Source organism: Cottoperca gobio, chromosome 24 (assembly GCF_900634415.1).
Source record: "Cottoperca gobio chromosome 24, fCotGob3.1, whole genome shotgun sequence".
In the NCBI taxonomy this organism is placed as follows: domain Eukaryota; kingdom Metazoa; phylum Chordata; class Actinopteri; order Perciformes; family Bovichtidae; genus Cottoperca; species Cottoperca gobio.
This window is the reverse complement of record NC_041378.1, coordinates 8,063,046-8,207,224: the sequence shown is the minus strand read 5'-3', so window position 1 is coordinate 8,207,224 and position 144,179 is coordinate 8,063,046. Positions and strand designations below refer to the sequence as shown.

The 144,179-nt window shown below is 41.7% G+C and overlaps 4 protein-coding genes and 1 long non-coding RNA gene across 12 annotated transcripts in view; 1 reads left to right on the top strand and 4 right to left on the bottom strand.

Moving 5' to 3' along the window:
• Positions 1 to 42,228, bottom strand: part of stxbp5a (syntaxin binding protein 5a (tomosyn)) — an 87,320-nt gene extending 45,092 nt beyond the window's left edge. For 3 of the 4 annotated variants that reach the window (XM_029462778.1, XM_029462779.1, XM_029462780.1), the window contains exons 1-4: positions 41,545 to 42,228; positions 39,082 to 39,179; positions 7,961 to 8,042; positions 6,518 to 6,618 (exon numbers count right to left, since the gene is read on the bottom strand). In XM_029462778.1, coding sequence (XP_029318638.1) covers positions 6,518 to 6,618; positions 7,961 to 8,042; positions 39,082 to 39,179; positions 41,545 to 41,682 — 419 coding nt within the window. In that variant the 5' untranslated portion in view covers positions 41,683 to 42,228. The remainder of the gene's footprint in view (positions 1 to 6,517; positions 6,619 to 7,960; positions 8,043 to 39,081; positions 39,180 to 41,544) is intronic. The other variant, XM_029462777.1, reaches the window with a different exon arrangement.
• A 9,513-nt stretch (positions 42,229 to 51,741) lies between these two features.
• Positions 51,742 to 96,361, bottom strand: adgb (androglobin). 4 transcript variants are annotated; one of them, XM_029462689.1, is made up of 35 exons: positions 95,185 to 96,361; positions 94,539 to 94,698; positions 94,273 to 94,365; positions 93,013 to 93,084; positions 92,597 to 92,773; positions 90,279 to 90,418; positions 88,556 to 88,642; positions 87,169 to 87,341; positions 85,316 to 85,392; positions 83,730 to 83,904; positions 83,230 to 83,323; positions 82,497 to 82,650; positions 79,921 to 79,966; positions 78,724 to 78,835; positions 78,478 to 78,541; positions 78,250 to 78,351; positions 76,967 to 77,075; positions 76,525 to 76,663; positions 74,875 to 74,989; positions 74,009 to 74,176; positions 73,493 to 73,631; positions 73,134 to 73,268; positions 71,006 to 71,099; positions 70,179 to 70,310; positions 69,774 to 69,927; positions 69,383 to 69,570; positions 69,050 to 69,216; positions 67,285 to 67,373; positions 65,940 to 66,051; positions 63,461 to 63,588; positions 60,188 to 60,343; positions 60,001 to 60,091; positions 59,729 to 59,819; positions 53,399 to 53,582; positions 51,742 to 53,221 (listed from the first exon to the last, which is right to left on the bottom strand). In XM_029462689.1, exons 1-35 carry the CDS (start codon positions 95,253 to 95,255, stop codon positions 53,018 to 53,020), a joined length of 4,392 nt encoding a protein of 1,463 aa, XP_029318549.1. In that variant the 5' UTR covers positions 95,256 to 96,361; the 3' UTR covers positions 51,742 to 53,017. The 4 variants fall into 4 exon arrangements, with proteins under 4 accessions (XP_029318549.1, XP_029318550.1, XP_029318551.1 ...); XM_029462690.1 differs by having other exon boundaries at positions 87,175 to 87,341; XM_029462691.1 differs by lacking the exons at positions 94,273 to 94,365; positions 94,539 to 94,698; positions 95,185 to 96,361 and having other exon boundaries at positions 93,018 to 93,082.
• Positions 96,362 to 96,848: 487 nt separating this feature from the next.
• rab32a (RAB32a, member RAS oncogene family) lies at positions 96,849 to 109,637 on the bottom strand. The gene is made up of 3 exons (XM_029462694.1): positions 109,295 to 109,637; positions 100,719 to 100,996; positions 96,849 to 97,954 (listed from the first exon to the last, which is right to left on the bottom strand). Exons 1-3 carry the CDS (start codon positions 109,506 to 109,508, stop codon positions 97,805 to 97,807), a joined length of 642 nt encoding a protein of 213 aa, XP_029318554.1. The 5' UTR covers positions 109,509 to 109,637; the 3' UTR covers positions 96,849 to 97,804.
• LOC115028832 (uncharacterized) lies at positions 109,322 to 126,454 on the top strand. Of its 2 annotated transcripts, none has more exons than XR_003834592.1 (3): positions 109,322 to 109,472; positions 116,863 to 117,100; positions 125,942 to 126,454. It is a non-coding gene; the product is annotated as an uncharacterized LOC115028832 (long non-coding RNA). The 2 variants fall into 2 exon arrangements; XR_003834593.1 differs by lacking the exon at positions 109,322 to 109,472 and adding an exon at positions 109,764 to 109,883.
• On the bottom strand, positions 110,446 to 142,032 carry grm1a (glutamate receptor, metabotropic 1a). The gene is given in 9 exon segments (XM_029462693.1): positions 110,446 to 112,933; positions 114,433 to 115,366; positions 116,856 to 116,982; positions 118,495 to 118,663; positions 120,343 to 120,589; positions 121,855 to 122,077; positions 122,079 to 122,091; positions 138,299 to 138,548; positions 141,303 to 142,032. Coding segments are annotated over 9 exon segments (3,504 nt in total). The 3' UTR covers positions 110,446 to 112,122.
• Between the last annotated feature and the right edge of the window lie 2,147 nt (positions 142,033 to 144,179).

Here is a 144,179-nt window from a genome sequence, read left to right as displayed (position 1 = left end):
CTCTCTGCTCCCAATGCTCTGCTCTAAAACATGAATATATAACATTTTCTGGAGGAGAGGCATCGTGCTACTTGACATAAATCTCATCCACACAGTCCAACGTGCACAGGGACTCACAAACAACACTTTAACACACTAACCTACATTTACATACGGCAGGAATACGGTCTGTATTATACAGATGCGAGAGTAAAAAGAGCTGCACATGCTCTTTTAAGTCCCATCTGACAAGGCAAGTTGACTAAGAGCAGCACAACTTCCTTGCAACACTTTCTCCTACGAAATATACACTACCAATGTGCTTTGCAAAAATACATTTTGGGAGAAAACATAATTGCCGTCTAACATTGCATTCATTGGGGAAGTGTGAGATCTTTAAACAGCACAGAAGTCATAGGGACGAGTTTGGGAGGGTGAACAGAGCAAAGGACTTTGATAAACAATGTTCTTCTATCAACCCACTGGTGTAAGTGTAAGGCTATTATACCACCTCATAACTAAAACAATGCTGAATTAATTAAGTTCACAGTTTTTTTAATATGCATTTATACATCTAGAAGGTTAAATTGGAGAAAACACGCCCACCCAAACCAGTGACTTTTGTGCTGTTGAAGATTACCAGAAAATATCAATCATGCATTAGTTACCAAAAACTAATTAAATACGTAGACAGATATGGTTATTAAAATGTTTGTTGATTAAAAACGTAATCCAGGCGGCTATGATGTTTCAAAAATGATGTTAAGAAGACAGGGCTGCAAGAACTGGAGCTAACTTACTACTGTAACATGAACAGTTGATCATTGAGATGTGCAGTACAGACTCACTACCGATGACGAAGAGCTGCATGACTTTTCATGACAACTTGTGGCGTCTTTCTATCCAGTAGGCAGACTGTCTACTGGATTTATTGTCCTTTTCCATCTGCACAAACAGATGTGTCTCATCTATGAATATGAGTGCTGGAGTGTTTGCATGTGTCACGGTTATGATTTTGTAAACAACAAACACTGTGTGCGTGAACGACTATTTGTCTCTGTATTCATGTGCGTGTACATGCTTGTGTACATTTGCGAGGGCACATGCTTCTCTGCGACCGATTTGAATTAATGTAATTACATAAGAACTGCATGTAAATCTATGTTGTATATAAATATGTTTGATCCGTGTATGTGCGCACACACAAGCCAACTGATTAAGTGTTCTGAGAGCCAGTGTCAGGAAGCATAATTATACGCATTTGCAGTCTCGAAGTGTGTGTGTTTGTATGCATCCAATTGTTTGTGCTAGTGTACTCGTGTGCGTGTCATTGTGTTAACACTTGTTGTGCACGCACACACGCACGCGTCTCCTGGTGAAATCTCCAGCTTCAAGTGGTCACGACACACAAAGGCAGCTGCCAGCTTGCCTCGGAAATGACAGACGCCTGCCACACACAACTCTGAGGCTAACTGCACTGTGGGCAAGACATACAAGAGCATGGTTCACTGCAAATGAATTGAAGAGAGGGGGATACTTTAGGAAATCATCATTTGTAATGCATGGTTTTATGTGATGTTCCTATCAAAGAGAATCATTGCTACAAACGGAGTAATCTGTGCCTGCCTGTCAGTAGAAAGTGACCAGCTGCAATAGTTTGATTTAAACTGCCCTGATTAAGTGATGCTGACAGAAAGAGAATTAGGGCTGTTCATGTTTCAAAAAAAATAATGCTTCAAATACTGTATAGTAATCAAAGTTGTATCTGTTCATCCTCCGTTATCTTATCTTCTCAGAAAACGAAGCATTCTTAGAGTAATTAGGAGTACAGATGTTCCCTTCGGCATTATTTGGAGCTGCTGATTCGGACAATGACAATGCAGATAACAGTATTAAAACATTTTTTTTTTAAAGTTGATTAAGTGTTCAATAGCCTTTCCTTTAGATGTTGGAGATATTTCCTTACGGCTCAAATAAGAAACACAAATCAAATAGAAAGTCAGTGACATACAGTATCCATTTGGCAAAGCTCCAGACCGGACAGAGGAGTCTGTTCTAATCTGAGAGGCCAGAGACCCCAATCTATCCCACAGGGTCTCAATTAAGAAGAATCTAATCTGATAACAGACTGCACACACACGCACATGCACATGCACACGCACACACGGAAATCAATCCAAGCCTGTGCCTCGTAATTAAAAGAATGCTGAATTAATTCACCCTCTCAGTTTCTTAATATACCTTAGCAGTTAGAAGGTTTTGTTGGAGAAAGAAGGGAGAAAGGAGAAAAACGTTCTGCCCAGCAGCAACCTTGAATCAGTCAAATGTGTATGAGAAAGCTCTAAACAGCTAAATTAATTACATACATATTTTTTTTCCAAAGACATTTAATTGATGCACTACCAATGTCGACAAACATCTAAGTAGATATTTAAGCTTTTAGTGTGTTTTAAAAAAATAATTTAAGACTTGTTTGGTTCAAACCTGAGATTAAGGCTCTTTAAATTCCAATACTAAATGACTATGACCCGCTTCCAGTAGCAGAGATTCAAACAGCTAGCGTCAAATATATCAAGAATACAATTAGTTTTTGTTGTTGATAGAAACAAAATCCTCTAAAAAAAACAAACTCTCTAAAGTAGAAGTGGAGAGATCATGTCTCATTTGTGTTGCATGTGTAGTGGTGTGTGCGTTGTGACACTGGCTCTTGTTATCTTCCATCGTATCACCCTGCATTGACGATAGCTTCCACATCTGCAGTGCATTCCTGCAAGGCCAGGAGGTGACGAGAGCATCCTACGCCAGAATGACTCGGCAGGATTTCTTTTTGCGCTCCTCCATCCCCACACTCCTACCCACAGACTGACTCACTGCTCTCTGGCTGAGGCCCAGTCTGTCTCCACTCCTCCCTTCTCTCCTCTCTCCTAGTGCCTGTGATCTGATGTGAATAGATGCTGATGCTAGAGGGCTTTGTGCAACACTGCTTCTCCCCATCAACTGAGAGAAGAAGGAAGTAAGGTGAGTGAGAAGGATGTGTTTGGAGTATTGGAATTGGGCCCTCAGGTGATAAGAAGCCTAGAGATTTTAAAAGGGGAATTAGGGCTTTGTAGCAAATACATGTGTTAGTAGAGATGACACATCCCATTTATTTGTGTTAGATCAGCAGTGAACCAAATATAATCAATTTATTATTGTTAGCTTAATTTGACATTAGCCATACTGTACTTAAGGTTAAACATTTTATGCTAGCAGGCATTAAGAAACACGTTGTAGCTGTAGCTACCCAGTGAATGCCACCTAATACCGTGTTTCCGTTCCTTGAATAAAATAAATACATCTAATCCCTGTTTTGCTGAGCGTTAGGTGATAAAATAGATACTTCTCTCATGTCTGTGCTCTAAGAGGCTACAAACCTGGAACTAAGAGGCGATAAGCCTAGCTTAGCAGCAGAAAACAGCTAGCCTGTCTCTCTCCACAAAATAAACAATTAGTGGTTTTATGGCGAGGTAGTTTTGTCGTCACCGCAAGGTTAACCGCTAACTAGCAGAGATAGATAGATACAAAGTGTTTTGTTATGCTGCGTAACTCCCTTTAAAACCAGAAATTGTCATGTTAGCATTTCTGTAAGTTCACGAGGTGTTTGTAGTTGTATTTTTTAACATTAGAGAGAGCCAGGCTAGCGGTTTCCACCTGCATGAAAAAGGTATCAATCTGTTAGGAGGCTGTCATGGCAGTCCATGCTAAATTACTGTCCTTTTGTTGGCGAGGAAATGGCTATCCGTTCCTCTTCACTCTGACAAGCTAAAGTCAAGCTTTGAACAAACAGTCAACGTCCAATTCAATCCTGTAACGTCACCTACTTATAAACCATTTACACACTTTCTTGACTTCGACGGCCATTTATACCTTCAGATGACACTTCAAACTGTCATTTTCTAATTACCAATTGAAAATGTAACCTGATAGTATTTCTTTTGACAACTACATTAAAAAGCCTTGATCCAAGCAACAACCGTGTGCGCACCTTCTATAAAAAATATACAAAGCAGAGATGTATAGGTAGAATCTAGAGCCAGAGGAAATCTGAATAGCTACTCAGAGTGCAAGACACTTGGTGAAACTGCGTGATAGGAAAGTTGAAATAAGAAATAAGCTGCTACTTTGGGGCTGCTATTATAATGAAGGACTGCAGAGTTGTGTATCAGTTCCCACAGAAAGGGAAATTTGAGTGCTGATCAGCAAATATTTGAACACAATTTGATATCAATGTAAGAAACAATTACCTGTCATATAAAACATCTCATATGCACTGCTTGGATTAAGAGATAAAGACTGAAATATTTGCTACCAAGTAGTATTTTCTTTTCTATTCTACATTGAAACAGCAAAGCCATGCTGTAGCATTCGTTACAGCACATAATATAGAAAATATAAGAAATAATATAATTGCATTAAATGCACAACATATGATTAAAACACATGCATGCGAGTTGGTCACAATATAGATAATGTCAATTATATCACTTAAATGCATTTACTTACATGCACCTTTATCTATAACTGCTTACTCGGGGTCCTGAGAAGCCAAGCTACCCAGCATGCAGCCCTGCAACATGCCAGTATGCCGCAGGGTTAAAGGGTACAACGATACATGACGAGCATCAATGCACCCGCACCCATTATTTTGTATGTAAGCTCACAAAGCGGCTGGGTGTTGGTGCCTGTCAACATGTCAAAAAAAAACGCGTGACTACACCCAAGCAGCAATTGTATCACTTCTTGGATCAGCACATCCCTGCTGCTGTACTTTGACTGCTTCTTTTGTGTATATGACATATCCGATGTGTGCGATGGGCGTCAACTGATGCAATGATTTGAAACACAGCAGGTGTGTGTTGTACTTAGGAAGGAAACCAAACAAATGATAGAAAAGATGGAAACTTGTTATCATTAGGTCGAGGGATTCCAAGCTGTCACAGAGCAACTAGTATTGTGTGAGAACGCAACGTCGTCAGGTGCAGAACAGCCGCCTGATGCCTGACAAAGACGGTTCTCCTCCAAACGTCCGTGTCTTGCACATTATGTATGAATGCAGACTGAAAGCCAGCATTTGTCCTCCTGAAATGTTAATGGGATGAGAAAAGGTAATGAGGAGTGGGATGTATGGTCCCTTTCAAGCCCTCCTCCTGCTAGTGTTACCTGTTCCTCTTTCTTCTTTCGTTCAATTCCATTACTCTCCTTTTCTTCAATTCTTTAACTACTCTCTCGCACAAGCCTCTTCTTCCCACTTTCTCCTCTTCCCCTTCCAAAATGTCCCATTTTTGTCCCACTTTGCAGCTTCTCCTTCCCATCCTGACATCTCTTGAGATTGCAGTGACCCCGCTCCTTTCTGCTGCTGTGTCTCGAGGTTGTTGCGTTGGACGACGGTGCTCGCTAAATGTCAGAGGCGGTCAACCGCCTCCGCAAGAACACAACCCGCCCTAAAAGCCGCTGCCGGCCACCTGTCTATCACATCAGCGCTGTCTCAGATCATCAGCTCTGACGTTTAACCATTTCATCATTTTTCACTGTGACACATCACTGGACAATGATATGATTGACTCTGATGGGTAATCGCTGCATTTGTGAGTGAAGGAGACAGTGGACAGCAAGTTCCTTGAGGTGAGGTGATTTCTGCACATCACTCGTCTTGTATCCCAGAACTTATTTGCAAATGGAAAATAAAATAAAAAAAGTTATGCAAAGCTTTTTTGCTTGTCAGCCAAATATTAGTTCTTGGATATTAAATTGTCCTTGGTGTTGCACCAAGGAGAGTTTTGAAAATACTCCCAGGTGCCAACTGTATAATCACATGGAATAAGACTTTTTTTGAAACACTGACAGTAGAGGTGCTACAGGGGATTAAGCGAGCATCAAAAGCTCCTGGACTCAAATCAGGGACGTTGCTTTTATATGATCATATAAAGATCGTAGTTTCTTTAGGATTATCAAATTAATCTGAATCAGAAATTTTAATTTCACACACCATCCACTATCTCAAAGTGTGTGTGTGTGTGTGTGTTTAAATGAATTGCTTGTTTATGTTTCTGCTCTATATGCATGTGTTTGTGTAACAACCTGCTGTTATAAACCTTCAGGTGTTTGGGTAGGTTCACACCTGTGCCCCAGTGATGGGAAAGCCTCAAAGGCAGAGTAAGCGACACAAATAAATACACACACACAGAGAGAGAGAGAGAGAGAGAGAGAGAGAGAGAGAGAGCGACTGTCATCTCATTTGCTCTGTGCAGTTTTGCATGTGAGCAGACACATTTGCCAAACGAAATGCCGTCTGTTTGTATACAGCATGACAGTCAGCGAAAACGAACAGTTCACACAGGCAGCAAACTGTGACAGTGGCCCCTGCTCAGAAAAAAACACAGTTCATGTTGCACCAGAGCGAGCGCGAGGGCCTAATTGAGGAGAAAAAGTTGTGGTAAGACACATCGACTTAGCGGAAGGTGTTTCTCGTCATTTGCGGTTTTGCGTCCCCCCCTCTCACCTCTCTTTGTTGAACTTGAGGGAGTGGAGGATGGCTGGTCTCTTCTGCCTCAGGTTCCACAGGTGTACACTGTCGTCAGCCAAAGCACTCACCAGCGCTCCCTGTCGCAACAGAAAGGGGCATTTCATTTTACATTCAGAGATACCCCAGGGGTCATCATTGAAATACATGTAGGTTATAACTGTAGAAACCTCCATAAACATATCGACGGAGTGCACATGCTCTCTGCGAACATTACATGCATGAGTCAGACTGCATTCCCTGGAAACTGATTTTAAATCAGGCAGCCGTCTACCAGGTCATGACGATGATTCATAAGATGTATATAAGTCTAGTGCGCATGTAGGAGGCACTAAAAACCGTCTCCAGCTCTCTGAGGGTTTGTTTAAACTGCTGAGTCACAGTCACACAGACACTGGCACAGACACACACACACCCACACACACACACACACACACACACACAACTGAGCATGAAATACTGCATTTCTCATAATCATGAATAAATCAAACTTTCCATATGAATCAGAAAGTGCTGTAGGTATTTAATATTGATAGCATGTTCCCAACCTGTGTATTGACACTTGACAAAATGCTTAAGAACAAATGCAAATAACTGTAAGTTATGCAACATATATTCCAATGCACGGTCCTTCGACAGAGTTTAACAATCTTTGGTGAGAATCAACTGCACATTTGAATATTGCTGCTATTCGGTTTTATTTTTTATTTCTTGGCTAAAAAGGTATACAAGGCATGCTTTTTATTTGGTTTTTTTTATCAAATATGGCAAAGTTCTGAAGGGCAATCGCTATTTAACGTTATTTTATGGTTGTTTTAACACAAGCAGCAATGCATATTGTCTAAAATTGGCGAACATTTCAGATTTCCAGTTAAGGTCAAAAGAGAAGCAAACAAGACGAGGAGAGTGAGGAGAAAAGAGGAGTGTGGCCAGGCATTCATTGCAAGCTTTTGACCGTTTAAAATAAAAAGTATTGAGGATCATTACGCCGCCGCACTGATACCAGGGGACAAAAGACTGATCCTATTTCTTGGTGCAGTAACATAAAAGGAAGAGAACTGCTCGCTGCCATAAAACATGAAAAGACATGAGGGAGGTGAGTTACTTTCATGCTACCATTACAATCACCATCATACATCCTTCCCTATAACAGCACACAGTAGGAACTTCTTTTTGCACACTTTAAAGGGTGACATGTGACCAGGGATGGGCATTTATAAATCTGCCCATGAGTCTTATTAAATGACACTGCACAGAGGACTTTTCTTTTTGCACAGACAGATTACTTTTACCCGAACAGTAACCTGTCGTAGGCTTTGTGAGACGGTGCTGGGCTTACTGGTGACTGCAGATGCCTCGCTGGAGTAATAAGCAATTTGCTGACTCTAAATGTTTCTCTCATGTTTTGTTTTTGTAACCTACCTCATTGATGAGAAACTGTAGCTGGATGACGGCGGCTCCACTCTCGTGCTGACAGTAACACTCCACGCCTGGACGACCAAACCTGAAAGGATCTCTGTCAAGGAACGTACAGTACCACCAAAGGGATGTCTCACCAAACCGCTTCTTTTTGTTTGTGCATGCAGCCCAGTGAGCACTGAATATGTATGAGGTGTTTCTCAGAATGTGCGGCAGCCCAGGACAAGTGCCTCAGCATATGAAGGTCATTTGTTCCTCACTACACCCAAATCAAAAGGTCATGACTTCTGTTACCTGCTAGGAAGGAAAATTATATTTTTATGGTCTAAAAAACAGAGCGTGGACCCTTTCTGACTCCCCACATGCTTCTGAATCAAATTACATCCTTTAAAATATTATAATTATTCAACCCCTTACAATTATACACCACAAGCAAGCAAGCTTTTTATTTCACGAGAGTATATTCTGAGAATAAAAGGCACCAAAGAGCCAGTTACTCAAGACTAAAGTATATAATTCAGTTAGATGATTGCAGTTACACGGAAATAGTAGTAAGTTAGACAAAAGAAAGTGCTTGCGAGGAAATATAGAAATAGTCAAAACAAACCGGGAACATTGGCAGTGCTGAAGAAAGCAAAGTGTAACAGGATTGAGGGGGAGAAAATTGGAAGGAGGGGAAGAAATCAGATATTCAAATATATAGAAAATGAATCAGCAGAGAAGAGGTGGATATTATGTGAGCAGATGAGAAAATATAGCAGGGAGAGAGGGAGGTAGAGAGAGATAGAGAGAGCGAGAGAGAGAGAGAGAGCGAGAGGTAGAGAGGTAGAGGGTGAGAGAGAGAGAGAGAGAGAGAGAGAGAGAGAGGGTGAGAGAGAGAGAGAGCGAGCAAGAGCGAGAGGGCGAGAGCGAGAGAGAGAGCGAGAGAGAGAGAGAGGGTGAGAGAGAGCGAGAGCGAGAGAGAGAGGGTGATAGAGCGAGATAGAGAGGAGAGACGAGAGAGAGATTGTAGAGAGAGATTGTTGATAGAAATAGCGAGAGAGAGAATAGATCAAGCATAGATATATCTATAGAGTAGATAATTATCTCTTTCCTACTAGCCTAATCTGCGTCCTCTCTCTCGCTCTCTCTCTCTCTGCTCTCTCTCTCTGCTCTCTCCTATTTCTCTTCTCGCTCTCTCTCCTTCCACTATCTAGCTCCTCTCGTCTCTCTCTCGCCTCTCGCTCTCTCTCTCTCGCTACTCTCGCCTCGCTCTCGCCTCTCTCGCTTCGCTCTCTCGTCTCTCTCCCGCGCTCTCTCTCTCTCCCTCTCCTCTCTCTCTCTCGCGCTCTCTCTCTCTCTCTCTCCTCGCTCGCGCCCGCGACTCTCGCTCTCCGCTTTCGAGAGAGAGAGAGAGAGAGAGCATACAGTTAAACAGAGATCGGCAACTCTGATAAAGGATGCAGAGGAAAGAGAAATCATGCAGAGAGGAGCGGAAGTATGGAGGCTGTGGGGAAAAAAGATGAGGGAGGGGAGAAGGGACCGACAGAGAGTAACTATAGAGTGAGCTCACTGATTATATCCATTCAGTCTTCCCATGACTATCAGGACTAAGGTGGGGGGGTTGCTGTTTTTTATGCAGGGGGCACATACAAGTTGTAACACCCTGGGAACAACACTATTGCTCATCATTAGGTGTGTGTGTGTGTGTGTGTGTGTGTGTGTGTGTGTGTGTGTGTGTGTGTGTGTGTGTGTGTGTGCATGCCTGTAAGAGGTTCCAACTAAAACACAGTTTGAAGGGTAACTTGAATACAGATAAAGCGTACAACATGTGAATGTGACAATAAAAAAAGGGAGTTTGGTGGCGTTCTGAAGTAGCGTAGGATCATGAGAGTTATTGCCTTCACCACCATTGCCATCAGTGCAGTCAGCTTCTCCGGGTTATGATTACGTCACTGTTTATTGTTCAGGAGGTTTTTACCAGGAACCCAGGTCTCCTCTATCCCAAAACAAATATATCCGTTGAGCAAAACCGGTAAAAGACTGAATAAAGCAGTTTCAGGTTAATAAAATCAGTGTTTACCTGGTGGACACAGGACGGAGGGCTAACATTTGCTCAGCTTGTTTCTCTGATAACCTAAGATCCAGATGTTTGATGACTGAAATATTTCATCCGGTTAATAAAATATAGAGCTAAAAATGACCAAGATCTGAAAAGCGTTTCGTCAAAAAACAGTGAGACGGAGAAGCAGAGAACGAGAAAGATTAAACATGAGGCAGAAAAAAAGAGAACAGCATCACATGGTCGTAATGACAAAACTAGCAACGGGAACAAAAGAACAAGCAGAGCCCTAAAAATCTCATTCCAACTCCAATAATCAAGTCCTTCTCCCACAGAGCAAGCTGCGCCTTCAGCACCTAAACAGGCACCAGTGTAATTTATTAGGCTGTAATGCATGTAATCATTCCTTTGACCATCCCAATGAATAAAGCTACAACATCAACAGAGCCAGCGCCACACACCTTGTGTCTCGCCAGTTTAAAGCCTCTAACTCTTCCTGTGCATCTTTCTTTTTCTTTGGACTGAAGACACAAGGGAGTTATACAAAACCAACACACTATATACATGTTTTCATCTCTTCTTCTTCTTCACAGTTTGCATCATTTGATCCAGTAGCCTTTGTTCCGCCTGAGACGCTGGCCCTCAGCTCTTCAGGTGGATTAAGCTTGACCCTCTCCCTCCTGGACAGGCAATTAAAGGCCTACAGCTCTGAGCCAGTGATGCCCTGACCAGGAGAAATCTACAAGCTCCACTGGATTTCAGCCAGTAATCCCCCAGGGAGATTGAGCAAACCTGAACTACACCTGCAGGGAGCCACGGAGTCAACGATGATCAGAATCTTCCCCTGTACGACATCCAGCTTAGCCTCCAAAGATTGAAACGTCTTATGTTCACCAGCCACCTCTCTGTCAGACCTCGAGTCTCACTCCACTTTAAACTCACATAAAATGCATGCAGGCGTGACCTTCGCCTTTAAAAAAAGACACATGCATGGGATCTAAAGAAAGAAGAGTTGGCTTGTAAATTCACTTTTACATGATTGGGATAAAGCTTAATCATTGGTCTCAAAATGTACATAGAAAAGGGCATACTAAGGCTTGAACAAGGGGCATACTAAGGCTTGAACAAGGGGCATACTAAGGCTTGAACAAGGGGCATACTAAGGCTTGAACAAGGGGCATACTAAGGCTTGAACAAGGGGCATACTAAGGCTTGAACAAGGGGCATACTAAGGCTTGAACAAGGGGCATACTAAGGCTTGAACAAGCCTCTTACTAACAAATCTCTAATTCTGCTATTAGTATTTTATTCTAAGACCACTTTATGTATGGTTTAATCGAAATTAAGTTGTATCCTGGACGCCACTAGAGGAGGATATAGATTCTCCTCAAATGTACGTATATATGAACGTCTTCCATTTCTGATGTGTGATTGAAGAGATAAACTGCAACTAGAACATTTCTGTAGCGTGAACATCGAGAGAATGGGCATCTAGATGGGTCAATGGTGCCTGAACACAGAAACCCAAGCTGATCACTTGAGAATAACAGTGTGAATAGTTAGTCATTTACCTCAGGTTGTGACAGAAAAGAGGAATTCCAAGAAATATCTATAATCAATAAGCACCTGCTTTGAAGAGAGAGGGGTAGCTAGAGAAGATTAAAAAAGGTAGAGGCACATGTTTGCTTTTTTTTCTCCATACACAAGTTTGTCCTGCAACAAACAGGACACCAGTTTCTCATAATTGACTCCAGCACAAAGTACTTATGAAACAAACATGTTCGGGGTTTCTTTACACCAAGATGAGGGGCATTCAAAAACAAGTGCAACTCTAACAACTTGTTAGACAACAGCAAGAAAAAAAAAGTACTCCGACTATAAGAGAGAGGCAAAAAAGCTCATCAGCGTGCACAGAGTCACTGTCATAGCCAGTGGATGAGGACAGAGGACCCCAATTCTCTCTCCGCTTGACCTACATGGCTGAGATCCTCGAGGATACTGCCGCTGGCTAAACTGTCACTGGGACACTGACCCCCCCCCCCATGTAGGTCAAAAATGTGCAAGTAAGGGAGAGCAAGATAGCTTACATCAGCTAATTTAATGAGGATCATGATGTATGGCATGCCTAAAAGCTTTAATTATGTTTCTTAATTATAATTATAATAATAATAATACATTTTAGATAATTGTTTCTGGAGCTCAGGATGGGGGGAAAACTGATGCGAGAGAAAGTGGCGTCTGTGTCGTTTGCCAAATCATAAGATAACACCTTGAAGTGTCACTTGAATTAGTGATTGAACATGAAGATGATCACTGGAGCTGGCTGTGTAGCTTCACTTAATAAGGGCTCTCCAAAGTTTGAGTGTGAACTAAACTTGGACAACATAAAAGCAGTGATGTTACTTTTAGGTCGTGCTTTTTAAAAAAAACTGCTCACACCGTCGTCTTCTCTCTGAACAGAGGGAGCCATCACACAAAGCACATCATCATGAAGCGCGCTGACAGCAGACGTGATCATAAAAACATCCTGCAACATAAATTCAAACCATCAAAGGAGGAAAAACTGGATTTTGTTCATGTTTCAAGAGGATTTTGGCAAAATGATTATTGTAAAAATGCAATGGGAGAAGACTTCAGTGCATAGGGAGGTGTGCAAATAATAATAATAATAATTTCACCACAAGCAACTTAGTTGTAGTAGAATCGTGTTCTGCATTACTCTATGTGCATTCACATGCATTGAGTGAAGAGACAGGTATACTTGCAGAATAACTTTACACAAGGAGGCTGTTAAGCTCATGTTTACCTGTAAATAATGTGATTTAATTACAACAGTGAATTACACCCACTTGTTTTGCTCTGGTTTGCTCATTAATACTTCTAAAGCTTTATGATTTATGCTAAACAGTTAAATTATATATTAATCATTTTCAAATGATAAGCTCATCATTGATGACGGACCTGTATTGTATGGCGTGACCGGAAATATTGGCCGCTCCGTCTCAAAAGTAATACTCCGTCCGTGTTATTTATTGGTCTGCCCTTTTCTGCTACTCTCAATATGTCATGGTAATTCAATCTTTACTCAGCGCATGAAAGCTTTCACGTCTGTTTGTTGTAAACCTCCAACACTGGGGAGCTATTTACCAATGTTGTGTCAAAATGGGTTTTCCTATAAAACACACGTTTCCTCTGGCGGTGTGTCTTTGCCTCGATTTCACGCCAGTGTGGGAAATAACATCATTTCAATTTCTGCGGGTTGTTTTTACATTATTGGCTTTTGACATGCTATAACAACATTTACAAAAATCTTTCATGGGATTAAAGAAAGAACGACAGCAGGAGGCCCAAAGTGCCTATAATGAACATGATCGCACTTGTCTTACGATGCTTGAATCAAATGGAAGGTGCATTAGCCCGGATGATATTCGTTTAATGCATTTGACCCAGAATGCTTCCTTAGAGAAAACATGTGCAACACTCATGTGCAGAGGAAGTGGTTCATTTCATTTGTGTAATATTGTTATGCTGACAGTGTTTGCTGGAACAAAAATAGGAAGATGGGAATGGGAATAGAAAGAATCACATTACTGGTATAAAAAAAAAAAAAAAAAAAAAAAATCACTTGACAGGAAAAGTTCCTCGACATCTCAGTTGCCATAGTCACATTTTCTTCTAGTGTTTTAACAAACATGACCCAAAGTTACGCTGCAGTGCCTCGACTCCTATCCACACGGGACAGGCTCAGTAGGAGATGTGTCACAATTGCTGACAAGACCATTCCTCATTCCATTTTAACCAAGCAAGGTTTCTCTCTCACGCTGCGGCCCTCTCACCACACTGCACCAGCGCTAAAAGTGGACAGACTGACCGCAGGCAGCGATGAGAGCGAGACAAGAAGACAGAGAGCGAAAGCAGGTCAAGCTTCACGTCTTGTCAAGACGGATGAAAATTTTCCACAGAGATGTTTTGGAAGTCAAAGTGGACTGATAAATCCCTTTTTTATATTGCTCCTCTTATATTTATTTTTGTCAAAGTCACAGGCAAATCTTCTGACAAATAAAAAAGGTGAGTCACTGGGCATCTGGCAAAGCAAAGTTGTCATAGAGAGAATTGGCTGGGTACAGTAGGGAACAGACTGCAGGTTTTATGAAACCACGTTATCCAGGAATAGAGTTGATCCTGATAAGTGTAATTGAATAGGGACGAGCCTGTATTTCACTTGAGAGAAGGGTTGGCTTGCTGCTCGTCTGCTTACTTCAAACATGTCGTGCTTCTGTACATTTGTATGTCTGCGAGAGGAATAAATAGCAAAAGGAAGGAGAGGATGCAGCTTTATGTGAGTAATAGAAAGCTCCAGAAGGACGGGAACGAGATCGAGGGTGAACAAAGACGAGAGGAACGTTTCAACATGAGCCAGAGCGATGAAAAATGATAGGCAAGATAAGGAAATGGATGTGGAGGAGGGGGAAACAGTAAAACAGAGGAGATCTCAGAGAGGACGAGACACGGAAGGAGAGAGAGGTGATTAATGGAGGGAAAAAGAGGAGAAGGAATAAGGGAGAGGCACTGAGAGAAAGCAGCAGAAAGAGCAAGCCTGGGAGAACTGAGTTGCTATGACGTTGGGCCTGAAGTGACGTCAAAGCTAGCCACTCATACATCACCCTCCCAGGGAGGGAGGCGGGGCTCAGGGCACAGGCTGCTCTGCACTGGACCGAGAGACAGCAATGAGGCGATGAGAGCCGGGCGGCGGAAAACAGAAATGACGCAATGCAAAAATAGTGTTCAGAGGAAGAATGAGAGAAAGAAAAAGGATAGGAGAGAAACAATGAAGTATTAATAATTGTGCACAGACCTCCACCGCAACCAATAAGGACTCAGCTCAGCTGCTTGTCCACACATAAATCAGTTCCCATTTAGACGTAATATCCTACAAATCATTCATAATTCTGTATCCCACTTTGACCTCAACCGGCCTGAACGCTCCCACGTCTCCCATCTCCCACCTCTCCTCTCCCTCCCTCCGGCTGCCTCCGGCCGATTACATCAAATTCAAAGGCTGCTAAGGGAGCTGCATCTCCATTCCTTCAGGCCATGATCCATCCCCGCACTCTGCTTTTACCAGGCACTCCACTCTACCTTCCTGAAGGAGTCTTTTTGTCGCTCCACCCTGACTTGGCACGTTTGATGATGTTTTTATCTTTTTGAAGCGCATAATTTAAAAGTGATAATTATGTTTTAAAGGCTTTTTAATGGATCAATTAATTAATAGATTATTGTTTTTGACACATTTCGGGCCCCGTACTTTCGTAGAGGTTTTGCCACAAAACATACGCTTGGAAATGTACCGCATCAACAATGCTCTATATTCTTTTGGACTTTACAGCACTGATGAAATGAACACATATCCTGTGTGTCCACTAGAGACCCCTCTTTACAATGCTGACATGGTTTTCTTGCTTTAGATGGAATGGAAGACATGCTCTGGACAGAGAGGGCAGGACATTTTGTTGCGCTGAGCAGCACACCGGTCAGTGAAATAAAAAGAAACGCCTCAATTTCAGCAAAAATGCCATTTAAACAGGTTTTCAGCAGTCGCTTAGCAACAGCAGGAACAATGACTAGCATCCTACCAAGATGCTGGTGCACACGGAAATCTTAAAAAAAGATCTCTGGACGCAGACCTTCACCCTCTGACGTTTGGAGATTTATACATTATAGCTCTAAAAAGGGCCCGTAACACCTATTTTGTGAATTTGTTTTCCTTTCCCCTCCCTCTGGCAGAGCATTAAGGTAACACCAAATCCATCAATGACAGAGAAGAGTGCGAGGACGCCATGAGATTCACGCTCCCTCGCATGGAAAAAAAAATAACACGGGTATTGTCATACAATCATAACTGAAACGCAAGCAAACAGCACACAAATGCAATCCTGAGACACCGACACACAGCTCCACACACCAAGGAAAAAAACCTAGAGTTGAGCAAACTGGTGATTCATTTGTTTAACACAGTCCTTGTATAAATAATCTCCCCTGACACATTTGATTTATTATGCAGGCAAACAATTAAACTGCGATGGGGCCGCTGAGTATTTGTCGCTGCCTCAGCTTCCACACACACACACACACACGCACACACACGCTCACCTTGGGAAGCACTGCGACACACAGACACACATACATCTATTATCCCTGTCTCTGTCTTCATCTAGATGACATTCTTGACAATGGCCATTTGCTGAGGTGCACAGTTCAAAGTTGCAGTAATCCAAATCCACACAAAACATGAGGCCTGTTCTTAAGAGTTTGCAGGTAGAGGGCTGATTAGTGGTGAAATAAGATACTGCATATATAAAAAAGGAGTGCACTGTGCAGCTTCCACGCGTCTACAAAATGTGAGCATCACATGTGTGATCTTAATGACACTGTACAGTGCAAGAATATTACACAGGTAGCTTTTAACCTGAATACTGATTTGGAGTTTCATTAAGAGGAAAGAGGCTCGTATAGTGTCCCTCACTGACCTGTGAAGATTGCACTGAAGCACAATGCTGAAACACAAAGGGCCATGCTGTGGGTTGTACAACAATCACAGCTCTATTAAGAAACATTGTCTGTGAATTAGACCTGAGCCAGCGAAGGCGAGGCGGCCACAGTAGCGATGCACAGCATACATTGTAACCCCTCCCCATGCTGTAGGGATAATGGGGATTGTTGGCGTCTGGAGCATGGCCAGTTCTGCCCAATAGTAGGGTGTTAATAACCCAGTGCATCATCTATTTTTAGCAGGATAACTCAGCACCGAGCCAGTGTACGACCACTGCGAGGCGAAACAGAGGGAGAAGTAACACAAAAAAAAAAAAAACATGAAAAGACGTTTGGAAATTCACTGGCTGTAGAGATCGAAGGCGGGAAAGAGGAAGGGAGGGTGGGAGCAGAGAAGGAGCGAGGATGAGATAGAAGGGAAGCGGGAGGGAGTAAAGGGGTAAGAAAAAAAAAACCATGAGGGAACAAAATGTTGAGTCAGCAGAACAGCTCGTGGCCAAACCCTCCAGCAAAAGCATGCATAGCAAAGGAGAGAAAAATGAGAAATGTAGGGAGAGGGGAGGGGGAGGGGGGGGGGGGGGTGAAATAGGACGGGACAGGAGGATGGAAGAGAAAGAAAGTGCGACAGAAGAAAGAGAAGGGAGAAAAATAAACTCCCCAGAGAGGGAGAGAGAGAGTGTGAACAGGAAAAAAGAGAAATGCAAGAATAATCAGTTTGTGTGACAAACCTGATCATCTTGGACAGACACCTTGTTGACAGACTGTTTGATATTCTCATTTACAGCGTGTGACAGACAGCAGATTAACAGAAAGCATAAGTTCTGCTGTTGTGATAGCAATGCAAAGCCAGTTAAAGGATTATGTTCCAACAGGCGATGCAGCGAAACAATGTCTGCAAGTGACAAGTGGCTGCAATTATTGCTTAAAGGGCGCCTTCAGTGTTGTTGTGGTCTGTTCCGAACCGACTCTTTAGGACGAGAATTACAATTCTACGCATTTAGAAGTAGCAATGTATTTGTTTTTCACAGGAAAGAAGTCTGGTGGAGCTGCTCAGATACCAAATTGGAGTAAATTACCTGTTTGGATTGGGGTGAGTACAATTCACACAGTTTGTGTGTGTTTTATTCATCGTTACATGCATATCTCACACAGAGCACACAATAATAAACTGGGTACAAGGTGAGTATGTATTAAACATGAGTGTTGGCCTGTGGACGAGTCCAAGGACACCGACTCCATCTGCTGCTAACACGCTAGCGCTCTGAGCCCCACTTGGCCAATTACAGAATGACCTGTGGTAGAAGCGGAGGCTCTCAACTCCCTCTGCAGTCTACATCAGATCTGCCCTGAGTGATTTACAACTTTACTTAAGCTTCAACTGCATCGCCCAGTGACTAGCAGCTATGACCCACGACAATGTTATTTTGGGGGGGGGGGAGGGTTTATCAGATCTGCCAGTCGTGGACGTTATTTAGCCCAAAATAGCCCAACCTATTTGGTCAGTCTGATTAAATCCAAATTTATCCCAAGATTGACATTTAGCCTAAATAATACAGCCTATTATGTAATGTGTGCATGTGTTCACATTTCTTATGAAAACAGGGGGGAGGAGACAGTCAGGGGTCAGCAGTGGTCCAGGATCACAGCAGCACGTTGAGGCTACCCCTCGCTGAGAGCCTGTAGTGGAAATGCATGTCATCCCAGCTTGGCTAAAACGGTGCGGCTAAAACGGACCGAGCCCGTCTAATGGAAAAACCCTACACGTGTCTGAGTTTGTGTTACTTTCCCGGAGGAGGGAAAGAACTTCACAGGTTGGCAACACAACTGGTACTGTGCTGGAAACCATAACAGATATCATCTATCACGTTGCAAAGGGAGAGTCGGTGGGTTCAATCCGTCTCTTCCAGAGCACATGTTCACCTGCTGGCTTTAGATTAAATCCCACCTGAACTATTTCCCCTGCTTTCCAATGTTCATCATCCATCATCTGTCTGGAACAAGAAGTGAGAAGTGAGAAGTCGAAGTAAAGGCGAGTCAAGACTAAATACCTCGTGTCTCCACTGATGCTGAAACTTAACTTGGATATTAAACAAGGCTCTGTAACTACCGTAGTATTGGATTTCTCAGAGTCCTGCGTTAAGACGTTTGATATTAAACCTGCATTGACTGATTGGTTTTTGGTAATTTGGGGGCGGTGGAAACAGACACTTACAGATTATCAATTTAGGATTATATTACTGCACTACCACTAGTGCACTATGGTTTCAAATACCTCTTGCCACAACAACTTCATGTATCTTTAATCTCTTTAATAAAACAAGTCGAGAGAATCTTAACGCTTAAAATAAAAAAGGCTTTTAAGTTTATTTTTAGATTGACAAGGCTTTTCATTTGTGTATACTCTTCTAATGTGTTACGTAACAAGAAAAAGAAAAATCTATGATAGAAATGAAACATGAACAGCCAGGTCTCCAAAAGTACTTGTAATTCCCCTGCACAAATAGCTCGCTTCTCTTTTCTCGCCTCACACGTTCAAGTCCACTGTCATCATTGGATTGAACATATTGGACAGTCACATGACGAAAACAGAGCATTGCAATCCATAAACACACTATCAGATAGTCCAAACAATGGGGTATGAAATGCCAGCAGGGCCGGGGGGGGAGAGGAGCAGGTACAAAAACCATCCCTGACATCTGATCAATTTCACCATGTAAACATAATGTGTTACAATGATAACTGTTTGCTTATTGGATAACGTGGACGGGGAGAGTGAATAAGCAATTCAAAAGAGGACAAATCCAGATGAAATGCTTGTACTTTATATATAAAATATAAACATCATCTTCCACCCAATTGCGATCAACGTCTTACACGATGATTTAAGGACAAAAGACACCATAAGGCAGAAGGAGAGAAAACAAGCATAACAGTTTCAAAGACAAAACCCAAGTGGATATTTAAAATGACAAGAGGGAGAATAATTTAGAAGAAACATGGTTTGAATATATACAGAGAGAGAGAAGAGGCAGACAAACAGGAAAAGAGAGATGGGGAGGAAGACACAAGCAACTGCAGGACTGAAAGTCTGTGACTGGGCTTGCTCCTGTCTATGAATAATGGATGTGGCGAATGGGAGCCAGCATATGCATTTAGATGGCTTTATGTATTACCCTCTCAAAGTGGTAGGGAGGAAAATGTTTTATTAGAATGTAACTTAATGCCGAATTAACCTTTAACACATTCACAGTGCGAGATCATGGCTCTTTGTTTTTAATACAAGCTCTAAAAGGCAATTAAATGCATCTGGACTAAGGTGCTTTCTCATCAAACACTAATCTAATCTTAATTAGAACTGTGCCAGGTACTGTACTGTACTGTACTGTGGTGTATTGTACTGTATTGTACCGTAGATTGGCAGGTGTAGTGAGCTAGATAGCGAAAATTAGGAGCATTAAAATGAATGTTACATAATTTACAAAGCTAAAATTGCAGCCATTAAGCCAGTTCCTGGAGCTACCCATCACCATATTCCCAACACTATCTCAAAGCAATCAAAGTGTTCTGTGTGTGTGTGTGTGTCTGTGTGTGTGTGTGTGTGTGTGTGTGTGTGTGTGTGTGTGTGTGTGTGTGTGTGTGTGTGTGTGTGTGTGTGTGTGTGTGTGTGTACCCTCTGGCACTGATATCAAACAAATCTTTTCAAAAAGGTAGGACCACGGGAGATTAGCCACCGTTGGCCTCTAATGCGTTTCAATGTGCCAACCAATCCAGAGCCAGGTCCTACTTTCAAGGACAGGTACTTGTAAGCTGCCAGCGCAGCAAGAGTCAGTATATTGCCAGCCGTGCAGTAACACTCGACTGGCTGTGTACCCACACCTCAAAAAAAGTGGTGCGAGTCTGTAAGAGATCGACTTTAAAACAAAAAATTGGCACAGAAATGCCGTACGAGGGAGGGAACAGGACAGACTCGGTCTCTGCTATATACTGTATGTCACTCACACACAACAACATTACTATACAGTAGTTAAGGAGGTAAAATAAAAAGTAACCTTGAGGCAGACTCTAGAAGAGGAAAACATACCAGATTGTTGATATTCTGTATGCGTCTTAATAAAATAAAAGGAAGAAATGAGAACAATACGTTGCAGAACTACAGTAACAGCATGTATAGATGTATTCTGATGGATTGAGTCATCTAAACAGCACTCCCTACTGGCATGAATTATGTTGCGTCTGCTATAGGACTAATTAGACACACCGTTGGTACATTGTATGGTTGTCACTTTGCCAGAAGCACGCCAGAGAAGGGCTTCTTGCCAAAAGTGCCACGCAGCATATAAAATATTAATCTGAGTGCTGTCCTCTGCTCTTTCATAAATTTTGAGACAGAAGGCCAAGTAAACCCAGCACTGGACTGGAGGCTGTGAACTAGTGCACGCGCACACGTACACAGAAGCACTGCTGTGTTACACTTTGTGAAGCATCTGCATTTTCTCTCTGACACATACACATGCACACAGAGTGGCATTATCAGCAGGGAAGATGTCCTTCAACTGGAGGACAGAGATTGTGTTGGTGAACATCTGCCCTGCTGAACTGTCCTCGAGCACAATGCTGAATCCCTAAGTGATCTGCGGTGCTATTCGGCAAACAGGCAGTTCAAGTTTCAAGTTTTTTGAAGGAACGAACAACATACTTAGGATTTGCTGTTGTCAGAGCCACACAAGTAATGGGGCAAATGATGTACACATTGCATTAAGACGAAGATGCTTTCTTTACTTTGGAGCATAAAGACTGAACGTCACAACATGCACAGACGCCCAACGTAGTACAAACAGAACCGCGAGCACGTCTGTTGTCCAAACATCTGTTTGTGTCCATTTGCCTTTATTCTGCTCTGCACATGTGATGACAGCATAGTCTTTTGATTTTTTTTTATATTACTCTTGTACAAGGAGAAACTTTGGCCTGACGGTGACACTACAGCAAAAAAGTGAGGAGGTCGTGAAAAACATGAAGAATCACCCTCTGTCGACCTTGAACATCCACAGCAAATGTATTGGAAATCAGGCCACTTGTCTTTGAAGTGCCTTGTCATTGACTGGAGTGTTGGTCAAGGGGACTCTTTAGACCTGACCATGGCAAAAGACTTAAGGTCAAAAGGGTCACCAAAATCATAAACAATCACCGTCTGAGGATCAGGAAAATCTATACCAGATTTGATAGCAATCTAATATTTGCCATGAACCGGCCATGAGCTGAAACCATCAGTTTTGGTCAATCAACAGAGAATTAATCGGCAACAAGAAAATAACGCTAAACATTCAGTTGTTTTAGCTTCTCAAATGAGAGGAATTATTGCTTTTCTATAACCCGTAATATCGTAAACTAAATATCTTTTGTTTTGTGAGAGCCAGATGTTGAACGCGTTTCTAGTTTAGGACACACAAAGCTGAACAAAACACTTCCAGCTAATGCATTAAAATATCCGACTCTGATCAGGACAAGTGGCTGAAAATGGATGTAAGTGAATGAAAGTCATATTAATACTTTAAAAGGATGAAAATACCTTTTCAGACTTTCTACAGTCATTCATCCTTTTATTCATTGCATTAGTATTACACACATTCATCTGCCTTAGATACTGCACATACAAGTCTTTCAATGATAAATGATCAGACTAGCATGTCGTAACGATGGAAAGGATTTAAACTGGTCCCTTATGGCTGCGCACACAAAGGAGTACGGCAGGGGAACGGACTAGGGGCTGGATAGCAGAGGAACTGAGTGGCTGTGGATTAATGCAGGAGGTGATAAATCAGATTGGATTAAGTAATTCAGGACTGGAGAAAGAAAGGCATTCTCTCTGAATGATGGGATTAATAAAAATAACACACATTCACACAGACAAACACACCATGCACTTGATTAAACAACGGCACTTTGATGACTCACTGGTCCATCTGTGAGATATAAAAATGTGCGCCTGTGACACGCTCAAACACCACAGTGCATGTCTGTGTGTTATTTCTGTAGTGTCGGGGATTATAACAGACAGGTTGAGAAAGAAGAGAGAGGATGGGGACAGAGACAGACATAATCTCATCACACAACATATACAGGCCCTCAGTGGGAGGGGTCTGCTGTGAGTGCATAGTGCAACAAAGGCAGTTACATAACTCGAAAGGATTGTCCCTGCGTGTGTGTGTGTGTGTGTGTGTGTTTATAGACATGTGTCGTGCAGCGCGGAGGGCACATAGGACAGGATGTATTCCGTTTCATCACTGTATGTCAGGCAAAGTGCCTATGGAGTGTGGAGGAGAGGAGAAAGAGGGAAGGAGCGAGAGCAAGAAAAAGAAAGAGCGTCTTCCTCGCTCTGCTACTAATCCCCTCTGTCGCCCCTCCGCCTCTCTCGCTCGTACAATCTCTGTCATTTTTATCTCTATCGCCTCTCTGTCTGATCTCTCTCTCTTCTTATTTCCTCCTACCTCTTATTCCATCGCTCTTCCAGGATACCTGCCAGGTAGACCAACCGTGACGGCTGATATTCAGCGCGCGCGCACACACACACACACACACACACACACACACACACACACACACACACACACACACACACACACACACACACACACACACACACACACACACACACACACACACACACACACCACACACACACACACACACACACACACACACAGAACTACACCCCAGTTTGTGAGCCGTGCGTACAAATGGCAGGCGATAACGTAACTCCTGTGTGCTGGCACCTCACTGGTAATGGCTGCGTGCACCTAAAAATGTGTGTCTGTGTGTACAGATTTACTTGCAGCATGTATCCCTCTTCTGCTCTCTTTCTAGACATTATCAATCCTAGCATCTCGGGACGTAGTAGACATTTTCAAAACAGCAGTTGTATTTGGTAGCAGTAAGAAGAAAGGATGAATCAAGTCAAATATATTTATAAGGCTGACTTTCAAAATAAATTGAATTTATGAAAGTGCTGCTATTCAAGCTGTGATTTATAAAGCTTCTCCCAAACCACACGTTAAACAAGTTGGATTGGATAGCATCATACTGTAATGTGTTCCTAATATTTTTCTCCTGCATATACGCACATTAAATGAGGTGGAAAAAAATACTGAAAATGCCATTTATTATAATTCAACGTGACAGAACTAGAGTACTTCATTTAGAATTGCAATAACATTGACGGATTCACGTTGGACAGTTAAAACAATTAATATCAAAATTGATGCAGCGGAACCAGATATATTGCCTTTGTTATTCCACTCATTATTCTTGCTTCTATACCTGTCGCCTACATTACCCACAATACATGGCGACCACACTGCTCAAACACTGTGGCTAATGTAGCCTTAAGCCGCTAGCCTCAAAAAATAGGATCGAAGTGATTATATAGCGCTTACTAATGTATGTCATTTATGTAAAAACAATCTACTGCGTTTCATCATTTCTCATTCTTTGCAGAGTTGCATCACATAGTTTATAGGCTCTTATAAAAATAAATAAACATTCTGCTCCTGGTCTTAGATTATTAACCCTTGCAGTAAAACATGTAATGTCTTTAAGCCGTGTGGGCCAATCATATGTGGGAGAAGAAAATCATATGACAGTTAATCCTGGTTTCGCTTCACACTCTATTCCGAAAGGAGAGCACGCAGTTATCCACGACTACTGCTTTCAAATTTAACTAATCTATTTGCCCCATACATTCAAAGAACCGAGATAGATGAGGATTAAGAGATCATACTATGAACTGGCTAACACTATATTAGTGTGGATTAATTGAAGCTGCGACGCATATTTTTCTGCATATTATTTACAGTACAGATGATGAAGTATCATATTTCTGAAGTTCTTGCAACCCTTTTGTTGTGGGTATGCAGTATATGCAACATGATGGACGTGTAAGTATAACAGGGCCAAGGTGGAAGACATTTTTCACAACAACAAAACACAAAATGTGGACCGACATTGGGTTTATAATCTTGTTTTGTTTTTGTTCTATTTTGGACAATCTTTTTAAAGCATCAAATTAATTTTGCTGAGATGCACAGGAGCCATGGAAGCAGTAATAGAGAGACCTCTGGGAATCTAAGCCCCACAGGTCTTATTCCAAATGATTCAGGGGGTGAGTCTGAGGAACCAAAGCTGTCACACCACATTATTGTCCAAATCACTTTTGGCAAACAAAACAATGTAGAAACGCAAATGTAAACAGACGCTCACGTACAAATGTACACATATGCTGACAGAGGCACACACACACGCACACGTACACGCACACGCACACGCACACGCACACGCACACACGCATCTTATCTGGCAATTGTCCACATACATGGAGCTCAGGCTATGTTATGTACAAACACCCATGAACAGACACTGTACAATAAATGCACACACACGTAGAACACAGCTGGCTACAATGGCCATTAAAAATGCATGGCAATGCAGCAACAGTTTCTAAAAATGAGCCTCAGGGCCAGCTGCTGATCGGCACACTGAGAACTGCCTACCAAGAACGAAGGTGAAATCTCTTCTACAATGTCACCTTATTATTAGACAACGAAGAAAAACAAAAACACAATTCCTATGAAGTACAGCCAATTACATTAAAGTCAGCGCTCGTTTTGTTGTGTGTAGTTTAACTGTCAGTGAAAGGGTTAACAGCATGTGTTATCTTACTAAATGCTAATATTGACAGGTCTGCGGCAGTGCCAGCGAGGGTTAATGCGCTCACCGTTGTCCTCCCTCATCGTGTTATCAGCAATCATTGACACCCGCATCTAATGTGAAAGCAAAAGCGTTGCCAAGCACCAGACAGGAAGAGAAATCACACCAATAGACCCCAATCGAGACTTAATGGGGGCCTAGTGGCGCGGCTAGCTAAGACCTCTCGCACTGCCTGTTCATCATTCACTCCCGCTGGTGTCTGGGAGATGGCAAGGGCTTCTGGCTTATCAAACAAATTAGCTGCTTCATCACTGAAGTGAAAGTGGTGATGCACAAGCTGCAAGGTTGTCCTTTCCTACACTGGCTGCCCTTGTTATGAATCAAGGAAGTAAAATGCATAAAGTGAGGATGTTCTGTATCTGGTTTAGTGGAGACAGGAGGGGGATCTGCAGTGCTCCGTGTGCTGGGTAAAAAAACAGTGGGTGTCTCCTACCTCCTAAGGGTCTAACACTTTGTCCTGCTCATACAGCTGGCAAGCAACCAAAGTGTGGTGGCTTCTGCTTGGACAGCGGTCTGATTACAAGTGGGTCAGAAGCCAATTGTTGCCCTTCCAATCTCTGCAAATCCTACCCACACAACACCAGGGCTCTGAATCACAGAGCTGAATGGCTGCGACCACTTTGGCTCCACTCCATGTGCAGACACTCCTACAGCACACTCCATCTCCTTATTATTTATTTTCCTCCTCTTCACTTTTCTAAACTTAGATGTAACTTCGTCAGTCTGCAGTGATTTCATCCCTCCACTCTTCCTTCCTGTTGCTTTTCCTCCTGTCGCCTATAGCTGCAAGTATTCAGGCCGAGTGGTGTTGCACTGAATGACAAAACAAGGACACATCTGCAGCACATTTGGGTACTTGTATCTTTGCACCATGTTAATGCTATTCTAGAAGACTCCGGTGTTTTTTTTGTTTTCTTTTTAAATGACAGAGTAAATCTCTTTCGCTGAGTGTGCCAAATCCCACTCTGGATGATGCTAAAGCAAACAGACGCAATGTACTACAGAGCTTTGGAAGAACATACCTAGTGCAACTCCTTTCTTATGCTCCCCCATCCTCCCTCTTCCACAAATGTCCCCTCCTGAGATGCCCGTCTCAACCCTGCCCCTCCCCCGCTGTTCCCACATCACATCACAACATAATCCACGTTCCGCTTCAATCAGACGGAAAAGCACTAACAGCCCTTCGGCCAGTCACGTTCCACACACACACACACACACACACCGACACACATGCTGGACATAAACACTCCTAGGCACTTAAATATACTGTAGGCCTATATCATACACACCAACAGGCTGAGAGCTGAGGAGCGGGGAAGAGCTGTGCGCATGACAGCCATGTGGCAGGGCATTAAAGCCTAAGTCATCACGTCATGCGACACATGCGTGTCTTCCCTGCAGGCGCTCAGCATGACGGCATACGAAAGGGCAGCCTACAGAGGAGCAACAGGAGGATAAATATCAACGCAGCTACCAGCAGAGCGGAGGAGGGCAACTGTCAAGATTTGCGTAGCTCTTATTGACAGGCAAATAAGCTGCCAAACTCTGTGCAGAATCGCAGCCTCAACCTGCTAGAGTTAGTCCAATACACAATGTCATCTATTTAGGCTGGCAGCAGTGAGGCTAAAGTCACTGAGCGAATATTTAGAGCCCTCTTTCTTGAGGTGAGGATTTTTTTTTTTTTTTTATCCAAACATTTGCTTGTGATGCCACCGTCAGCCAGAGTGGGAAGTACAGAAGCACTGCAGGCCCACGACGGGATGTCAGTGGAGGTAGACAAAATAAATGGCAGATCTCAGAGTGATGCTGTGATCAAAGCTGTACTTACACTGAAGTGATCATTTGACACACGCTTCTGGTTGAAGCTGCTGCAAGCATCGCGATGTGCCAGTTTGTTAACGGATACATCAAAGATTTCTGAAAATAAATCTAATTGTATAACAAGCTTGTATCATGAATCCCTGTTTCCTCTACAGCTGAGTGAATTTGAACAAATTGACATTGTTTGAACCTGCAATCTGCAATTGGTGGGCTGTAAAAACAACACCAACAAATGATCACTTTTTAAGTTGATATGATGAACTACACCAACTCCTGGGGGAACTATCTGGCTCTTTAGCTGCTAAACACTCCACTATATTCATCGGCTAGTCGCTAATTTCATCTGTCTGCCGTTTAGCGCTGGAAAATTGTTTTTCAGCGTTTGATGACATCCTTCTAAAGAAGTGGTCTGAGCCAACTTGGGGCGGGGTCAGGCTGAAGGGCAGTGATTGCTCTTAAAATGCTGCCTCAGAGCTCTTTCCACCTTGGTGAGAAATAGTTCTGTGACTGTACCAAATATTATCTTAAGGTAAATATTATAAGCACTTTGTTCGGCTGGTGTCCAAATGTAAACACTGGGTAACATTTATTGTGCAACAAAGCGCATGTGCTGCAGGGAGGGCAGCCCTCGTCTCTGCTTTAGGGGATTGAGCGCAGTTAAAACAGCAGCAAGTGAAATATCTAGTTATAGTATATATTCCATAATATGCCTATAAGCAACATTTCCCACATGGCCACACTGGCAGTGGAGGCTTGTTAGCTACAGCTGACAGAGACACTAATATTCTCCAGCTGGAGTTGATTTAGTTGAGTATGTAGAAATTAGCCTTTAGCAAAAGAAAAGGTAAAATAGCATTAAATAGAGCAGTCAGACTCAAATTGTGTAATACTACAGCGCGTGTTGAAGGATTTAAACTATAGAAGTGTGTGCGTTTCTGCCATAACAGCTGGTTTACCAGGATGCATGTTTTGCTGCATATTATGGCCTTGGTACACACATACACTCACATACACACGGTGACAGGCAATTCCTCAAGGTCTGGTACCTTGGGAACCTCTCTGTCTTTCCTCCTCTGTGTGTGTGACTGTGTGTCCAGAGCTCTGTGTGCGTGTGTGTGTGTGTGTGCATGTGTGTGTGTAGAGGAGCTTGCAGACAGAGACAGAGTGTCTAGATTTTAGTAAGGTCATAACCAACCATTTACACAGCTCATGGCTATTAGGTGCTCATGGTTTGTCGGTGTACGCCTTTAAACCAGAACAGTCTCTGTTGCACTACAAACATACGGCAGCTGAGAACAGAGCTGTTGGCTTCAGCCTGCACCTTTTCAGTCGGTATAAGTTTGCTTTGGTTTGTCACTATTTCGAAAGTGATGACTTATTATTGTGCATTTATCATTTTATAAATTGAAAATTGCTGCAATGAACTAAAAATAAAAACACTATACCGTCAGTCAATAAAAGTCACTCAGGTTCTCTGTTTTATATCGTTGTAATTGAAATATATAATTAGGTTTTGAAGAAAGAAAAAAGAATAATAATAATAATTGAGAAAACTAGTTAGGAAAATAAACTTTAGCTGAAGCCTAAATTATAATCTTTCATACCGAGATTTATTTTTATATAATGCCTCCAACATGACCTTTACTGTAAACACTTTGTAATAGTTGCTTCTTAACTGTTGCATTTACAGGTCTTGTTAATGTGTCTTAACAATATGTTGACTAAATGTTACTACTCAAACAGAAAGATAAGATAACGGTAAGTAGTGTTTGGTCCTCTCACCATTTGCCTTACACTGTATTCAGACAGTGCTTTGGGAATAAGAAAATAAGACTATGTAGAGGAGGCAGTATTCCAACAGGGGTACAGAGGTGAACTTTAAACTATTGGCTGTCACTCTGGAGTACAAAAGATGACAGCCAATGGGAGGAGGCAGCTTCAAAAGCACCACGTTTCATCTGTAATCAGGTTTCACAAAAGGTTTAGAGTTTGCTCTTAACTCCTCAACCAGTATGTAGGTTGACAAGCAGCCATTGCTCAATTCATTATGCTCACCGTATCTATGTAGAGCATCATGATAGTGCACAGCTACACTGCAAGTACCTCTACATGTATAGCATAGATGATCCGATTAAACATTGGCACACCTCAATGCATAAATGTGTGCATCAAAGCTCTGTAAAGCTTCATCATGCAAAGATGAGTATCATATTAATAACACCTACTGTATGTTTTCTAATTAATCATACCCAATTTATCATGGTAGTGCATGAAGTGCATGTGGTGAACATTAAAACACACATAACCTATTGCAACACGTGCCTCTGTATTTGGATAAGGGTCCTTGGGAGAGGAGAAGGTTAAGAAAACAAACGATAAGAAAACATATAAAACATTAAAATGGGGAGGGAGGAGAGCCCCTTGAGATAAAGTGGAAGATTACCTACCGCAGCTAGACAAAAGTAATGAGCTGCAGAGAATCAGCAGGGGCACAAGGAGCACAGAGAATAAGTAAATCCCATTGGAAAAAGCCTACAATCCTAAAACAACTAAACAATTATATCCCTGGGAATGTGAATTGAAAAAATGTTTTAAAAGCAGCATGCGGTACAACAGGAGATAAGTAAGAGAAAGAATAAAAAAGGGAGGGAGGAATACTTCACAGTAATTTCCCGGTGTGGCCCTGCAGAGACCTGGAGGTCACATGAAGGGCAAGGAGAAAAGCGAAACGACAAAATCTTTGTGCTTCACTGCATTCGGTAAGCCAGTCTTCTGACAAGCACCTTAGAGACTGTGCAAACCAGATAACCCCAACCCTGCAACACTTCCAAACCACCAAGTGTCAGCCATCAACACTAATAATAATAATAATAATAATAATACTTTAACTAACAAGTAATACTCAAACGAGCACCTGAAAAGACACTCCTTTATTTTTTAGCTCATAAAATGCAGTGTTTTCATTCAGTCAAGGAGAAGCCTCTGAGTCAGGCAGGTCACCTTGAGAATGTTTTTTTTCCTGCATGAAACTCCGTCTCACTTTGTATTTCAATTATTTCTCTACAACAACATCAAACACAGAAAGCTTCTGTCCCAGACCTGTGGACGAACTTGTGCTTACAGACCAGATACTGAAGGTGATTCAAAGACATCGCATTCAACCCTAAAATAATATATTTAAAATTAATCTCATGCGGAGAGCTCTCCGTCGCTGTCATGTATGATTTGATCCATGACAGCGACATTTCACTGAGACGCTAGATTTACAGCGTGTGTGATGAAGAGATATTTACATAACTGGACAGGCGAGAACTATCAGTACATGTCATAATCTGCTCAGGGCAAGCCGCAAACAACAACTTCACTGCTTTATTTATAGACAAAGGGCAACCTGGATCATTTGTTTTCGTTGTGACAGTTGGGAAGAAATAGCCATTTATATGATTTAAGAAGTAATAGCATTTAATCATTGGAGATTTCCCCAAAGTGTCATGATAATAAAAGCCTCAGACGTACAAATGAACCACAATTTGAAATCAATAGGAGGTATAGTGTTACCATGTGCTGATGTACAGCACACATACCATAACTCCTGAATCAGACACTCTGCTCAGTGACACCAAACCGAATCAATTAAGTGCACACGCTCATTTACTTTGGACAACGTGGCTCTTGATGATGAGGGACCTCTGTGGTATGGAGACTGTGCAGTGGTCAAACCCTTTGGTCATGAGAGTGCAGTTACAATATAGAAACATATTGACCAGGACTAATATGAGTCCAAATCAATACAGTAAGAACACGGTCCACACAAATGACCAGCAGTGGTAAAAAAAAAAGTGTTACGTAAATCCTGTCAAAAATCCCAACGGGCTGACAGCACCGTGTCCCTGGTTGTCACCGTCTGCAAGGTCAAAAGGTGCAGCATGTTTGTTTCCAAGAACACTACACACTTAATGATGACATGTTGATCAAATAAAAGAGTATTGCAAAATCAACACCATCATCAGTACCTCCAAACAGCTCAAGGATAATTACGTTTTATTAAAACTCAGGTCTTTGGCCATTTTTATCTTCTGTATTTGTTATAACCTTGTATTCGCCATAGATATCGCTGAGGCAAAGACTGCAACAATGACGTGAGACGGAACAATGATCAAGCAGTCACATGATCAAACGGATTATAACCAAGCCATCAGTTAAGCAAGAGTGTCCAGACAACAGCAGCTAAAACTGAAAGCTGTGTGCAAGTTCAGTACTACGCCTGGTAGAAGGAAAAGCATCAAGCTGAAAGCATCATGCTACATAGCTAGCTAGCTAGTTACAGCCATGAATAACATTGACATCGATTGGAAAAAAATGGCCACAATATTCTGAAAATGTGAACTGATCCTACCAACCACAGCTTCTGTCATCGAATGTGTGTTTACGACTTAGATATATTGTTTCTCTTTCGTTTTCTCTTACAAATAAGACCGCTGTTGCTCCTCACCCTGTCAGACCTCTTTTTAGCAACGTCACTGCGTTCTTAGATCGCATCAAACAACAACAACAGATAAATAATGTTATCATTACAAATAAGAATGATGGCCAAAACTATGAAAATAAGATCCAAATTGTAATAATCTGTAAAGTGTTTCTTATATACTCTTGAGCCATTTCCCATGGTACTGTCTGACCATGGGGAAATGTGTCTGCCACTCACAGCCGAAGATTTTTGTGTTCACGATGAGCTGTCAGAAGCACATCCGAGGTGGATGCTTCCTCATTTTATACTGCCAAGTTAAATACTTCTTTTCAAATTCTAACATTCCTCAACAACTTTCATCTGAAAGAAAACCAATGCCTCCAGAACTGCAGCATCCATCATCGGGGTTCGGTGTAAAGTTTGAAAGTAATTTTAGATATTTTTCTGTTTACTTTCAATGTATGCTATCTAATTAGCACTTCAAAACATTGTGACAAGCAATCCCAGAGCAGCAAACACTATATAATTTGCCTGGTCAAAACATTGTAGCTTTACTCGTCCACAAGCAGTCAGAATAGAGCCGACCATCAGCCAGTACAGTAGGTAACCCTCTGCTCTGAGTTTATGTGTGCAAATCTGAACCCATTTCTTCTCTCCAGCCCACATGACACACTGTGTGCACACGATGAGCCGTTCAAACCGTTGCCGGCCGTCTGTTGGGAATAATTAGTGCGCAGGTTGGTGACCTCTCACGCACACACACATGTCCACACATCCATGCACTACTCTACAGCTTACTGTCCATTTATTTTTGTTTGCAGACTGACCCTTTAAAGGAGCTTTTTTAAGAATAATTTTTTCGTCTAGTATCAAAGTTTGATAAATGTTATATGCATCTTTCAGTGAAGTAACGATCCTAATTTACAAAAAAAACTTGATAACAAGGCCGAAATCACACACTGTCCCAGACAAAACGTCTTTAGTATTCATCCCCAACAGCAGCCCTCGCTGTTAACCTTTCTCCAGGTCATCAAGATTGGTTGTCCTCTAATAACATTGAAAAATATCACATGGCTGCCCAATTTGTCATGACTCACGGGAAGAAGAAAGGCTCTGTATATTTGTGCATGAATAGGTTTTGTGTTGGTTTTTTTGTTGCATATGCACGTTTCTATTAGTAAACTGGCAAAACATTCAAAGTCATATGTCTCTCTTGAACATGCAGACATGCTCAAGCAGGACTATAATGTATGTAAAGACAGTTAAATATATCAATCAATCAAAGGTTATTTATATAGCCCAATATCACAAATGTGTCTCAGGGGGCTTTAAAAACTGTACAACATACGACACCCTCTGTCCTTAGACCCTCGCACCGCACAATGAAAAACTCCCCAAAAGAAACGCAGTAAAGACGTGCAGTAGATGTTGTGTATACACAATAAACAGTAAAACAGTAAAATTACATAGACAATAGACAAGATAGACAATCAATCTAATCAATCAACAAAATGATGACGTGATCAAATACGAAAAAGATGGATCCAGGAGGATGTCAAAAAAATCCCCAAAACATATTAACGTGGGCGTCAGGCAGCACAAGGGCAACAGTCACAGCCACGATTCATGATCCAGATGCAACCTTTAATAGTGGCAACCTGCCAGATGAGAGACACAGAAACTCCGGGGATGATGCCCCGAATGCTGAGTTAGCAACATGCATTTAAGGGACATGAATGTATACAGATAGAGAGGGAGAGGAGGAAAGAGAGATAAAGAACGGTAGAGGAGAGAGGTGTAAGTCCCCCGGCAATCTAAGCCTATAGCAGCCTAACTAGGGGCTTGACTCAAGGGGCAAGCCTGAGCCAGCCCTAACTATAAGCTATATCGAAGAGGAAAGTATTTTATCCTACTCTTAAAAGTGGAGAGGGTGTCTGCCTCCCCAAACACAAATTGGGAGTTGGTTCCACAGTGGAGAAGCTTGATAGCTGAACAGGAGCTGGCAGAGATAAGGGGCAGGGAGCAAGAGGAGTAAAAGCTGGAGTTAAATGTACACTAAATTATTGAAGAGAAGTAACATGGCAGCTCAACTTTAATCATCCTAAACCTGGATCCCATGTTGGGGCTTGTCAAGGCTAAAGGACTTAAGCAGGACACACTGTCAGGATATTTGACAGAGAGACGCAGCAAATACATTGTTGTAGTACCGATGCAGCAAAATTTGTTTTCCATTTCTAAGAACTGACAGAACAGAGGAAGCTGAGTGTTTTTTGGAGAGCATGAAAGATGAAACCCGGTACACAAGGGGTCTTTGATTAAGAGTACTTCACTACTATGAACAGACACGCACGCACACATACATACTTCGTTCCAGTAATGGTGTAAAGTTGATGTGGACTGAACTGACATGAAAGCCGCATCTCGGCAGCTCTCTGGTGACCTCACAACGGACTCTACTTTTAACCTTTTTTTACATTTATTTTAAATGCCATCTTGCAGTCACAAGCCGACCCCACCAGCAACTCTTTAAAAAGACACACGCCATTAAACTCTCTCATCAGACGCAATAAGATGACTTCACTTCTTTTCTCTCATCTTTCTCTTCCACAAATCCTCCTTCCGCTTGTGTGAAAAGTAAAATGAGGTCAACTAGGATGAGATACTAATCCCTCTTGATTTTGTGCGATACCTCTCCTCTTTCCCAGTCTTTCATCCCACATATGTTGGTGCTAGCTAAACCCGCTAACTACTGACTCAGGAATGACAGTAATGAGTTTTCCTAGAAATCACAACTGGAGCACAGATGCAACTTTGTTACTTGCAAATGGTAAATGTACTGATCCCACCGATGCACACTCAATCTGCTCACACATACAACACGCTGTATATAACACAGTGGCCGCAGCAGCAGCTTAACTCCTTTGATGAGACCGTTGCTGTCTCAGTCAGCCTCGTCTTTGCCGCTCGTTGCGTAACTGAGCACAGAGACAAACACACAACCCCAGGCCTGGTTTGCACTATGGAGAGCCATCTAGAAGAGTTAGCTCGCAACTGTCAACCCCAATAAGGAGAGAGCAAAAATTGGAATGAGAATAAAGATGCAAGAAAACATATAGAAGTATAAATGAATGCACAAATGATCTGTGACCTGAAAAGAAGCTCCCACACTATTTAAACAATAAACTGGAAAGAGAGCAAACGCTTGTTCACCACTTGCTATCCCTCTGTCTCTGAAGCTGCTGAAGACATGCAGAAACAAAGCCAGAGAGTCTCTGTAATTGCTGATTACAATCAAAACCCATTACCATAATCACACAGATATATAAATGATATACAGCCATTGTTCTGTTAGAGACATCTGTGAACTACCCTGTGAAACAAAAGTTGATATCACATTACAATGCTTTAGGGATTTCTAACATACATAGAAATTCCCATCAAAGTGTGTTCATAAAGAGAAATATGCATGCACACACACTGTGAAGCTCTGTACAGATCGTAAGCTATAATTGCACACTTTCAGATGTATTATACCGATAACAATTCCAACATTTACTGCTGAGCTACAATTTCTATTTCAGCACTTTAAAATCATTCCTATTCAGTAGTCCAGTTAGAGAACTCATGGCTCAGTGAGGTTCTCCTGTGACTGTAGAGACACATCTTGGAGGATGGCAGACTTACTGTGTGAATCAGAAAGAAGATTAATGATGGAGATATGTCAGAGTCAATCTGTGCTACGACCAAAAGCTTAAATACGGCCACTGCCCGTCACAGCAGTTACTGAAAAGCCTGTGTGTGTGTTTGTGAAAGTGTGTGTACAAAGTTGTTTCTGCAAACACTGTCGGCCCGCACCTGCAAACCTTTTGCCCTCCTGTGTAAATCAGTACACTTACAGTATTTGCGTGTGCACATAAACTAACATTTGTATAGATCACCGAACATCATATGCCTGTGTGCGAAAGCACAAACATGTGTGTTACTTCTACCACCTCCGAATGTCTAATAACTTTGTGTGTGACTGTGTGTGTTTGTGCCCCCATTTGTATGTGTGAGTCCTATGATGCCCTGCGCCTGCCGATGAGATAATCTGGCAGAGCATGGAGCGAAAATTTGATCAATTGCTGGCTCACATGGAGTCTCTGAGTTATAGTGCTGCCATCTCTCCTGGCCACCACCAGTAAAGAGCCGTCTCTCCGCAGAGATGAGCCGCCACTTTGTTACACACACACAAACACACACACAGCTGCAGACCACCCAGTAAATAGACACACACACACACACATACACACAAAAATACCTACACATGCGAATGACTCTAGCTTGATAGGGTTAAACTGACAAAATCATCCAACAAGGCCACTGCACCATGTTTTCTATCCGTAACAGAATCTCCCATTACATACTGCTCTGGAAAAGTTGGTCATTTCTACCCACATTAAGCTTGCCTTTAACACAAACTAGATCAGCAGAGTATACATTTCAATTATCAGGGGTGGGGACTTTTTCTTTCTATTATTTGTTTCTATTTCTATTTCTATTCTATTAAACCCTCGTCGAAATATTTAAAAAAACTAGCTGTGGGTATTGTTTGAAATCTTTCGATACCATTTCCATCAGATACCTTATAACTTTGAGGTTTTATTTATAATGCATTAGTATATTTACTGCTGTTTTTACACAAGCAGCCATAAAATAACTAATGGGTGAATAAGTAAACAAGATATTTTTTCACAGTTTTTGATCAACTAAATTATACAGACTCCTTTTGGTTGGTACTCATGAAACTATTGAGGTTCCATTCCCGGTCCTACAGGTTACTGGTGGTGTTTATAATTCCACTTTGTGTTAATTGTGCCAGAGACTTTTCTTTATTGCTACGATTATATTGTAGCAAGTGTTTCCCCCTTTAGATTGGGCTGTATGCTTTGGTTAATGTAATCTTTCTGTCTAGAGGGACTAATATCAATGAACATCATCTATAGCTCTGATGAACATTTGACACCAATGCTGTGTGTCAACAACCATCTGCTGATGTTGTTTAACAGCGAGACTATTCAACCACTGGCCAAATGTGTCGGGTCTGAGCCATATTAGATGCAGTGACAAGAGACATAAGTGCAACAAATTGAGTTCAGCCTGGTCGAGAAATAAAGGACATGCAGAACAAGGAAGCAAGGAAGCTTCCTTTTTCTTTTTGCAACCCTGCCTCTTATCGCAAACCCTTTGTCTCAACACTCCAACCCAAAAGAGCTTTTATAACTCAGCATTTTCGAACACAGCATTTTTGCTTCTTTTCGAAATGACACCGCTAATCTGATGAATAGCTAATATGCGTGCATTGCTTGCACAGCAAAACCTGTTTTCCAAATGCACACGACTTATTTCCGCTGCTAAGAAAATGTACAGAAAACAATTGAGAGCAGTGTGTGCACTTGGGCATATCTGTCTCAGTGCATTACCACACACAGATCAATAAGGATTCTATTCTTGGCCATTAGATCTTGAAGCAGGGGGATAGCCTGCCTCTCTCACTCTTTCCAATCTATTCCCTCTCTCTGCTCCCTCGGCCTCTTTCTCTATTACCCTCTTCCCCTCCTCCAGACAACACCAAAGGGACATTGTCATCTTCCCAGCTGGACAGTGGAAGCAGCAGCAGAGTCCGTGGCGAGCATCAAACATGGGACAGTTTTGGGAGATCACAGAAGTGATTGGCTTTGTGGCTCGAGAGATCAGCCGTCTCCTCGGAGGATTCACGCACGTACACAGACATATACGCACAGATTCACTCGCACGCATGCACACATCCACACACACCTCATGTTCCTGCTGTAATTCTCAGTCCTCTGCCCCACTGCCAGGCTGAGGCCCTTGATCTGCCACTTCCTGTAATCCTCCATGGGAGAGGAGTGCAGCCAAATGTCCTGGCAGGCCAGCCAGGAAAGCAAAACACACATACACACAAACATGCTAAGACACCGATAGCTGCGAGTTGCCAAAAATAATGACCTCCAGGACAAAGATGTGCGATCAGCGCATGAGACCCAGGATGTCTCTCACAAAAGATGCAAAAAGATTAAACTTGAACTAAATTACATTAGATAAACCCACAAACTGCGGCATAGCAATGTGAATTTTCTTTTAATCGTGAAATCTCGACTATGCCCCCTTCATCTGTGCCATGCTTGTATCGTTCTCATCAGATAAAAAGACAGGGCTGACTAAACAGCAAATGACAAGGGAAGAGAACCAGAACCAAAGAATAGATGGATGACTCCCATTTCACCTTCCCCTGACTCTGATAAGACTATCTGATCCACATCACTCAAACACAAGAGATTTCTCTGTTTATTCAATTTCAAAGTGACCAGTTTCAGCCAGAAGGAACAATCTGACAAGATCATTTCAGCCAAACTTGGGATAGCGTTCTGATCTCTAAGCTCACTGGTTAAAGGCTTCTTTTACACCATAAGTAAAACTTTTTTCTCATACTGAGTTTACTCAGGCTGGAGCTCACAGGAGTAATGTACCAGCCGGCAAGCCATAAGCCCCATTAAGCTTATTCACCAATTCCTGCATCAGCCCTGACATAATGCTTCTACCAGAGGATGGATTTTATCTCCTATCTTCTAATAAATGTGTACCACTGACAGAAACCGTGAATTTCTTCAGCTGTAAATCTTTAAGAACATCATCTCCAGAAAAAGTGGTGCATCATTATCTCTTCTGTCTCTCTCACTCTGCTTTTAAGAGCAGAAAACATGGACTGAACGTGTTTTTAGAAGTGTGGTAAACATGGCTGTGTAGACCCGATGCTCACTCTTCCCCGCCTGTGAGTTTCTCTGTTTTTATCCTCACATCTCCAGCGCAGGTGATCGAGACTGAGTCACAGCGATAGCTGCCAGCAGGTGGGAACGAGGGACAGCCAGGTGGACTGCTCTTCATCACACTGTAATGAGCTGGCAAAGGTTGTCGGACAGGCATGAGAACACATGGAGGACCTGTAAAAGCAGCCTGACACAGGCAAGCTCGCGGGCGTTCTCTAAAGCTATACGACTCCCCGGGGTGCCTTTTCATCACAAGCTGTTGTCCCCGTTTGTGTAAATGTCCTCATATTGCAAGGAAGCAGACTCAAGCTACCTCAACCACTTACTTCTTCAGCTCAAATCGTGGCACATACTTGAATATGCAGCTAAATGTGGATTTCTTAATGACATTCCTTTAGTAAAAGCAGCTCAAATGTGGGATTCAAGGGATGTTAAGTTAAGCTTGTTCTTAATCTATGGTTTAATCATTCTCTTACCATGTGACAACACTCTAAAAGTACCGTGAAACCCAACCAATGTACATCAGCGTCTGACTATGGAAGCTCAGACATCAGTTCACTTACCTGCTGCTGCCTCCCAGGGATGCAGGGACCCAAAGGAGCTGCCGCAGGCCACAGTGAGATATAACATTGGCAATGACAAGTGAAAAGGATACAATCTCAGAGCTCCACTCTGGGTGCCGATGGCCAGTATCTTCTGCACGGGGTCGAAAGCCATGGACGACGGTTGGTAGGGGAAGCCATGACGGACAGTCTGATAGATGTGCAGAAAGATTAAAAAAAATAAAAATTAAGAGGATGTGTTAATAATTTACATTTAACAGCAGGGGTGTTGTTTTGTTGGTAAACAAATGTCCCAGATGGATGAGGAAAGTGTTATGAAGCAGAAATGTAAAGCCTGAAATTGCACAGACAAGAGAAAACGAAAGAGAGGAACAAATGCTCTTTCTATGCACCGTTACTCTGTTCTTCGTGATAGCTGATATTTGGCTTCGCTATTTAGGATACTTTCATAATCATGGGCATATTTTGAGATTTCTTCTCTCCCATTTCACCCTTTTCATCTAGTTCTCCTTCTCTCACTGCCTCCCACATGAAGTCGTGATGACACTGAAGTCTGGAAATGTAAAAAAAACATGGGAAACACACCAATAAGGAGCATTTAGTTATGATTTGTTCCAGGGCCTTCTATTGGAGTGCATTGTATTGTAAGGTGTTTCTGTTTTTTTGTCCATCTTCTGTATACTGTGTGTGTGTGTGTGTGTGTGTGTGTGTGTGTGTGTGTGTGTGTGTGTGTGTGTGTGTGTGTGTGGCTTTATGGCATCAGTCAGCTGGTGGTGGGCTGTTGGATTTGTTTGCTTAGCGGCAGAAGGCTAAAGCACGTTACATAAGAAGCACTCAGTGCAGCAGAGACACCTGCCTTCTCCGCAGAGAAACAATACAGACAGTTTCTGTCCAGACAGACATTGAAGCTGCAGGAGGGAGGATGCAGTCTTGTTTAAAGAGACTTCCATCAGATGGCTGTGGATCAGTGTCCATCAAACCTGCAATCTCTGAGCTAGTATTTCCAAACGCGAGATCCACTAAACCCCTCGGGTGTGTTGACTTGACTCTAGATTATGTTGTGTAGTTGTTACTTCAGGTACTCTAACGTATTAGTTCTAACAAATGTTAAGATGATTGCAGTTTTAAAAAAGCTCACCTGCCTAGCCTTTGACTTCTGCAGCTTATGTTGGTGTTAGGTTGGTTGTTGGCGTCTTTAAAACATACAATGTCAACAAGCACGTGACTGACGCTCAGTTCCAGAGGTACACATAAACTCTGCCATGTAAAATAGGATGAAGCCTATATGAATGGCAATGGACTGTGGTAGCTACCAGATCTAAAAGGTTGTGTTTTCAATATCATGTCCAATAAGAAAACCAACAGCACAAGGCAGCCAACGTTATAGAAAGCTATTAAAACCTACAAATACCTAATATAACTAAAAGCCTTTTTTTTAATATATATATATATATATATATATATATATATATATATATATATATATATATATATATATACACAAGCCAGTTATCATTGTGCATGTTGAGGAAATCAATAGCAAGCACACGGTGATTGACCACACCAAATCAAATCATTTGGGCACACATGTTGAAATTCTGAATTAACATTATAGTGAGCTAAAACGTAGCACGCATAGTATGTAAATTGCATTTGCTATGTTTTTTATTTCTTCAAACAGGCCCCCACTCACTCCAGGCGCCATCAGTCCCCAATGGATCAATGATCTGGGGGTAAAGTAGTGTGTGTGTGTGTGTGTGTGTGTGTGTGTGTGTGTGTGTGTGTGTGTGTGTGTATGTGTGTGTGTGTGTGTGTGTGTGTGTGTGTGTGTGTGTGAGAGAGAGAGACAGAGCAGGGTACAGAGGAGCGGGGGAAAAGGGGATACAGGGACATTGCCAGGAAAAGACAACGCAAAAGGGGATGACACACACTCACATACACGCACACACATATTAACCAGAAAACCCCCGTTTTGCTAATCCAAACCCAGCAGATTATGCAAGAGAGAATCAGTTTGGCCCAACCCCTCGATATGACAGTTCATGCCAAGCACACATACAGCACACGATGGTAATTTCACAGTGAATGATGTCCTATATTGAAATAACGGAAATATCTAGTGCTTTAATTAAGAAATACCCGAGTACAATAAAGGACGAATACATGCAACCATACAGGAATTTACTAAGGTGTATTGTCCTTTAGTCAGAGCGCATTCGCCATACAGTATGCGCATTGTAGTTGGTACGTTGCAGGCTACGTACCATGGCTTGGACAAGCACAGAGCGCTTTAATGATTCTCTTTCTAAACGGGATGCTTGCCAAAATGTTAAATAAACATTCAATCAGTAGATGTTTGTTGTAGTGTAGACTACAGAGCAAAATGTCTTGCCGATAAATTGATCAATTGTGTGGAGCTCACTTGCACCTGCTGTATCCTGAGATGGGATACGCGCAGTAGGCTACAAACGGAATATTATTTTTTAGAAAATACATGCGAAAGGGGCCAACTGTGATGAAACCAGTTGTATAATAAAACCATCAGGCTCGCCCACCTTGCAGAGCTGGAAATGGTCGGACTGGAGGGTCTCCTGGATCAGATGGTTCTCCTGTGGCCCCACTTGGACAGACGGGGTGGAGGAGGAAACCTCTTTCAAGCCGTCCAGCACCTTCCTGATGTTGAACTTCTTCATTTTCAGACTGCAGAGCACAGAATTGAGATCACCCGCAAAAGATAAAGGGGATAGCCACTTTCGCTCTCTCTCTCTCACACACACACACTCTCTCTCTCTCTCTCTCGCTCTCTCTCGTTCTCTCTCTCTCTCTCTCGTTCTCGCTCTCTCTCTCTCTCTCTCTCTCTCTCTCTCTCGCTCTTCTGATTTCCTCTGTAAATCTCACATTTTAGTGCTTGTTTTTTAGCGCAGTCTCCATGCTGGAAGGCTCTGGTGCGCACCGCACAGATCGCTTCTTGACGTGGAAATTCGGAGACGGGCTGCTGGGATGTTGGTGCGTCGGTGCAATTTGCTCGGAGTTCGTGCTGTGCCCCACTGCGTCTCGGTGGCTCCGCTGTTCTTCTCGGCTTCCCTCCCCTCCCGGCTGTGTGCGCCGCTCAGCCAAGGCGGAAACGCAGCGCAGCGGTGGTGATGGTGCTGCTGCTGCTGACGCTCTTGCGCATGTCTGACAGAGCAGAAGCTTCAACACAAATCCCGCCACCTTGCCAGCCCCCTCCCTCTTTCTCTTTCTTTCTCTCTCTCTCTCTCTCTCTCTCTCTCTCTCGCTCTCTCTCTCTCTCTCCTCCTTTCATCTGCGCCCAGCGACAACGCCCCCCTCTCTCCCTCCCCTCCCTCTCGCACGCACACATAGTAGGTTTTGCTCCACTGCACCTGGTGATGTTGGGATGCTGCAGCGTTGAGTGTCTGTGGAGACAGACGAGCAGATAGACGGGGGCTCAGTCCCATTCTTTCCATTACACCCTCGCCCTATCCACTCCGCCTCTGTTTGTGTGCTTGCATGGAAGGTTCAACATATTAAAGGCCATCTCTAACCATAGTGAATAGTGGCAATGGACTATAAAAAGCTTGCTGTTCCCGACTGGGGAATTGGAGAAACATTGCATTAATGTGCTGCGTTTTCCTTACACTATATTTGTCTTGGTTGGTTTGAAAGAAGTCAAAGAAAATGTGGTGACATTTTCAGAAAACGGTGAAATAAAACCATAACGTTCAATATACATTTAACTTGTACCTCATGTAGGCCTATTATAGCACTCTGATCTGGTTTTTATTGTTTAGACATAAGCAGGGAAACCGTGCATAAAACAACCCAACAGCTGAGCAAGCAATGCGTCTATCAGTATCCATGGTGATGGCTGTTTCCTGCTAATGATGGAGTCCCACAGCTTACCTGTTATTTATACCCGCTCTTAATATGGAGAACCCTTCACAGCTGCAAGTGTGACTTCATGCGAGAGAAACACTTCATAGTGAAGAGCTACTGAGGAGGGATGGATTTGGGAAAGGCCCATGTGTCTGCACGTTCCCCCTGACAGGACCTGAACACAACAAATATCCAAGGCAAAGGCCGTCATGTCTTTATTTGAAAACCCTGCTTGGGCACTGCCTAACTGGTTCTGGTTACAGTTACTGACTGACAGATGTCCTTTTAACAAGGTGTTACAGTGGGTACAGGAAAATTAATTTCAAGGCCCCATAGGTCTCCGCTGAGCTCCTGGCTATGCTGCCATCATGTCATGTGGTAATAACTTCATGTTTTGCATATGTCACTTGTCCGACATGTCAAGATGTTAATTCTGATAATTATTTATTCTTCGTTGCAACTAGTGCTGGAATATGCTTTAAATTGAAAACTGTTCCCATCAAAACAACATTAAATTAGGATTTATTATGTTTGATGTGCTGACTTGAGACATCCATGTCTCTTCTCGACAAGCACTTTCATATTACTCGCCATCAAGTGGATATATTGGAGGATGGTGGGGCAGTTAGTTAGCACTGGTGCCTCGCAGCAAGAAAGTCTGGGGTACAAATCCAGAACTGTAAGGACTATGCATGTTCTCCTTATGCCTGCTCTGGTTTCTCCAGTTTCCTCCCACAATTAAAATGTTATGGCGACTGAATTTCCACATGGTGTGATCAGGAGTAAGTGGGTGTCTGTCTGTGTGTAAAGCCCTGGCGACTTGTCCAAAGTACAACACCTCTTGCCAATGTGAGCCGAGCTCCAGACCACCACAATTTGGCAAAGCATAGGCGTGTGCAAGTATAATTATAACTTCACTATGTTTACAGCGTGTCAATAAGATATACACCTTACAAGACCTTTTTGTAGTTTCTGTCTCACGGCAGACCCCTAAATTAATAGTACCCCCGCTAGCCCCGGCACTGGGCTCAGGTCATGAGATCCCAGTTAGGCCCCCAAAGAGTAAAAGCAATCTTAAGTGCACTTAAGTGAGTAGAGTTCACAGAAGGCAGCTGTGAATGTTTATAAGGTTACAGATAAAAGTACCAGCCTTGACAAGCTCAGGTGAGGCTGCTCATGCTTGAGTGACACTGACGTTGCCACCTGTTTGGGCTGTTTGCTAACATGTTCGTCTTCGACAGGTTGCCGCCGGCAGCAGGGGCAGGAGTGCAGTGGTGGAAGTAATAGCTGTGTTTGTGCTCTTGCTAACAACACCTGATGCCAACTCTGTCCCAACATGGAGAGAGTCCAAATAAGGGCATTTCTATGTCCACCATAACGGCACATTGTAATAATCAATGCTGATTATATGAGTGTGTCCGTATGCGTTTCCACGTAAGCAGAGTCCTTTGTTGACACGCAGCTGATGTTACTTGCATCAAGGAAATAAAGATGCTATTGAATAAAAGGGCACAAAAAGATATGAAGACCAGAGAGCACATTATTAATTCAGTAATCAGACCAGGGATGCTTGACAACAATTGTTGTAATGCTGATTTGCATAATGAACTGAAATTGACCATAAGCACCTTCCAACCCCAACTGATATTGCATGATTCAAAATACATCACGCAGGCAAACAAAGAGGTCCTTATTAGTCAATCCTTGCATGTGTGTGAATGAGTGAGTGAGTGACTGATGTTGGAGACTGGAGGGGAGGGCTTTTGGCAACCCTGACATCAGTGATTTAATTTAGCACCATTGTGTTGTGGCTGGGCCATTCATCTGGCTGCATTGTGTGTGTGTGTGTGTGTGTGTGTGTGTGTGTGTGTGTGTGTGTGTGTGTGTGTGTGTGTGTGTGTGTGTGTGTGTGTGTGTGTTGTATTTTGAGTCTGACTGCTGTGTTTGTGCTCTTTGATAAGGCTTTCCACTAAGGCAGCTCTGTTTGAGTGTTTTTTTTCTTTTTTTGGTAAAGGGCCAAAGTGTAAAGAGAATATAGGACAGACAGAAAAGATAGAGGGGGATGGTCTAGCAGATGTGCAAATCCCATTTAAAGTGATATAGTTGTATTTGTTCCTTTGACCAATATTTGCTCTTTAAGCCGTACAGTATGATGATTTCATTTCATAAGCTATGTCCAATTATTTGAGACTGAAAATGTAAGCAACAAGAGTTGAAAAGAGTAAACATGACTTGCATGCATTACATACATTTGTTATTTAGCAGACGCTCTTATCCAGAGCGATTTACAGTGAACTAACTACAGGGACAGTCTCCCGGGAGCAGTGACTTGCTCAGAGCCACAATGGTGGCAGCCCGTGGTATTGAACTCACAATCTTCCGGTGGTCTATTTGGAAGCCACTAGACCACCATATGACCAAATCATGAACAGACTTTGTGACCACGGTGTAATCCGCATCATGTCGTTCCTCCTGCGCGCTCTACCCAGGCACCCCCACTCGCCTTAACCACACGGAATATTTCCAGTAAGTGGGAACACGGATGATCTCCTGTTGTGTGATACGTGTGTGAAAGGGATACACCGGACAACATGCGGACCTGATTCTCCACATATTGTCTGGAGAAAAGGCCCATCGTCTCTCCCTGGGTTGGATGTAACAAAGTCTTTGGTGATAAGCATTCATCAGTGGCCTGTTTTTGGCAAAGTGTGTCCAGCCTGATCTTTCTGTAGTTTCTGAAGGTCTTTTAGGCGTACAAAGTGGTTTTAACAGTCTTGCAAGTTGTATCCTACAACATGGACAATTTTATTCTTGGCGACAACTGTAAGTGGATCAATTACACCAGCGCAGAGCACTGTGCCCCTACAGCCCTTCCATTATCTGTGTATTATCATTCAACACCAAAACCCCTAGAAAATATGCAAATTGAGCACATGCAGATCTATTAGCTATCATGCATGTGAGCAGAGCACTAATTCAGTGCTAATCCCAGGTCAGAGGTGAGGGCTAAAGATCCAGGAGTGCTTTCAACATGCAGTAAACTATGACTGACTGTATCAAGCAGTCAATGCATTAGCATCAAGTCTTTTCTCAAATGACAAAAGTATACATCAGCATTGGTAAAAGCCTGTTTAAGGCAGATAGTCAGTCAAAACACACTCCATCTACTGTATGTTAATGTATATTTGCATACATTACACATATTTGCATATAGAATATAAATATGAATCTACAGACTTTATGTACATATTCACCACTTTGATTTTACAGTATAGGATTGCATGTTCTCTGATTATACAAGAATGTATCCCATTGTGTATCTTTACTAATTTTCTTCAAATGTTCTAAAATGACTAAACAAGACTAAATGAATGCTGAGTTACATAAAATGGGCAATGCTCCCAACAATGCACATCGGCAAAAAGAATGTGATATTGTCCTTAAACGCAGACCTCTTGTGGATTTTAGCCTAACACCTAACAGGGACAGACCTTGTCACACTCTCACACACTCAAGACAGAGGCACTACACCGTGCAGCCCCAGAGCTCGGCATCACCGTCAGCCCTGTTTGACCCTTATAGCAGCGAGTCTGTATGATGTCTGAAGAAAGTGGGAAAAAAAACCCAGGGGGACAACAGCAGGTCGCAGAGGGTCAGGTTGTCTGCCTGTCATGCAGAAGAACTGGAGGGACAAAGACCTTCTGCCCTCACTGACAGCTGCAGTTAATCAAGCAAATCATAGCACACCTGAGTTTAAGGCTTATGGCCCCAAAGCTTCCTGCAACATTCAACCACTGTGTCCTCATACAGCAAGTTTACACAGTGTAGCACTAGCTAACAAGTGAGAGGACATCCAGTATCATCACACATATAACTCACGCACACATAGGCTGGGGGCTTGTGATTAAAAGGAACAAGCAGAAGATGCTCACGCAAGATGTTTGTCACAAGAATTCACACACAGTCACAATACAGAGGGAGCAAAGAGAAAACTCACCAAACTAACACAAATGTTTATTACAAACATATACACAGACACAGACACAGACACACACGTCCCAGAGACATTGCAAGTTAATGAGTCAAAGCCCTTGAGGGAATGCTTGATCGTCTCTGCTTGGTTAAACAGGAGGATGTTTTCAATGTCAAACAATCCCCCTGCAAACGCACATGTAGATGTGTTGCATGTGGCTACAATGCTGAGAGGTACATCTGTGAATGTCACTCCACAGAGCCCCTCCCCCCACCCCCACCCGGACCAGTCCTAATGGTTACAGAGGGGCTTATAAATATTGATGGAAGGATAAAAGAGATGAGGAGATGTGGGGTGAAGAAATTGACAATAACATAAAGCCTTCATCACGTCCATAGCGCTTCCTAATCAAAAAGCTGGAGTCCAATACAAGCATGAGTTTACGATGCTGGCATCACACCTCATTTTTGACAAATGTGGGAGAGGGGGGGAAGACTGTAAAGCTCCGTCTCCACCATCGTGACATTAAGACGTGTCGTTAGATCACGCTTTCAAGGTCACAAGGTCATACGTCCCTAACGAGCCAAAAATGACTGAAATTCCATTTATTTTGTGGCGTGTGCATGTATGTGCGGGCATGTCTGCTCAGGGGATGGACATGACACAACGTCAGCTTGTCTCTACTTGGGGCCGCACAGCTGGTATCAATTCCAATAATCAGCCAAGGCGATAAGCTGACCAACAACACACACACACACACACATATGCTCACAGTGGAGCAGATGGATGCCACTATTAAAAGGAAAGGGCATTGCCAATGTTACCACAGCAGTGACACAGGACCTCTGGGAGGACAGATTCTTAGAAAGAAGCTGCAGTAGGCGTGCAGCCAAAATTAAGTTTACTTAAACCAGTCATCCGGAGATCGAAGAAAGGGACATGGGAGGTGGATAACTTTGTGTCCTCAGTTCAATGTCAGTGATTCAATGAGTCGAGACCAGAGGGGTCTCAGTCGTCTGATGGAGCAGAGGGGAAATCCAATACAGTCAATGAAAGGCTGCCATGATTTTACTGGTATTAGGGTGAACTACCCACTACCCTTTTCCCTAATCACACACACATAGGGTTATAATAGTAGGCTCAAAGGGATGTGTGTGTGTGTGTGTGTGTGTGTGTGTGTGTGTGTGTGGTGTGTGTGAGCGTGAGAAAGAGAGAAGCCTCCAGTCCTGTTACCTAAGATAGCAATAATCAAAGCCGAGCACAGGAAAGGTTATCGATGACTCCCTTGTACAGCACCCCCCCCCCCCCCCCATGTTGGTTTAAGCACTAATCGATTCACACTTTATCAAATCAGAACCCTCACCATGAACATGCAACACACTGAGCCCTTTCTGTCCACACACATTAGAAGTGAATGTCTGTCAGGAGAGAGTAGACTACAGCGGCGCGACGGTGAGCCGTCTTACCGCGGACCCCTCTCGTTCTGTAGCCTCTGATGGTAAATTAATCCGCACAATTATCCCCTGTGATTGGCATAGGCTATTGCACAATCCAATAAAGTGGGATGAAACTTAGACTCCTGTTTTATTGGCAACCCGACACCTCCCAGCTCTGCTGTGTAAACTGAGTCTGCACCGCTGAATTAATGCAATCATCTCCGACACAAGGCAATTAGGTTGTGATTCAAGCAGTCGTTGTGATGCTATTTAAGGAAATTGTGTGTATCCTCCCATCTATCTATTAGCTTACCCTTCATCCCCATATCGCTTTGAAGTGGTGACATCAAATGATGCATGATTAGTGCTGTGCTAAACAAAAGTGTTCCATATATACAGATACAAACAAAGACTATATCTGTAGCGGTGTAAATCACCGTTCAAAGATCTTTTGAAATAAACACTTGTGACAGGCTGTGGCACAACAGGAAGTTACATCAGCTGCATCCTGACAACCACGATGGTTTCTCTATAATAAGTATAGACATGTGCAACTTCCAAACACACAGCGGCCACCAAAAGAAGTTCCCTGATATCAGTAGCAGTTAGCGTAACTGTCAGGGAATGTAGTTGGGACTAAAATATCCCAGAAGACAGCTCGGATGCAAAAAACAAAAACAAGCTTTGATTAACATGTATGGACACACACATACACACAATCACTTGATCACTCCACTGTAAAAGTTGTGTAGTGATGTGCTGAGATAGGGACAGCTGTCAACCCAGGCCTGTGCTTTGAATAGCAACTGGTCCATCTCTGCTGTCATTGTCCGAAGTGTACATAGAGCTGGACCACAGACATTTTATCCAGACTCCTCAGCCCTGTTTAAATATTGACTCGGTTTGACCTTCATATCATACAGAGGATCTTGTAGACGTTGATAAGCGAGGGCCGTAGGGAAACGAGGAAGATACAATTGGGAAGCCTATCTGTATAAGTTACAATAGGACACAGGATTTCTCACGCTATAGGTCTCGTCACTTAAATCTGATGACAGGCGCTGTTTTTCTATGGTGATGATGACCTTGTGTTCAGTGCTTTATTCTCTCGGCACCTTAAAAACTGAAGTGTTGCAGTTTTTTTTGTGAACTTCTCCAGACTCATTATTTGATTTTCACATCGCCTGTCTGCAGAGCTGTTAGCTGAAGAGAGAGGTGGTGGTGGTGCTGCTGCTGGACGGTGGGCCAAAAAAAAGAGTAAAGAGAGAGATTAGCCAAAGCAAGGTGAGGCAGGGGAGTGAAATAGTTGGGTTACGAGAGTGAGGCAGCAACCAGGTCAGCATTTCTGTGTCTGCAAGTGTGGGGTTCCGTGTGTGTGTGTGTGTGTGTGTGTGTGTGTGTGTGTGTGTGTGTGTGTGTGTGTGTGTGTGTGTGTTGTGTTTGTGCGCATTTGGGGTTTTGAATTACTGCAGTAAAGCCTGGATGTCAATCTGAGTACTCACCTTTTCCCCTTCAGTGCTAGACTTGGCCTTTTGCTCTATGTCGTCTGAGCTGAGTCCATGTCGCACGGAAGCACAGGCTTTTCTCTCTCAAAGTCTTTCTCTTCTGCCTTTTATCAGCATAGCAGGCCCTGAGGACGGACCTCAAAAGACATTCAGTCCCAGAGGGAGAGAGCAACAACAATGTGACAATGCTGCAGCATGTTGAGCCAATAAACCAAAAGGACCCTGTATCCACCCCGTGCCGGCTGGGAGTGCATGTTTGTGTCTGGTTGTGTGTATGTGTGTATTATTGATGCATGGGGGAATGCGTAAGCCTGTGCAAAGCAGAGAAAGGTGAATTGAAAAGGCAAAATGAGCTAACTGAGCACAAGGTTCATGAAGACTTGAAGGGCGCTGCATATTCTTTGCAGACATTACAGAATTACACATTGAATTTTTTATGGTAGAAAATCACTAGGTGGTGCATAATTCAGAGATGTACACTTAAAGGAATAGTTCAACATTTTGGGAAATATGCTTACTTGCTTTCTTGCTGAGAGTTAGATAAGGGGATCGATACCACTCTCATATCTGTATGAAGCTACAGCCAGGACATGATTAGCTTAGCTTAGCATAAAGACTGGAAGCAGGGGGGAACAGCTAGCCTGGCTCTGTCCACAGGTTAAAAAAAAAACATCTACCAACACCTCTAAAGTTCACAAATTAACACCTTATTATATCTAATTTGTTTAATCTGCACAAAAACTATGATGTCAAAAATGCCATTTTGTGGTTTCATGCAGATTTACGTGCTTGAAATATTTCTTGGCCGGTGATCTCCTAAAGTCTGGCTAGCCGTCTTCATGCTAAGCTAAGCGAACAGGCTCCTGGTTCTACCACAAGCCTGAACGTTTGCACTGAAATGGATCAGTTTAAAATCTAACTGCTGACAGATAAGTTAATGTAGGAGACGATATGAACTCGATGAAGACTGCGATCCTCTGATACTGAGCCACATGACATTTTAAGGAAGGTGGGAAAGGACAGCGCCACAGCTCCCTGAAAAACAACATGGCATACAGAGATGTTGCTATAGAAACGGAGAGAGAAACCATGAATACACAGTCAGTTCCTGCGAGTTCAAATGCCCCTTTTTGTCATTCACAAAAGCAATAGCAAAGAAATTGATTAAGGCAATCTTGAATTATTACCTCTAAAAATGGAAAGTGAATTAAAGAGCCACCACAGTCTCCACACTGCTCGGGAAATGTGTATCTACTTTCACTTAATTTCATCATCCCTCAGTGTGGGTCCATTTAAGAATCAAATATTTTCTTATTACTTGTGGGAAGTGGAATGCACAGGCAATCACACCACCCACACGCAAACACACACACACACACACACACACACACACATACATACATACGGCCCACTGTCCCCTTGTTTTCAAGGTTACACCAGAGTTCTTCTGTCGCTCATAACTCATTTGCGTCCAACCACCAGCCAACAGCTGCCAATTAACAAACAGCCTCTACGTTAATACACACACGTCACTGCCAATTAGAGTGTCGTGTGATCCTCTCTCTCTCTCTCTCTCTCTCTCTCTCTCTCGCTCTCTCTCTCTCTCGGTGCGACACGCTCACACCCATCCACTATACCTGATGCACAAGAGGAGGAGGGCGGGTTTAGGGGTACGGAAAACAGTAAATAACAGCTAATGTTTTAGATGGGGAGGAATGCACCGGGCAAGAGAGAGAACAGTGCAGTCAAGAGGGAATGTTCTGTGCCAGGAACAGGGCTTTCACGATTAGCTTCGTCATGCAGTTACAAGGGTAGAAACAGGAGTTGGCTAGATGAGGCCTTACACTTAAAATGCAGGGAGAAATACACACATCACGCACTAGCACACTTTTATGAGCCGAAGCGATACAGACATTGTGTTCTACTTATGAGTGAAAAGCGGAGCAGCACTAGGTGGAAGGATTTATATTCAACATTGTGTAGGTATAAACAAACTACTGTTAAAATGTCCTCGTGTCTACAGCATCCTTGTGTCTAGCATCTTTGTACGAGTCCAACTCGTGATTCATATGTTGTATAGTCCTAATTTAAATCCAGTATCATAATAAGAGGGAATCATTTCCTACAAAGAAGGATTTTAATAAACTAATTGTCTGCATCAGGGTACAAAAGCTTTAGAGCAGGAACGGATTACTGCAGCATGACTTTGCACATGCACACACATACAAGCAGGCACAACTAATTCCTCTCACCCTGCTATCTTGTGCACACACACACACGCACATCCACACACTCTTATACACGAACACACCGCATAATAATAATAATTTCCTTCATGCAGCAGCACACAATTGAACTATTCATTATTGTCAACCATGAAAATAGCATAGTGCAGTAATGAATTAATGTATTAATGTCCACAGCCACTAGATGGCACCCTCTTCCCTTTCATTTCCAATTTAGCTTCCCATTCCTCAGCTGGTCAGCTGACTCTGGGGGATGGAGACCAACTAGATGCACTGCAAATACTAAGCAAAGATAAAAGGACACTTACTTTACTACAGCGTTTGACAAAGAAGGACTTGATTGATTTACAGTTATGCATATCAGAAGCCAAGCCATCGGAAATATATTCACATCAACCTTGGGGATTATGGTAATCGATACTCACCTACCCATGCTGCATTTTCCTTATGCAACACTTTATCTTGGAACTGACTCTTGTGGGCTTCCATCAGCAGGAATATATCAATTAACCAATCAATCAGTAGCAGTCATACAATCAATACAGTGACCTTCAAGAAAACAAAAGATTTGCGGAATATAATCAGGCAACACTGCAAGTGAGATGGCTTGACATTCTCAAATGCACACAGCCTTTATATTGTATTATGTTTTATACAGTGTTAACACAGGTTATACACGAAGGTCATAGATGTGTGCAAAAATTATATTTTTTAAATATTGCATTTCCTGAAAGTTTGAACATATTTGGTCATTTTTAAAACAACATTACAAACATTAGCAATCCAACTACTTATAGTTCTTAGTTTCATATTTCAAATGACATAAGCAAGAGGCAATAGCACTTGCAGCTCTGAATCAGGTGTTGCAACAATCTTCTGGTGAGGTGTTATATCATCAAGTGCAGGCTACGATGTTGTGATTAAATGAAGAGCGTTCAAACAGACTTGTTGAGAGGTGTTCGCTCAGGAGACTTGAGACTGGAACTGGATCATCATTTCTTCTTGCCGGCACTCTTGACACGTTTGTTGTGCTGCTGGGCGGCAGCAGAGGTGGGGGTTGTTTTTTCTAGAGTTGCCTCCTGGTCCTCCTCCAGAACTTGTTTTGCTTCTTGTACCTTTTTCACGGCCGCCATCTGATGGCTGCTAAATGCCTCACAAGCATCGAGTAATTTCTTACGACGCTGCCTCGAGGCTGCCTGGAGACAAGACAAGGGAGGCAAAGAGAAAGACGTTACAGAATGATGTCTAACCTGAGGGGAAGGAAGCTAACAACGGATCTCCCTCACTCTCGTTTACATTGATAGTCTGATGATTATTGTTGTCTGCATCTTCACTTTTAGACATCACACAGTCCCCTCTCTGTCTCCACTGACCTGCATGTTCTCATACATCTCCAGCTGGTGTCTCATTAGCTCCTTCCTGTTGAGCTCCTGCCGTTTCCGGTGCTCCAGCACATTGTCTCGGACCAACCGGTAAGACTGGATCTTTTCCAAGCGCTCCCTCTGCTGGATCTCTTCCCTTTGTGAGTCCATCAGCGCTGGGCAATCCTTTTGGAGTCTACGGACGTACACAAGGACTTGATTTATTACGGGTTTACATGCTTATGAAGATACTTCCCTAATATTCGTAATTGATTGATGAAGATGTTAATGAACATGTGAGGAGGTTGATTGGACACACTCCAAGGTCTTGGACACACTCCAAGGTCTTCATGTAGAGCAGGGGTCTCAGACTCGCGGCCCGCTGGACGATATTTTGTGGCCCCCTACTTGACATCAAAGTTTAGTGTTAGTGTGGCCCGTGCGAGTCGTTGCCTTGGGCGTTTTATATTTGTTTTAATCACTTATAGGCTACCATAGCTCAGGCTTGTGACAGCAACGGTTTTTTTTTGTCACCCAGCCCGTCATGTCTTTCTCAAAAACTGCCGTGAAGAGAAAGGTTGGCGACGAGCACAGACAATTTCAGGAAAAGTGGGAGACGGAATATTTTTTTGTTGAGCACAGGGGCATCCCGACGTGTCTTATATGCACAGAGAAAGTTGCGGTGCACAAGGAATACAACATCAGACGTCATTACTACTCATTACTAGACATGCTGAGGAGTATGCAAAATACCAGGGAGATGAGAGAGAGGACCGGGTCGCCAATCTTAAAACATGTCTACTGAGGCAACAAGATCTTTTCAAGAAAGCAAGCAAAGAGAGCGATGCGGCAGTTGAAGCTAGCTACGTGGTGAGTGAGATGATTGCTAAGGCGGGAAAGCCATTCAAAGACGGCGAAGTTCATCAAAAAGTCCATGTTACAGGCTGCAAGTATAGTCTGTCCGGTAAAGAAGGTCTCAGTTAAGCAACATCAGCCTTTCAGCCAACACAGTGGCAGAGCGCATTTCTGACCTGTCGGGTAACATATACGATCAACTGCGTGAGAAAGCTAAACATTTCCGTGCATACTCAGTCGCTCTTCATGAGAGCACAGACATCACTGACACTGCGCAGCTCGCAATGTATGTCCGCGGTGTTGACGACAATTTTGAAGTGATGGAGGAGTTGCTCACAGTGATTCCAATGCATGGCCAGACCACCGCTCAGGAAATATTCCGCCAGCTGTGTGATGCCATTGTGGATGCCGGTTTACCATGGAAGAGGTTTGCTGGAATAACAACCGACGGAGCGCCATCAATGACAGGGAGGAGAAATGGACTGGTGGCACTTGTTCAAAGAAAACTGGGAGATGAGGGTGTGGAGGAGGCCATTGCTCTGCACTGCATTATTCATCAGCAGGCCCTTTGCAGCAAATGCCTGAAGTTTGACAATGTGATGTCTGTCGTTGTGAAATGCATCAACCATATCAGATCCAGGGGCTTAAACCACCGCCAGCTCCGCGCCTTTTTGGAGGAAATAGAGTCAGCATATGAGGATGTGTTCTACTTCACCGAGGTACATTGGCTCAGCAGGGGAAACGTCTTGAAGAGGTTCTTTGAGTTGAGAGCAGAAGTGAAAGCCTTCATGGAGAAGGATGGGATGGCTGTTCCTGTGCTAAGTGATCCCAAATGGCTCATGGACTTAGCTTTTCTTGTTGACGTCACACAGGAGCTGAATGTACTGAACAAGAAATTACAAGGCCAGGGGCAGCTGGTCAGTGCTGCCTATGACAACGTCAGAGCATTCTCCACAAAACTTGTGTTATGGAAAGCCCAGCTCTCTCAGACAAACCTCTGCCATTTCCCAGCATGCAAGGCACTCATGGATGTGGGCACACCATTCAGTGGTGAGAAGTATGCTGATGCCATTGTAAAGCTACAGGAGGAATTTGATCACAGGTTTGCAGACTTCAAGACACACAGAGTCCAATTTTCAAATGTTTGCTGACCCCTTCTCCTTCGATGTGCAAGATGCCCCTCCTGTGCTTCAAATGGAGCTCATTGACCTGCAGTGCAATTCTGAACTCAAAGCCAAGTTCAGGGAGGTGAGTGGAAAAGCAGACAAGCTTGGACAATTTTTGAGAGAATTGCCCCCCACCTTCCCTGAGCTTTCCAGGATGTTCAAGCGGACCATGTGCCTTTTTGGGAGCACATATCTGTGTGAAAAGCTCTTCTCCACCATGAACTTTAATAGGTCAAACTACAGGTCCAAACTTACTGATGAACATCTTCAAGCCATACTGAGGGTCTCAATTGCTTCCTCCCTCAAGCCAAATGTGGCTCAGCTGTGTAAGAGGAAGCGCTGCGAGGTCTCTGGCACCAAGGAGTAGGTAAGAGAAGCATATGTTCTGAAGAACCGTTATGTTCTGAACTGTTATTACTAAAGATTGAGAAAATTGGATCAGTTGTACTTTTTTTTGGAATAATAGAAACCCTTTTTTTGTGGAATATTTGATGCTGGCCCAGCCTCACCCAGAATCTACCTCCAGCGGCCCCTGATGTAGAGGTTTGCGTGTTGCTTTGTCTTCATGTAGATCAGGGGTGTCAAGCATGCGGCCCGGGGGCCAGAACCGGCCCGACTAAGGGTCCAATCCGGCCCGCGGGATGACTTTGCAAAGTGTAAAAATGAGTTGTTTTGATCATAAAGTAAAATACTGTTCCAGATACCCGTGACGAAATGTTTTGTGCCTTTGTAGATACACTGTGATCTGTAAGTTGTAATGCACATGTGGAAATGATAAACTGAGGCATATTATAATGGTTATTATGCTTTGATTTTACTGGTTCGGCCCACATGAGATCAAATTGTGTTGTATGTGGCCCCTGAACTAAAATGAGTTTGACACCCCTGATGTAGATGTTCCTTAACGTATAGCTCTAACTAGAAATGATTGTGCATGTTACATAAGCATTACTTAACTTACCAACCAATTAGTAATGCTCTTTGTGACCCTTATTGTAAAAGCTGGATGGTGAGTTAGCGTTACTTAACCATGTATAAGCACTATTCACCTGATTTCACAATTTCACAAGTTTTTAGCAAAACCCTAAACACTTTAATAATATCACATTTTTTGTAGCCCACATTTAATTTATATCTAATAAAGTTCGTTGTTATGGTCAGTAGAAGGTGCTCTAACAGCATACTGCTATAAAGGAAAAAATATTATATTTAGATTAATTTAGTTGACAATAAATGTTATGTTTTATAACCAAATGCATTGTTATGACTCATTCACTCCTTGAGACAACTGACAAACTTCTGATCTTAAAGGATCTCTATACGGCATTCATAGCACATCTATGATTGAGGGATTGCCTCCACACAGCTCTCAACATGATCTCACATCTGGAATAAATCACGATGAATTAAGTTACAGCTGTAAACGTTTGCGATGGTTTCAAATGTACAAGGGTCACAAAGAGCATTAATACAGGGTTAATTATGGTTAAGTGACGATTCTTCGCCATCCTTATGCATTTATGAAGTGTTAATTAAGGGACACATTTTCCCATTTACAATAAGGAGCATTAATAAATGGACAATTATGGTTAAATAAGGCTTATTTACCATGCACAATAATGTATAGGTTAAGCTACACGTTAAGGAATATTTACATGAAGATGATGGAACAATCACACCTCTACATGAAGATGATGGAGTGTGTCCTACTGATTCTCAACCTTTATCAAAAATAAATCATAAGTTGGTGGATGGACAAGTAAGTGAACTATCATTACCCTTAAATAAATATTTAAAAAAACAAAGTTTTGTCTTAATTAAATGGCTGAGCTGCGAACTCCATGACATACATGTTAATAAACATCAATTATTCACGGATTTAAGGTAGTATCTTAACATGTTAACCCTTAATAAATGTTAACAAACGACATTGTTAATAGTTACTTAATGTTTATTATTGTATTATTCATTTTTAGTTACTATTTTTTACTGTATTAATAAATGTATTTAGCATTTTTATAAATGAATGCATTAACTATTGTTACCACTACTAGTGATATTGTAAAGTGTTACTGAAAAGGTTATTGCATTTTAAAGGGTTATTTTGTGAGATGGGACAACTGTTAATGTTGACACAAGCAGGATGAATACAAATGGGACTGTGTCTGATAAATGCAGAGACAGGCAGAGGAAATGATGGACACAATCCCACCACTTATCTCATATCCAGATTATTATCTGAGAAGTCTATTTGGTTCGGTTTGTAACCACCATATTTTGGGTATTTCTCTATTAAGAATTGAATGACATTAAATGACATTTGTGTGTGTGTGTGTGTGTGTGCGTGTGTGTGTGTGTGTGTGTGTGTGTGTGTGCCTCAGATGACTCCCAGTCATTTCTCTTCTTTCTCTAACACATGTTGACGGACTAACTGCTTCACTCATTCATTCCATGTATGTGAATGTGAAAGTCTCTCCTCTTTCAACCCACACACACACACACACACACACACACACACACACACACACACACACACACACACACACACACACACACACACACACACACACACACACACACACACACAGAGGGAGGAATTCAAAGAGAGGTTATAAGTGCTAAATATGGCTGCCTATTTAGTATGATGACCTTAATGAAGATGGGCGGTCAGTGGAGGTGATGCTGGTGCTCATTTGGTTTAATGAACAATGCCCGGTTCAATCTCATTCAAGGCCTGCATAGAGATGGCATGCATGAGTATGTGTGAGTGTGTGTGTGTGTGTACATGAGTGTTAATCTAAAACGTGCCCTGTGGTGCGCCTTTGTGAGAAAGAGGTGTAATGCAGACTAATCAGAGTCCCCTAATAGACTTCTCCTTGGGATCTCTCTCTCGGCTCGGATTGCAGGCCACACTGTCAGCAGCCATTAGCAGCTGGACACAGACACATGTGCGGCCACCCACACACGCACACACACATGCACGCACACGCACATGCACACCCATACACCCATAGCAGGAAAGGGTGGAGGGGTGATGAGAGAAGGGCAAATCTCATCGGAGCAACGAGCTCATTGGAATCCTGAAATAGCTATCTAATTAACAGACCCAAATATCAGCTCATTTATCATGAGAGGGACGGACAGAGGGAGAGATGGAGGGAGGAGAGGAGAGGTGGTGTGAGGGGCACTCTGAGGGGAACCGTGGAGGGAGACTCTTCCCTTCAGATCACTTGACAAAAGTTGACATTTTACCTATAGACCGTGGGTGCTTAAGACACGAACAGTAATATTGTATTTAATGTTGCTGAAGATAAGAGCTCTGTGTGACATTACTAATTTGAAGCCAGATTTACTGTGGAGCTGTTGTATTGCATCGTAAAATGATGTAGATCAAGTCAGCCATGAAACAGATGAAAGAAAAAACTGAAAAGAAAGAGCAAGTAAACCAGAATAATACAGATTCTCTCACTTTCAAGACAACACACTGTACACTTGATTTCTACAGCCACATATAAGATGTGCTGTACACTAAATTCTTCATGGTCCCACCATATCCTTATTACATACCTCAGCCATCATTAAGTAAATGATGGTGGTGTGACTCGTGACGTAAAATTGGTTTACATTTCTTAGATTTGTTCTTGAGGTTATTTTCTCCATTTGGCCTCCCCTTTAATGGCTTTACATTACACAGTAAACGTCACTGTCCTTTGGAGTCCAAGCGTTGCCCTTTCAGGCCAGCCTAAGTGTACAGTCTTGTAACACTGCTGGTCACTGCACCAATGGGAGCAAAGGTCATAAACGCAGAAAAATCACTAACAATATCCTGCAGACACCGCATGAGCCAATCTATAGCAACACGCATACTGAAAATACACAGACATACGCACACGCACGATCCCCTTGTGGAAACCAGGCCTTGCAGCTAAGACTTAAATCAGGCACATAAAGCTAGACAGCAGAGTGAACTATATTAGGCAACTGGAGTGCATACAAACAAGACTTCAACGGGTGGGGGGGGACGGGACTGCATTTAGAATAATGCAGTGAGATGATGAGTGTGTCTTGGTTGTTTATGTCTTATCATCCGTTGCAGCCCTCTGTGCACAGATATGAATGTGTCTGTTGGAACAGTGATAATTCTGCAATGTATAGTTACGTAACTATAAAACTGTGTTGACACATTATGATGTGACGATCTGCTCTAATCATCATTCTATCTTTATATGCTGTTGAATAATAATAATAATAATAATAATAATAATAATAATAATAATAATAATTCCAAATGGATGGGAAAAGAATGAGTGTGGCGGAGCACCTGATGAAGGGAGTGTAGTCCATGGGAGGATAGGAGCATGAGGCATCCGTCAGCTCTTCATTGGATGGATCGAGAGAGGTGCCGGGACCAGCTTTAAGAAGAACCAATCAGAAAATGTCTCATACTGTATATGACAAGTAGTGCAAGAGTGCCCAAATACATATGTATATTTAACTGTGTGTGTGTGTGTGTGTGTGTGTGTGTGTGTGTGTGTGTGTGTGTGTGTGTGTGTGTGTGTGTGTGTGTGTGTGTGTGTGTGTGTAATACAGTACCTGGCTCTTCGCTTTCCGCGTCATCTGTAGTAGTTTCATCACCTGCTTGATGTTGGAGTTGGTTACAAAACTTGAGACGAGACTGTAAAGCCTAAAAGACGGCAACACATTCAGACTGTAGTGCATTTCTACATTTCATTAAAATAAATTCAACTGATGAGTAATTAGATCACAACGTCTGGGTTACCTTGGCACAGCGGCCTGGTTCAGCCATGAGCCAGGCTTTTTTAATCGCTTTAATCTGGTCCCTTCTCTCAGTGTCCTTCGTCACCTCGATGCTCTTCGTATTGCTCTGGTCACTGACCACACGCAGAGTCCAATTCGCCTTCGTCAGGTCAAGGCTCTGCACAAATATGTACACACACAAAGCACACACAGACGAAAACATAAAACACACGCTCAAGCACACGAACATCCCAGTTGAAGGTCACCGTACAACACAGTGTCACAGCCGGCCTCCATTATACGCCCTGTTCAGCTCTCTTGTCTTCATTGTTAAAAAATGTTTATTTATTCAGCGATCATTATGTCCTCTGCCTCCACCAATGTGTTCCCATTGCCGGAAAGAAATATTCAAAATGGAAATGTATTGATGCTGACCACTATTGTAAAAATCTGCCTTTCAAATGTCGGCCTTTAGGGTTTGACGTGTAGCGCAGGAGAGAATAAAAGGCACTTATTACGTGGAATAGACATTTCTGACTACGAAACCAAGACAATTGTAGTGAGAATTATGCACCATGAGATATGAGGTATGTGAGAATTATCTCTTATTCAGTGTAAATACACGCAGCTCATCCTGGCAGTTGTGGGATTTGGTTGGTGCCAGTTTCTCTTTTTTCTCTTCTCATTTTTGTTAGTGTCTCAAAGTTGGCTGATAACGAAATATGTACAGTATATCTCAAAAGTGAGTACACCCTTTAGATTTTTGCAAATATTCTGTTATATCCTTTCAGGGGATAACATTATCCTACTGAAACTTTGATATAACTTAAAGTAGTCAGTGTGCTGCTTGAATAACAGTATAGATTTATTGTCCTTTGAAAATTACTCAGTACACAGCTGTTAATGTCTAAACAGCTGGCAACAAAAGTGAGTACACCCCATAGTGAACATGTCTAAATTGTGCCCAAAGTGTCAATATTTTGTGTGACCACCATTGTTATCTAGCACTGCTTTAACCCTCCTGGGCATGGAATTCACCAGAGCTGCACAGGTTGCTTCTGGAATCTTCTTCCACTCCTCCACGACGACATCACGGAGCGCACGGATGTTGGACACCTTGCACTCCTCCACCTTCCTCTTGAGGATGCCCCACATGTGCTCAATTGGGTTTAGGTCTGGAGACATACTTGGCCAGTCCATCACCTTAACCTTCAGCTTCTTCAGCAAGGCCGTTGTCATCTTGGAGGTGTGTTTAGGGTCATTATCATGTTGGAAAACTGCCCTACGGCCCAGTTTCCGAAGAGAGGGGATCATGCTCTGCTGCAGGATGTCACAGTATATATTGGAATTCATGTGTCCCTCAATGAAATGCAGCTCCCCAGTGCCGGCAGCACTCATGCAGCCCCAGACCATGATGCTGCCACCACCATGCTTGACTGTAGGCAAAACACATTTGTCTTGGTACTCCTCACCAGGGTGCCGCCACACACGCCGGACACCATCTGACCCAAACAGGTTTATTTTGGTCTCATCAGACCACAGGACATGGTTCCAGTAACTCATGTTCTTGGATTCATTGTCTTCAGCAAACTGTTTGCGGGCTTTCTTATGCATCGGTTTCAGAAGGGGCTTCTGTCTGGGGCGACGGCCATACAAACCGATTTGATGCAGTGTGCGGCGTATGGTCTGGGCACTGACAGGCTGACATCCCACTTCTGCAACCTCTGCAGCAATGCTGGAAGCACTCGCACGTCTATTTTTGGAAACCAACCTCTGGATATGACGCTGAGCACGTGGACTCAACTTCTTTGGTCGACCCTGGCGAGGCCTGTTCCGAGTGGAACCTGTCCTGGAAAACCGCTGTATGATCTTAGCCACTGTGCTGCAACTCATTTTCATGGTGTTGGCAATCTTCTTATAGCCAAGGCCATCTTTGTGAAGCGCAATAATCCTTTTTTTCAGCCGCTCAGAGAGTTCCTTGCCATGAGGTGCCATGTTGTCCAGCATTCAGAGAGAATTGTGCCCAAAACACCAAATTTAACAGCCCTGCTTATCATTTACACCTGAATCCTTGTAACACTAACGAGTCACATGACACCAGGGCGGGAAAACAACATCATTGGGCACAATTAGGACATGTTCACTATGGGGTGTACTCACTTTTGTTGCCAGCTGTTTAGACATTAACAGCTGTGTACTGAGTAATTTTCAAAGGACAATAAATCTATACTGTTATTCAAGCAGCACACTGACTACTTTAAGTTATATCAAAGTTTCAGTAGGATAATGTTATCCCCTGAAAGGATATAACAGAATATTTGCAAAAATCTAAAGGGTGTACTCACTTTTGAGATATACTGTAAATAATGACATGTTGGATTAAAAAAAAAAACTGAAAAAGAGACGACAGGAGTGAGTTCAGCAACAACCTCATTATATTTGGATGGGAATCTATGAAGAGGAGTTAAGTGTGCACTCAGCCTCCGCACAACCTCCTCTCAAAAAGGTTAATATTACTACTTTTGCTCATTCTGATCAAGTTTTACAGGTTTTACCACCGTACCATGTCTAAATATGGGATACTGTGGAAAATACACTTTGGAAAAGACGTATGTAATTTTGTAAGGATAGCAAAAGCAGTGCATGGCCTTTAGTCTGAGGGAATATTGTCTATTCAATAGACACTATTCCCTCAGACTAAAGGCCATGCATAGACTCTATTGCATTTGACCTGGCTAGAATTTGTTTAATGAATGGTTTTCACATGTAGCATTGTAATGTCATTGCGTCTTGCAATCGAATAAGAGTATCCAATCCAATAAAAAACTAAAGGAACGTAACAGTTATTTGGAAATGCAATTTGGCAGATATGATGAAAAGCTTTTCAGAGCTGTCCTTGGCTGCAGTCAGTGAATAGATTATACTCCCACAACTCCCCTCTGAGTTCATATACAAAATAAACATCTTTGTGTAAATACATACACTAAATATATATTATTTGCTACATATATATATATATATATATATATATATATATATATAAATATATAACTGTGTCTGTACATAATAGTCAAGTGTTTAGATTTACCTATGTTTTGCTTTATTGTCCTTGTTTATCTGTGTGTCCATTTCTGACTCAACTCCCTCGTATGTGTACACTCTTACTTAAGCAATAAAACTCATTCTGATTTTGGAGTCATATGAAATATAGTATAAACATAATAAAATAATAACCAATTTGCAGTTGACAGTGTTTTGGTGATTTGTTGTTATCTGTGCTGTAGTGAAGTATTACCGCGTCCTGCCTGGAGCCAGATTTAGAGGTGGCAGCTTTGCGTTTGGCTTTAGGTGTGTCAGATTTGTGCCCTTGATGTTGCGGCGTGTTGATGATGGATGAGCGGTTCGAGTCCTCAGGCTGGTATACTACATTTTGCAAACAGAGATTACGCAGAGTTACTTTTTCTATCACCACCTACAACGTCAGATGGCAACATCTGTACTGGCAACATGGTGTTAATTGCTACGTGATGTAAAAACATGACGATTATCACTAAATATTCTACAGTAAGAAGGGATGTTAAGCATTTTCATTTTGCCTTAGTGTTATGAAAACCTTTAAAAGCATACAGTACATGTATTTAAGTAACTATATAATACAGAAACAATGGATACCTGAGAGCATTTAGGAGTGTGCAAACATACTTTACATGCTAAACGACCTTCTGTGCTAAACTTCCTTCATCAACACATACCATTAGTGTACATTCATCCTCACAATGAACCTCAGCTCATGCACATTCTACTCGACGACATTAAAGCTCGTCTGAAGTGGGAGTGAGCAAACACTGCATGTGTTGTGTGGCCACATGCGTGCTAGATGGCACTGTTGCACTTTATAGCTAAAGTGAACACAATCCCCCGCTTAGATGAAGCATTAACTATGGGTCTCACTCCTCTGAAATAGAGAGGCGTAATAATCCATCATTTAGCTGACACCCTGCCATTCTGCCCGAACAGCTTTGGTGCATGCTCATTGAATGACTCTTATCTCGAGTCGTACAGAGATTCCACGTTCAAATTGGATCTGAATTTCAATCTGAGTTGTAATTTTAGGCTGATACATGTATTGAAAACGGATTTGCTGCTGGCCAAACTTCAATAGAATTGATCAAAAAAGCTTTTGTTCACCGAGAATATAAAGCACCATTGTTTAGATGATACAAAATGTAGCTCAGTAGAAAATAAAATGTCAAGGAGGTTGGAAAAAGGGAAGGAAAGGGAATGAAAGGGAATGAAAGCTACTGCCACTACTTAACATACAGCTACTGCTCTAACAGTATATACTGTGGTTTAAAGCAGAGCTGGGTTATGAGTAAATGTGCATTCATTAAACATGCGCAGTACAGTATTTTGACTGCAGCTTGTTAAACAGCTTGTTAAAAGCGGTTTCAAAGCTTGCCGTGGCATGTAGTGCGTGTGTATCCATGTAGCATGTAGGGAGCATGATCAAGGACGTAGCCTCACCACTGAGACGGAGTTAAACTGGGTGAAATGAATTCACTTTCCTGCTGAGATATTTCCCAGGGCACCAGGGGGCAAGAGCCAACTTCATTTGACTTCCCATTGACCCACTTTCACAAAGCTTATTGGAAAACCACAGGAGGTTTGTGTGGACATTGGCCTACACGTACACACATGGACAAACCCAATCAAACGTTGGAAAAAAAAAAACCTTAACATGCTCTCATATATCTATGAACAGAAAGCACATGTGAAATGTGAATTACTAAAAAGGAACACGCGTCATATCTGAGTAACAAACCATTACTGTTCATCTCGCACGTGACCATTACTGTGATGAATATGTAAACAGAGGTTTGTCTTCTTCTGTAGTCAAAAAAGATCTGATATCTGGCTTATTAGTTTAGGAATGCCTCCCACACACACACACGTACGTGCGCGCACAAACACACACACCATCCTCAGATTTCATGCAATGCAAACTGAATGGGTAAATATGGCGACTATTGTGAGAAGCAACAGAGAAAAGAGAATGAGAATTCAATGACAGCAGGCTGGCTTTTCTCTTCAGGCAATCATGCAAATTGTCACCCGTACGGCACCGCTTTCACATCAACATCCACCCATGTCGCAATTAATTCATCCCCTCAGAATTTTTAAGAAGCGTCTGCAAATTTCAAAGCCCTCATTTTTTTCAATCGATCCAATTTGTACAGCGTGATTAAAGGCAGAGAAGCAGAGTTGGTGGCAAAGGATGGGATTATTGCCTCAGCCAACGACCAGTGGGCACAAGAAATCTCACTCTGTGATCTGCGAAAGCAGCTGTATTCATTTGGCTTTCATTAGGCCTGTGATTAACAGGCCCCTGGCTAGCAGAAGCCAAGAACAAACAGCGTCTGCCTTGGCCCCTGACACTGCTTAATGAGTATCTACCACATTTCACACTGAACACAAAAAATAAGCTGTGCAAAAACAAACATGAAAGCAATATTAGAAAATCTATTCACAACCCAGGGTGCAAATCCTGAAAACTTTTAAATGCTTCATTATAGAGATGTTTGGGGATATCTGAAGCCAGCATAATAACTATTTAGATTTGGATTTTCAGATTAAGGTTCAGGTTAATTTAATACAAAACATTTATATGTTTTAAAGGGGAGCAAAGACATGACTTTCTTTCCAGTTTCTTTTCTTGGGCGACTCAGTGTAGCGGACTGTTTGATGTTAGATTTGTAATTGTCTTAAGTATGTACCTCTCATTTCATTCTTCTCCAAGTTTCTGAGGATATGGACAAAATCCACCTGAGATTCATCCAAATCCCAGCTCTTATGAAGCACCTCTGCCTGCACCACGTACGTATGACCCTGTGAAATACATTCAAGCAAAGTCAGTGTCCGACGCCCAACATCACAGTTTAAACACAACGTGATACACGCATTACAAAAAGAAAACATATACAGCATCAGGCATACAACACCATAAACCAACATGAGATAGATGCTGTTTTGTATTTTGAGAACATACAGCTGTTAACTGCACTAGCGCTGAAGATTAAGAGAGAGAGAAAGGGAGAGAACTAAAACATTTGTACAACAGAAGCACACGCCTGGCACAATGGGAGAGTAGAGGCAGAGGGCTTGTTAGCAAAGATTATATCAGAGGTTGCAACTCCCAAACCTCCCAAAAGACAGAATTTCAACAAAATCCCCAAAAGAGACTCAAACTGATAAAGCAAGTCCAACACATATATACTATAAGAGTCTTTACCATGAATCTATCATTACTGAGCATCAGTATGTCTGGTGTGTCTCCCTGCAGAGCTTTAATCACTGACCCGTTGCTCTAAATCTTGATCAATAGTTTTAATTCTGACCAATGGCTGTTTATTCTGGCCTGCTGCTCATCTGATCTATGGGATCTGACATGATCTGTCTCATCGCTATTGATGTCCCTACACTGCTGGGGTACTTTGTTGTTTTTGTTATTAAAAAAAAAGGGCTCAATCCACTGCTTTAAATGACAAATTAATTGTACTTATTTATGAGGTGTAAACAGAGAGTACATTAAAATGATTGGTTGTCCTCCAGATTTATCGCTGATATAACTGCACAGCCAAACAAATAAAGCTCAGTTGATTTGGTGTGTTTTTGTCTCCTAGTGTCCGATGGTACACACACATAGTACGCACTATATGCTTTGGCAATCATCAAACTAGGACAACAGGTCTGTAGATATTGGGGTCTTCAGACAATCGTGTGACTCGTAAATCATGCACAAATCACTGCTCCCTGACAAGCACTGATAAGTCACACGGCAACAACAGAACCTCCCCTCCAGTTTCTGCTGCTCTCCTCTTGCAAATTTTTGTCTGCGTGATAATGAGTGTGTGGGTGTGTATAAATTCATGTGTGTGCATGCCGGCAAGTAAGGCGTTATGTGTATCTGGCAGTGAAAAATTGATATTGACACAGGCAGCAAGTAAGTGGGTGAGAAAGACAGAGAGGGAAAGTGAGATGCACGCTTTTGTGCGTGCGCAAGTGAGATTAGTGAAGTGTTTGAGCAACAGCAGATACCACGCAGGCAGTTGTCAGTGATACCATAGTCTCTGTGGGAGGCTGGTGCTGGTCAGACGAGGAGTCTGAATTCCCAGCTGTTCCATCCTCTTCATCTCTTTGCTGGGGAGGGTCTGTAATAGAAAGGGAGATATTAAACTAAACCCATATCTGAGAGAAGACAAGAGTAAAGGTCAGTAACCTGTGCTGTTGTGACTGTTGGAAGCATCCAGTGAAAAGTTTATGAGGTTTTGAAAAGCTCTTGTGTTTGGTGCCTGGTGATCCATCTCATTAAATGTGTGTGTGTGTGTGTGTGTGTGTGTGTGTGTGTGTGTGTGTGTGTGTGTGTGTGTGTGTGTGTGTGTGTATATTCCACAAAAACCCTCAATCCAAGAGGTGGTAAAATCAACTAATCCACAGCTCACATACTGTCACTCACTCCATAAATAGCATCCTTAAAGTCTTCTTGCCCAAACATTAATCCCAGCTCACTAGTGACAAGTTGCACAACTCTTAATGCTAAACCTAACAGCAAGCTATTTGGTGTTTGGGAAAGGACACCAAGTACATTAGCTTTAAGTAGCAGAGTTAAAACGTTTGCAAGAACATTTTTAATTTGTGTTTCAAAGAGGAATGTCTGCAAACTGAATAAAACCTGTTTATGAGTTTGATACGTTTGAACTTAAAACGTATCAAATCAATTCTTAAAACAGGTGGTTCAATTAGGTATGTCCATCTTGCATGTAGCTATATTGTTATCCTGAATATAGACAGCACCTGGACTTGGTATAACTAGATCAGTGATTCTTAAACTGGGTTTCGATCGAACCCCAGGGGTTCGTTGAGTCACTCTCAGGGGTTCGGCAGCTAGTATAGCCCGGTTCACACTAGCAATGTCGGGCCGTTTTTTGTCGGCCGTCAAAAAATTGGCTGCCGACAATTTGGCAACACACAATTTTTCTTCGCCGTGTTAAATTACAGCTGCAGGGAACTTGATGCGCTCAGTAGTCAACTTGTGGCTGTTGTGATTGTAAGTCATTTGTGATTTTCTTTGAATCCCTTCATACTAACTATGTCGAGCAAAAAAAGAAAGTGGTCGGACGAATACGTACAATATGGATTCACGTGTATAAAGGAACGTGATGGGCGTCAGCGTCCTCAATGATTTGCAATGTCAAGTTGAGCAATTCTAGTCTAGCACTGGCAAAACTACAGGAACACTACTGGTTTTGGAGCGCTGGTGAAATTCGATGCACCACACATCATTGTTACACACTGTCTTCTGCACAGGCAGGCGTTGACAACAAACACCTTGCCTCCAAAACTGGCAGAAGTATTAAAAAAAATGATTTTAAAAAAAGCTACCTTTATGGAAACGACGAACAGAGAATGATAACTTCGCAAACTTTCCCCTGCTGGACGACGGTGTAAGTAAGATCGAAGACTTGTCTGGAATTGGAGACATTTCTGTACCTGGAGAGCTGAAGCAAACAATTGCCATGCACTTAGATGAGCTCGCAAAGTCTCTCGACGGATACTTCCCCACCAGAGAGTCATATCCAGCATGTGCACTAATAAAATATATACCTATGTTTTGAAGAAATCATATTTTATTTTTCCAATTACAAAGGGTTCGGTGAATGCACTGATGAAGCTTGCAGGGTTCAGTACCTCCAATAAGGTTAAGAACCACTGAACTAGATACTGTACATGTAACTTTTTAATATTCAGATAAGGAGGCAATTTGACAAATCTTCTGCCATGATCCAGAATGGTTTCATTGTATTACTTCAAATACTAAACGACTCACCTTTGTCCGCCAGGAAGCAGAACACAGGAATTAGTACATGACCCTTCCCTATGTTGCCGGCCACCTCCTCCTCCTGGTCCAGAATGGACAGACGGATCAGTACGTCTGTCTTGGAAGTCTGAAACTGAATTGTTCCAAGGACGTCTGCCGTCACCTGCACAGCGTGACTGTGGAAAGGTTATTTTTAAATGATCGTCTCTCAGAGTAACTTTAATGTTGTCTTGTGTTAGAAAATGGGCCTTTTTTTGGCAGCAACAATGGATTTAAATGTTTAAATATAAAAATTCCTATCACAAATATGATAAATGAATATATAGCCCATAATACTCTTACCGACATATGAGGTTTTTGTCATTGGGAATGTAATAATCCCTGAATTCCTTTACTGAGAACGTGTTGAGTGGACTCTCACGGGACAGTTCTGGAAGGAGTTCTCTTGAACCAATCAAGCGCATCCTCCACTTGGCACCAACAGGGGGGGACTCAGGTGTGACAGCCTCTGCTACAAAGGTATAACCAAGCTGCGACAGACACACAGAGATTAAATTATGAAATCAAAATAATCGTTTTTTCAGAGGGAGTTTGTTAGACAGCGTTCCTAAAGTGAACCAATTTATCATGGTAATAGGAAAACTGTGAAAATATGCAAATATTCCACACTTACCAACTAAATATGTCAAGTACATGAAGGTTTGAAGTAAAAGGATTTATAGCATCCACAGACCTTGTTGGGTTGATAGACATGTTCCGCTACTTTGTTGAAGACCATGTCCAGCTCCTCTCCTGTGTCGTTATTTATCACGTGCAGCAGACAATTAGGGATTGGGGAGTAGACCTTTGGGACTAGCAGCATCTTCTGAGAAACAAGGAACACCTCTCTGCACAAACAACAAGATATCAGGTCGACTAAATGTTGTTTTCAACTGTTTTTGATGACATTCTGAAATGTAATGTTACAGAAATATCTACATTTCTCGGTATTAACTGTGCCAGCAGGAATGAGAGCTGAGTGCATTGCTCAAAGGCAACTTCATGGCATTTAGTGAAAAGGGGATATTTTCCAAGGCAGGTTAGGGATTATCTTTCATTGACACACCGAACAATCCTTAAATTACAATTGTTCTCTAACCTAAAGACCAAGACCCAGGAGTTGGCTGTGTCTTGAAGAGGGACGGAGTAATCAGCGAAGGAAACTCTGGTCCATTCATCCTGCTGACAGGAGTAGAGCTCTGCTTTCCTCTCAGAGTGGTCAATGATAAACCTGTGTAGAAAACACAGAAACTTCCATTTTAAATGAACTTTAATAAAAGATCGTATTGTATAGTGAAGAGACAATGACGATGTATATTTTAAGAAAATAATTTACGTAAACTTCTTGGAGTAAACATAACTCTGATGTATCTGATCGATTATGTGAGAAATCCAGATTAATTTTTTGATAATTAGACTACATTGAAGGAATGTAGATGCACTTCACGTCTCAGCGTGAACTTTGACTGAAGTGAATGTCAGTTAAGAAAAACACATGCTCAAAAGCCCCCCCCCCCCCCCCCCCCCCCCCCAGGCAGCGGGTCATTCGGCAGACGCTGCTAGCCGATTGGAACGAGGAGAGGATAAACAGCAGATGGTACCACTGGGAAAAGATGGAACACAATGTGGAAAATGCTCCCTGCCTGGCCGCCACAGGCCGCCACAACCAGGAGAGGGAGCAGATTCTGGGCATGCGGTGCAACAGGGAGACTAAACGCATGCCATACAATGTACACAGCATTGGCACAGGACTGCAGTAGGAGCCCTCGTATTCTCTCATATAATGAGATCTGTGTGAATGAATACCTGCGATGCTAATAAAGGTATGAGGTGTTTTGTCTATGTGTCTGCAATTCATACATTGTGTGCACATTATTTATTGTCATTCAGAGACATTATGATTACGCATTTGTATCCTTTAATTACCGTAGCAAGATGGCAGCATGTTTTTCTGCATCCGATTCAACCTTCAGCCACATGTCTAAAAGGATCTTAGACGCACTGAGGTTCTCCTTCGTGCCTGAATGACATGAGCACACACAACACACACACACACACACACACACACACACACACACACACACACACACACACACACATTAAGGATTAAAGACAATCCAATGCTGTCAAAGACATGAAAAATAATTATTGTAGCTGACCTAGTTCAGGGTAAGAATCAGAAATTGCAAAATGCCCTTTTGCCTCATTCAGTGAGAGGTGATAGGAGGAGTTTATTCACACCTTGACATTAACTGTCACACTCATCTAAGCAGGAAGTTCACCACTCTGACAGAACAGAGCATTTGATAAAAGATGCAGTACTGTGTTCATGGCCATGTGTGTGTCAGTAAGTGTTTGTCCGTGCATACAAGTGAGAAAAACGCTCTGAAGAGACAGCTGCATGATAGAAGTCAGGTGTCCTCACATCCTCCCTTGACCCCTCCCTCCGTCATGCTCAGCTCTTACTTTTCAAATGGCCACTTTTCCAAATTGATACGGCCATTATAGCAGGCCAAGGCTGGCTATTGAGAGATGAAGATCTCCTATCATCTTTAGAACCAAAGAGAGGCATCAGACAGATGGAAAACCAGGAAAGAGTAAAGGGAAAACATTAAGTTGAAAAGAGCAAGAAGAAAAAAGAGAGAGTAGTACAAACAATATGTGGTATAAACAGATGTTCTGGCAAATAAGAAATAAGAAAAGGAAAGTTCTTACGTTGCTTTGAACGAATGGCTTTTCAAAGTGTAGCAAGACAGGCGGTGTTTTTAAAATGTGATTGGTGTTTTGCCATTACTGTAAGTGCCACTCTGAAAGCTGCACTTTGTGCTTTGTGAAGTAAATGAATACCATTTGAAAGAACTTGTGAACCATGTCAGGCCTATTTCATAGAAGTTAAACTGTTCCGCCTCTCTGAGTGAGTGAGTGAGTGAGTGAGTGAGTGAGTGAGTGAGTGAGTGAGTGAGTGAGTGAGTGAGTGAGTGAGTGAGTGAGTGAGTGAGTGAGTGAGTGAGTGAGTGAGTGAGTGAGTGAGTGAGTGAGTGAGTGAGTGAGTGAGTGTGTGTGTGTGTGTGTGTGTGTGTGTGTGTGTGTGTGTGTGTGTGTGTGTTCATACTAATGCCACATAACCACCAGCAATATTTTTAGGGTTGCACAATTGTGCAGCACTGTGTTCTATGAAAACACTGCATTAATGTGCACGTTATTCAGAAGGTGACAGTGTCATCATGTGTTGTGTCTGGAGAAGACACAGTGAGCTTCAGGTCCTGACAATAAATAGAGAATGTCTGGTTCCATGAAAGGCTTCAAACAGCAGTGCACCTTCACAGTAAGTGAAGTATCACCACTTCTGGAGAAAATTGCATATTCAAAATAATGTAACCCAAAATTGGCTGTAAACCGCACAAGAGCAGAACTGGCATGAAACGGTACAACAATATTATTCCAAAGCAACATTGATGAATACATTTAAGAGAAAAAGCATCTCGGTTCTGCCTTTCTATTTCATTTCTCATTATTTCCTACAAGCTGTCCAGTGATTCCACATCTTTTCTTCCACATGTTTCCCTTGCTGTCACTATTGAGAGGTTTGGCTATTGATGCAGGAATGTTGTGTTCATGCGTGTGTGCGTTTCCAACATGTGTGTGTGTGTGTGTGTGTGTGTGTGTGTGTGTGTGTGTGTATATCCCCTCTGTGGCCACCCTTCATCTGTCAGGGTGTATTAGTGATAGTCTCATCAATACATATTTGTGCCTCTGCTCAGAGACTCAATATATGCCACTGGGTAAAAATCAAACAGGGAATGTAAGATGTTTGTTTTTAGACACTAAATAATAATCTACAAATGAAACAGGTATTCTGTTGTTTTTAGTTTTTTCCCCTTATTTGGTCCCTTTAGCCGTTTCAAACAGAGCATTGAAGAAGAAGAAGACAGAATCTAATCAACAATAATAGGTTAGTATTTTTAACTACCGGTACTCAAATAAAAGATAAGATTTAAACTGGACCATGGCACTTGAATTATTATTTTCTTCATGTGTTTATTAGTGTTTTTACCTGGTTTTGACGCATTAAAGATCTCTCGCACGAAATGTCCTTTAAATCCAGCCTGCAGGATGGTGACTGCCTTCACCTCCCTTTCCGTTGGCTCCCTGTCTCTCCAGCTTTCTGGAGGCTTTGATTCTGCATCCACTTAAGGGAGTGACAGCAGAACATTGCAAACTAATATTGAATTCTGAATTACGAAAATACTTAAATATGGTATAATGAGAGAAAGACAATAACAAAAATAAATAAATAGGATTTATCTTTTTGAATTAACTTTATTTAAATCAGTATACCGTACTTATATAAGGCATATACTCAAATGTAGATGAACAACGTACAGGATTTACAAACACATAATTGGCACTTACATGTAAGGGAGTGCTCTTTGGGGTCAGATGCCAAGAGTGAAGGGTCAGCTGTGAGGGCCAGTATAGCAAAGCGCTCCTCTGATGTCAGCTTTCTGCCCAGAGCCTCAAACAGCATGTTGTAAACTGCAGAGTTAAACATCTGCAGTAAACATGCACAAGGGTGTTAGCCATTGTATGCTGTATGTGTGTGTCCACATGTGAGCGTTCAGTGTGTGAAGATAATTATTTTCCAGGTATTTAGGTTTTGTCATTTACAGCCTCATAAAAGTATGAGAATGACAGCTTATACAATAAAATGAAAACAGATCATTCATGAACCTTCAAGACAAAGCCCTTTGTTCCTCAAGTAGGCGGGTGGTTAGACTCCACAACATTCAGTCTTTCAATAGCCGCATAGCATGACATTGATAAGAATAAACTTTCAACGGACATAATGTGTAAATTAAAAACTTTGTAGCACTGTGACATTTAAATAAAAACACCACAACTCCGTACCACCATAGGTAAACAAGCTACCTTGTGATGTTCTCCTTTTCCCAGGGTGGTGCTGATGTTTTGCGGGCGGTGAGCCTCTTCTAGGGTTCTTCTGGCTGCTGGCTGGTTCTGCTCATCGCTAAAGGAAGACACCACTCTGGAAAGGCACCTCAAGATGGACGAGGCCTGCTCAGTGAAACGGGCACTTTCCTGTTCAAAAATAGGAAAGCAGTGGGGGGAGGTGTTTAAATTCTCTTTACTGCCGCAAATGAAACAGAATGCAATTAAATAGAAGAGAACGGTATAACTCCCACAAATACCAACGTGTGAACTTCACGCTAACAAACTTTTAACCTTCAGGCTAAAACAAGTAACATGTAAATTCCTAATACAAAGGGTGAGATGCATATTGCTTTCATTTCCTTACCCAGTCTCCAAGTCACTTTCTAGCTCATAAAAAGTTCATATATATATATATATATATATATATATATATATATATATATATATATATATATATATATATATATATATATATATATATATATATTTATATATATATATATATTTATATATATATATATATATATATATATATATATATATATACAGTATATAAAATAAACAATATGCATCTAACCCCTTATATTAGGAATTTGCATGTTAAGCTGTAACAATCTCCAACAGCAGATGACGGAAATGATGAAACGTGTATACATGATGGTATGTTAAAGGCTATCCACATCTTGATTGGTCTGTGTGTATTTAGACAAGGAGTGAACAAGGAAAATGTCATGTCGCTGTAAAATTGCATTCACAGATGAAGATTTAACCTCTCAAATGCACAAATACTTTGTGCATTATAAAAGTCATATGGTTGCCAATTGACAACTAAGAGCCTCTTTCACCGTGGTAAGGTATGACATGATGGTTTCTTCATCCCCAAAGATGAACGGTGTCTTGCTGCACAGGTGGACGTTGTAGCCCAGTGCTGCCTTTGTTTGGAAGGACAACACGTGGCGTCTGGAGGGGAGGGAAAGGAAACTGAGTATTTTCTCAACAAACAGGAACACAGATTCCTGGTTAACTGTACACTAAATTCATTCATGACTCCTTTTCACTGGCCGCATATGTTGCTATAAGGTGAATTAAAGAGTGATTGCCTTCTTAGATCATTTCAATTATAAATGACCTGCAGAAAATGCATGAAATAAAATCTGAATAAAATCCCTTTCTATTCTTAATAGTGTAACTACTTATCTTCAAGTCATACTGAATGGGTCAAATTGTCAGAAGTGCAATAGCCTAATGTCCTGTCTGCCAAGTGCCAAGCTGAGTTCACAGGGCCTAGTCAGGCATGAGAGAGTGGAACCCAACTTCCTTGGCCCCATTAGCTTTACATAATTCAGCCATCACATCCTAACTAAATGGATGAGCACTGAAGCAGAGCTGGGCTAGAGCTGTAGAAGCAGAGGACGGCGTACAAAAGAGAATCGGATGAGAGGGAGAGAAAATAGAAGAGTATAGGAGAGAAGAAATGAGGAGACAAAAGGAAATGGAGAAGGAAATAAAGGAAGTGTACGAAAGGAGAGACATAACCCTCTTTAAAATGAACAGATTACCACAGTATGTTCAACAATGTAGGAGAAGAAAGCACACAGGGGAAGTGAAGAGGCTAAAGAAAATAAAACATTGGCAAAATAGTATACCACACACAGACGGGCTGACAGGGACATAAAAAGATAGGGATGTGTTTTTCAAAATGATTGCTGCACAAAGCATGGACATATCAGCTATTTGGAGAGAGTGTACTATAGGGCGTATGGGCATGATAAGTTGAGTGCTGTGTGTGACTATGGCTCAGTGGTAATTGCACTGCTGCGTACCTGCACCTGACCCCAGAAACTAGGCCCTCTGCTTCTAGGCCAAGTAGAACCCATTAATAGAGACTAGGACAGATGCTTTTTACTTTTTGTAGCATCTAAAGTAGGCAGATATCCTCTGCTCAATGTGTGATAGCTTCAAGTGCATTTAAGTTGCATAACTGTATAAAAAAATTAATAAATCACAACAAGATTGAAATATTTCCTTTCATCAAAAGTTCTCAAGGGTGCTATGCAAAGAAATGCATATGTGTACAACAGGTTCCCATGGTGAGAATTAAAGCTCTAACCTTGGCACCATTACTGCCATGCTGAAGAACGCTGAGGGTAATTTAAGGTTATGAGGTGGAAGCGTGAAAGAAGAAGAAATGTGAGAAAGGATGAGAGACATATATTGATGAGTTAAAATGGCATCAGAGAATTGCCATGTGATTTTCATGCTACAAGTTTAAAGCTCTTGCTCAAAGTACTAGAATAGCAAATAGTATGAAATGGCATACTAAAGGATATACTACTGTGGTAGTAGCTCATGGGGATCCTGATCAACATTAACCTTCATTACAGAGTCTAGGAACATAGTAATGTGACATCCTAGTCCATTAATGAACTTGATCTAAGCTTTTAATTTGGATCAATACAGCACAAAGTTCTCAGTAGTCATTAATGCCGTCCTACCCTGGGGGTAAGTTAAGCATTGCTGCCTTTGAGGAGGTGGTCTTGAGGGTGAGAATTGGCAGCTGAGACCGCAGGCTTTTCCAGGAGTAGTCCTGGGCGATGAGAACTGCAGAGCAGCATGTTGCTGACGTTTCCTTTTCTATGGAGGTGAGAGAGCGGAGAGAGAAAGTGTGTATCAGTCACACACAACAGTGAGATATCACAAACACAGTAGGTCACCTTAATGAAAAATGAAATATAATACATTTGAGTGTTAACACGTGATAGTGTATGTTTGTGCATGCTTAGACACAGAATTATAATTGCCGTTCGAGACTTGAGTTTTACTTGCATCAGAAAATCCTTCTGTACCCAAGTGTTTACCTGGTGTGTGTGTGTGTGTGTGTGTGTGTGTGTGTGTGTGTGTGTGTGTGTCTCTGTATGTGTGTAGATAAATCCTTACTCTCCTCAGCTATATCTCCCCAGAGAAGCAGAACAGAGAAGCTGATGCGGATCTGGGGAGGTTTCAGGCTGTCCACAAACAGGTAGTATGTGCCTCTTACTTCTGGACACTGAGGAGGGAAAGACACACACAGACACACACACACACAGGCACACAGACACAGGCCTTAATTATCAGTATGAAGGCAGACAAGTGAAAGAGAAAGAGCAGAAAGCCTTAAGGTGGGATGATGGATAAACTGATAGAAGAGGCTTAGTGCAAAAGAAGCTGGAGGAAATTACAGAGAAAGAGAAGGAAGAAGGGGGGGGGGGGGTAAGTGAAGGAAATAAGAAGAGATATAAAAGAGCTGAGTGAGTTAAAGAAGCATTTGACGTGGCACCTGAATAGGAGAGACTAAGACAGTGACTTGAGTCATGTAAGAAAAAGCAAGAATGACAAAGCAGGAGACAAAGAGAGAGGCAGAAAAAGACAGATAGGGACCAAGAGAAGAGGGAGAGAATGCATACGTGTCTGGAGTGACAAGCAGACTCAGAAGTCTATACACACAGGCTTGCAAACACACGCACACTTACGCACACAGGAACACTTTCACTCTCAGACAAATGCAGAAGTGTGTATGTATGCATATGACACACAACAAATGTTGTAGATGTATTACTGTTATGCATGTTTTGGCATTGGAAATGACAAACACTCTTAATACTTACTGGCTATATTCCAGATGCCAAAAGAAATGTCTGTTCATCCTGAACAGAGACGAGGGGTTGGGATTTCCCCATGTATCATGTGACAAACATTCCAAGCATTACAACTGAGCAAACTCCATCTGTTGATTAAGCCTAATATTAACTTCTAGTAAGTGGACCTTAAGTTAAAACTGTTTTCGTCAAATACTATCATATGTTCGCCATGATTTCTGTTGATATCTATGTTGTCTTTCCTTGTTCTCATGGTAGGTTCAATGAGAGGGATCCTGTTCCGTTTATCAAATGCACGTGCACAAGGACTCACATACACGTGCGCGACACAGAATCTTGGTTCTACACTATTCAACTCATCTACGAGTGGCAGTGCCATGCCATAAGATATGCGCCATCAAAGGAAGGGTAGAAGAAGACTGCAAGACAAAACGTAACTTTTGTTTGTTTACAAGAAATCTCCACAGGGCACCTTTCATTATCGAGTGCTATGCACGAGGTGTGGTTGAATCGGAAGTAGCTAATTGTGTGCTCGTGTGCAGCTGGTGCATGTGTGTGTGTTTCTGAGTGTTTGCATGTGCGTACTTCCGGGCTTGCTACAGTAGATGTCACGTGGAGGGATCCAGTGAAGTTAGTAGATGATCCAGTACAGTTAGTGCTTGTTGCAGTTTTGGACAAGACCGTGCTCTGTAAACAACAACAGCTAAATGAATAACAATATATCCAATACTAACAGCATAATTGTAATGCATGCAATATTGTGGGGAAATTACATGAAAAGCTCACTGCCTTATTCTGTGATAGATAATGTACCTTAAAATGAGATTTCTGGACATGATGTGGGTAGATTTGTGGTTTATGGAACACCAAGAGAGTCCTGGAAGAAAAACACAAAATGAATGGCAGTTATTTTTGAGTTTAGTCAATAGAAGCAATTGTAATCTTTATCACGGATTTTTTTATGCCACTCAAACATTTCACAACTGTTTGTTTCTCTACTGGTACAGTAGGTATATAAGTACACATTTGTGTCTGTGTCTACGTGGGTGTGTGTCTCACTGAAAGCATTTAGCAAAATCATCCAGGTCCACCCAGGTCTCCTGCAGGAAGGGTTTAACAGGAGCTGTGGGTTTCTCAGTTACAGGCTCCTCCAAAGCAGAGTTGGGCCGATCTGGAAGGGACATTCATTTGTGATTTATAATGTTATGTATAAAAAGATTTATCCGGTTAGATATTTAGTGTAAGGTAGCAGGTTTTCAGTGCACAGCCGCCTAACTGAGTGAGGGATTATAAAGCAAAGTGCTTCATTTAATCATTCATTTTAGCTAATACAAATCTGCAGCATCTCAATAATGGAAAAACATGTCCTTATCAAGCTGAGTAGCATCTGAGTTGACTGGTGCATTTTACAATACCAAATGGATTCTGAACTGCCTGTGAAATCTCCAATTTCAAAATGCTGTGAGTAACAAAATGCTTTTACTCTTGTGACTCAAAGCAAGTTATCCGGGACTCAAATCATTATCTTAAACACAGTGAGCCAAATTGGCCAAACTCCCACATAATGGCATAGTTTAAGCGCACATGCACATCCATACTCCCACTATCTCAATGCATGCAGAGCGAAGTCGTAGACGTGCACACAGACACACACTCGACCCAAAAACACACACACACACACACACACACACACACACACACACACGCACACACACACACACACACACACACACACACACACACACACACACACAGTTTCTCTGCCCCCAGGCTCTTCTCTTCAGCGAGAAGTCTGATCAGAAAGCTGAGGCGGCGAGGGTCTGTGTCTCTGCTGCTGAGCAATGGTGGTACGCTAACTCAAACTGCAGGTGTTACTAAGCAACTAAACGGGGGCAGAGAGAAGGCAGGGAATTGGCTAGTTGTCATAAAACATAATTTCAATCCCATCTTCTTCAAAGTGTCTTGGTCAACTGACGAAATCATGGAGAGAAATATGGAAGAAGTAGAGGCGAGAGATGGAAATACTAATCACATTGATTGGACTATGCTTCAAGGTTCAATGTGTTCTATGTTCAAGGTAGCCAACAATGAAGACCTTCACTACATTCATCATTTACAATAAAACAAAAATGAATGAGTGTCTGCCCATTGTGGTAGCCTAATATTTGACCTGAGGTAATGTGATCTTGTGTACAGAATACACTGCTAATGAATGAATGAGGAGCCCAGCTCTGCAAAAAAAAACCCAGCTTTTACCATTGGATATGTCATCATTGTCCTTCTTCCCGTCCTCTGCAGTAACCTAAAGGGACAGAGAGAGGCATGAACAGGGAGATGCTGATAGAGTAACACTGCCAGAGATACGCCTCCGCCCTCTAGTGATTCCATGCCAGCTGTGGTGTTGCGCCATTCTCGCCGAACACCACAGGACACGAGACACAGTTTAATGTGACACGGGCTGCTCCTCTCCCGCTAAAAACACCAAAAGGGAATACCAGATCTAATTTACTTCGACTGTCAGTGACAGTAGAGGAGTTATTATGTTGTGTAGCATGTTACTTCTCTAAGAGGGAATAACAGCTGTTATTTCATGCTCGTTTGCACAATACAATAAATAAGTAATAAGTCATTATCAAATCCTTCAAATACCATTCTTCTGTCTCAGCAAGGCACAAGATGATGTGGCCTGGAAAAGGCCAGGATTGCTGCTTTGATAACACAACCAGATTCAAGTGCAAGAAGTGATAGCCTACACCTGTATCAACAAGCCAAACCTTTCTCCAGGCCCTTTCATTTCAAGTTCTTTTCTCAAATAATGCTTCCGTGAGGAAAAACCCTGGTGAATGTCCAACAATTTACTCAGCTCTGAATAAGAATTATGGCTTTGTGTCATGTAACTTCAAAGCAACCCCATCCAAGACTCTCTGATGATTCAGAATGTGTGTGTGTGTGTGTGTGTGTGTGTGTGTGTGTGTGAGTCACCACTTATTTGAATAAGTACGCGGAGACCCAGACAGACATAAAGAGGCATTGTGATTGGGAGGCACACTTGACCTCCTCTCCACCACTATAGCAACACTTTCACTGCAACAAAAAATGGGCATGGTATGAGCTGTTCACCCACAGCATGCTATTTATTAGCTAGCTTACCTGTGGACAGTAAGAGGACATTGAGACCGATAGATTTTACAAACAAGATTCCTGGGATTTTAAACTGCTGCTTTCGGAGGAGAAAGCTATTTCTTCTGCGATCAAATCACAGTTTTGGGTTGCTGAATGGAAGAAGGCACATTTTTATAATCCCACACTTCATAGGGCTTTACTTTACACAGCCAGAGTTAAGTCTTTTCTCTCCAAGAGACTCTCTCCATATTTTACACTTTCACCTCAAGTGTAGCCCATTTCATACATGAAAAATATCAAATAAAATCAAGTTAAGATCTATTTGTGAGTATTCACAGCTCACAGGAAGAAGGATATCCATTGATCTCAGAGCCCAGACTGGAATTTGAGAAGTGTAGTTCTCTGGCACAAGTAAACTGAAAACCATGGAGGGGCTTTGGTGATTAAGCGATTAACCACATTCCAAGCACATGAGAGGTTAAAATGGCACAGTTTAGCCAAGATCTAATTTTTTTTTCAACCAACACTAATGTTGAGTGAGTAGGCCATTGAGGGTATTACGGACATCATGTGACACCCCCTTCTTATATTCTAGGAGATGGCACTGAGGTTGATACTGTTGGCCAGAGTTCACAGAAACCGAGGGAGGGGCCACACAGCACATCTCACTTGTTGTACAGCACCCTCAGCACGTGACCCACCACGTGCTTGTGAAAAACGGGAACACACACTGAGTAAAAATGTGGCACACATATGACACATATATATGACACATACACAAACCAACCCACATGAGTGCACGTGCACACACGCACACATCAAACGACACATCAAATTAGTGTGTCCATACTGCCCTAGCCTAACCGCTCTATAACTGGTCACAGTTACACAAGAGGGCGATTAATATGAACTCTTTTTTCTCTGTATGCTAGGAGTGAAGTGTAATAATGAACCCCCCAGGAGACGCAGACACTGATGGCTCACCATCTAATTGCACTTCTTTTTTTCTCCATCAGCGCAGTACACGACCTCTCCCTGTATGAAACCCACGCACCCCGTTCACCACCACCACACACCAGAGATTCTCTTTTCCCATCTCCCTCTGTTTCCTGCTCTGCTTTCATCTCTCCCTGTCCAACTGTTACTTTCTTTCCATTTTTCATTCCCCCCCCCCCTTTTTATTGTTCTGTACAGTTGTCCCCCTTCTTTACCCCTCTATATGTTTGTTTCTATCCTCGTCTCCTTCTCACTGCTGCTGCTACTCTCAACCCCCTACCCCCCCCTTTCATCTCTCTTCTCTCACTGGTTGTGTCTTTATAGCAGATACGCCCCTGGTCAGTGGTGGCCTAGCTGGGAGACAACAGAAGTGACTTTGAGACTGGGGGATGGCAGCCTTGTTGTCACTGACACACATACTCTGATGTACATACTTACAGGGTAGACAGAGTGGTGAGGGAGGGGAAAATGAAACAAGGAAATAACAAAAAGAGGCAACTAAATTCCGACAGCTGCTACGATCTTAGTTGTTGGACAAATAGCAGTGCGCTGGGCTTCACAGATTCTCATACCTGTTTAAATAAATGGATTGGGGTTACCACATTTAATTGAGGTTAAATATTCAAAGACAAAATGCTCGTTGACATGTTTAACACACGCATGCTGAATGTATACATCAACACTGTGCCCCGGCAAACAGTAATTCTATGTACCTCTATTTTGTCTGTTGTGCCGTGCGGTGAGTTTGTGGTGCGTTCAGCTGCATCAGGCTCCAGGCCTTCTCTGCATTCAGTCTCCTCTGTCTCACCAATGGACACCAGAGGGGATGCGTGGGAATGCTTCCCCTGAGCGCTCTTCGTGGCCTCTCTTGATACACAAAGACATATTCATGCTTTCATTCATCATAATCATGACATACGCATCTCATCTCATGGTAACACGTTTAGAAGCGATACACCATATCATCTACAAATGAGTCGGCATGTTACATTATAGACATCAAATGACACCGGAACAGCATTTATCTGATCTGGGATTTCTTTTTTCGCTTAAGAATGTTGGCAAACATTCCTTTCAGTGAGTACAGTAAACGTCAAGGCGGAACAAACCAATTTGTATTTGTAGGCTTTGATGCACTAAAGTATAAAAAAGGAAAAACATATAATTAGAATTTTTCAACTGCTACCTGTGTGTCATTGCTCTTTTGCGCAGGAGAACAGGGGGACCAGATAGAGGTACAGTAAGAAAATGGGGGAAAGACCGATGTGATCATCATAATGTACAGACGGAAGCTGTTTTCTTGCTTTCCTTCCTCGACAGTGAGGTCAGAGCAAGGTTAGCTATAGAAAAGTGAAACACTCTATACGGTACAGTGAAGTGAGCAGGACGACAGCAAGGACTCATCTCGTTTCATTTCTCAGTTTTAGATTATTTAATTGTACACACAGCTCCGGGATCGGTCCAACGCTGCTCCTGACACGGTGGGAGAGAAAAGGGCTGGCAACCTCAATGAACTGCTGTGGTTTTGACAAAGGAAGCTCTGCAAAAAGAGAAGAGCGAGAAAGAAATAAATAGCTCACACATCATGCCAGCACTGCTTTTTCACACTACTGACTGCATTCTTTCTTTCACCCAGAGATCAGCTGATGTCAGATATGCCCGGGCTGGTAGCTATTTTCATTACAGTAATATTGTAGCTATCCTCCTCCTTTTTTCATTTCAACATGCGGTACTGTATGCCCTCTGTACTGCAGGCTCTAAATCTAATGCATTAGCACTCGCTCTCCTTCCTAGTCAAATTTATTTATGACATTCACCTACACTCTATCAATTTTTTTTTTTTTGCGCTTTTCAATCCGTTTGATATCCTCCCCTGCATTTTTTTTTCCAAACTTAATTTCAACATTGTTTTATATTTCCTGCCGCCTTCTCTGTCTCTCACGCACTCCGTGGTTCAGAGATGACATGGATCTCCTTCCGCTGGCGGATGAGTTTCCATTTGGGTACAGGTGGAGGTTTGGGTGGTGCCTCAAGTTGGCAATCCCGCGTTCTGGTCAACAGGACAATGTGGCTGTACAGCAAGGAGAAACCGTACTGACGAAGAAACTCTGAGGAATTAGCCTGTGTGCCCGAATATAGACAAACGCAGAAAAATCAACAAACATGCAGAACTCATTCATGAACATACAACAATGCAGTTTAAAATGTATTCTTCTTGTAGTAAACAACTCTACAGGTGAATCAAGTCAAACTGTCAAAGGGGGATTCTGACCCGAGATCAGAGAGTGGAGGTGATGTCCCCCAACAAAGGAAAATCCTGTCCACCAATTAGCCTTAGCATTGGTGTAAATAATAAAACAAGTGAAGCCTGTTGAGGCGAAGCATCCAAATAGAACACACCATGCCCGCAGGTCACAAGCGTTTTTATGTTTCTTCTCCTCCACCCACTTTTACTTTAGGGCTTCAGTACATTGTTCTCATTACTGCACTATATAACAGAGGTATGACGGCCTAATAGGGCCATTGTAGGTAAAAGAAAAAAGAAGAAGATTGGAACAAGCTCATCACACCACAGAAGCCACCGCTTGCCAATTATTATGCCTGCAGTGGATGACCTAATCAAATTATACGTCGCAATCGGATTTAGCAATAAGGAAAGACTCGTGATTTTAGCCCAGAATCCAGAGACACAGCTGTGTATTGGGCCTATTCAGGAGAAAACAACATAATGATTTGGATGAGACGATTACTTTTGTCAAGAACAATGACGCAATAGACAGCCATGTTCCACACTGTTGCACCTCCTCACTAACATGTGCGTGTGGCATTCCCTGTTTCCCGCCAGTGTCTGTGATGTGAAGAGCTTGCAAAGTGAAATGATGTTGTTCCTTGGCGAAAAAACACTTTATTATTGCCCCCATCCCCTGGCTCCGTAATTTTATTTTATTACCTACAATGGCCCAAATAGGCCATCTTAGAGATGATAAGATAAAAGTATAGAACCAAATGATACGTTTTCACATTCTGGGTCAAATTTAAGCGTCTTTGAGTTACAAGAAAAGCGTATTGTATTATTATTATTATTATTATTAAAATCATTCATGTGTGATCTATGAGTTCATTAAATCAAATTTGGCCATTTAAAAAGGATTGTCTTTATATTTATATGGATCCATATGGGTCAGTTAAAAAACAATCGAGAATGTCTCCATGAAGGTTGAACCTTAAATGTACCGTTTGTTCTGCGTACGCCATTGATACAACTCCTCACATCAGAGTTGAGTTTGCTTTGAAATGATATGGTAGATATTCTGGCCTCATTGCATCCAAACTATGTAGTATTTGCATCAGTGTGTGAATCTCATTCTACTGTAGTCTTCAAAATCTGTAATGAAGATCTAACTGCAATCCATATATCATTTTCACAGATACTAACGTGTCTTGTTAAGGGTGTGACGGAAGTACGAAACCTGCATTGAATAAGCAAGTGTTTGCGTAGCCAGGGAGAGGAAGAAAGATAGAAAATACATACCATTTGTCCATACCCAAAGGTATTGTTATGTGGCTGTAAATTGTAGTAGCTGGCACACACCACTACATCAGGAGTACCTGAGAAACACACACAAAGAAAATTGACATAAGTAGAGGTAAACCCCACAGGCATATTCAAACACTCCACTATGGACACATACAAACAAATATATGTTCTGATAGTAGATTATCCTCAGAGACTGAAATGATGGACTGACTGATTAAACATATTGATACATTGAACTTAGTGCCATCTAAAAGTAAAGCTGCTATAGAGTAGAAAAGTTTGCCTTCCCAAATCAATATAAAGTCTAACCCTAATATAAAGTGTACCTGTGGAGAAGTGAAAGCGCCGTTGTCCTCCACAGGTATAAATAAGGAAACAAGAGAGTATCTGGGTTATCTATGGATGGCCCTGCCCCTATGGTGCATCTTAGAGTATATGGTATAAGGAGCACATGGGCCAGGAGACATGGAAAATCAATTTAAAGGACCGTGGTGAAGAAAGCGTGGCTTGGATTAATATAAAGACTGCACATTAAGAATTGAACAGAGAAGTGCTTCTCTTGCTGCATACTGATTCATGCATTTCAATTTATGCATTTCAATAAAACACTACAGCGGGTACCAAAACAGCGAAGGAGAAAGAATGTGTAGCTTTTTAAGTGTTTGCGTGTGTGTATGTGAGCACCTTGTGATGAATTTCTCTAAAGGGTGAATTCAATTATGTGAAGTAATACCACTTTGTACATGCATGTCATTATGTTAGTAATACCAAACGCTTTCATTATTGTCAAACGAGCGGAATTGTAGGAGAGACTGACGGACAGATTACAGGCAGAGGGAGTAGGTGGGTAAATATGAGCGCAAGAGAGTGGACATTTAATTCATACTGTGGGTCACTCACGTTGATGTGAATACCTTGAACGTTTTGTATTTTAAATGATCAATTCTTCTTCAAATTAAAATTGCACAACCTAATAATACCTTTACTTTATCGCTCTGCCTCAATGACCTGAAACAACTCTTTTCTGAGGACGTGTTTCAATCCTGCCTTCATCACATAACCACGTTTGACTCGGGAGGCTCTTCTGCCCTGCGGGAACACCAAATAATTCACCCTGCCACTGCTCCCCCTGCTGGTTTATTTATAGTGCACCATACACACATTAATCCTCCCTGTGCTCCATAATACATGAGCTATGGAAAACAGGAAGTGATGTTTGAAACAACAGGAAAGAGGTAGCAGGGCGCTGGCTGAGAAATGTAGGTATCTTTGCAGTGTGTGTTAGCGACCTTCAGCCTGGATTTTTTCCCCAGTTCTTAAATAAAACACCAAAACGATACTATTAATGTTGTAAAGGTATAGGGGTTATTACTGCTATAAGGGAATGCAATCATTGATAAGCGTGAGTTTCTGTAGGACAATGAAATATTCATCGTCATGCTCCATAAGAGTTGCATTATGGATGCAGAGGGAGGGAAATGGAGATGTACACATACACTGGGTATCCACACGTACATACAAATACTGTATATAGTACTGCACATATACACACGCAACCCATGTCATTTGTCAAACAACCCGCTGATAGATTAATAAGCTGTAGTATTATGTGCATACAAATGCTCACAATCTAATGGATGATTGATTTAATGACTCACTCAATTAAATGTGCAAGCAGAGTGTGTAATAGAGATGTACTTTACTTTCCTGGGGATTCATGTGTGCATAATTGTATGGCTTTTTGTGTGTGTGTGTGTGTGTGTGTGTGTGTGTGTGTGTGTGTGTGTAGGTGTTTAGGTGTGTGTGTGTGTGTGTGTGTGTGTTTCTGACTGTAGCACAGTTCAGACCTTTACTTTTCTCTGGCTCTAGCAGCTGACTCTTGCTGTCATTACAGCTGGAATCTCTCCCTGCAGCTGGATCTGCAGTCTGAGGCGCCGTCTCCGTCAAACTCTCATCTGGGTGTGTACATTTTGGAATGGTATCTAGTAAGAAATCCCAGGTTTTTCCCAGGTTTACAGACCTGAGAGGAGGTTAAAGAAACTATGATTGGTTACAGGCAAAAGGGACATTATTATACAGTTTCAAAATAATATATATTATTTTTTATTTCTTTTTTTGTGTTCAAACCGACTGCATTTTCAAGCTGGTTTTGACTGGAATTAGTTTGATTGTCCAAAACAAAATGACACATTTTGAGCAAGCGGACAAGCACTAATTTTGAGCCCTCAAGGCCATGACTTCTCCTATACCAGACGAAGTCTACCGTTTGTTTCAGTCCCAAGTTTATTGCAGTTTCTGTTCCTGTGTATATCCGCCTATTTGCAATACAATGGGCTGCAGTTCTTACATCAGTGTTTCTCTCTATACAATACAATCTTCTCTCTACTTCAACACATTCTTTAGAATATGTTTCTTACTGAAGGCTAGGCAAGTTTATTTGTATAGCACATTTCATCCACAAAAGGGCTTTACATAATGCATAGAAGAAAAAAAGCATAAAAACATTCAGATGCTAATTAAAAGCAGAGACCTTTTTAAAAAGGAAACTGAACATCCCAGACACGACTGAACATATTGAAGAAACCAGTAAAGAATGCAATTAGAGCAGGTTCCTAGCCTCCTCACAATGCCAGATTTATGGGTTCTCATTACACTTGCTGAGAGCATGATGTGAAGCAAGTTAGTAGTTAGTATACCAGAATCATCAGATTTCTTATGCCAACCAGCTGCCATTCCATCATACTAGTACACCAGCAACAAACTACACATATACAGTAAATTAGACTGTAAGCAATACATTTTTAGGCCAAAATATTGGTAGAATTGCTCTTTTTTGTTAACAGCAACAGATGTTGATGTGATGTGTGTGGGCGGGGAGTTGGTGTTGGGGTGTCAGTCTGTGTGTGTTTGTGTCTGCTATATGCTCTCTCTCTCTCTCTCTCTCTCGCGCGCTCTCTCTCTCTCTCTCTCTGGTGTACTTTATAAAATAGTATATTTGAGAGGAAATGATGTACAGCTTGTCAGACTGTCAGTGCAGTTAGTGCCACAGTCTTTATTGTGATAAACTATCAGAGATTAGATAGTCTGTTTGATGTTCACTCTTTGGGGGATAAAAGCAAAATCCCACTACCAAAGGCACAATTAAGGGAGACACTTAGAGTATGACATGACATTGAGAACAAGAGATGCAGAAGACAGAGGTACAAGAGTGGAGTACACCAATGAGGACCTTACTTTATAGGACTGATTTCTGGCATCCAGCCGGTGAGGGTGTGGATAAAGGTGAACTCGCCAATCTCTCTGCAGACCTCTGACACAACACTGAGAAGAAAAAGAAAATAAGACAAATGTTCTTCAAACCAGGGACTCCAATCAAACTATCCAGTGGCACTGTTCTCAAATGAAACTTGTGATGTCACGGTTTTAATATGTGAAATCACAAATATGCTTGGCGCTCAAGTAGTTTAACTCATGACGATGCTGTTGCTGGGCAACTGACAACAAAAATGAATGTCACTTTCTCTTGTTTTCTGACTTCAATTTAGCATCATGTTTAGGAAAGAAACCAGTGGAGCCAACAAAAGGTAACTGACATCCATGAACTCTGCCATTAAAAAGTGTGTGTGTGTGTATGTGTGTGTGTGAGTGTGAGTGTGAGTGTGTGTGTGTGTGTGTGTGCATTGAAGAATCACAAATACCTAAACAATGGGTTATTCAAATGGACTCTTGTTGTGGTTTGGTAAATTGTTAAACACGATCACCATTTTAGGCACCATCACTAGCTTATATAGGTCAACAGAACAGCTTGGTGTTAGCTTGGACTTTTTCTGCCATCTGTGTGACTGAGTGACAAAGATACAGGCTCCGCTTATGTTCTACATTTTGAAATGTGTCTTATGTGTATTGCAATTATTATTTAAGTCTCTTAAACATATTTTGGGGAGTGTGTGTGTGTGTGTCTATATCCTTAGCACACATTACTCAGTTGAAACAGATGGCTGCAGCAGCTCTAATTGGTCCTCTTGGGATCCTGTGGACAACCTGTCCAGTCCACAGTGATACCCGAGGAAGTGAAATCAATACAACTTGACCAGTAATGCTACAGCCCATGACCATTACAAAAAAGCTACTCGGCACCAAAGTGACAGAGCCCTCAAATTCATCTTTTTATTTATTTGCCCCAGCAGACATCTAGGCAAAGTTTGGTACTAGTTCAGTGCGAAGAACTTTCACTATGGTTCATAAATGATTCACCAGGAAAAAGGCTCCTTTGTTTCCTGTCTTGGATGAAACATTTATGTCTCGACCTTCTGTGGACACTGCAACAGCCACCTTTACACACGCCATGTTGCCCCATCACAGACACGCACAACGCCTGTCTGTCACCATATTCAAGACAGCCCAAGGCAGAGATTAGGTCAGGTGAAGGTTTGGCTAAGTCAGCAAAACACCCTCAGTGGGGGATTTCTTGTGCAAGTGTGTGAGCTTTAAATAGTTGTGTTCACTTTATTAGGTTCAACATGTAACGTACGTGTCAGCCAGGAAATTAACCTCTTGGATATTCAAAGCCCTTGTTTTTTCATGCATGTACTATTTTTACAGTGTTGTGTATCATTTTACAAAAATGTCCCTTATAGTTAAGCATGAAACACTGTGATCTTGATTAGATTTTAAAATTAAATTAATTGGATTTTATCAATGTCCTTGATATGGCAGGGTCAAAATCAAATCTTTACGAAAGCAGTGTTCGTAGTATAAAGGGTAAGTGTGCATAGTGTGTGGTGTATTTTTTACAGTGGTCTTATTAAAGTCTTGCTGCATAGTGGGTCTACAGTATACTGGGAATAAGCTTGAGTCTGTTCTTCAGCCCTCTTACTTTAAGACTATTATAAATGTTTCTCAACTCCTTGTGACATTACTGAGATGCTTATGTAGTTTCTGTTGTACAGTAACTCACTTTGTGTTGGCCACTTTAATAAGAGCCTTAGCCAACAACATTGGCCACAGCTCTGACTGACAGGTGGAGGCAGGAAGAAGCAAGTTGTTTTCTTCATCAAATGGCATCGAATCATCTACTGGTATCTTCCTCCAACAACCCTAAAAGCAAGGAGAGACAACACAGTGAGAACATATGGTATAATAAAACTAAAGTTCCTTAGAGTAACACATGTGGATAACCGTGCTCCAGAATACAAATGTCCATGACTACATACAAACATAAACAAGACAAGACATGTTGACCATGCTCTCAGAATCCATAAAATAATCAATTCAGCTTAAAAAATAATCATAATCTCACAGCACATCAGAAATATCCTGAAACTAATGCTATGTGCATTCATATATTGATATTTGAGCTGCTGTGTATTCACATTTGAAACTGAGTCTCTTCAACCAGAATGGAGCGTTGCCTTCAGGCTAAGTACTGAAGTCGCACTGGCATCGGCTGATCAGCAATCAGCTGTTTTATCATATGCTCATTGATGCATCTTCTGGTCGGCCATCAGCTGACTCGTAACATTCAATCACATTTTCACAAATGTACTAGGCAGACTTCATAAACTTCCAATTATAATAATTATTTTGCTAATACATTCATGCCAACACCGCTTGCTGAAGCAGCTCCCTCCACCACCCCAAACCCCTCCTGTGTATTGTGGTGGGGGAGACAACTGTATTTAAAAAGGTAAGAAGAGGAGCGGATGTGATTGGCCATGACTGATACTAGCCCAACACATCTACTGCTGATGTAAAATGTTATATTTTCTCCTCACATTTCAAAGTGTGCCACATGTGTGACTCAGATCATCCCACTTTATCCTAAAAGCCCGATGTGTAACTCATGACCTCAAAATCTAAGGACAATCCGACACCTAGCCTAGCATCAGCTGTCTTGCATCCTAGCGTCCTGTTTGGTGTCAGAGCTTATTACATGCTGCCTGTGGTGTGGTCTATTTACTGGCCATCTGGGGGAGTTTCACACTGCTTGTAAGAATAAAGCACAAGCAGGTCATAATCTGACTGACTGTTCACAGCTGTGCCTCTATCAGTGTGCACAAGCAAAACTGCATACAGTGTGGGCGAGCACACTTTCTATCTTGCTTATTCTTCTGCTTTCTTGTCAAAACATCGCCCCGAGGAGGAGCTCGATGTGATCGCAGATGGGGTAAATTACAGTGCGAAAGGGCAAGTTAGAGGAGAGAGGAAGAAAAGGAGGCTGTTGTGGGACGGTGAAAAGCAAGCTGAGAAAATTAGAATGGAATGGATATTACACAGCGGCGTGAAGGAGAAAAAAAGATTGATGTGGATTGGTACAATAAAGAATCATATGAGCAAGGGAGAAAAGGAGTAGCCTATGAGCAAAAACAGGCGAGGAAACAGGAAGGGTGGTTGGGGGCTGGGTGCTTAATGCCATCTCAACAACCATCTGTTAGCGTGCTATGGTTGGCACAGGGACTGCTGCCTACAACCGTATCATGCTTGTTTGTCAAGGCAAGAGTCAGAGTGTTACGGCATCATTTTTAGCTCTGCCGTTTTTCACTCTCTCGCTGACCCAAATTGTTGGGCTGGACGAAGTTCCCTTTCTGAAATGAAACAATGATGTAGTGTCCACTACTTATAGATATGTGGCAAGCAACACACATACTGAACCTCACAGGCCAGCAACATCAAGCTGTATCTGAATGCAATGCGCTTTATTTAGAGGCATAAATCTGTAAAATATTAACACTTGCACATAATCAATTAGAATAACACTGCAGTACACACAGCCCTCGCAGGGTTGTGCCTGCTCTCATGGTCTTACAGGGCATAGATACCCGTGATAACCTTGCCTTCTAAGAAGCAGCTCTGGCTAAGCCTTATCTATTCGTCAGGCAATATGTCAGGCAATATGAAGCCCGGACACTTTTGGCACAGTAGTGAGACTGATTGATTTGAGCTCTGAGTGGATAAGGCTTTCTCATCCCTTCCCCCCTCAAGCATTCAGTCCATCCCAATTCCTCTCTCATCTGCTGCATCCTATGAGGTCTGCTGAACAATACAATGTCATTTTCAGTCATCCATAGCCTCATATGGGCCACAACAAAGAGGAATTGTGAAGCAGGGACTTCCTCTGCAGTAATGTCAGAATTTTTGAGTTTCCTAAAAACTAAATCTTTAGTAGACCTAGATGACTATGTGTGAATAGTGTGTGTGTGTGTGTGTGTGTGTGTGTGTGTGTGTGTGTGTGTGTGTGTGTGTGTGTGTGTGTGTGTGTGTGTGTGTCAAGCTCACCATCCAGTAGAGTTTGACCAGGTATTTCCCATAGTTGTTGTAGAGTGGCACATGACCTTTCACCACCTTACACAGCGAGTAGATGTGCTCCCATGGTTTCCAACCATCTTGTTTTGTATCTGTACTGTTATGCAGCGTCCAAACAATATAGATCTCACTGATGATCCACCTCATCAGCTTGATCGTAGATGAAGTAGAGCAGGGAGAGAAAAGTCATCATGAGTGTAACGACTACCAACCAATCTTTAAGTCTGGATCCTCAAACATCTGATCTATCATTCACAAAATCAATAGGGTATTGCATTACCTAATTAGTCTAATTCATTTCTGACATCTAAATTACGCTATCCAAGTGTTGATCGATACTGGTTACCGAAAAGAAAAGAAAGAAGAGACAACAACAGTTGAAAACAAACCTCACTGCAAATCAGATGATCATTGGGGGAGATTAGTTCAAAGGTTATTGGATTTTCAACAACGGTGAGATCCTAAAATAAAGCAAAGCACATCACTGTTGGCAGGTTGATACATTCACTTGAGAATTGTCATAGCCAGATGACTTGACAGAAAAATGTTATGCACTCAGGTTGTTCTATAGTGTGTAGTAGCGTAATTCCATATAATAATCATTCGTCATTATAACACAGTGGTCAACCAGCTTTAGAATTTTGCGGCCATGCGTCATCTGTTTCAAATTGACATGAATATGTAACCTACTTAACATTTCTCTACTCATCCCAGCTCCTAAACTGGTCTAACCTCACCATGATACTCCCAAGACTGTGTCTGCTATTAAAATTTCACTACCAAGTTAATAGATTCTACCATGTCACTAATTATAAACAAATTAACGGGTCATGTGATGGTGAGAGAGATCAGCTGCGGGTCAAGGAAGGTTGTGTTTTCTCCCATCGTCTGAGAACTGAGAACCAAACTTGAAATTATTTCTGTCAATAACATCGCCTTTGCAACTACAGACTGGTATAGACTGATGAATAGAGTTTCACAGTCGAGCCGTTGCCTGCATCTGTACGGCTGATTGCTTTTGTGATTAGCCCGTGTACCTCTTGTATGAAATTAATGAAATGCCTTTGACATCTTGAGTGAAAAGGCAGCTTGTGACCTGGCAAGGACTAATTCAAAAAGCAGGAAGCTTCCAGTAATTGCTCAATACTGCACTGAGAGAGGGGTAAGAGAAAAGTGGAGTGATGCAATTAAAACTTCATTGGAGGCGGCTAGAGAGCAAATTTCATTAACTACATTTCACACTGTAAGGCAGAGAAATACATTTTGTTAATATATATAATGGCTGCATCCAATAGTTACTTACAGTAATTCCCTAATTAATTCCTAACCCTGAGATTTTTTATTAGAAGATTAATCCTTTAGTCTATTAGTTCTCAAATCTACAAAATGTTTTTTTTAACCAACGATCCAAAAATAGAATCAATTTGTCACGACAGTTGACATGAAATCAATTTATAATTTATGTGACACATACGCTGGCTCCTGTTTAGTATTGTTTTGTATTTGAACCGCTACATACTGTAGTGTGGTATAATATAAGAGACATTCCCAGCGTAAACTTTGTACACTATACAGTGCGACTGTCATTTTTTTTTTAGACAGGTACTACCCCAAACACCATATCATGAAGATAAAAGTATGAAGGTTACCCTGTTGACAACAAATTCTGTGGGACGCTTCCAGGAGTGCACTATCAAAGATGGAGGCAGGGAAATTTTTCCCTCAGGATCTTCAAAAAATGGCTGCAGACATAAGCAAACAAAGTGAATGAGATATGGAAACACAATGAACAAAGAATCAACATGACATGAGTTGTAAAAAGGATTTGAGCAATTCATTTTTTTTATACACTGTACAGTACGCTATAGCCTACATAGCTGATGCCAAATTAATAAATGTTATACTCCAGATTTACAGCATTGGGAGTCTTGTTTGTCCTTCCATCTTCAGCTCCTTTACTTGAGTCCCATTTCTCCTTGTTGACTTCCGCATCATTCCACTCAGGCCAAATTGGAAATCTGCATCTCCATACACCTTTGAGGCTCTCAGAGGAAGTGGCTACTAGGGACCCTGCTCTGAAATAATGACACATAACTATTAATTTCATTTGTTCTCTTGGTTTTCCTTTTTATTTTGTCAATATTTAGCAAAACAACAACATTTGCCAGCTCATCACAAGACATTCAGTCTATAGTAAACCCACCAAATCCCTGTTTACGCTCTCATAGTGGAAGTGATATTAGCTCACAATGGCTGGCTGTTTTTGTCATGATGATCAGTCTGGATATTTACACACTTGCTATATGGGGTGTAGTTACATCTCTTGTCAAGTGGATACTAGATGTTTTTGATTTACAGAAACAGATAGATAGTACATCTTTGTATTACATGACACAATGAAACCAGCTACAGTTCATATGTCATGTCACGATTAGCACGCTTCTTGAATGCTAATGTTAGCTAACGCTAGCTCAGTTTATTTTTGATGATACGCTGCTAACGTTAATGCTAACAACAGCTGACCTTAATTAACGCTAATTGCCAACATTAACCGAACTCACTCAGGCTGTCGGTCGGATAAAGAGACTTTACTGGAGGAGGACTCCTTTTTCTTGGGTTGTGCCTTGGACATTGCACTTGTAATAAACCTGCGAGAAATTTGACCAAGAACCGAAAAAGTCAAGTAGCCCGTCGGAGGTACATTTGTTATGACTCTGCTCTTTAAAGTTTACTCGGTGCTTAGCAACGGAGCTTTAACGTGGGCGGGGTCTGGAGCTGTTGCACCTCTTGTTACCATGGTGAGGGATGGGCAGATTTTCCTTATTACAGTACATGTATTTACTTCAGAGCAGCGAAACGTAATACATAAAAAAAGCTGGCCTTATTCTTCAATATATATAAAGATATAGCCTCAGTTGAGTCAATACCTTTCTGGAACCATCTTGTTAAAAGTGTAACAGTAAAAGCATCACAAAGGTTGCATTTTCCTGAAGGCCATGGTTGCTATGCTGTCAAGGTTCCAACTTTCTCTAAAATGCTGAAATGACGTAGCTTACTGCGGATTGCAATACTGGCATTGAATGAGAGTTGCTTTAATGCAGTAGTCATACACCACATAACTGGCACACCTCTACTGCATTCCTAATCTAGAAACAGTTACGTGTGGAAGAGCACAAGCCATAGTGGTGAGAGAGCACAGTGTCTGATGACTATCACACACTGTTTCTTGAGTGTAGTCACATGTTCTTGTCTCCCTCTCCGTCTCACTCTCACATACACACTCACACAAGGGAAATGTAACACTATAACTAGTATAGTAGTATAGTGTTTTCTGAAATTGGTACACATACACGTTAAGCCTCGTCTTACTCATCACAAACAACTGTACAATTGGTGGCCCTGCATTATGTAGAATCTGACCATTAACCTTATCATTGACCATTAGTCTGTGCTTTTTATTAGGTTGCCTAAAACTTAGATACACTGATGTTGCCATTGGATCATTCTGCATGTGCACTCTGTTGTGTTGTTGCAGCAGTTCTGCTATAGCATGGCAATATCAACTCGCTGACATTTTAGATCCAAGTCCAAATAACCGTTAATCACCTGCACCAGGCATTATTGCTCGTTTGGGACAAATAACTATAAAATCCACTCGGGGGAAACAAAACGTCTTTACCATATTTGAGCCAAACACTGTGCTTTAAAGGCACAATGAGTGGGATTTGTTGGTTGCAGTTGGGCCCGGGTTAACGAGGGTTAGGGGTGCTCTCCAGTGCATGAAAGCCAACCCCAGATTCATTCCTGTTTTTGAGCAAGCTTTGTCCGCTTGGCGTATCTATATTTGCGTTTTTTTTCTGCAGCGTGCGCTTCTTGGACCGGTGCATACGATCTGGCACCTGGTTGCTACATTTTATTTATAGGAGGTTGATGCCCAGAAATGTCCCGAACACAGCAAAATAAGAAAATACAGGCAAAGGACAGGGTCTCTGCAGAAACAGCACCACACACTTCTAGTGGGGGATTCTTTTTATACAAGTCTATAAAATGTTTTTTAGGAATATCCTACTCATTGTGCCTTTAAGTACATAGTGCATAACTCATGTATTCATTCACATAGCTCAGAAGGTTATATGATTGAATTAATTCTAAATTATTTGGAGCATGTTGAGCAACACCAACATTGCCCTGGTGTATAAATGTATTAAAAAATGTGTAGATGTGCAGCAGATGAACACGTTTAAATACATCAGACAAATACATTTGAACAGACTAATCACTAGTAGGCAACAAAAATGTTTATTCTATTTTGGTCTTGTATATTTAAAATATTTTCACATATAAACTTAATCTCAACGTTTTTTTAAAAATCCTTCATATTTCATCTGAACACTTTAATGTACTAGAGTGAGTGTAGTCCTCCATCTTATTCTGTTACGATAGCTCACCCGTTGCATAATGAATGACCCAACACATAAAAAAAAAAAATACATACTGTAAATCAGATCTACATTTTCATACTGGTGGAAAGACAGTGTCACATATAGTACAGTTAGAGTTTTTGTTCACTTTGATAAAGATTAAGAACAGCCGGTATTGTCATTAACATCCATCTGTGTTAACTGGAGAAATACTTCAACACTCAACAAAAAAAGTGTCTCGTTTCACAGTTAAATGTTGAATGACAAGGATATTGACAGAGAAAAGACCAACGTGACAGAAATTAGGAGGCTACAGGTTGTTTTCTAGCTTGTGTTTTATAACTGCTTAGTTTGCGCCCTTTTTCAAACGTGGTATAGTCCAGGGCTTCAGTGGCTATCAAGGCAACAGGATGTGTGTAGGGCTGGTTGGGGTTTATAGTTGGGGGTGGAATACACAATCAGGGAACTATAGATGTGGTTTAGAGGTGTGGGACAAAGAAGGAAACAGCCTGATAGAGGCAGTGACAACATCGAGATAAAAGTGGGCTTCTATTCTGGCCTAGGGAAAACTACAATGAGAAACTTAGATGTGCAGGGCAAACGGGCATCAGTGCAGAGAGGAGAAGATTCTGGAGCTTTGAAGACCAAAGAACTCATAATCCTCCGAGAGGCTCCAGTAGAGGGCTGAGAGCCACAGGCTGTGTGCTCGCGCTGGACCCTGCCAAAGGCAGGCGGATGGCTAATGTAAATGGATCGAGTGTCAGCAGCAGCCTGACTTGCTCTCAGCAGCCACAGTCTCCTGGTCCAGTTTGATCCGCTCTCCATTGCTCTCCTCATATGGCAAACCTTTGTCGTTAGCCAAGATATTCTCCACCAGGAAACGTGCTGCATCGTCCACGTTGATGTTGTCCTAGGAAAAGGTCAAAACAGTATGTCAGAGAGGTGATAAGACACTTATTTAGAAAATATCGTACAGTGACAATTCAGTCACTGGTCCATTTCATGCGTCCGCATCCCAAAGTAAATTTAGTAGCAGGAATCACAAGCCTTTATGCGTCTTTTCAGAATTGCTTCAGAAGTCTACTAAACACCTTTCTATGAACCAGCCGGTTAAAGCAACATCTGGAAGACAGAGACGGTTAGCAGAAATCTGAGGCCAGCAGAGACAAAGTAAAAACCGCCATTTGCTATTGTCCTACACACTGTGGCCGAAAGCCGCTATCCCATGGGTTGGATAGGTAATGAATATTAATGGGCTTTCTCCAGGCTCGATAGTAACAAAGATGTTTACAAACAGGCGTGGGCATCTTCAGTAGAAGCAATCAAAGGTTTTTTTTATTAAACTGAGGTATATTGAAAGAAATGCTTGTAGAAAAGAAAATAATCAAGTTGCAAAAGTCAAGAATTACATAAGCAATTCAAATCAAATTGCTTATTATTTTACAAAAGAATTACATTTCTGGCACAAAGCAACAGGTTATATTATTTGCCTGAATATTCTGTTCAAATCTGTGCCTTTCATGACTAATTGGGAGTGAATGTGAATACAATCAGATGACTATGTCTACATAACACCTCAATGAGTAGAGGGCGTGCGCCAATAGAAACCAGATGAACCTCCCGATTAGAGAGACTAAGATGTTGATTACATTTTAGCAAAGGCTGATAAGGACCAGAGGAAATTGAAAGCCCCCAAGCAACAAAGTGACCTGCCACAAAGTCCAAAAAACTGATGATGATGGTGCACCTTAAGGAAAAGATGCTTTTTGTTTTTAAACTGAAAGAAAGTTCGGCACTCACTTACAGAATTCCAATCATAGTTTGTTGTATGTTGAGTTTAAAGCCAGCGTGACAGGCACACAAAACAACAACACTTCATTGCACTCACAGAAAGGCCAGAAAGGCTTTGCACACATCACACACACACACACACACACACACACACACACACACACACACCCACACACCCACACACTTCACATGCCACAGCACAAGACATAGCTTTAGGGCCAAAGGTTATCTGGAATGAGCTAACTAAGTTTACTCCGGCTGACAAAACTCAAAGCATTCCTTACCATACCACTTTGTCTTAGAAGGATAAGGCCGAGTTAGAACATGACACAAATGTAATGTGAAAAGAAAGTGAACGAAACATGAAATGGGCTTTCCCTGGAGTCTCATAATTAACAGGATGAACATTTGACTTGCTGTGATTTGAGTGCTCGTCAGGCACAACTGCATCTTCCAAAAGGAAGTGAGTTATAACTTATCATGAGGCGGCACACCCAGACTGCTGGCAGCCTTTTGTTTGTCAGCCTCGTGCTCTCACACAGACACCTGCTGATGAGTCTTGTATTATTGCATAAAGAATTTCCACTTCAGACAAAGCAAGCCTCATAAAATAGACTAACAGTTGTGGGAAGAAAGTCAGAAGAACTTATGCATTTCTTTGGTACAAAAGGAAATATTGTATCACATTTGTTTAACAGGTATAGTTACTACTTACTTTTCAGATGTAGATTTTACATACAAAACATATGAAAAGGTGTAGTACTGCTTGATCTTGATCCCATAATATAATAATGACAGGGGCCATTCTTTAGATACATTAAAAGTACATTTTGTTGCCAATACTTTTAGATCAGAAATTATCTGGATGTTTCCTTTGTCAGATACTTTTTAGTCCTTACATGTACAAAATTATCGCTTAACTGAATCTCTGTTGACGAGATGGGCAGCCAAAAATGATCTCACTTCACCAAAGTCCAGCACAAAAGCGTAGTGTAAACACACAAACAGAAGAAAATGTGACACCGTGACCAAAGTTGAGGAGAAACACAAGCGAACATTATCTTTCAGAGTCCTGCCGTTCTAACCCTCACAGCTCTGGGCTGCAACATCAATCAACGTCATGCGATACCAGCTGGCCAACAAATGTTTTCACAGGTAGGAAAGATAAATGTCCAAATGTTGCTGAATGACTGCCAGCAAAAAAAAAAAAAAAAAAAAAAAAAGAAATGGTTGTCACAAATTCCCTGACACAAAATTCAAACTGTATCATTTGTAAAAAATATAATAACTTGAGTCGTTCCAAGATTTCTAGTCTCAGTTGTATTCTTACACCTTTTATTTACAAACTGCCATAGTTAACACTGAATTGTTATTCAGTGATTACAACTATTTCACAATTGCCACAGTGTAACCAGTGTGATTGCACCATTCAGAAGGAGCCTCAACGATTTCCTGTCACGAGAAGTGGCCAAGCCACTCAGTAAAACTGCAAAATGTCTTCACAATAAAAGTCGAGTGGCTCCTCTTATTTGTACTCGGATGTGTGAGCATTTCAAAAATCTTATCACATTTGATTTTCTGCAAACTCAAGACACGTTCATGCGTTAAATAAGATCTGAAGACATTACTGGTCATGGACCATGACTCAAGAAGCGTTGAAAGAAAATATGTATCCCTATTACACAAGATCCGGTCCCTAACTTTGGTAATTTCACGCCGCTGAAGTGTAGAGTAGCCACAAATAAAACGTAGAGAAAAATAAGAGAGCATACACTTGAAAAAAAGCCTTTTAAAACAGATATAAAAAGTAATGTACATATAATGTACTATTTTCCGCACATGTGCAACTAATAGCTTCTCTGTCTAATGAATTGATCTCTCACCTTAGCTGAGGTTTCAAACCAGCCCAGAAAGCCAGTCTCTTTGCAGAAAGTGTCCATTAGGGCCGTGTTGTTGGAGCTGTCTTTCTTCTGGTCGCATTTATTGGCGAGCAGCACGGAGGGGATGGGGCTGCCATTAGCCAGCTTCACCTTGCTGTCCAGGTCATGCTTCCACTTAGACACCGCCTCAAACGTGGAGCCCCTCGTCACATCGAACACCACAAATGCCCCCACAGCCTCTTTGTAATACACCCGCGTCATGTTCCCAAATCGTTCCTGACCTGGATGTTGGGGGGGGGGTGGGGGGGGGATAGGAAGAGAATTCAGTGAAATATTTGCATTTTTACAAAGATGAGTATTATAGTTTTGGATGTGCGTAAAGATTCAAAAACATCTGGATGTAATAAATCTCTCAAAAAGAAAACATAAAAATGACCAAAACAGCATCTTAAGCATGAAACCAAATGTGAGAAATTCATTCTGATTTCTTCATTTTTTCTCAACTCCATGAGGATAGAGATGGTTCTTATTCATCCTACATTTTTTTTTATTTGCCATGGGCCCAATTCATTTTCTGAGAACATCTGAGATGATATTTCATAAAGACAAAAGCAAGGGGAATTACCAGCAGAATATTTGGGGTCACCATCAATCTGAGGTCTCTTCTTATACACAACCGGACTACGTTTGTTTCATACTTCTCTTAAATCTACGGATATGTACATCATACCAACTCTGTAAAGATTAACCAGAGGTATTTTTCATTTTCATAAGTGCATTTGAGTCTAGTTGTCACCACACCATGGAAAACAACTACAGGAAGATCTAGGGTTTAATAACTATAGTCATAACTAATTCAAATTTCCATTGGAATTTCCATATTTTAATAAGCACAATTGAAATTAAACCTTTATGAAAAAACAGACTTGAGGTGAGAAAGAAATCCCAGGAACGGCACTCAAACATACCTTCTAGTCTGCACACATCACTTCACCTTAGCACAAGTGTGCACTGATGCGTGCAGCACAGTATCTCATTGGGGGGGGGGAGTGAATCTTTGATCAGCAGTTCAACTGGCGAAAGGTTTCAACACTTCGCTGACGTCACGCTTTTAAGATTATTTGATCAAAAGATCCTTTTATTTCTGCCCCAGATTTCTTTATTTAAGACTTTAATCAAAAGAAGCTGCCGGGCCCTTTTTTATCTTTCCATCATTACGCCTCTTTTTTGCTTTTGTGCAGATTCTGCTAGGCATGTTAAATAGCTACGGTGACTACGTCCAACTTTCACTACTCTGACTATTTTTGGCTTGTAGTGTTCCACTGAGGAAAAACACATTCTGAATTGAACGATAAAGCTGGTGATATTCTACATTTTCCTTATCGTCAACAAATCCCATTAAAATACCAAAACCAACAATGTGTTCATCCATCTGTAGATACCTTTAAGCTTCCTTCTAAGTCGCCCTCAGCCGACTTGTTCTGTCTTCTCGTCCTTCTTAAGGACAGACCACAAATATATACTCATACATTTCAGAGAAGACATTAAATAATGTCCTAAGAACAGCTGGGTGCTGTAGTTTTTAGCAAACATTACTCAAATACAAGTAAATAGTCGATTTGTTGGGTACTTCTTTCAGCCGCGGATGAATACACATTTAGTGCACTAACGAGTATTTTCAGCCGCAGGGCCGTGTTTGTCGGATTGCCTAATTAATGTTAAAGTGTAATAATTGATGGGTATTTAATAGTCGTTGAACAACAATGTTGGTCTGTGGCACAAGGCTTTGACGACACAGACAATACTTGTTAGTGGGGATTAAACCATTGTTGGTTTTCATCTTTTTATGGGATTTGTTGATTATAAGAAATATGATTAAGAATCACCAGACTTATCCTGTAATAAGCACTGTGCCTGCAGTAAGAGGAACAGAGTACAAGCATGTGTAGCTGTGATCATAATCTGTGACGTAGACCGTCTGGAGTGCAAATGCAAAATTGTTGTCGTTTCAAAATAACATCTACGACAGTTTCAGTTACACATTAAAAGTTGGAGGATTATGGTTGGTTTAAATCTCTTTTGATGACAGCAGTGGTTTTTTTCTTCACATAAAAACAATTATGTCTCACACACACACACACACACACACATGTGAGCTCTTGCGTAAGCTTCCACATATGGTTCCTGTTTTTGAGCTTGTGTGTGCTAATATCAGTTATGTTTATGATGGTGAGTCATCATACAAAATGCAGATTTTCCAAGTACAACTTCTTTCAGTTATCTGATGTGAACACACTTGTATCAGGGCTATCGCAGGGCTTGTATCAGGGCTATGTAATTGTACGGTGTATAAGACAGTCCACTAGAGCAGAGTTACAAAATAGAAAATGAACCGAGAACAGGATTAAGGAACTGTGAGCACAGCTTCACTCAGCACTCTCATTCACTTTCACTTTACTGAGGGTACTTACCCAACTACCAAGGAACTGGAGTGGCGTGGCGCAGTGCGGGTGTGAGCGAGAGAGTGAATACACTGTGGGGCCCACAGGCCTGACGGTAATTGCTCATAATTGAGAGTCTAATTTTAGCTGATATAACCCCAGGTGAATTCACCAGAGACACGACACAGTGGGATAAAAGAGCCAATAGACTGAAATAAGGCTTTTATTTCCAGGCCTTATGGAGCTCATACATCCGGCAGAGTGGAGGCAAAGGCAGAGAATAGAAAGAAAGGAAATTGCTTAAATGTTTGAGGCACTTTGAGGCACTTGTCTTGTCTTTGTATTCTATTGCAAGGTCTGACTGAAACCAACTTAACGTTTAGCTAATATTGAGTGACTGAAGAATATTCAGCACAGAGGGCAAGGAATACAGCAAACCATGTTTTATTTTTGCTAAATGAAATCTCGTCACCAATGAACAGAGCTGGTGATCAAACCCATTATTACGTACCGACTTTAATAACTTCCAAAAACGACTTTTGTGCTCAGCTGAAAAAATGGACGAATGGCTTAACATTTCTTTTTGGTCTGCTCACCTTTTTGGAACTGTTTTGCATAAAGTGCAGACTTGTAAGGTTGGCCTGCACACTTATTACTTGCAAAGATATTAGTCAATGATGGGAATAAGTATGACCATCATTTACTCTAGGAACTAAGAACAAACTGTTCCATAAATGCTTGAAGAAGCCATGACAGCACGTCAGTCTACATTCAACACTTCACTTGATTTTTTGGACATCCAGTCCTTATTGCTGGGTCGATTTCTTGGCGACGCAACCTCACTCCTCCTGGGAGAGAACCGACTGGATGGAAAAGACTTGCATGGGGTGATTATCAAATCAATATCACCGATGTGATTGCAGTGGCACATGCAAGCACGCTCACAATTACACACCTGACTGTTGCATGGCGTGTTATTTGGTATTGATAATGTGCTGTGGTAAACATTAAATGACAGTAAATCCCATGATACCTGACCTTTAAAGTGTCATAAGTAAGTTCTGATAATTAATCACCTGCATGTACTAAACCCAGTCCTGTGTTGCAGAAGAACAGCACAATGGTGGTTAAAAGGATAGTGCTGCTGATATTCTACATTTATTTAAATTGTCACCAAATCCCATAAAAGGATTGAAAGCAACTTTTCTTTAGCCCATCTTTCAATATTTTTCTAATTCCCCCAGTCAGTCGATGGCACTCAACCTATTTAGCAATCAGGAGAAAATAACATATTTGTTGGGGACTATTTTCTGCCACATACTTCGAGTGCTACTGTAGTACGGTAAATGTGAAATTTACTTCAAATAAACTACGGTTGTTTTTGGTCATCAATGAAGGTCAATGGCAGAAAGGAATAAGCTTTATCAGGCTTTTGATACACAGCCAGATCAGTTCATTGTCGGCTTTGGTCATTCCATGGGATTTGTTGAAAATAAGAAAAATTTTGAATTAGGGACGCAACTACTGATTATTTTCTTTACCGATTATTTTCTCTACTAATCAAATAATCCATTCCATCAAAATGTCCTAGAATTTCCCACAGACTAATGGGTGGCATCTTCAAATGTTTTGTCCTACCAACAGTTCAATACGTAAGAATATTCAGTTTACTATCACGCAAGACTAAGAAAAGCATCAAATCCTCGCTTTTAAGAAGCTGGAACCAGCAAACCAAAACATTGGAATTCAATGACGCAATCTACACTTAAATAAAAGGCCACGTGACATACTAAAAAGCAGAAATGTCTGTCATGTGCCGCTCACCAAATCAGCAGAAAACACGGCAATGGAATGAGCTGTGTGAACAACAGAGTATTTACTCACTGAATGCCACAGAGGCGCATGAGACTGCAGGAGAGAACAAAGACGTGTGCTGCTGCCTCAAACGCTCAGCATGCCCACAAACTGTACGTCTCAATCTGTCCATAAAGAAAGTGAACAATGAACTATTGTGGAATCCCAAAGGGTTAAAGCGAGGACATGTCAGTGCAGTCTACCACACTAATGAACACTGGTGCGCGGCCTCAAGCACGGTTTGGTATTCTGGGGATGAACCTGAGAAGTCTTCAGAACTGCTTGATGAAAAACAAACGGTTAAGTTACAGCCACTGTATCATCTGGGTTTGTGTGGGAGAAACAGAAATAAAAGTCTCATCATTATCCATAGCCCTAGCAACCCCACTTTCCTCTACGGTCGTACATATTGCTATCCTGTGGGTGGGTTACCATAGAAACTGTCCAAGCCAGACACGGCAGTAGCAACAGCAGCAGTCTCCGTCTGTTGTTAGGAGGCAACTGGCTGTTAAACTTCCCCACACGCCCTCCAAACAACTTAAATGGCAAAGACAACACAGGGTCCAGTCATTAAGGTAGTCTTCAGCACAAGTTTCACAGGGGAGACTGTTGAACAGCACATGACCGGCACGTTCAAATTCCACTGAGCAGCATGTGAGCGGTGACTTACTACAGCTTACTACAGCCTTCGACACAGAACAGAGAACGAATTAAGGGACAATACGCAACCTTTAAGTGGCATGACCTTTGTTTCCCTTTACCTTCAACTGAAGGGTTAATGGGGGCTGATTAACATAAAGCCTTGGCACAAGGTTGCAGGATTTTAGCTGAAAATACAAATATTTGTTATAGAATTATTACATGTGATCCGTTTAAACTGTTACCGACAGCCTTTCGGGGAAATCTGTGTAACAATCCAGAACAGGCAAGGAAAAGTTTCATGGTATTAATCACCGATATATAATTGTATGGAGCAGATGACCGTGTTCAATGATCTATCGGACAGTAGTCAAGCGCAAAGCGAAGTGACCAAGACAATTTATTGCAAAGACGGTTACTTTATGAGCAGAGAAGGTAAAGGCAGAGGTACAATGAATACTACTTAAACAACTACTTAAGGAGCTTTTTCATGCACCTTTTTTGGTGTCAAGCACTAGGTCCCTTTGTCCTTGTTGCATACATTCCTCCTTGGTGCGTTTGTCACATCGTGCGCTCGAAAAGGCATCAGTGTCACAATCAGTACATACAGTTCTGATGCCTAATGGGGATAAATTGCTTGGCAGTGATAAGGTGATGCTCAGTGGTTGAGTTGATTTATCTATTAGACGATTCACAGATAATTAATTAGCAATTACTTTGATGATTAATTATTGGTTTAAGTAATTATTCAAGCAAAATGACAAACATTACAACCTACTCATCTGTGAGGATGTGGTGTTTGTTTTGTTATGTGGCAGTCAGACAAACAAGTCATTTCAAGATGTCACCTTGGGCCCTGGGAAGTAGCAATTGAAGTTTAACTTTTTTCACACTATTTATTGAACAAATTATCATCTGATCAGTTAAGGAAATAATCTACAGAATAAGTGATGATGAAAATAATTGTTACCTTCAGTTCTTTCCCTAACCTTTTAGGTTTGTGACCCCTTAAAACAAATCACGTCTACTTGCGACCCCATGTCACAGGTCAGTGTTAGTTTGGACAGGATTTTGAGAAGTCAAAAAAAAAAAGGATCCAGTGTTGCACACAAAAGCCAATGTCAGTCAAAAGGTTAAAAAAATGTTATAAATAAAACAGAACGTTTTGAATTCTGATGGAAAATGGCAGCGTTGGAGTGAGAAAGAGAGTTTTAGTGGTCAATGTAAAGATATATTTTCCTGACAGCACAGTGGGTTAGCACTGTGATGGAAACCAAGGTATACTTCCTGTTAATGGTCGTACGAGGTGCACTATGTCATGGTTATAATCATCCTGTCCACTCGCTTTCACAAATCCAAGAGAGAGTAGCAATTCTGGGTGAAAAGGGGCAGGATCGCTGCAAGCTTTACACTGACTTCCATGGTGCCCACATCTCGTAGAAGCCTCTGATTACTATCATTCCTTTCAGACTGTAATCATTAGTAAGGTTGCTAAAAGACACAGGACTCTGAAGTTGCGCTCAGCGTTGCCCAGAAGATAATGTCTCCTCTTTTTCTGCACGATTAACTGGCTTAATGGTTGGTCCTAAAGACTTGGCATATATACCTCCAGCTTTCGCTCTTTCACGCCAACGTTTTGTTGCTTATTTTGTCCTCTGAGCGTCCGTAGACAAGACCTTGGTGTAGATACGAAAAATGAGGTTTAGTATCCGTGTCATTTTACCTCAAACTTCCTCTCTGGTCACAGTGTGTGTACATGCTCCGTTCACCCAATATGTGCTAGTGTGTTCCCTTTGTCTCTATGGATATCAGCCTAAGTGTGTGTGTGTGTGTCAGTGTTTTATTTATCCTCGCAGATCCTCTGATAGAGTGCCGTCTGGCTGTGACAGGCAGACGGCCTTCCCTGGCACTCAATCACAGATGCCCCTGCATGCTGAGCTTGTGCTGTCAGGGCCCAAGTGTCAGCAGGGGAACCAAGCCCACACTGCCAATCAGTATGCGATGACCCCCCCCCCCCCCCCCACACACACACACACCAAACTGTCCACCCCCTTTCTGTCACTGCTGTAAGCGATGGAATGAATATAAAAACAGCAGTCCTTTGACCATCTGTCCTGATCTTACTCAGCATATGAGGCTTGTTTGATTGAGGAACAGGATGGACCTGTGCCACCATTGCAGTGTTCAAAAGTATGAATAGAATACATCTAGGAGGGCTAATAATCTTTTCTTCAAACAGGATGAAACAATAATTAAAAAGGATATCTAAATTAAAAATAGAATTGGAAATATGTGAACATGTCCTTTGAATAGAGCTTAATTACTGCAAGTACACAATGGATATGACCCACAACAGCTGACTTTTGAAACGACACAAACAAAATCTGACAGACTACTAAAACATTTTACAGCAAAGCCAGATGAGCAGCTTTAACTAGCACTTCAGGCCAAGCCTATGAACAGCATGTACTAGGAAACAATCCCTCTCTGTGGTGCTAAATCAGTTGCACATGGTGACTTTCAACCATCTTAAATATTTGGGAAAAACTGGATTACTCCTACATTGTTTACCAAAATATCTCCAGCTGTGCACCATCTCTGGAGAAACACACACACACACACACACACACACACACACACACACACACACACACACACACACACACACACACACACACACACACACACACACACACACACACACACACACACACACACACACACACGATAGAACTGTAGAAAGCCTGCATCTGTCAGCTTGGACATTTAACAGTAAGTCATAGTGTTTGCTTGCTTGTCTGCTTCTCACTTCCTCCCTCACCTGTCCTTTCCAACACTCCATTCTCAGACTCCTCTGTTTGCAGTGTGATATTTTCACTCCATTCTCAGACTCCTCTGTTTGCAGTGTGATCTTTTTGTGCCAGGAGATGAACAAACAGTGAGAGTTTGAGTGGAGAACCACCTGCATGTGTGAAACTTTTATTTACACTGCTTTGATTTTTCTCAGCTTGCTTACTCAAGCTGCTGGGTTGCACATGTTTCAATGTGTGTGCCAAGTTTAAAGGCTCTGAGAAAGTTTACTGAAATCCTCTCATAAATACAAGGAGGATCACATGGGACAGGGGGCATTGGGAGAATATTAAAGTGACAACATGAACAACAGCATGGAATAACATTAACGACTAGTTAAGTCACTTAGTAAACCTATAAACTAATTAAGCCCCAGAGAAAATATTACAAGAATATTATGGTGAGTTTCATGGAGGGGGAAGGCGCTCAGTCGGTAATAACAGTGTGACCTACATTCCACTGACAATTATGAGCTGCCGTGATCATAAAGGGGAAAAGACAACGACCAAACATGATCATCCGGTCTTCTGCTGGAAATTCCTATTCCTATATGAGATCATGGAATTTTCTTTGTTACATAATTTTCAATAACACGTGTGGGTTTTCTGGTTAAATATTAAAACTGTAGCCATGATTAAACGTATAATTTAATCATGAAATGTCTAACTCTTGAGTTTTCAATCTTGTAAAAGTGAAACTTCTCCTGTGCCGAACACAAATGTTGATCTTGGCATTCCATCGATAATGAAAAGAAACCAAAAGTCGCGCTACTGACGTGAATGAGCGTTTCCTTACCTGCGATATCCCACAGCTGTAACCTGACCAGCGTTTTGCTGTCCCAGTTGATAACTTTAAGTGCAAAGTCGACCCCGATCGTCGCCCTGTAGTGCTGCGAGAAAAGCTGGTGCACGTAGCGTTTGATGATGCTCGTTTTCCCGACACCTAATTCCCCGATGACCAGCACTTTGAACAGGTACTCCTTACACTCAAACACAGAGCCCCCGGCCATGCTGAAGACAGACACTGACAACTTTTCTCGAAACTCAGAAAGCTTCTGCTTTCTCGCTCATGTATGCTTCCTGCGAAGAGCTGTTGCAGGACTGGGCTGGTCAGAGGGCTGAGGGCCAAATGCAACAGAACTTACGTTTGTCTTTCCCCTTTCTAATTCTCCTTGTTGTCCTCCTCCTCCTCCTGCTCCTGCTGCTGCCACTCAGCAACCACCTGATAAGTCATAGGACCCGGAAATGTAAGAGACTTGATATACGCTCAAGCTTCCTCGTGCTGCTGCGGTTACAGTAACCCTATCATGTTTGCAGAGTCATTTGTTTTCCCTATTCAAATACAAGACCCCGATCTGTGTTATGTAAATTACCTTTGTCATCAGGTAACTATCAACCAAACCCACTTCTGTTTTCTTCTTCTTCTTCTTCTTCTTTTTTAAACAAAGAAACAAGTCTATTGTGCTAACTTCAGGAACGTGGAGTGAGAAATACATTTAAAAAACTTTTTGTTTTGTTTTAAATCTTTGAATAATTATTTGTGTCAGATGTTTTTTTCTTGGAGAAAAAAAAAAGTCAAAATTAACTACCTTAAAAGTTTAAAACAACTTTGTTTCTATATGAAAAAAAAAAAAATATATATATATATATATATATATATATATATATATATATATATATATATATATATAATGTGAAAGAATGATGTGATGCTCAAAGTGAAGTACCAATCAATAAAACACATTTTTAAGCAGAGGCGGACTTTAAATTTAAGATTTTTTCTTGACACACTTTAAAAACCTCTTAAAGATCCCTGATTAGCCCCAAACTGTATTTGGGGGAAAATGGTTTAAACTAATATTGAGCTTGGCAAGTCTTTTTTGCAGTCAAACCCAATGACAACCCAGTGTTTGAGGCTATTGTAGTCAGTAATCAGTCTTCTTAATATAAATAGTTTTTATTTTACAGCATTGTTCAGCTTGCCCAAAACATAAAGGCCTATTACACTCTAGATTCGACAGTGTTAAACAGGTGGCACCCTCGTATATATTACATTGGTTAAAATCATTAAACAACTTACACTATAATAGACTAAAAACATTTGGAAATACAATACAATTGCACTATGCACTGTATAGTCTTGTACTTTGAAATAATTTGCATTCTTATAGATAAAGAACTAAGAAACTTAACTTCAAGTAAACTACTAAAGTTTATAATGCATGATTTAAGCAAAATTGAAGCATGTATAATCTCATTACAAGAAGCAACTAATCATTGGTTACTTTAACAACTGAATATTTTCAAGAGGATACAGTCGACTCAAGTTAGCTTAAAAGTTACCCAAAAAAACCAAACACACTGTTCTGTGACAAGTATCTGAGGACAGTTTCAAAATGTATAAACTCTTTTTTTTCTGTTGACATTCTAAATATAGAAACATTTATCAGTATTACAAACATACCACCTGTGTGAAAAACAAGAGATGGCTTAACAGTATTACAAACTTTGAGAACTTGTACAAGTACTGTGTTTTTCATTACAATAACACAGCAAACTCAGAAAACATATGAAATATCAACACGGCATGGAAAGCAAAATTTGTTCTTTTATCACATCCCATGCTCATAAAACTTGTTCTCAGGGTTATGATTGAGTGTAAACTGAATACACAACATCGCCATCATCTACAATCACGCTAACCTGTATCAGCTACATCGTAAAAACTGAAAGCAGGGATGTAAGTTGATAACAACTTTGATTGGCACATTATATCCATATCACATATACAGCGCAAGTCTTCAGCAGAATCTCAGTTTAGTGATAATATTTTTGTGCACATCTCGCGACACGTAAAAGTAATATTCAACCAACTTACTGCACGTTTCTTGTTAATTAATCTCTTTGTAATATTTAAATTGCGATGAGGTCGGATGAAAGAAAGCTGAGGTGAAATTAATTAAGGGAAAAAGGCGAAAAGCGAATACTTTTTTTTAATGCAGCTGCGACCGCTACACACATGAACAGAGCAGTACATGTGCAGCAGAGAGGAGCAGAGCTAATCAAAACTGGCATGAAATGCACTTGAGCTATTGCAGTGCTTAGAGCCAGTTTGGTGTCTGGTTGTATCTTACAGTGCACATATATAACCACAGAATTGTATTTGTCTTTCCATTTGTTTCTCTGAGACCATTTCATTGCACTGCCATTATGAGAACCACAGCTATATCCTTTATTATGTCACTCAGTGTTGCTTAATTCATCGCAATTTGGCATTAGAGCTGACTAGTTTTGGCACTCTTCCCAGTTTGGCATTTTACAGAAAGGCTTTGTGCACTGACAGCCCTTCAGAAATGTAAGCACTCATGGATGATTCCTGGTGGTTTCTACTTATAATTTGGATTAACCCCTTACTTATAAAAGCAGAGTAATAAATACAAGCAAGCAAATGACAGAGAAAAAGATAAAAAATAATAATAACTTGAAATGATTATTTGAAATACTGTTGCACAGTATGCATGTGACTATGTGTGTGTGTGTGTGTGTGTGTGTGTGTGTGTGTGTGTGTGTGTGTGTGAACCTGTATGTGGAAATGCGATTTCTGTGCCAGCGCTTGTTTTGCTCTCACAGTGTTGAGGAGCTGTGTGCAAAGTCTTGGAGGATGTTTGAGGTGTAGACTGAGCTCAGAGGGCTACCGAGCATCGACTCCATGATGGGGGAGTCGCTGACATACTCCCCCGAACACACAGAGTCTCTGAAGGGGGAGGGGGGCGACAGAGCTAGGGAATCCTCCAGAGTTGGCTTGTTCTGAGTTAAATCCATGCCTTCCCCGCCCTCCCCCTCCTCCTTGGCATCATAAATGAAGCTGTGTAAGAGGTCCAATTCCTCATCCTCGGACCCCTCCTCGTCAAACACCCCCACTTGTGGGGTCAAAGGAAGCAGAGAGGGGGTCAAGCTCAAAGGCTTGTTGGCAGGGATTGCCTCCCTGGCATTGTGGTCATTCAGTGCGGGGACATAGGAGCTATGTGTGTCCACCACAGCTCCGTGCAAGCGCTCTGTGGGGCAGCCCTTCAAGTGAGAGGGCAAATAAGAAGCCGGCTTATCTAAATTAGACTCCAGCACTTGCATCTGTCCAGAGCAAGAGGGAGTCCAGAGGGTGCGCTGCGAATCGCCCTCGTCGTCCTCCTCCACCAGGTTGTACAGAGGCTTAGCGCCGCGCGGTTCTTGGGGGAGATGGGGTTCTGTGCCAAGGTTGCAGGTGGAGGGCTCACAACTGTGGGGGTCGGGGGTGTTAGTTAGGGGCCTGATGACCGCCGTCTGATTCAAGCCGGCTTCCTGTTTCCTCACATGCACAGACAGTCTGTGCCACACATTCCCCCCCCTCGGAGGGTGTCTTGCACCTGATTCAGACCATGACACAGACTTGCCATTAGAACTATGAACGAGATAAAGACCCAAGTTACTAACACAGGAAACCGGGATGTGGGCGCAGAAAAACAACATCAGCATAGCAGCAACGCAACACAACAGAGCAGCAGCATTTCAACATTTCTGATGCATGTTAAAATATGTTTTGACCACATGACTTTGACATTAACAGCTTTGATAAGGGGGTCACTGATGAGCTCTAAGGAGCATCACATTTATCAACTGTGGCACTTCACAAACATTGTGAGTCATAATGTGCTGCAGACAGCATTATGATCAAGTTGCTTCAAACATTGAGCTTACAGAATCAGGAGACACCCAGCTCATAACTCTCTTAACTATTTGTTTATAACATTAAAATGGGACTCATGCATTTGGAATCAGTATTTTAGTTGGTGCCTGAACTGACACAGAGTTTAGTGCAGAACGAGCTATGACTGGCTCTAATGTGATTAGTTTGAGAGGTGGGGAGGGGAGGGGCATTCATGCTGAGAAAAGTTTGATGTGAGGTTAATTCAGGATAAACTAAAAGCGGCAGGGTGGCAGAACTTCTTCTTGGAGGGCTGCAGTGTCAAAAACATTGTTTTTCAATTTCAAGTTTAGGAGTTACAGGATCACAGAGGCAAGTGATAAGCTTTGTTGTTGAATACAAAACTCAAGCTGAGACATAACCAAATTATGAATACTTGTGTCACTCATCAAAATCAAGCTTAATTCAATGCAATAGTTCAAATGGAATAAACAGAAGGCCACCTCTATGTCATGTGAGACTTTGGGCAAACTGTTCTTTAAGATCAATTTATGAATTTACCTGGTGAGTTTCCAAATTCATCCCCTGGTTGTGTATAATAATGAAATATGTCTCCGTCGACAGTGCAGCTCTCCAGGAAAGGAGTTGAATGACCACCATGCCAAAACACTTGCCAGCCTCAACACTTTGCAGACAGTATGCTGCTCAGTTTAAAAGGTTAAAAGGTTAGAAGATTAGAAAGGCTGCATAGCAAGGGTGAGAGACAACACTTAAACATATTGGGATCACGCTCATACTCTGCCCCACTCCTTACTTTAGACACCTGTCCATGTGTCACTGCTGTGGATCTCAAAAACGTTATATGCAAGTCTTATATGTAGTTTAAATGTGAGAAATATACACTTTATTAATCACTGACACATTAGCATGGCCTGTTAGCTTTGAATCAATGACAGCAAAATGTTCCGCCCTGAGTTTTCTGTTAAATCTAGCATCATTTCATCGATAATATGTCATGCCCCTCAAGGGGATGTGCCATACAAATCAGTGTGGAAATAAAAAAATTGGACCATTTACATCAAGCATAAACACTCAAATATTCTTGTGAAAAATAAGCACCTGCATGTTACTTTTGATGATTTATTTAGAGAAATGCCAAAAGATCAGCTTTGGACATCTCACTGTACCATTTGAGTGTTTAGGCATCTTATAGTTTTGGCTTTACCCAAATATAATCAACGTAAAAAGTCACTCACTTGGCATTGCCAGAGCCAGGCTTCTTCCGGCGGAACATATTGAGGAAGCTGTTGGTCCCACATTGAGCCGACTTCCCATCTCCAACATGCATTCGCACCACATCAGATGTGGTGAAGGCGCTTCGGACGTTCCTCTCTGGTTTGGCAATGATAATGTACATCTTAGGTGTGAACATGCACCCCAGTGCCACTGTTACACTCAGGCTGACTGAGAAGGATGTGGTTATGATCTTGTAGTTTGAACCAAAATAGATTGGCACAAAGGCCAACCAGATGATGCAGGTAGTGTACATTGTGAAGGCAATATATTTTGCCTCATTAAAATTGGCCGGGACGTTTCGCGTCTTGAAGGCATAGTAGGTGCAGCTCATGATTAGCAGGCCGTTGTAGCCCAGTGGCGCCACCATTCCTACGTTGCTAGTATTACAGATGAGATAGACCTCACGAATGCTCGGGTAAGACTTGATGGGCTCAGGAGGCTCCAGAATGATGAGTGTGATCTCCAGAGTTAGCTGCACACTGATCAGCATAAAGGCCATGACCACCTGTGCCCAGGCGCTCATGAAACTGGGCTTCCTGGTGCAGATCTTCTTCTTGCTGCCTGCCAGGATGCGGGCAATGCGGTTGGTTTTGGTCACCAGGGCAGAGTAGCACATGGCAGAGGAAAGCCCCACCAGGAGCCGCTGCATATAGCAGGAGACCACAGTAGGATGGGCAATTAGGGTGAATGGGCAGATGTAGCCCATGAAGATGCCTGCCAAGATGATATAACAGAGTTCTCTGCTCGAGGACTTAACCACAGGTGTATCACGGTACTGGATGAACACGAAGGTGACAAAAGAGGTGATCAGGATGCCCACGCAGGAGAAAGCCACTGCCACCATAGATTCCACATCCGCCCAGTCAAGATACTTCAGAGGCAGGGGTTCACAGCCTGGAAAGAGCAGAGGAGATGTCGGGTAATCATTTGTTGGAACTGTAGTAGTTCTTTGTGTGAATGAAAGGTACATTAAAACAGGTGAAAAGAACCAATGAACAAACAGTAGAGAGGTGGCAGAGAGGAGAGACGTGTAGTCAGATGTGTAGAAGAGATCAGGCGAATTGCTCTGGAACTAAGTTGCACGTGTCAAAGCTCCAGTTCAGAAATCTCTCATTTTCATTTTATGCCAAATGTGTATGTGCAGACATGTGTCAACTCTGTCATGAGGCAGTAGTTGCCATCCAACATCCAGAGGACGTTTATAGAGCTTAATGGGAGAAAACTGACATCCGTAGACTTCCCCAGCTTAAAACCCCATAAATTTCATGCTGCTGCTAATAGCATTATGCATTATGCACTGAGAAACCCTTTTCTGGTTTGCATTGCTAACTCCCAATATGTCAAATCATGAGAAACTGAAATGTTAAAATGACCTTACTTGTTGCCTCAGGAACCGTGGATATTTTCAACACAAAATGTCAAAGGACTAATGTGGATATGAAGGTGTAAAGCAGTTGTTATACTAAGGTATTATTTAAAAGCACTTCTGCAAAAGGCACACTGAGGCTCAGTTGAGGGGAAGTGTGTGAAGCGCACTGCAGCGCACTGTTACTGCGTACAAACGGACAAGGGTGGCAAAGATGAAATTCTCTTATCTGTATCTGTTCTTACACATTCTTCAAATCCCTTATACCTCTAACAACCTATGCTGTCATATCTAACCTGGGAGACCTTTGAATAATTCAAAAACAAACCTCACTCTTGTGCTGTACATGGTTTCTGGGCAAAGTCACATTGACTTCGGATCAAAGCCAGTACCATAATGAAATTATGTTCAAAAATAAAGGTTTAAAAGAAAAAAAGATCCTGCCCTAAATGAGCAAATGAGTGGACAGTACAACCTCGCTCTATGAATAGGATACCAACTCTCTCTATTAGTATTCTCCAGATAGGGACATGTAATGAGAGTGAAGGGAGAATTTTCTTCCTCGACAGACTGCTGAAATGTATCCCCAAGCCGCTCACGGCAGTAATAGGATTTTACACCTGGGAACTGAGAGCTCCTCTCAACTATATAAATCGCTGTCAAAACAATCACTGGGTCACAACAAGGCAAAGAGCAGGGAAGAGGGGAGGAGTAGTGTGTTGGTTGAGAATGCTAAGAGAGCAAGGTCATAGGACCTGGATGATGAAAAGCACCAGCAAAAAGAAGTGTCAGGGTGTGAAGTGTGAATAGGCTTATGTGGGAGCAGGACTTTTGAAAGCGCAAAAATAGTTAGAGAGAAAGAGTTTGTGCTGTTTTCAGTGAAATTGGTGTTATAAGATATACAGTAAATGACCTGACAAAGAGAGAAGGCAGATGTGGGTTAGCATGGAATAAATGAACATTGTTCATCAAATTAAAAGTAGATGTGCTCAGAGTGACTGGTTTTGTGTCTCTTACCTTCCAGGTAATCATTGGGCCACCATCCCAGCTCACATGCCTTGCAGGTAAACTCATCCTGGACGTACTCGTTGTCCTTGCATGTGGTGCAGATCCAGCAGCAGCTCACCTCGCCCTTCCTGATCACCTGTGAGCAGAGAGGCCAGACATTAACGATGAGGGGTCACAGACATCTTAGTAACAGGTCACAACACTAATCAAACCGTGACAAGAAGCACATCACACCCAAAGATATCAAAGACGAGGTTGGTGCGAGTTTCTTTTTCTTGAGCCCCAGACACACTGTTTATAAAACAAGGCCAGCTGCTTTTACACTCTGCTCTCAAAGAAGCTGTTACCAAGCACTGTGATATGTAAAGCAGGGTGATAAGTGGGGCAGGAAACAAAGCAGATAGAGGGGGAAGCAGCCAGGAGAGAGGATGTACACTCCCTCAGGGCGACTTAGTGCTAGACTGAAAACAATCGGATCAAGATGAAGCAAATCAGGGCATTTCTTCAATCTGGGCACAATAACTATACTTTTTTTTTATTATTATTTACAGTCTCAAACTGGCTTTCTTCTCAGACAGATAATATTTCATTGATAAAGCAGGATGTCAAAATATAGGACAGAGTAAAATCCCCAAAGTTTACTTGCCAGCTGAGGAAACATTGTATGATTTCCAAAGACAACAAATGGAAAGCGTTGAGAGTCAAAGCAAGAATGGTGCATCATGTGACACAGTTACCAGTAAAAAAAAAAAAGAAGATTTATTTGAGAGCACAAGGGAAATGCCATCTCTGTCTTAATTGATTGCACACTCTGTGCTTATTTTTAGCCTTGTGGATGGCAATGTTGGTCGGTCAGCCGGTCCACTTTTGGATAGATTACAACACATTTTGTACACACATGGTTCCCACATGATGTATCCTTCCGACTGACATGTCACGACAATTATTGGATGGATTGCCATGACATTTTGTACAGATATTAATGTCCCTCTCAGGGTTATCTGTAATATTTTTTGATGATTTCTTAACGGACAATTTCAACATTTTGGGAATATACACTTTCTTGCCGAGAGTTAGATGAGAAGACTGACACCACTGAAGCCACCACAAGTAGCGGTCGGCTAACTAAGCTTAGCATTAAGATTGGAAATGGGAAAACAGCTTCTCTGACTTTGACCAAAGGTAACACCTCTAAAGCTAAATAACACTTTATGCCTCATATGTTCAATCCATAGAAAAAACAAAGTTCCCAGCCAAGAAACAGTCCAGCACATAGCGTCCCCTAAAAAGCAGAATTGTTTTTTGTGCCTGCTTGACATCAACATTTTACTGTAAGACAACTTGGAGAGAGCGTTTTTCAACCATCCCACTTGTGTTGGCATAAAGACCAAGAGCTGTCTGCCTGACCAAACTCATCTCTAGTTAAATTAGCCAGTTATAGCAGAATCCATGTTGAATTGGCTCTGCTGGTATTTACTTATATACACTAACACAGTGTTGAATTAACACTTCTAGATAGATTTGGACCTCCAGAGCCACACAGCTAATTCGCCACCGCTAATGACTATGGATTTTTCAGAAGACAGGTTTTACAGACTAAATGAACACTGGTGGAGTTCATTTAATACTGGAGCATTTGAATCCCTACCTTGATCTGTCCTTTGGAGCAGGGATCACTGCAGACTGAGCGGACTATGTCACTGGTGTTGATCCACAGCTTGTAGTCATCCATGCTTATCATGCCCTCATGCCAGGAGCCCACGTTTAAGTAGTCATAGCGTCCATCACCCACACCCTGTAGGTTCATGATGTCATACCTGGGTGGACAGAGGGAGGGACGGAGAACTATAATGAGCAAGGACAAGTTTATTAATTGACAAAGGGGGGGGGGTCACAAACAGAGAAAGAGGGGAGGATGAGGGGAGATATAGAGGGAGGACGAGGGAGATATAATGGGAGGAGGAGGGAGATATAAAGGGAGGAGGAGGGAGATATAGTGGGAGGACAAGGGAGATATAGAGGGAGGACGAGGGAGATATAATGGAGGAGGAGGGAGATATAAAGGGAGGACAAGGGAGATATAGAGGGAGGACGAGGGAGATATAGTGGGAGGAGGAGGGAGATATAGTGAGAGGAGGAGGGAGATATATGGGAGGAGGATGGAGATATAGTGAGAGGAGGAGGGAGATATAGTGAGAGGACGAGGGAGATATAGTGAGAGGACGAGGGAGATATAGTGAGAGGACGAGGGAGATATAGTGAGAGGACGAGGGAGATATAGTGAGAGGACGAGGGAGATATAGTGAGAGGACGAGGGAGATATAGTGAGAGGAGGAGGGAGATATAGTGAGAGGACGAGGGAGATATAGTGAGAGGACGAGGGAGATATAGTGAGAGGAGGAGGGAGATATAGTGAGAGGACGAGGGAGATATAGTGAGAGGAGGAGGGAGATATAGTGAGAGGAGGAGGGGAGATATAGTGAGAGGAGGAGGGAGATATAGTGAGAGGACGAGGGAGATATAGTGAGAGGAGGAGGGAGATATAGTGAGAGGACGAGGGAGATATAGTGAGAGGAGGAGGGAGATATAGTGAGAGGACGAGGGAGATATAGTGAGAGGAGGAGGGAGATATAGTGAGAGGAGGAGGGAGATATAGTGAGAGGAGGAGGGAGATATAGTGGGAGGAGGAGGGAGATATAGTGAGAGGAGGAGGGAGATATAGTGAGAGGAGGATGGAGATATAGTGAGAGGAGGAGGGAGATATAGTGAGGAGGACGAGGGAGATATAGTGAGAGGAGGATGGAGATATAGTGAGAGGAGGATGGAGATATAGTGAGAGGAGGAGGGAGATATAGTGAGAGGAGGAGGGAGATATAGTGAGAGGACGAGGGAGATATAGTGGGAGGAGGAGGGAGATATAGTGAGAGGAGGAGGGAGATATATGGGAGGAGGATGGAGATATAGTGAGAGGAGGAGGGAGATATAGTGGGAGGACGAGGGAGATATAGTGAGAGGAGGATGGAGATATAGAGAGTGACAGGTAATTTAATGATAACGATTCCACAGCTTAGCAAACCTTTCATCCATAGTCATTTAAACAGCTAACAACCCTGTTAGTGTAACATCGAGAGCTCTCGCCAGTGCACATTGTGGCCTCATCTTTATATTGAACCAGGATGTGCTCCACCTGACCTCCAGTTGACGGTGTAATGACACGCCTGTGTTTTCTGACTGTCAAATGCTGTCAGTTGGACTGAAGAGAGATGAAAGTGACTGCCACAGTGGACAATCCGCTGAATCTGTTCCAGTCCAAACTAATTACATCCTTCTGTGCCCAAGATCGGTGCACACTTGTGTGCATGTTACACGCATGCTAATGAGTAGTAGAGCGTTAAACAGGAGAAATTCACAGATTACAACCACATTTATAATATGAAATCTCTGTTTTAATTGTCCTGCCTTTTTCTATATTCTTACCCCCTCCTCATTCTCTTACCTTCCTGGGGTGTCTCCGTTTTCATCGAAATAAATGTCCTCTCCTGAGACTCCTTTGAAGGACGTCTTCAGCAGGTAGTCCAGCAGCTTGCTGCCATCGATCGGGTCCATCGCATCACAGAGCCCCGGCTGCCCTGGGCACAACTCCAAGTGCATATCGTGGAGGCCATGAGCCATGGCATAGATGGCATTGATGACAAATCCCATTTTACTATCCTGAATATAGTTTTCATGCAGACTCTCATTTCCTGTTAAAGAGGAAAAATAAGAGGGCATCAAATTTTTTACAATTGAAGAAAACTGTGTTCGTCTGGTGTTTTGTGCTGTATTCAAACTGCAGTTACACTGCAGGAACATTGTGTTTTCCACAATGCATGAATACATTAGTCAAACCAGACATGAAGAATCTATTGCATAGCAGATCCTTCTTTTGCAGCAAAATATATTAGCATACGAGGAAATCACAACATGATGTTCAAAAGCCTGCAAACGACAAGTTGTAATTCACAGTCAGCCCTCTAAAAGCACTGTCCTTTCACTCAAACCTCAATGTTTTTTGGAGAATGGTAAATAAAAGTAGAAAATGTAGATTTCTTTGCAATCCTTAAAGATATGTCTTCCAAAGTTTAAGAGTAAATTAAAATGTATCTTTTCCCACTTAGACAGTGCATTTAAAAAAATGTATATTTATTGTCTACGTTATATACATGAACATGCACATACAGTAGACGGTGTGATCTATTTCTATTATTTCAGGTGCTTCAGCCTTTTGGGTGAACAGTGCGCGCTGCGTGAGCCATTCATTTGTGCAGTTTTTCAAAGTGTAAAAGGCCATTTTCTTTTTATTCCTTATACAGCATAAACAAGCCCAGTGTTCCATATTAAAGTTTGACTAATGCAATCTTCTGAGAGCCTGAGACTGCCGGGATAAAGACATCTCAAAGTCACAATTTTACAAAATTGCAGTTTTAAGACATGACATGAGAGTGTTGTGCTAAAGAAAGCATCAGTCAAACTTTTCCTTTCTTGGATGAGTCAAATGCTTACAGAGTGCAGGTGCAATTCTGATAAAAACCATCACCATAGTAGTGGCAAGAAAAATACACTTACCACCTTGAAGGTCTTTGGAGTAAAAGAGGTATATAAAAGTGTGATACAGAGAAAGTAAAAAAAAGCAACGATGACTGTACTGCTCCTAGATAATGACAGTCATCTAAAACCACTAATTGATTGTAGTTATCAGTTGATTAAAAGCATGCTAAGCAATTCATTTTAATCTGAGTTCAAAAGTAATAGTAAAAGTAATTTTCAATTTTATTCAAATGCTAATAACAAGCCAAGAACACAATTTACCATGATCACCTTTTAGGGAGCAAAGGGAGAGAATATTCGGGGAGGAAAACAGAGAAAGAAATACAAATGTTTTTGTTATTACTCTCACTGAGCAAGCAAGACTAAATAAAGAAAAAGGACATTGCTCCTACTTATAAACTAAAAATATAAATTCACCCACTGGAGCACACTTTCTTGTAGTTCTTGTTCTCCTGTGGGTGGCCTGCGAGGCGGCACTGGAAGCGGTACTGCCAGAACTCAGAGAACCAGGGGTTCCTGGTGTTTGTATCCAGACGCAGCTTCAGGTAGTAATCATCGAAGGTCTTAACCACCTCTGATTGCAGCTTCATGGTGATTCCTCCCTCTGCTTCTTGCTCATAACCCTCCACAACCTCGTAACGATCCTGCCCATCCGTCACTGCAGGAGCAAGAGAGTAAGAAGAAGAGGCTTTAACATAATGATCGCAGCGGGACCGGTAAAATATTATAAAAAAGATTTGACACTCATAATTTAGAGTGAGAGTCCTTCGTTGACAGTGATGATATTCTGTACCTGTTAGTATAATGAGTCTTTTTATATTGGATTGTGGTAATTATAATTATAATAAAAAAGGAGCCACCAAAGACTATCAGTCATCTGTAAGCTTAAAGGACTTTATGTTGCCCCCATCGCCTCCTGTTGTTGTCTCAGAGCATTCTTCAGCCCATCCTACTGTACTGCTCCACCTTCTTCTTTAACATGTTTACTGTTACTCACCCGGCCAAACTCACATGCATAACTGACATCGCTGCCAAGATAATTGGTCCAACCTTGCAGAGAGCTAAACAATAAGGCCGTGGCACGCGTGGCAACCTCAATAGAACAGGACATCACACACACACACACACACACACTCACACACACACACACACACACACACACACACACACACACACACACACACATACACATACACATACACACACACACACGTTCACCATCTCACCCACACTGCCCTCCTTAAGCAGGTACAGAGCACTGTGGTTCAGACAGGCGTGCTTTGGGAAAAGCCTGATCCTCGCAGCCATAGCCGCCCTAAACTAAAGGCCTCGCTGAAGTGTGTGTACTGTCGTCTGTTGATACTGTCGTGCTGCTGTGCTATGGGAATGAATTTCCTCTTGGTTCTACAAAAAGAGCGGCCTGCATTGACAAGTAATTTAATTTTTACATAACATAAACAAATCAGGTTCCACTCATGCAGCTTTACTTTGAAGGACAGATTCTCTATTCGATACGTGATTTTCTGTCTTTTCTTAGGGGGACAGGGCAGTAGAGGTGTTCAGTACATTTAAACATCAAATCTCCAAACTGAATCATAGCTGTTACTGAACAAATGCTTGAATAGGCCTAGTTTTGTACAGAACTGAATGTAACAGCTTGTACCAGCAACCTCACAAATGAACCAAAGACAGAATTTGCTGAACGTCGCCGCAGTGTGAACAGCAATCTATTCACTGATTGTGCATTTGAACAGTGATGTGATTACTTAGCTTAAAAAAAAGTAAGCAAACATTGTCAGCGACTGCAAATCTTAATAATCAGTTCATTCATTTGTAATTTCAAACTCGAAAGGGGAAGTTGGAGTACAGCATGAAAACTGAACCACACACAGAGCCGCAAACATAAGCAGCGGTAACATTGAGTAAAAGGCGATAGTGAAGTAGAGCAGCTTTCCGCTGAATCTCATGATCGGTATGTCTGTGTTCAGAGGGAGACTAATATAAAAAGTTTCTATCAAACAACAGCAAACGTAATGACAGAACAACATCGGTGCACAAACCCAAACTCTAGATCATGTATTGATTTCATTTAAATAATGACCTTCCATTACAAGTAGGTAGACTACAGCCTCTACTCTTGTGCGGTGTTAAATTAGCGTGGCAGCACTGTTTGTAGGCTTATCTTAAATCCAATGCAGCAATCCTCAATTTAAGAGGATGGAAATCTCACCATTAGTGCTTCAAACGTAATTGTAGGCTTTACGAAATCCCTTCAGCTTGCTTGCTTGTTTGCTTGTATAACCCTCAACCCACTGTGTGAGAATTTCTAACCTACCAATTTGGACACACAACTGGCCAGCGGGCTCTAAGAGAAATGAAAAATGCCAGTAAAGGAGACACTGAAAAACAAATTAGGAGATAAACAGGACCACTCTGAGCTCAGCACTTTCTCTAAATCTGAGCCGGTGTGGGGTTTCCGCCTGTATTTTATTCGATGTCTCTCTATCTCTAATGTGGGCTCCGGGCTACTGCCTTGAAATACCTGTGCTATTGACAGCTACACACAAATTAGGTATGACTCACCATGGAACCAATTACCTCGCACACATGGGATGTTCTGGGTGATGGATAAGGATGTGTGCGTTCGTGTGTGTGTGTGTGTGTGTGTGTGTGTGTGTGTGTGTGTGTGTGTGTGTGTGTGTGTGTGTGTGTGTGTGTGTGTGTGTGTGTGTGTGCAGGGCAAAGTCTCTGACCAATTACCATCAGTCACAAAAAAGGAGACATTCAACCAACTCCGTGATCATGTACGGAGGAAACTTTAAAACCAGTGTGATTGAGCTAGTATATCCCTTCTCGAGCTCAAAGACATATGGATTCCTACATATATTGAGCAGCAGAAGACTGACCGTGTGAAAATGATCCTGAAAACAGAGCCTGTGTCATCAGAAATTGTTAAAGTGTCTCCAGCTGACCCTGACATCTGTCTCTCAGATTCTACACATTGGGATTTGGACATTTAGTGGATAAGGTTGGCTTTATTTGTTCTTACTGTCAACAAAACCCATGACAATACCAAAACCAACAATGTATTACTGTGTCCCTCCATACTTTCTGACTTCCCTACCGTGTCTGTGACACTGTAAAACCCGTTGACTCCTACTGAAGAAATACATCTTTAAAAAGACTAAGTGATTTCCTAAAACAGCTGGGCACTGTAGTACTAATCAAACGTTACTCCAACACAAGCAATAGTGCATTTGTTTAATTCTCCACTGAGCCACTGAGGAATAAACATTTGGTGCACCAACGATCTACAGCACCAGAATGATTCAAAGCAAACTACAGCGCCCATGTTCATGGGAATGAAAGAACATGTCACTTAATGCAATGGTTGCATTACTGGTCTTTAATAGTTTCTGGACAACAAAGGAGCTCTATGGCACAGATGAATAACATATATCAGGCTGAGGCAGTAATCCATTCATCGTTAGTTTTGGAAAGAAACCCCCCTCTACTGACACTTGACAGTCACTTGCTATACAACACTTCACTTCACTAATTCAATAAAAAAAAAAGGTAAGAAAATCTATTCTTCTTTTGATAGAGAGCTGGCTTTAAATTGTTCATCCTGCACAGATCCCACCATCAGATCCAGCTGGATATGTTTTGGCATGTAGGAAACAACTAAGAAAATAAATCTTGCATCTTTGCACAAATGCATTGGAAACATAATGTGTTTGATATAAATGTCCAGATTTGTAGGGCTTATATTGAAGATGTGTAATACAGTAAATGTGTAAAGTTGACAAAGGTGTGTATTAGTCTATTTAGGTAAGGTAGGCTAGCGTCCATTAAGCTATACATGTGTACTCCTACTGTCTGCAACGATTACTGTTGAAGACGAGAACAGTGTTGGGTAATGGTGAGAGGAAAACATTTCAGCAATATGGTGTCGATCACAACATAATCTCTTATTCTTTGGGAAAGGATATCTGCCTGTTTTGTATTGTAAAATATTTGCTGCATATTTAAAAAGAAAATTCAACTGAGTCATCCTTTTCACTCACATAATTGACTTTAGAGTCAGAAACACATGAATGTAATTGCTCCCAGTCACATTTCTTTAATTCTCTCCGAGTGAATACTGCCTCTGTCCCTCTTGCTCTCTTTCAGTACATGTGGTACAGACAGAGACACAAAGACACACCACTGTATAGATTTGTATGCATACGGTCTTCCAATTGTTTATCATAAATGTACTTTACCTGACAGTGGAAGTGCATTAAATATGTTCCATTCAATACAATTCAGCGTTTAACATATTTGTTCTAACAGAACAGTGGAAAACAGATTGGTTTTTAGATAGAGAGAGAGGAGGGGGGGGGGAGTGCTGCTCAACACCCCACATGAATAATGCATGAGGCGTTGAAGACATGCTTGACTGTTTCTCGCAGTGGAGTTAGTGATGAAGTAAAATGACATTCTCTTTTCTCGCTCTCCTCTCTCAGAATCGCGCCGTCTGGCAGAACTCCAAACAGCTCATGAAAACTCTCGGGCCATCGGAGAGACGCTTAATGGGAGAAAATCTGATTTGATGTCACCTCGATGTTCCGCCGCTTCACACGGGAAGGTCCATTATTACATAACCTGCATCAGACACGGCGGAGCAATACCTGTTTAAGCAGATTAAGGAGTCAACGCTGTTCTACTTCGTTATTAGCTTTACAGTCGTTTTACTGAACACAGCCAAGCGGGATGAGGTCTAAAATTGACCTTTGATATAATTACACTTTTTAAATACTTTTAATTTAAGAAGGCTAAGTTTTGTCACAAGGCAAAATAGTGAATAGCAGTTACTAACAGAAAAAACTAACACACGTGCAAACACTATACCTTTGAGTACTTAATCAGCCTCACACCTAAAACACAAAATAGATCATTTTTCATTCCATATTGTTTTTATTTAACAATACTTTCTAAGATATGAGCATTACAAAAGCTATTCATATGAGCGTATTCTGATCTGCTAACAAAAAACATGAACGATTGACAGTAAAGATTGTTGATTGAACCATGAACCACGGTGTCCAGTGTCCCTGTTACTTTAAAAACTTAACTAAGTGAGTGCAGCACAAGTACAAATGTATTTGGGGCATAGTGGAATAAAGCAAGTACAACCCACAAGACTGTGGCTAATCCTGAAAGTTTGAACTCATTTGAATGTCTCTTTTACCCTCAACTTTCAAAATGACATTAAATGAATCATTTAATTCAGTATTTATCTTTGCAAGTAAAGTCAGCAGGATGCTATTCCTTTGATGCCACATGCTTAATAATGAGACATGCACATTTTGATGATTTACTGAGACTTGATGATGTGTGCCATTGTTTGGAGCTGTGCAGCATGACAACAGCTGGATAATTTATAGAGTCGTATACAACAGTGAGTAGACTGAGAGCTCCCCTGACTCTCCCGGATGATCTAGTTCCAGTTTGATAGCACATTTGTATATTTATGAAGCCATGAATTAATTGGCAGGGCAGAGATTTAATCACATGCGCTGTTTCCCCTGGAGGATGAACGGGAAGAGTTACTTTAAAGGAAGGATAGGGGAGTCAAGAGTTTCCTAATTGCTCTATGCGAGTGTTAAAATAAAAGTTCAGGTAGTTAATGGGAAAACTTTTAATCTGTCTGTCATTCACAGACCACTAGAATGTCAACTCGTCTAATTACTAAAATGAAGTCTTTGTAACACGCGTCCCTTTCTCCCTTCATAACTTATTGTTTCTCTTTCTCGTTTTGATCACCGTCCATCTGTCTCATTTTCAGAGGTGGGAAAGACATTTTAACCCTTACCGTTCCTGTATTTGACCTTTTAAAGTCTCTGAATATGATTTCCCTTTCAAGCCATTTGAAAAGGAACACACATTTGATATGAATCATTTTTGAATAATTAATACATGTAGTCTAGATGTTTCCTTTGAAGTGTTCTGTTACAAAATGGATTTTGAGAGAATTGTGGAGGTGTCAAATATGACAGCTAATCACAGAACAGCAGTCCAGCAGTGAAACCTGTGAGTGTGTGTTTTGGTGTAAGCAGCAGTAACAACAGCCTCAAAACCAGTAAATGAAACTTTATACTTCAGACATCATCGGGTTCAAGGGTCAAAATGGCACCATGAACTCTTATAGCTTATTTTGCGCAGAAGGAGCGGAGCGGAGCCTAACCCTAACCCTAACCCTAACCCTGTTGACTGATACACGAGATACACTAATCGGTTCATGAGCAAGCCTCACTTAAACAGTGCATAACAATGCATCATATGTTACAAGATGAACATGTGTTTTGGAGGAGCTGTCAGATGAAGTGAAGTAAGCGTATGATATTTCCTTTTGACATTTAGTGGAGGAGAGCAGAAATATAAAGAGCATACAATTTAAATACTCATGTAAAGATAAAGTAGTACCAAAAAACTGTACTCAAGAAAAGTAATTAAGAGAATTATTCAGCTATTTTCCACAACTGCTCTCACAATTTTAGTTTTCTGTTCTACATTCATCTCTATGATGATCCCACAACATTCTTAATTAATTTGAAACTGCTCTGCCAGTGGAGGAAATATTCATAAAGGGGTTTCTCTCCTCAGCTCAACACTAACGCTCCAGCTCCAAAAAAAAAAAACTCTCTCCGCCTTTATCCCTTTCTCCCTACTCTCCCATTCTCCTCCATTTCTCTTATTTCTGCGACTCTGTGGAGTTAAAACAGGAGTGCTGGTGGCTTGTTAGCTAGATGGCGGCAGCAGCCTGACTCTCTTGAGGTGACACAGAGGACCCTGGGTGAGCAGGGGAGCCTTTAAAAGCCCATCCAAGCTGCTTTTATTAATTCATCATGCCCCAGTTTGAGTTGGGAGATCAGTCTCCTCCGCATTGACAGGGAACACTGCTGGGAGAAAATCCTTTTTGCTTTTTACTACCAAGGGACATCAATTCACTACTAAAACCCTTGACAAAGTCTCTGCATCCAATATCAGCAGTGGCAGTGACTGATGGATGACAAGATCTTATTATCGGTTAGTCAATTTAATGTAAAACCATTACATAAGGTTGGTGGGATCACTGCTGCTCAAGGACTCCTACATTTTTATAATCCTTCCATAGTGTTTTCAGACATTTTGGTTGCTCTTTATTGCAATACTACTCCAGATCCATTTTAATGAGACAACATTTTGTCCTGCATTATGTCAGGCGAACATACATGTGAACAAATACAGACAAAAAATAAATGCAACTGCAAGATCTAATAATACGAAATATAGCCCGACTTTCCAAAATGATTTGCTCTGCACATAAACACTGTAGCCTATAGAGGACATACTGTAAGTAATTACATTTTTACATTTTTGCAATACAAAATGTGCAAATGTTGCACATGAAAAGAAAGAAATCCAAAAGAAGTTGAGGTTTTGGTACCATGGGAGACATGCTAGGTTAGTAGGTCAGGTTATATTTGGTTGACTTGGACCTTGTAGGTCTAAACTATGCATCATTCGATTTTTTTCAGCTCGCAAAATTCAGGTTGTGGTTCAGGTCTTAATGTGCAAACTATCATTATATTACATCTTAGTATCTCACTCAAGACGACAAGATGATGTCTTCAATTTGCTTGTGTTGTTTACCAGCTGTCCAAAACCTAAGGTTGTTAGGATTTACAATGATATTAGCACTATTCTGTTGTTGCAGATCCTGACTGATCTGTGGTGCTTTGAGTGTTTGTGGTAAAAAAATAAAAATAAAGGTGCGCATTAATCCACTATTCTCTCTATGTATACGTGTTATATCCATACACTTTGGTCCAGCATTAGCTGTCTTGTACATGAAAGCATCTCATCTTCTGCAAATCAGGATATGACAACTATGTCCAGATGCAAAAGCTATAGTGCTATTTTGATCACTCCAATGTCATTCACCCATCCCCTCGCACAAGGGAGCGCAAGGCATCAATTGGAAAGGGAGAGAGATGTCCTTGACAATGTGTGGCTGCTTTCAATTAACATCACAGGCGTGTTATAAATATTCAGATGCAGCTCATTGTGCTCCCTCGCTCAGTGGAATACAAACAGATGCAATCACCAATCCTGTCTCAACTTAAATATACTTTGCACGACCACATATGTGTACGAGGAACGCGAGCAGGGCTCCCTCACTGCATGGATGTAGACAGCGTGTTCTTATCTCATAATTACAATCTCTGTTGCTGTTGTTGCTGGGAGGAACTTTTCAGATGTCAGCCATATTTCCATTGAGAAGGAAGCATTGTGTTTGGAGCCCTGCTGACAGACTGAATGACAGATCTGCAGTGAGACGATCACACCAACTCCATCATGAGCCCAAACAAAATCTCCATGGTGACTGTATCACAAGCAGCACACGCAGCTTTTTATTCTGGCGGTACTGTAAATCCTGCTCAGCTGACAAAAAATGATATTGAGCTTGATTCCTGCATGACGTGCCCCAGTAAACTCTCACTAAACTTGCATGAAGATTGCTTTAGTGCAGAGGGTCAAAAGGACAGAATGGTGTCGCACAGAAAGAATAACATAAAGACGGAGGCTCTGCGCTCGACATCATTTCTCTTCTGCTGTTTTTGACTCAGTCCCCCAGCCCACACTTTCTCTCTTGCTCTCTGAGTCCTTACATTCATAACTAATGTATCAGTCGCTATTGTGTTCTCACTGGAAGCCTAATGAAAGAAAGATGTTTCTGGAGAGTGAGCCTTGCAAGAGAGTGCTGCACATTGTCAGTGCAGGAGATCACGCCCAACACATCTCAAGATAATCCTGAAAAGGGGAAGAGGAGAATTGTGGATGATCAGAACAACTTGCCTGTGATTTTAGGCTAAACACAGTCCTGCAGTATGTAGAGAAAGAAGAATATTATCCCTTGTCTTTAAGTTATCTTCAAATATCCATCAAGTTACTAAATGTAAATCCGTTTCTGCATACTTAAACCTCCTTGAGCTTGTTATGCAAACAGTTTTCATAAATCTGAATATATATTTTAAAGTCTGATTCCAAAGGTCAGATTTCTGAAAGCCTAGAATCAAATATACAATTCTGGATGGAAAAGATACTAAGTTATTTTGGCGTTTTTGCCGGAGCTGCTGCCAGAGAAAAGGTCTCTTTTTGCTCATGCTCCGCTATTTGCCAAATTACTCGCAAGGCAATAGGCAGAATTCCACATCCTCCGCACGCTCCTTCCTGAGATGGGTAGTTAGATGAAAGCCTTCGAGATGACAGGAAAAAGGCAGCTAAATGTGTTGCGCCACAACTCCCCTTTTTCTCTCACTGGCGCCCTAAACGTTTCATTTATTTAAGCTCGGAGCAAAACCCGAGTCCCCTTTTTTTTACAAGAAATCAAATAGGACAGCCAAAAGCAGAAATGCATGCGGCACACACAATATGGGGTCCCAGCTTTCTTTGCACCTCAGCGCAGTCTCAAAAGATACAGTCATACCCTGCTAATGACTTGTGCCAAGCCATTACAGAGGCAGAACATCCACTTTCTGGTCTCAGTGTCCATTTTGTCAGTAATAAAAAAATAGAAAAACAAGAAGCAAGCATTCAAAATGGGACCTGGACCAAAACTGTGTGTGTAAAACAGCGGCGGAAATGAGCGTTACGTGTGGAAAAGCAGCTTATTCAAATGGTGTTTAGTAATAACACGATCAAGTGGCATTAGAGCGAGAGAGAGAGAACGGATGCTGCTAATTGCAAGAGAGCGAGCAGTCGGGCAAATGGGTAGGTGGGTTCACTCCATGCTGCCATTCAGAAACTAGGGAACAGGCAGAGAAGTGATAACGAAACACACTGTACGGTAGATGCATATCTGGCTTTCAAAACTGGGGAAACTATTTCATGGAGATTTCTTTACATTACTGAGTAGGTGGAAATTCAGGTGTGATTCAGAAATGTATTGTAATACTCATTTTAACATCAAGGGAGTTTAATGGTGACGGCCTCGGGGGAAACCTTCGTTAAAACACACACTACCAGCTCACAGGCATATCACACTCACTGCATGAATCATTCTTATTTCGCAGCCTTTTGAGGAATGTCAACAGGCTGTGTGTCAATTTCACTTTTTTTGAGTTGGCATGACCTCGAGTCCTGAAAGACATTTTTTCTGCGGCATTTTTGGAAAGAATTCTGGCATTGTGAGTCTTTCATCTTTCCCTCAAAGGCTATAGCTGCAATTTACATATTGATATTGATATTGATTGATATTTACATAAATATTGACACCACATATTTCAAAGAATCAACGGGGATCTTCAAAATAGGTACGACTTTACTTCTAATTGTGATTTCTGTGCCGAATGTGTATCAGATGTGTGTACATATTACTCTTCTCAAGTGTCTTAAGTCTCAAGTGGTTAAACATTTAGTTGCAAAACATATTGCTTTTATAAGGAGGTTTGATATCCGGTGATCTCGACAAACATAATCTATAAATGGCTCGTTGGCTGCGAGCACTGGACACAGCTCTCTAAAAGTAACATGCTGGTAGATCTGCAATAATATGAGCAGCAACCTCTTGGGAGTCATTGTGTGTATTGTTTTCTGTGGTCAAATAACAGGCATGGAGTCTGTGGCCATTTTACAGCATGAAGTTCACTCCATGTGGCACACACTGTTCTGTCGCTCACGTTTATTTACCATGCTGGTCATTTTAGTACTTAATGTATTTGATATTAATGAGAGACAAGCCAATCAGCTTTCGTCCATTTCTGTGTTTGCTGGCCAGTCCACATAAGAAGCGACATTGGTTGACATGTAAATCAACCATAAACCAACAAACAGCAATGGAAGCGAGTACAAGAACCAGAAAACCCCATTGGACAGAGGAACAATGTTTACTTCTAGTACTTTTTAAGGGGAAAATGCAGCCCCGGTGTTACATCTCAAGCCAGGAGGCAGGCGTGGGAGAATATTTCTTCTACCTCTTTCTGCCATTTTCTGCTCTGCTTAAGGAAACCCTTAAGCCTCTTAAATGTCCTCTTCCCATTCACTAACAGTTTCTCACCTTTTAGAGCTCTCTTAATGGCTAAGATGCTCACTAGGAGTGACTCTTTGTACAAGGAAGCTTTATGAATACTCCCCATGAAGCTTAATGGAAAACAACTTCCCTCTACAAATCATGTGGCTGAACTCCAAAGACAAATAAGGCTGTTCTGAGGATAAAGTGGAGCAATGATTTTATTTTTTCATACATATATTCTGCTCACAATGTAGCTGGCTCTGAGAGAACATTAAAATGATTCCTCCCTATGGTGAGACTGATATGTGACTTGTGTCCTAAACTCATTGAGGCTTTGAGAAATAATTTTGAGGCGTTTTGTGCTAATTCCTTTTGACATGGTCTATTTGTCATGGAACTGCCATATGCTGAATTATATCTTTGATAGTTTCTAAAAAGGTAATGCAACACTATTGCTCTGTGAAAATACACGAACATCAACTCCCCCCAGGCTCCAATTACAAGCTCTATCACAGGACATCTCTCTTTTTAGACATTAGATTTAGACATTAGATAGATTAGACATTATCCAAAGTTCTCCAAACTAGACAACAAAATCAATTATTTGTCTTTGCTTTCCAAGACCACGTGAGTGTTTCTGATGTGACGCACCTATTGACAGGGTGACAATATTTGTCAAAACCATAACATATGATGATTACAAAAAATGATTCATGTAACCGTTTCCTGATCTGCCACCGCTATGGTTAAGATTTGGTGAGGTTTTTGGCATTCGACTGCCGCTTTAAACCTACATAAATTGATGTTTGTCCACTTGAGGGCAGCAAAACAAGCTTTAAACACAACTTTGACACATTTTATGAATCTTTTAAAGTTGTTATGATGAACGCACAAAAAAGTAAATGTTGCAAATGGGTTAGGGTTAGGGTTAGGGTTAGGGTTAGCTAACAGTTGACTATTTGCACATCCAGAAGACAAAGAACAACATTAGCATTTGAGTCCAATATTCTTTTTCCATTTCTCTTTTGGTATTTTTCGGCTCTTTTGACTTGATTTGAAAACAACTGTAGCTATAAATGAGGTTGGTTCGTAACTACAGTGGCACCTTTCACATACACACATGGTCATATTATCAAAAATACTGATTAATGCAGCTTTAACGTTAACTTCAACACCATCTATTCATCCCAAACTCCTCTCTACTACTGTACCTTTGTTCCCTGGAAGACAAGGGTCCAAGAAGTCTTGTTTTATGAGCATAACAAGTGGAAGACTTTCTCAGCCCTTTGAGAAGCATGTCATCATTCAATTTATGTGAAACTTTTCAAACTAAAACTTGGGTTTTTTTTACTAGATCAGTGATAATACATTAACACGATCTACTCCCAACCATGCTTACCTTTCTTATCTCCTCTCTGTCTTTACTTTCATCTGTCTTTGTCTTTCATCACATCTGTGTTTCTTACATCTCTCATGGCGGGGTCTTCGCCTTAATCTGTGGACAGACCGGCAGGACTCCACAGTCAAAGAATCATAATCTGCTCACCAACCCGCTTCCTGCTCAGCCATACAATCATTTCTGTTCCTTCCCACTTCATTCTGCCAAAACAGAATATGTTCCTCATCTAATACAATCACTTTGAAATGTACTTGAACAAAACAAGAATACGGACATCGATGTCTTCCTGATTGGAATGAAGTGGATAATCTGATTGGCAAAATAAGGATTGACATCACAGAGAGAGAGAAAGACAAGAGCCCTGTTGACTGACAATAGCAGAGCGGAGTGGATGTAAAGTGTTGAAGTGATGCAGAGTAGAGTCTGCATGTCGGAGGTAAAGTGGGTCGAGCACGCTGCCACACCTGGCCCTCGTCTGAAGAGCAGGTTAGCCGAGCTGCTTAAACAAAAGCTCTCGGATCCAAAACTCTGCGTTACTACTTGTAGTGTATGCAGCCACGGCTGTATTGTGCTTTTGTCTGCCTCTGTGGTGCTGTATGATCATCTCCACATACGAGATGTAGTGGAACAACCACAATACTGCCTGCTTTGGATTTTTTATGTCTGGTACACCACCTCTTTATGCGGTTTTGTTTGTTTGTGCAGAGTGCAATAAAACGGGAAGATGTATAAGGTCAGGGAGAAGTATAAGCCAATAACTGTCTCACCGTCTCATTGATTTTGATGAAACCTGCTCCACACACACAGTTATCCTTTTAGATTACACTGACTATCCTAAGGTCGTGCAATAATTAAAACACCAATATCTTTAAATGTTATTCTGTAAACACTGCCGGTCGACTGTGATGAGCGGTGATGCATTTTGGGTTATGGTGATTTGACATTTAAAGTATAAAGCTGATTGGCCTGACGGGGATACTGTAATTGGAAGAAGAAAACATTGAAAGTCATGACTCCAACAGTTCCAGTCTGATTATGGAGAAACTTGCTGGCCCTGGCTCGTTTAGCTTGTTCTGGCAGGATTGTAGCCATGTTGATTTAAAAGCTGTTAAAGATGTGATGGGCAGAATTTAATATTTACCAGTGATGTATTTGACTCATACAGAATCTAATAAAACATTCAGTTTATATTAAGATCCTCCCCAACTGCCTATTGTGGAACCAGAGAGTAGAGAAAGTGTAGTGCTGCATCATAATTGGTGTATTTTCTGTTTAAAAGTAATATAAATATTGTTGTTACTACTACCTATGTGTTTCTTGATTTAATTGAATCTGCAAGCAGCACACGGCACAAGTTCACTGTTTAAATCTGCATTTACTGATTTTTTTTTGCCACAGTGGAAACAAGCTATAAACACAACAATGACATAATAATAAATGTAAGTTGATATGTTGAACGTGTTAACAAACAGTTGCCTTTGACATCCAGCAGACATGGAGCAACATTAGCATTCATTTGGAGTTGTGTCTCTGGCCACCGAAGGAACAATGCTCCACTATGTTCACCAGCTAGTCGCTAATTTTCTCTGTCTGCTGTTTGGTGCTGCGCAGGCAGTGTGCTAAAACCAGTTGGCTGAAATATATCAAACCACTTCGTAGAGATGAGGAGAACTGCAGAGTTGGGGGAGGATTCTCTGGGCGTTCATCTCTACGAGTGACCCCTTTTACAAACACGTAGTCATTTCATGCATTGTCGATATAAAAATATTAATTATAGCAGCTTAAACGTAAAAAGAAGACTTCAGTTGCACATTTTCAACTTCTGTACACTGTGCCATTTGTTGTGCTGCATTACCAGTAAACAAAATAAGCTTTTTGTTGACACTAGACAGTAAAATAAATACATTTGCATTAATAAAAGAGAGACTGAAGAGCCAGTGAGGTAGATGTTGAATATAAGAACGACAGTCTGTGCTTTTCTTGCTCTGTCACTTTGTTTGTCTTTGTGTATTACTTTACCTTACAACTCTCTATAGCTCTCTGCGTGCACACACACACACACACACACAAACACACACACACACACACACACTTCATGAAAGAGACTTCCTCAGAGGTGAAAACAAGAATTAAGAAAACAAGCTCCCTTTTGATGCGATAATACCCGTCTGACAGCTTCATTCGGTTGTTCACTACATGCCGGGAAACACACACATGGCTTGGCATCTGTGTTGGCCCAGACTTACTCTGTCATTTTTACACACACACTCTCTCTCTCTCCCTCTCCCTCTCCCTCTCCCTCTCCCTCTCCCTCTCTCTCTCTCCCTCTCTCTCTCTCTCCCTCTCTCTCTCCCTCTCTCTCTCCCTCTCTCTCTCTCTGACCCAGAAGCATTTCTTACGCCCATGGAGACTTCCACGAAAGCTAAAAAAAGACCCACTTTCCCATCTCCTATAGAGTAAAAAAAGAAAAGGAGCGATATGGAAAGGGATGTAACCCTAGAGTGTCATTATAATGGATAATTTAAAAGGCATGTTCTGCATCTGAAAAGAAAGAGTGCCTTCCCCTGCTAACTTAAATATGCATGTATGCATTGAATATTACACATACACCATAAACAAAGGCTGGTAAGAGGAGCACTTGTCTTCTCTTTATAACTACCACTGGGAGATATTACAGGACATAGGAAAGGCTTCCTCAAGGATAATGGCAATGAAAAGAAACACATCCCTCAGTGCCTGCCAATAAAGAAGTGTCTATTAGACTGGATTAATATTATGTGTGTAGGTACATGCAAGGAAATGCAAGGTGTCCTAACTCACATCTATGAGATACTGGAGCTTTTCAACAAAACAATTTTAAGATTTTCTGCCGTTTTCTTACTGTTGAAGTCTTTTAAAAAGACCAAAACCAACACTGTGTTAATCCGTATCTCAATGCTTCCCGACATCATAACCCTGCCTGTGGCTCTCAGCTTAAAGTCTATTGGGTTGTACTGAAGTTGGATTTTTTTGTTTTGTTCATACTTGTCACAAATATATATAGTTTATTTTTTTTATTACTCAAACAGGTGTAAATACCTTATTTGTTGGGGGACTATTTTCTGCTGCGGATTAATACACATTTGTCATTTGTCAATCTTATGCTGGGTATTATTTCTAAACACACCTATTTGTATAAACAAACACACAGGAAGAAATCCATTGAAGAAGAAAAGAGGACAGAAAATCTTTTTTCCAGCCTCAACACACGTAATGCAACACAACCACTGTGTCATCGAGAATCTGTTGTTGAGAGTCGGTGAAATGCAAGGAGGTTGTGTTTTCGGCTGTCTGTTTGTTTTCTGTCAACAGGATTACAGAAAATCTACTTTGCCCGATTTTCATGAAACTTGGCGGACGACTGAAGAAAGGGCCAAAGAAGAACCTTGTGCGTTGTCAAAACAATTCTTGAAATTGAGTCTTTATCACAAAATTACGTCTTGCATTGACAACTTTCTGTGAGGAAAGGTACAGGTCCTAATTACTATGGCCCAGAATCTGAACAATTCAATATGAGTGAACACAGTTAAGATAAAAAGCTACTGTCCTGTATTTTCGCTCTCAGATTTTCACTGTTGGAAGATGATGGCTCAGAATCTGAGCTGCACTCATGCAGCATCCATCAAATCTCCAACAAATACTGCTTAGCTAAGCTACAAATCTCAGTCAACCTTAGCTGTCTTATTAATGCACAAGTGCCCGACAACAAACCGGCGCAAAAAAACCTCTTCCCTCTCTGAAATGATGGTGGAAAGGTATTGCATGAATGAACTGAAAAGTAGCATCAAGGTTGCTGTGGTTTTTTTCTGACAAGTGAGAATGTCCCTCGAGGGCTAATTCATGGTGTAATGTGCCGCTGTATAAGCATGTGAGACGATTCTATTTGCCCTTTTGTAATGACTAAGAGTGCAGCTTCAGCCAGTCCCTGTCACTCAAAATTCACTAACAGATAGAGAAAGAGAAGAAGAGAGGGGGAAATGGAGAGAAAAAGATGGAGTGAATATCCAGAGAGGAAGTATAATCAGTAAAAAGGAAAGATTTTTACAATTCAGTTTGATGCAATATGGTTTTCACTTGTACAAATAGATGTAGGCGCTCTCAGTTTGCAAAAAGCAAAATCACTGCCTTTGCCTTGAAAAAGCAAATAAGAGACAGCCAAAAAGGTAGAGACTAGAGGCATTGTTTCCCTCTCTAGTTCTGTGCCTGTGACAGAAATACCAATTATTCATCGCTGGAGAACATTTTCTATTCACTGCTATTGGAATGTGGTCTAATACTTCTTGGTTGCCTTGGTGACATGCACATCAGGAAGACAACACAGCATCTCGCAGCCTTCTAGAGAGATGCTCTCAGGATCAAAACATTAAAGAACAAAAGACACATCCATACCTGCCGATGAGGAGGAACTCCCCAAACACCCCCAGTCTCCTCATGGCCATCAGGAGACCTCGGACTGTCATGCCCTCACAGAAACACACCACTACACGAGCTTTGGGTAGACGCTCCCGGAGTTTCCTCAAGAGGCGATCAAAGTGTTTCTCCCCCGCGTTACTGTAGATCTTGTCTGAGTGAGCAATGCATAAGCCTTCCAGAGAGGCCAGCTCCTTGAAGGCCTCCATGCCACTCTCCCCATAGTTTCCTATAAGTGGTGAAGAAAATAGATTGTTATTTTATAATGAGAATTCACCCTGAAAACAATCTGTCCTTACTGGAATCAACACATAAAACATTCACCTTGTGAAATGTATTTTCACTGTCTGGTAATCCCATTTCATAAATGCTATTTTCACTAATTGTGAAAAATATGGGACATTATTTCTTGATTGTTAGTGACAAAATCAATATTTTAGTGACAATAATCACATGCTTTGTTACTTGCAAAAACATTTCTAAATGCCTACAGCCATACATTTCTAATGATTTTACTCATGGACAAACAATGTCATGCTTAAGCAACCCCCCCACACCAGTTATTTTATTGCATCAAATTCTGATCCTCTCGTAATGAGTGTCAGAGAGTTTCCTGGCTACTGATTGCAATCAAAGCCAACAGGGGTAAAGATAGCTATCCTTGTTTAACTGCACACCATCACAATCAAGAGCCTTGCACAGCTGTTTTAGTCTAAATCTTCTATTTCCATGCTGACTGCAGTGCTTGACTACTGTGTCACGATCTGGATTGTTGATAAAGCCCGCAGCTCTTTAGCATGAGAGCTAGATTACACAGACAATCCAATCACGTGTGCATGCTCGAACATGTGTCTGTGTGCGAGAGTGTGTGCGTGTGTTTAAATGTGCATGTTGTAAAAATGGAAATTAAGAGCCTCTATCCGTAGTAATTAGAACATATTTGTTTTTGTAATTGCCTTGATGAGAGGCCAGGTTCCTGGGAGCCTCCACGCCGCTCCCCCTTTATATGGGTGATGAAGACCGAATGCTCTATCTTGCGTGTACATTGGCTTTATAGAGCCACGAAGACGACAGCTGATATAAGCATCGCAGTAATGCATTTACTCTGACACACAGTTGGTCCATGTGTTGGTTTTCCAATAGTCCTTTGATGATACTTTCAGTTGCCTCATTTCATTCTCCCACTGGTAAATGGAAATAATGATATCCAATTATTTTACTCTTTCCATCTAGGCTGTGAGACAGGTGGGTGGTGGTGCAGTAGTTGACAGCCCATTTGACAATGACTACCAACAACCTGCTTTGTATTTGCATTCCCACCAGACTGATGTTAATCAGGAAATGTAATTTATACAATATTACATCCCTAGTTGTTGCTACAGGAACAAGCTCCATTTATAACTTGTGGTGGAAGGATAAAACTCAAGAGCGAAAGCCAGTCGTGACCACTATTTCAGAGATAGAGCAAAACAAACAAGTGGGTTTACATATGACTCCTCAAAGGTCAGGATAAGGTCCGCATCAGACCAACTTTGTGAAGTCTCAGTTAGAAACATTTACTGTTCCAAAACTGCTCCAAACTTCTCTGTTGTCTCTTAGAAAAATAAAGCTATAATCAGTGTAAGGATTTGTATATACAGAATGTGTGCATGTAAAAGAAAAGAACACAATTCCAATTAAAGCTTACAAGTTTGTGCTTTGTACTTTTGTAACTTCTTTTGTAAAGTATCCTTCTGTTATCACTCACATTGTAGCCTGTTGAGTAAATGATGTTGCTTGCAATCAAATCCATCCTTCCCCTGACTGGTTTTTCATTACTCTTAAATGAGAATTTCAGTCCCAGAGGCACCTCCTGCATGTTGAAGGTCAGACAGCTGACGCCACCTAGTAATGTCTCCAGGTACTACAGCTCCCTAACGCCCTCTCTTCATCTATCTGATAACAACCTGTGTCAAAGCCCCTCTCCAACACATGACTATATTAGGACTTTCCAAAGATGTTTTACACTCCCTGTGAGTCCGCAACTCCTCAGGGGGGATCCTGGGCAATATAGCTTGTCAGTTATATTTTGGGTGCACACCACTGACTGTGTTTCATGACTTGAATGAAAAGCATAATTCACTTCACAGTAATTACTCTGTCCACCAAACCACTCTTTCCTTTTAACCTCCTGTCTCCATCATAATACACTGATGTACGGCTGAACAAATTAGCATAAAAAAAGAAAGAGTGAACCCCAGCCAATCGTGGTATGAAAGGTTGAATACTATTATTGCTAGGGTTTCTGTGGAGATAAGACATTTATTTTTAATTTACATAAATCTGGTGAAATGTGAAACATTCATGTAAGTTTTCATCCCAGCCTCATCTTCCTGACTTAACCATGGAATTAATTTAACATTCCTAAAGGAACACCTAAATTGTTAATGCTAAAACGGTCCCTCATGCGTTTGGCTCGATACTGGCTTTTAAAAACTTGCTACGAGAACTCTTACTATTTAATAAATGCAAAACACAGCTGTATGATGATGCATAGGATGTGTGGGAAGATTCTTGAAGCAATGTCCACACACCAACCCCCATCTCCAGACAACGGCATACAAATCCTAATGAAGATATACTTATGTATATATATATACATATCCACATATATGTGTAGCTGCAACTACCTGCTCTGAAAAGACTGAGACAGAGACATAGATAACGTACATAGAGAATTCTCTATGAAGTCTTGTAGGGAAAGAATTATATAATAATCCTGATTATTTTCAAAATAATAGCATGACATATCACAGCAAATGTATATTTCTCTCTGAAACTCACATAGCTAATCAATGACAACATTGTAGTGATGCCATGGGTAATTACAAATATCATAATGAACGATGAGGTCACTATACATTCACTATATTATCCACTACCAGACTAAGCTGACACATTAAAGTGATTTTCAAGTAAGAGAGGTCAGTGATAGGAGTCTCACCCTCAGTATGCACCGCAGACACATAGGTCCAGTTGTATCGTTTTACAATGTCCAGCATGGCCCGGGCCTGGAGAGTGTCTGAGGGCACGACCCTCAGGAAGTACTTGAACAGAGTCTTGTCACTCAGGTCGATGCTGGTGGCAGAATATGCGATCTGCGGGATGTTGAAGAGCTGCAGGAGGTTCTGCACCTGAATGGCCACAGAGCTGGATCCCGGCCCGATCACTCCTGCGATGGGCTTCTTGGAGGGTGGAGGCTGGTGGGACGGGGTGCCGTCAATGCACCATTTGGACCCGTCCTTATCGTCCCGGATGGAGATGAGGGAGTCACGAATGAACTCGATGCTCTGCTCCAGGGCCACAGAGGAGTGCCAGCAGGAGTCTCGGATCTCACAGCCCAGGCTGATATTAGGGAGAAGGTTCGGGTCAGCATTGATCCGGTCCAACGTGTGGAACATGGCCTCCACTCTTTGGATGCCATACTGCTCGCGGACGTCCCCGCACTTCCGCTCAGCCACTTTCTCCGCAGACGGCTGGTGGTGGACGGAGAAGAGCGCGCCAATAATCACGTCTCCATCCATACGAGCCACGGAGCGGACCACGGCGCGAGGGACCACCGACCGTTCATAGATGCTGCTGCTGTGGGAGAGCACGAGGGCGCGGAAGAAAAACGTGGGGAGACACAGGAGAACGAAGAGACCCATCTTTACGCGTGCCATATTGTGCCACATCGCGTGATCCGTGCCAACTGTGCAGGCATACTATCCGCTGTATGTCAATACATCCACGTTTATCCCAGCGACCATGATTTGTGAGCACGACACCCGGGGCATATCCGCGCACACCTGCAGAGAAAGAAGACAAACTGCTGTGTAATGTAAGCAGGGAGAAACAAGGCCAGATGTGCTACTAAGCACGCATGCTCCTTTCCATCAACGCCCTGTTCTACATTCCTACAGATGCATCTCCTATCAGCTACCGTCGAGGTGCCTCTGAGCAAGGCATTTAACCTCACACCCACCTGATCAGCGGGCATTAGTGGCTGAACTGGACTGCTGACCACTGGGATTTGCCCAACCGTGCAGGTGGTTAGCTCTGGAAGGAGCAGCGAGGTACTTTAAAATGTCTCAAACAATTGTGTTTCATTACTAATAGCCAGTACTGTGTCCATTGAGAAAAATCAGGCAGACGCCAGATTTCAGCACCGTGGACAGCATGCTTTCCACGTTACAAGGACGTCTTTGGGAGTGTTGCCCTGGCTCGTCATTTTCTAACATACATTCTTCACGATTTGATTCAGCGAGTTTATAATAAAGCCGAGAAACTACCATCCTTCCATAGCTAACTCCTATTTGAATTCTACATGAGGATGGATATAAGACACCCAGGGTTGTTTTTGTTTCAAACGCAGCATACATTCTTCTTCTTATCTGCCGTTCAGCCTAAGGTAGCCTAGCATCGATTGATACAAATATTACTCTGACAACTAATAATGATAATAATAATAATAATAATAATAATAATAATAATAATAATAATAATAATAATAATAATAATAATACACGAACTATAGACTGATATCATTCAGCAGGAGGAAGCCTAGTCTGTTCTCAATTGCCTCTATCACATTTTATCTATCTATCTTCAACATTATCCTATCTACATCATATATATTTTAATATTTTAATATGTTTCTGGTGCTATTACATCTAAACTTACCTGAATCCTTGAGACATGTCGCGAGCCTTCGTCCGTCTTCTGTAGCGCGTGGTCCTCGGCTGTATCACTTGAGTCTCTCTCTCTCTCTCTCTCTCTCTCTCTCTCTCTCTCTCTCTCTCTCTCTCTCTCTCTCTCTCTCTCTCTCTCTCTCTCTCTCTCTCTCTCTCTCTCTCTCTCTCTCTCTCTCTCCCTCCAAACGTAAAGAACATAACATACATAAAGATCCCCGCAACAATCGCCTTTTCAGTATTTATCTCTTATGCCTGCAGGTCTTTAAAAAACATGCATTAGAATAAGACCTGCAGTGTTTAATCACAGATAAAATGACCGTTGAAATTTGCTGCCACGTATTATACATTATAAAAAATCACATCAGCGGAGCATTTGGACTTATGTGCAAGGTAGTTGGCTACCTATTGCCATGAGTAGTATATCAAGCTTGTTTTTTTCTCCACTTCATAAACATGTTTGGAAATGTTTGGTGTTAAAATAGGCTTTAGACAACGTCATTACTACCAGGAAAAAAAATATCACTATCGCATCATAAATAATTGTTAAAATGTAATAATTCAGTGTTATTTTTCTGATATTAGGTATCGGTGTCAGACGTTAACCACCATTTTAATTGTATGACAGCTCGCTATAACTGAAGGGAGTTTATAAGATTTGAGACGGACACGCGCTAACAACAAGCAGACAGACACGTCAAGCACCGCTGTCCTTCATGACTAATGTCTTATATGTTCACTCCTTGAGTTTACTTGAGGCCCCTGACTTCCACGATGGATATTTTCAGCACCACGGAAAGCAGTCAACTATTTGCATTGCGCCATCTAGCGTCTGATTGAAGGTCATTGATGACATTTAAGTCATTAGGTCAACGGAGGCCAATTACATTACATTACAGGTCATTTAGCTGGCGCTCTTATCCAGAGCGACTTACAGTGAACTAACTACAGGGTATACACTGGTGGCAGCCCTGGTATTGAACACACGACCATCCGGTTTGGAAGGCGTACCACCCCAACCACAGATCTCACTTTGTTGTCGCTCTTTAACCTGCTGAATACGCAGGTTAGCCTGAGATTAACACTAATGCAATTAGGTCCGCCTATCACTAAGTAGGCCTAAACTGAATGATTTTCATAAGAAAAGAAAT

What these genes read in the sequence shown, in the direction of transcription:
- adgb (XM_029462689.1), bottom strand. Translation starts at nt 95,255, where the DNA reads ATGTCCAAGGCACAACCCAAGAAAAAGGAGTCCTCCTCCAGTAAAGTC. An exon ending in GTTGGACCGATCCCGGAGCT is followed by an intron (nt 82,651 to 83,229) that starts GTGTGTACAATT and finishes TTGTGTATCAAG; the next exon opens with AGAGGCCACGAAGAGCGCTC. An exon ending in ATGCTTAACTTACCCCCAGG is followed by an intron (nt 74,990 to 76,524) that starts GTAGGACGGCAT and finishes CCTCCCCTCCAG; the next exon opens with ACGCCACGTGTTGTCCTTCC.
- rab32a (XM_029462694.1), bottom strand. Translation starts at nt 109,508, where the DNA reads ATGGCCGGGGGCTCTGTGTTTGAGTGTAAGGAGTACCTGTTCAAAGTG. An exon ending in ACAGCTGTGGGATATCGCAG is followed by an intron (nt 100,997 to 109,294) that starts GTAAGGAAACGC and finishes CCCAACATCCAG; the next exon opens with GTCAGGAACGATTTGGGAAC. An exon ending in GGTTTGAAACCTCAGCTAAG is followed by an intron (nt 97,955 to 100,718) that starts GTGAGAGATCAA and finishes ACCTTTTCCTAG; the next exon opens with GACAACATCAACGTGGACGA.